The 142,832-nt window shown below is 40.1% G+C and overlaps 9 protein-coding genes and 1 long non-coding RNA gene across 15 annotated transcripts in view; 6 read left to right on the top strand and 4 right to left on the bottom strand.

The window, feature by feature from the left end:
- The window catches only part of LOC129168353 (CTD nuclear envelope phosphatase 1A), a 23,126-nt gene extending 11,946 nt beyond the window's left edge, over nucleotides 1–11,180 (bottom strand). The window contains exon 1 of the mRNA XM_054753524.1: nucleotides 10,988–11,180. Coding sequence (XP_054609499.1) covers nucleotides 10,988–11,092 — 105 coding nt within the window. The 5' untranslated portion in view covers nucleotides 11,093–11,180. The remainder of the gene's footprint in view (nucleotides 1–10,987) is intronic.
- A 6,469-nt stretch (nucleotides 11,181–17,649) lies between these two features.
- elp5 (elongator acetyltransferase complex subunit 5) lies at nucleotides 17,650–29,330 on the bottom strand. Of its 3 annotated transcripts, XM_054752893.1 has the most exons (9): nucleotides 29,037–29,330; nucleotides 28,900–28,960; nucleotides 27,476–27,824; nucleotides 24,298–24,378; nucleotides 23,389–23,606; nucleotides 19,133–19,302; nucleotides 18,056–18,139; nucleotides 17,862–17,962; nucleotides 17,650–17,794 (listed from the first exon to the last, which is right to left on the bottom strand). In XM_054752893.1, exons 3-9 carry the CDS (start codon nucleotides 27,619–27,621, stop codon nucleotides 17,686–17,688), a joined length of 909 nt encoding a protein of 302 aa, XP_054608868.1. In that variant the 5' UTR covers nucleotides 27,622–27,824; nucleotides 28,900–28,960; nucleotides 29,037–29,330; the 3' UTR covers nucleotides 17,650–17,685. The 3 variants fall into 3 exon arrangements, with proteins under 3 accessions (XP_054608868.1, XP_054608870.1, XP_054608869.1); XM_054752895.1 differs by lacking the exon at nucleotides 27,476–27,824 and having other exon boundaries at nucleotides 24,298–24,374; nucleotides 29,037–29,328; XM_054752894.1 differs by lacking the exon at nucleotides 27,476–27,824 and having other exon boundaries at nucleotides 29,037–29,325.
- Nucleotides 29,331–29,398: 68 nt separating this feature from the next.
- On the top strand, nucleotides 29,399–39,796 carry phf23b (PHD finger protein 23b). The gene is made up of 5 exons (XM_054752892.1): nucleotides 29,399–29,940; nucleotides 30,627–30,658; nucleotides 30,733–30,825; nucleotides 32,091–32,676; nucleotides 38,141–39,796. The coding sequence occupies exons 1-5, from the start codon at nucleotides 29,913–29,915 to the stop codon at nucleotides 38,332–38,334; spliced, it is 933 nt and encodes a 310-aa protein (XP_054608867.1). The 5' UTR covers nucleotides 29,399–29,912; the 3' UTR covers nucleotides 38,335–39,796.
- Nucleotides 39,797–43,352: 3,556 nt separating this feature from the next.
- On the bottom strand, nucleotides 43,353–54,628 carry LOC129194911 (uncharacterized). Its single transcript, XR_008573828.1, has 5 exons — nucleotides 54,499–54,628; nucleotides 54,303–54,413; nucleotides 50,613–50,704; nucleotides 46,157–46,220; nucleotides 43,353–46,074 (listed from the first exon to the last, which is right to left on the bottom strand). It is a non-coding gene; the product is annotated as an uncharacterized LOC129194911 (long non-coding RNA).
- A 1,736-nt stretch (nucleotides 54,629–56,364) lies between these two features.
- On the top strand, nucleotides 56,365–58,662 carry LOC129194909 (AF4/FMR2 family member 1-like). The gene is made up of 2 exons (XM_054800426.1): nucleotides 56,365–57,418; nucleotides 57,523–58,662. The coding sequence occupies exons 1-2, from the start codon at nucleotides 57,257–57,259 to the stop codon at nucleotides 58,003–58,005; spliced, it is 645 nt and encodes a 214-aa protein (XP_054656401.1). The 5' UTR covers nucleotides 56,365–57,256; the 3' UTR covers nucleotides 58,006–58,662.
- Nucleotides 58,663–61,228: 2,566 nt separating this feature from the next.
- LOC129194908 (phospholipid scramblase 1-like) lies at nucleotides 61,229–74,870 on the top strand. 2 transcript variants are annotated; one of them, XM_054800424.1, is made up of 8 exons: nucleotides 61,229–61,379; nucleotides 65,317–65,390; nucleotides 65,637–65,938; nucleotides 69,456–69,498; nucleotides 69,578–69,798; nucleotides 72,384–72,545; nucleotides 72,635–72,796; nucleotides 74,436–74,868. In XM_054800424.1, the coding sequence occupies exons 2-8, from the start codon at nucleotides 65,384–65,386 to the stop codon at nucleotides 74,493–74,495; spliced, it is 957 nt and encodes a 318-aa protein (XP_054656399.1). In that variant the 5' UTR covers nucleotides 61,229–61,379; nucleotides 65,317–65,383; the 3' UTR covers nucleotides 74,496–74,868. The 2 variants fall into 2 exon arrangements, with proteins under 2 accessions (XP_054656399.1, XP_054656400.1); XM_054800425.1 differs by lacking the exons at nucleotides 61,229–61,379; nucleotides 65,317–65,390; nucleotides 65,637–65,938 and adding an exon at nucleotides 67,771–69,030 and having other exon boundaries at nucleotides 74,436–74,870.
- A 2,508-nt stretch (nucleotides 74,871–77,378) lies between these two features.
- On the bottom strand, nucleotides 77,379–94,480 carry tnk1 (tyrosine kinase, non-receptor, 1). Of its 2 annotated transcripts, XM_054800420.1 has the most exons (14): nucleotides 94,206–94,480; nucleotides 89,435–89,613; nucleotides 86,351–86,421; nucleotides 85,936–86,127; nucleotides 85,059–85,211; nucleotides 84,706–84,983; nucleotides 83,478–83,604; nucleotides 83,241–83,387; nucleotides 83,073–83,167; nucleotides 82,757–82,996; nucleotides 82,611–82,678; nucleotides 81,177–81,652; nucleotides 81,008–81,103; nucleotides 77,380–80,074 (listed from the first exon to the last, which is right to left on the bottom strand). In XM_054800420.1, the coding sequence occupies exons 2-14, from the start codon at nucleotides 89,589–89,591 to the stop codon at nucleotides 79,898–79,900; spliced, it is 2,277 nt and encodes a 758-aa protein (XP_054656395.1). In that variant the 5' UTR covers nucleotides 89,592–89,613; nucleotides 94,206–94,480; the 3' UTR covers nucleotides 77,380–79,897. The 2 variants fall into 2 exon arrangements, with proteins under 2 accessions (XP_054656396.1, XP_054656395.1); XM_054800421.1 differs by lacking the exon at nucleotides 94,206–94,480 and having other exon boundaries at nucleotides 77,379–80,074; nucleotides 89,435–89,608.
- Nucleotides 94,481–95,598: 1,118 nt separating this feature from the next.
- trmt44 (tRNA methyltransferase 44 homolog) lies at nucleotides 95,599–111,778 on the top strand. Of its 2 annotated transcripts, XM_054800422.1 has the most exons (11): nucleotides 95,599–96,991; nucleotides 97,068–97,185; nucleotides 100,048–100,270; nucleotides 100,703–100,771; nucleotides 101,434–101,541; nucleotides 103,496–103,567; nucleotides 104,604–104,710; nucleotides 104,822–105,005; nucleotides 107,831–108,116; nucleotides 110,006–110,122; nucleotides 110,182–111,778. In XM_054800422.1, exons 1-11 carry the CDS (start codon nucleotides 96,664–96,666, stop codon nucleotides 110,409–110,411), a joined length of 1,842 nt encoding a protein of 613 aa, XP_054656397.1. In that variant the 5' UTR covers nucleotides 95,599–96,663; the 3' UTR covers nucleotides 110,412–111,778. The 2 variants fall into 2 exon arrangements, with proteins under 2 accessions (XP_054656397.1, XP_054656398.1); XM_054800423.1 differs by lacking the exon at nucleotides 101,434–101,541.
- Nucleotides 111,779–113,576: 1,798 nt separating this feature from the next.
- Nucleotides 113,577–121,551, top strand: LOC129168521 (G-protein coupled receptor 26-like). Its single transcript, XM_054753887.1, has 3 exons — nucleotides 113,577–114,411; nucleotides 118,261–118,374; nucleotides 118,556–121,551. The coding sequence occupies exons 1-3, from the start codon at nucleotides 113,747–113,749 to the stop codon at nucleotides 118,791–118,793; spliced, it is 1,017 nt and encodes a 338-aa protein (XP_054609862.1). The 5' UTR covers nucleotides 113,577–113,746; the 3' UTR covers nucleotides 118,794–121,551.
- Nucleotides 121,552–123,574: 2,023 nt separating this feature from the next.
- Nucleotides 123,575–141,804, top strand: LOC129167869 (carboxypeptidase Z-like). The gene is made up of 11 exons (XM_054752511.1): nucleotides 123,575–123,966; nucleotides 124,775–124,804; nucleotides 127,663–128,037; nucleotides 130,087–130,314; nucleotides 132,239–132,471; nucleotides 135,442–135,603; nucleotides 135,712–135,870; nucleotides 137,065–137,200; nucleotides 137,812–137,951; nucleotides 138,028–138,127; nucleotides 141,185–141,804. The coding sequence occupies exons 1-11, from the start codon at nucleotides 123,849–123,851 to the stop codon at nucleotides 141,529–141,531; spliced, it is 2,028 nt and encodes a 675-aa protein (XP_054608486.1). The 5' UTR covers nucleotides 123,575–123,848; the 3' UTR covers nucleotides 141,532–141,804.
- Nucleotides 141,805–142,832: the final 1,028 nt, after the last annotated feature.

The following is a 142,832-nucleotide window of genomic DNA, read 5'->3' as shown; positions in this document are numbered from 1 at the left end:
TAGATATAAAAATTATATATTGTATGCACGCACGCACGCACGCACGCACACACACACACACACACACACACACACTATACACTGACTATAGTGTATATATACTATATACACTCACTATAGAAATGTGAAATCAATGTAGAAATCTTGAAATGTAGAGTATCATGTTGTATTTTTTTTTAAAGAGAATAACGCCGTGACAGCGAGAACAGTTTTTAAATGATGGTAAAAAATTCTGTACAGAATACAGTTGTAATTTTATGCAAATAAAGCGGTGATATTACAACAATAAAGTAGTAATCTTGTAACAAAGACAAAAAAAATGCAATATTACAAGCTACACAAAAGACAGTCATTTTACGAAACAAGATGTAGCACTGCAAGAATATAATATAATGTATTGTATAATGTTAAAACATGTGAGAATAATGTAGAAATACAAGAATAAAGTCGTAATTTAAAAAATTGCCATCATTTTATAAGAAAAATGCAAAACATTACACCAAAAAAATTCTCCTTTAAAAAAAAAAAAAGAGTTTGGGATATTATGGGAAAAAAAGTCCTAACATTATGAGAAAAAAGTTGCAAGAAAAAGTCGCAACATTACGAGCATAAAGAAGAATAATCTAACAAGAAGAATAATCTAAATGGAAAAAGTCATAACATTATTACGAAAAAGTCATTTTTCAAGGTAACAGCTGTAAAACTACAAGAAACAAATGTGGAACATTAGGAGAAAAACGTTAAAATAAAGAAAGCGCAACATACAAGAAAAAGGTTATGTTGTGATATTACAAGAAAAAAAGTCAAAGTCTGGTTGTCTACGAGTTGTAATATTAAGCAAAAAAAAAAAAAACCCTTCATTTTACAAGTCAAAAGTGGTGATATTGAAAGAAAAAGGTTGTAATTCTTGAAGTCTACAGTTGGGACATTATGAGAACAAAGAATAGTCTATTTATAGTTGTAATGCTGTATGAAAATTTTAACCAAAACATTTCAAGATAAAGTCAAGATATTGCAAGTATACAGTGGTAGTGACATTAGAAAGCACTTAATAAAACACTCCTAATATTATAGATGGAAATTACAGTGGAATCTTGGTTAGTGTCAATACGTGCCAAAGGGTCCAACTCAAACTGAAACCTACTCTCAATCAGGGGTCGCCAACCCGTCGATCGTGAGCTACTAGTCAATCTTCGGGACTTTGCCGGTCGATCGCGAGAACATGTTGTAAAAATGTACGCATTTTGTCCACTGAATAAGCCTGTTCGCCTCGCAGCTATGCAGGCAGCAACCTGCGAGGCCCAGCAACGAGCCCAGTCCCCATAACCCAGCCGGAGGTACACTAGTACACCACCTCACTCCCCGCGCTAGCAAAAAGGTCGAGCGAGAGAGGGAGGGAATGACAGCGAATGACATCGCTGTGATGAGTGCTGCAGCGATGTGCTTACGAACACAACAGTTGTTATTGCGCGTTACTCGGGCTCAAAGACTGCCTTTGCTACCTCAAAGTTAAGGCACAAATATAACTCCATAGACGTGCACCTCCAAAAAAATCTTTGAGCCGTGATGACGCCGCTCGTTAAGGGCGCATTGACCAGCCCTGCCTCTCCTCAATCTGCATCGCTCATCCACGACACTGAGCCAACAAGCCCAATAGTTGTAGTTTGCTCATGAAGTCGACACCACAAGCCCGACCCGGACCAAGAGCCACAAAAGTGCGGCTCAGGGGCCATCTGTGATCCGTGGCTCATTTGTCATTGCATCACTGCAGAAACAAAATAAAATTTTTTAAAAAACAGCAAAAATGATAAAAATACAGCAAAGGGCACAATGACAAAAAGCTGAAATGTTGAAACGAGCAACCAATAACACAAAGCATATATTGTATATATACACATATACATTCATACACATATTGTAAAGTACATAAGAACGAGGCCTGAGTGGCATTTAAAAAAATCTGAATTGCGCTGTTCACACTGACATGAAAAAAAATCAGATGCAGGTCACACATGAGCAAAGATCAGAATTGACCTGCACTGTGAACATAGCCCTGGTGTCCCAACTCTTGAAGAGCCACTATGTATTCTTCACAGAGACTAACTGACTGGGCGCTGCATTCCAAGGAATGATATGCAGCAAACGGACTACTTCGTGAGGCGCACTGTTTAGCCTTACGATAACAAATCATCACATAACAATTTTAGTTGAAAACCGAATCCTATGAAGACCGTGGTTTACAAAAACCACTGCGGATAAATTTCACCTAGTTGAAATATTTACCAGTACGTTCCAATAAAAAAAAATGTGGGCTGTCCCGAAGCGCCTTTATCACTTCCAATAGGAAAAAGATATTGCTGCCTTGAATATCGTCCGTTACCGGTATCAATTTGATAGCAGCCCGAATCATACATACTTTTATGACCCATTTTGGGGTGTGGAATGTTAGAAAAGGCTTGATCAAGTGACACAGAGCAATAGTCAGCAACAGTAGGTACTGTATGAGGAAAAACTGGGTCATTTACAGATGTCCCTTGTTACATCGCGGTTCGAACATCACTCCCTCATTCTACCGTGTTTTTTCAAACATTAATTAATGACTAAATTATGTTGTTTCGTGGGTTGACTACAGCCTATTAGTCAAAAACCATTCATATTTAAGCCAATTGTTCATATTCTTTGCCCAAATTAAGCATTTTCAAGAATAAAAATGCACAAAAATACAAATACAGTATAAGCCATTAAGACCAACGTGTGAATGTAGTATTCTACATTGGTCACTATGTGTCAGTAATTGTTTGATGAGACCACCACCAAAGCACAAGACTTGAACAAGTGGCTGTTATTGTAGGTTTAAATTATCTCAAAACAGGCACAATAATAATAATAACTTGATAACAATAATAATAAGAAGAAGAACAACATGGGTTATTGTTGCAGCCATAGCTGCAACTAAACAAGCTAAAACTCAACTCTGAACCCCCAATATCACTTCTTGTCCGGCATCGATTCTGCTCTCCTACAAGGTAAACTGTCTTAGATGTCTTATTTTCTCATATTATATCTACTATATTGGGTAATATGAATGTAAAGGTGACTATGTGGGTGTTATTTCATGTCTATATGGCTTTAATAATGTAAAACATAAGTATTTAGAAGAGCAGGTTTACTATGCCATGACTACTAAAATACTCCATTTATAAAGAAGGAATCCTACTTTGTGGATATTCACTTATTGTGGTTGGGTCTGGAACAACTTAACTGCGATAAACGAGGGATTACTGTACTACTTTATGCATTTACTTCTTTATAGTTTTGTCCATGGTGTAGTGACTGCTAGGCATAATACAGCGCTGTTCGAGGTGTTCAATGAAACGTTTAAACCTCACATTACTCACCAACAACAGGCTGGTTCTTCTGTCATAGCCTATGAATTTTGCTGTCCCGTGAGAGTTTCCCGTGTGATGCTGCTTCAACTGTGTGATGAGGTTGGCTGTATTAAACTTCCTTGGTTCTGTGCCACCATTGGAAACGTGACAAGTTTTGCACTCAGCTGCAACATCTTTTTTGGACTTTAACAAAAAATACTGTCACACGGCCGACATCACTCCTCCACTTCACTCCTTGCTAAAGACGTTAGCTAGCACACGCTGTTGCTGTGATCACACGGGCTCTATCCGTCCGCTGCTGGGGTGGAGTCTGGAATGACTGGTTGCATTAAAGTGCCAATATCAGATATTTTACACGCAGGCAAATATGATCTGATATTTGTTTTTTTTGCTCATATTGTCTTCCTTAAACACAAGCAAGGGCAAAACAATTTGTTGAGGATTTTGTACAAATGTTTTCAGTGGCTGACATCCAATTAGAAAAGTTAGCCAAGCTATATCCGCTTTTGAATTCCTGGGCAAAATTGTCCAACGATCTATTGCATCAAGGAAGTGTGTCTGCAAATGAGCTGACATATGCACTGACACAGTGAATTTCACCACTGTGAAATATTTCTGGTGTATTTCTCTTTTTGGTCAATATTCAGACAATAACAAAAGACACACCGATTCAAAATCAGAAATATTGTGATTGATTTGTGATTTTTATTCATATGCAATTTTTGCAAATTCTTTACATCTTCTCCTCGTGCGTGGGTTTTCTCCGTGTATTCCGGTTTCCTCCCACTTTCCAAAAACATGCATGTTAGGCTAAATGGTGACTCTAAATTGGCCATAGGTGTGAATGGTTGTCTCTATGTGCCCTGCTATTGACTGGGCAGTCCAGTGTGTACCCCTGTCCGACGTCAGCTGGGATAGGCTCCAGCATACCCCCGCGACCTTAGTGAGGGTAAGCGGCATAGAAGATGGATGGATGGACTGAGACTGAGAGTCCATTTTATTTTCATTGGGGTTTTTGTTTGTTTAATTTATTATGTATAATGTATTTTATTTAAAAGCGCTTGTCATTCCATTGACAATGTTAAATACCCTTGAGAAATTAAAGTTTATTATTTTTGATATGGTGTCCTCCCATAATTATGCAATATATTATTACATTAATTTAAAAATGGATTCAAAATACTAATAATTATTGGCAATAATGTGTAGGATAATTATCGCCAGCAAAATTTGTTACTGTGACAGGCCTAGCTGGCACTTTAGCTCCAGGATGGAAATAGGAGTTACTTCTGTTCAATTTTTGATCAAATAAAATCAAAATATGGTTTAAATTATTGCTGTCATTTCTACTTTGTCGGGAAAAATTTTAAATCAAAGCTTTGATGAATTTATACACTGAATTTCTAGCTGTAGTTTCTATAAATGAATAAGTTGCCAATGGTATTAACAATACAGCGTTAAAACACTGGAGTGTAGTTTGTAAGGTAGCAGTGGTCTCCCTCCTTCGCACCTTTCCTTAAAAGACTATTTTTATCCACCCCAGCTGTCAGTGGGTGTCAGCTGACCGCTGGGCACCACTTGCAAGGGGGGTGACTTTGACTGAGACTACCTTGCTGCCCCCCTTTCCCTTTTAGAATTCATTCTGGGGCCAGGAACCCCCAGTGGTTGGTGGACAACCACAGGAAGACCCCCTCCCCCCAGTCTCCTAGTAGTAGTAGTACTAGTAGTAGTAGTAGCTTATGTACTGATATTTCGTTTTATGGGTGCACGATAATTATGAGGAATTATGACGTCGTACCAATAAATCTGAAGCTCCAATGAGGCGACATTACCTGAACTGTGCTGTGGGTGGACTTGCGTGAACAAAATCATGCGCTCCTTTTCTGTGACGTGCTGCAAACGGCCTGTCGTAACCTCCCCTAAGCTTACTTGTAAACAAACATGCCGTTGATCGTGTGGGACTTCTCACCCGTTTCAGAGGGAGACATTTTGCAATGAGGAAAAAAAAAAAACACATGAAGCTTCAACATAGCAAACCTTATCCGCCACCTGAAACGACAGCATCGCGACAACACCGGGGCCTGTTCCTATCGCCGTGGTCTTTGAGAAGTGCAAAAAACTGCCAGAGACGACCCGGGGTGTCATCCTCTGCACACATTTGTACAAAATCCTCAACAACCTGTAATGCCCGTGCTTGTGGTTAAGGAAGATGTAGTCACTGATGCAATTTCAGTTTCGTTATTAGTAAGGTATTTTAATAACACCCATATTTTGTTAACAGAAATAAGTATGACGAACAGTTTCAAGGCCGGAAGTGTGTTGTGTGTGTTGAGAATGTCAGTTGACGGTTCAGGTAAGCTGGGTGCCAGAATAAAAATGGTTCTCAACCTTATTTCACTCAGAACTTCCACAACATCGGCAGGCATTGTAAAATGCTTATTTGCATGAACAAACGGTAAAACAGTGTAAACACACAAACACAGCCTGAGCCGCAGTCACACACAGCCGCACTAGCATGCTCTGCTAAACTAAGCTAACCTAGCTAGCTTACATACACGCACTGTAAGGTGGAGTTTTCCAAGTTTGGTGTTTCAGGTCGTCGTTTAGACATGTTTAATTCATGAGAGGGCAGGTTAGTGTTGGTGAAGAGATTCAGCCACGATTGAGCAGTCCGCCGGGAAAATACTTCCCCGCACAAACGTTCCTTCTCCTCACTATGACAGCATTTAATTCAGAATTTGTCAATTTCCGCGAGTTTCAATGTTTAACAGTAGATTCCATTTTTATTGGCCAATTCTGCGATTCTGTTAATGTGGAAATCATAGGGCCCTACCCTTGGAGCCAGGGTTTGTACTTCTGAGTCGCCACAATTTTTGTCATGTTTTGTTAAAGGGATAGTTCAGATTTTTTGGCTTTAAGTTATATGACACGCCCATCAGCAGTGTAGCGCATCAACAGTGACTTACCCCCTACTTTGTCCCGGTTCGGTTTGTTTGGTGGTGAAAAACGTAGTTCCGATTAGTTGGTGGTGCCACTTCTCAAAACAATATGCGTTCAAAAAATTAATACATTGGCATCACAAAAATGCCTTCTCAAAAAAAAAAATCAGACCTCACAATCACTCGGCGTTACTTTCTCTCCCCTCATCTCACTGCGCGCTGCCGCTTGTCCATTGTTGTGTATGTGTTCCACAGCGGATGAAGACTGCTGAAGACTCGCTGCGCCTCGCAGCGGTCTTCATTCGCGCATACACACACTGTGGAACACATACACATTACCATTTACACATCTGATGTAAAACAACACAAAAAAGGTGCTGCTTTATATCAAAATGACAATTTATTTACAAATACAGTATAACACCATGACCTAGGGGTCTAACGCTTCATCTACTACATCAATGTATCGATTTATATTCCTATGATCCAACTACTTTGATCTATGTTCGGCAAGTTGCCATTCCGGACAACATATATATCAATATAACATCGTTTGAAAGCTAATCAATCGATTGCATTGATACTAGAAAATAAAGCATTGGATTTAAGCACGGCGAGCTTTATATGGATATGTTTTTTTTTGTTAGCACTTTTAATGATAAACATTAATTGTTACTCGATTCAGTCTGCCTGTCTGTGACATTATCTCCACGCGCCATCAGACAACAAAACGTAGCATGGCGGCTGGCAGAGGACAAGCCTGCGAGCGATAAATAATTAAGCCACCATTGAGTTGCAGTGTGTGGAAACACTTTGGCTTTTGCAAAGAGAGAGATGTTCTAAATAAGTCCAAATGAGTCACATCCTTGTAAGAAGGCCTTAGATGCACTGTTTAGCACAGTTTGCTAAACGGTACCTGTGTATTTCCGGCACAGGTGTGACAGCAGAGCAAGTTTTTAGTACTGCTGGCAACATAGTGATCACATGCTTCTGCGACCAGATCATGTTCATCAGTTTATATTTTGGAAAAAAATATCTGTAAAGCCATTGAAGAGTAGTTGATTACACTTGATCTTTTGTTAAATATTAGTGCACTGCTGTCTGTTTATTAAAATGAGAGACGTAGCAGGTTCAACCACTGCTCATTTAACCTGAGAGAAGTTGGTTGCACTTTATTTTTTATATTAATACACTAGGTCTCCAACTTACGAACACAATTGGTTCCAGACGACCGTTCTTAAGTCGAATTGTTCTTAAGTCCGGGAAAAGGTAATATTACCTATTATATAGGTACTACATGTACGTGTATACATATACAGTATATGTGTATGTATGTAAATATGAGTTTGGATGTAGTAGTAATATTAAACGAGGATAATTAATGAAAAACAATAATAATAAAAATGATATAATAATACGTAATGATAAATGTTATTTACATTTGAAGAGAAGTGGTCGAGCATACGTCGTTGTGGTGGTGGAGGAGGAGATATTGAAAAAGGACAAATCGTCGTCATCGTTAAACTCTTCTAAAAGAGGTAGTGTTCTGTGGGTGGTGTAGAATTAAGCAGGCCTATTAACTCTTCATAAACTTTAATCACACGCTCTGTCCAGGTTGTATCATACAGCTACAATTTAGCGTTCCATTTAGCTTTCTCGCCCCAGCGTCTGTTGGTCACATTAGCAGTGTCACAGTGCCCTCTACTGGTCAAGCAGATAGCAGTATAAATACTGATGGAGCGACTAGAAGGCAAAATAAAATAAAATATAGACCTGTCGTCTTGTGTTGGTATCCGCAAATGTTCACTAGTCGGATGTTCATAAGTTGGGGACCTAGTGTATTGTATTTGTATCATTTCAATGGTGAAAAACAACAACAAAAATAGCAGGTAAACTTACTGTTGTACACTAAGTGCAACTGACATTTATTTTATTGAAAACACATTGAATATTGAAAACGAGAGCAGAAAAGGTTAACCTCCTGTTATTTCAACTTGAAGTGTTGGTTGCACTTTATTAAAATAAAATTTGAGATCATTTGCGATTAATTGTTGTTTACTGTTTTTTGTAACCATTATTAATTTATACCTGATTCCCTTACAAAAAACAACGTGAAACTAGGAAACTTCATGTACTGTCCAGTACACAGGTATTTATTTCAGTCACACTGGTTGAATTTTTGGCTAAAAAGTTACTGAATCAATTTAAAGTTACAGAAACATCCCGGGTCAGATCATTCTAAATGAACCAATATCGTTCTTGAATCGTATCGGCAACCACGAACCATGATACGAATCAAATCATTATTAAAACAAATCATTACACCCCTACCATGAACTATTTACAATTTTCACATTTGGAACTGAACTACACTCCTCCACGTACTCTCATATCCACCTTCTTGTCATGTGTGCTTCCGTGCACATGATCTCTGCTGAGCTCTTATCACTTCTGCCACCTTATGGCCGTTTTATGGCTTAAAACTGCTCTGAAGTGAAATCCATTGTGGAGAGTAGCCTCATCACATGTCTTTGCCTCTCACGCAAAAAAATGTACAAGACGTATAAATATGTAGTTGGGATCGGGCGTTTGGGTTTATAAAAATGTATATCTACGTTTTTGGTATTGAATGAGTTAATACAGTTGTAGTGATGTCATGATATTTGGTAAATACAAATCTGCAGGTGCAGCTTGTCAAATCAACTTTGGTTGGGTCGTTCTTACTGTGCAGCCAGATGTGCACAAACTACAGTTAAATCTAAATTTTAAAAAAATGATTAAAAGTTATCGGTTATAGGTGTTGGTATCGGTCTTGAGCAGCAAGAAGTTATTGGTATCCGTTTTGGCGTGAAAAAACCATATTGTGCATCCCTATTAGATTTACTATACGACTGATAGCACCATGTGACGTGGTAGATGTAACCACAGACGTGGCATCTGTAAAATCGAAGCTTAAAGTTGAGTATAAAAGCAGTGAAAGATGCAAAATTGTTCAACATTGACTGGAAAAGAAAAAAAAATTAGCTCATGAGCTAATTTTTTTTTTTTTTTTTTTTTTTTACAAATCAAAAAGGTCGTAATAGATACCTGTCACTCTCTGCAGTTGCATACATGTGATTAATATGTATGTATTTTAACACTTTTAAGACTTTGTTTTTAATAATTTTAAATAATAATTTGCTTGTGGGAAAGTATTTACAAATAGTGATTGGAAAATACTTGGCTACACTTGCCAACACATCTGCAGCTGAGTAAATAAACTTGAACACAGCGCCTAGCTACCTAATATTACAGGAGAAAAAGTCATAACTACTACATTACTTTGACAGATATCACCATGACATCTGTAAAACTGATATTTGGGGTGGATTTCACAGAGAAAGTGTGATTATCTTTACTTGAATAAGTTATTATATTTTGATAATTTACTATCTTTTTAATTTTTTTGGTTGCAAACACCCCTGACACTCTCTGCAATTCAGTCAAATGGTATTGGCCACTACACGGGAACACGCAGTATCTAGCGAGACTAGACTTCTGCTGCTGTTGATGCCGTCATGAAATCGGTAAAGCTGACGTTTGCGGTAGAGTTCAAAGTGAAAGTAGTATATATTATTTCGATTTTGAGAAGACATATAGCCAGGTAATATTCATTCATTTTCTATGCTATTTAATCCTCACTAGGGTAACTACAGCCTATCCCAGCTGACTGGTCGCCAGCCAATCGTAGGGCACATGCAGAAAAACAACCATTCACACTCACATTTATGCCTTTGGACAATTTAGAGTTGCCAATTAACCAAACATGCAATGTGGGAGGAGAAAACCCACGCACACACGGGGCGAACATGCGAACGCCACAGACATATGCCCGAAGATTCAAACCCAGATCTCCTGACTGAGTGGCCAACATGCTAACCACTCCGCCACGATGCAGCCAGCTAATATTGTTTTTACAAAAAAAAAAAAAAACACCACTAATACTTCTACTTGTACTACTAGACGACTGCACTGTGGCACCTGCAAAGCTGATTAAAAATGTGATTCTTTTTTTTTACATTCAGTATCATTATGTAAATACTAAATGTGCCTAGCACTCTCTGTGGTTGAATGAATACATGTTACTAACCCACTATATGAGAAAATGCAGTCTCGAGATAGGTAGCTAGTATCACAAGAAAAAAGTCATAACTGCTTCTACTACCACCGATAAGGCACTGTAGTTCAAAGACGAATTGCATATCCTATTTTTTATGTACTTAACTTACAACAATATGCAATAGATTTTTCACAAATATTACGAGAAAAAGTTGTCATTTTATGAGAATCAGCAACGCTACTATGGCTGCAAGTAGTGTCAAGGCATGTGTAAAAAGCTACCGTTTGCAGTACTTATTGGACTTTAGATATGCGTATATATATTTATATATACTACAATTACATATCGTTTATTTGTAAGTACCCCTGGTATTCTCTATGGCTGAGTAAATAAATGCTACCAGCCAACTATGTAAGGAAATACAGTGAGCTAGCGAGCGTTAACTAATCTGCTAGTAGTACCAGCCATAACTTGGAATCACATCCGCGTCCTTTTCACAGTTGTTGACTATGAAACACCATTGTCAGTGTACCTAATGTAATGACGTTAGTATGTCTTACCGTTCGTAGGTGCTTCCTGAGGATGTACATGATGAAGCCCCATAGTCTGGACGTCACGCCGAGGAAAGTGCGGATCCCCAGTAAACACTGGCGGGTCTTCAGCATGTTGACAAGCACGCAAAGACCCCCCCAAAACACGACCAAGTAATAAGAAGAAGCAGCGGCGGCAGCCCTTTTAATGGCGAGTGACAGTCCGCATTAGTCGCCGCCACCAAAGCGACTGAAAGTTCCCCCAAACGAGGCAAAGCAAACGTGTGAGTACCTCGCTCTACACACAAAGTGAACATCCAATTGAGATTACTAACATAGTAACACTTAAAGACAAACACAAATGTCACAGTTTATAGGACCTCGTTGGTAAGCTAGCGAGCGTTGCCCTGCTAGCCTCCAAGCTACCGCTAGCTTCGACAAGACCTTGAACCCGGCTCGGAAATTAGCCCTAAAAACCGGCGGCGTGGCCTCATATGTCGGGTCACCGGCTGGACTCGTCCTCCCAAAGCCGTGTGGGGTTTAAAAAAGTTCCATAGGGTCCAGTGTAGGTTGGTAAAATCAGCTTGTAGTCCACTGGAAATCCGGAATGAAACTGCGAGCCGCCATTGCCGCCTTGCCGACGTCACTTCCGGAAGGGGATTCTGCGGGATCGCGCGCGCAGCACGTCAACGTGGAAGGGGAAATTAAACAGGCGTGGACGCGCATTACGTCAGAGGCCCGTTCCACGAAGCAAGTTTACGATATCCAGGATCTCGTCTTTGTTTTCTGGATTAACGAAACCAAACATCGAAGTTAAACTATATCCAGAGCGGTTTACTTCATACAAGAGGAACAATCTGTTATATCAATGGTGCTGTCTGCAACGGTTAGGTACTGCAATGGAGGCAGTACAATGCCATAGCTATAGATGTAAGAACTTAAGTGGTTATTATCAAGAAAACCATTGAAATGGCTAGATATCAGCTCTTAGCTCTTATTAAATATTTTTATTGTCATCATTATATTTGTCCAAACATATGTACCTTGAGTTGTACCAGGCATTAAAATGAACAAGAAACTTAAGAAACAAAGTGGTCTGATAATTTTTTCTATGACAGTATACCTACTGTATTGTGACTATATGTGGTGACCATATGGGTGTTATTTCATGTCTTGAAGGTTCTAATGTTAAAAACCATATTTAGAAGATCATAAACAGGGTTTCTATGCCATAACTACATAAACATTCCATTTATAAAGAAAATTGTGGCCGCACGGTGGTTGAGTGGTTAGCACACAGTCACACAGGCCACGCAGTCTGGAGATTGGGAAGATCTGGGTTTGAATCTCCGCTGGCCGTCTCTGGAGTTTGCATGTTCTCCCCGTGCGTGCGTGGGTTTTCTCCGGGTACTCCGGTTTCCTCCAACATTCCAAAAACATGCATGTTAGGTTAATTGGCGACTCTAAATTGTCCATAGGTATGAATGTGAGTGTGAACGGTTGTTTGCCTATATGTGCCCTGCCATTGGCTGGCGACCAGTCCAGGGTGTACCCCGCCTCTCGCCCGAAGTCAGCTGGGATAGGCTCTAGCATACCCTGGCGACCCTAATTAGGATAAGCAGCGTAGAAAATGGATGGATTTAAAATTGCATTTTGTCCTGTCAGTGACTAATATTTACATTTGTTTGATGATCTGAAACATTTAAGTGTGACAAACATGCAAAAAAATAAGACATCAGGAAGGGGGCAATCACTTTTTCACACCACTGTATATTGTACCGATCTCACGTTGGTCAAGAGACATTCAGAGGTGCTCCATTTGATTGAAAGGAAGTTGCTCTTAATTTGGGCAAGCAATAGTCATGGTGGAATTTGCAATGAGATTAACACACAATAGGAATGAAAGGGGTGGAAACGCAAAGAACACTAACCATGGTCATGGTGTAGGCAAATACCATTATAGCAATATATTATTATAAGAATCTTCTGAAATTATGGGTGGTGGGCTTGTTTGGTTTGGTTTAATTTTATTTCGAACATGCATATGTCCGAAAAGGAGTAGGAAGAAGTAGAGCTTATTTAATCCTACCCCCTCTTCGTATTACATCAACTGCTAATACATACATGTGTATACATACAAACACGCACATATATATATATATATATATATATATATATATATATATATATACACACACATATGCACATACACAAGTACACACATATACAATACACACATATACAGTATACAGGTACACACGTAAAAAAAAAAAAATCTTTTCTTTTTTTCCCCTTTTTTCTCCTTTTCCCTTTCTATTTAGCCTATCCTTTCTCTCCTGCCGATATCCACATCCTCTTCGGTATTGCACTGCGAGTGACGCTGGGTTTGTATACAAGAGTTCCTTTTCTTAATTATATCGAGGTTATTGCTATGGGATGTAGTCCTTCTCGTTGCATTGGTCTGTCTTGTAGGGCGTTTCCTCCATTGTGATAATAGAAGTGCTATTACCTGAAGACTTCAGCTGCGCCATGTTGAATTAAATAGGAAAAATAAAAAATCGGTAGAATGTACTCAGTATCGCTGATGGTTTTTCGATTATTGGTGAAGGGCGTGGAGATTGAGCAAGCATGGTCTGGTCCTGAGACCCTCTTGTCCTGGAGACAAGTCAGGACATTTTTTTTCTCCTTCAGGATTTCCAAGATGATGTCTTTGGATCTGTTGCCAGATTTGAGAACCAGTCTGTAAATTCCCCTCATCCTCTTCTGGTTGCCTTTCAGCCCCATCATTTCATCATAAACCTCATCCATGATAGCCTTCTCTTTCAGGAGATCCAAACTGGGATCAGTGTTGCAAACTCTGTTGATCATATGTCTATCCACAAAGTCTTCTCCTGAGAAGAACAGAGGAAAAAAGGGTAAAGGAATAACCAAAAATTCAAGATTCAAGATTCAAGAGTTTTATTGTCATATGCACAGTAAAACAGGTAGTTCTGCTATGCAATGAAATTCTTGTTCTGTTCATTCTCCCAAAAAAGAAAGAAAGTAAAACACAAGAAAATTAATAAGAAATTCAGAAACACAAATACCAATAAATTAAGCAACAACAACAGAAGAGACATTAATACAAATAATTCAATAAATCAATCAATAAATAAATAATAAAGTGCTATGAGTGTGTGCGTGTGTTGCGTGCGGCGTGTGTGAGTGCTTCGTTGAGAAGCCTGATGGCCTGTGGGTAAAAGCTGTTTGCCAGCCTTGTGGGCCTGGACTTCAAACTCCTGTAGCGTCTGCCTGACAGTAGGAGTGTGAATAATGAGTGTTGTGGATGTGTGCTGTCCTTGATGAGGTTGTGTGTTCTTCGTAGGACTCTAGTTTTATAAATGTCTTGCAGTGAGGGGAGGGCTGCCCCAACAATGTTCTGTGAGGTCTTGATCACCCGCTGGAGTGCCTTCCTATCACGTGTTGTACAGTTACCGTACCAAACAGTGATGGAGGCGGTAAGGACACTTTCGATAGTGCATCTGTAGAAGCAACTCAGGATTGTGGTGGACATGCCAAATTTCCTCAGTCTTCTCAGGAAGTACAGTCTCCTTTGGGACTTCTTCAGAATTTGTTGGGTGTTGTGAGACCAGGTGAGGTCCTCGCTGATGTGTGTGCCAAGGAACTTGAAGGTTTTCACCCTCTCCACCTCAGTCTCATCAATAAACAGGGGTTTATGCGGCTCCTTTTCCCTTGTTCTTGGGTCAATGATCATCTCTTTGGTCTTATCTGTATTGAGATGGAGATTGTTATCATGACACCAAGCTATGAGGTCCGCCACCTCTCTTCTGTATGATGTTTCAACACCACCAGTGATCAGGCCGATGACTGTAGTGTCATCCGCAAATTTAATGATGCTGGTGTTGTTCTGGGAGGCCACGCAATCATAGGTGAAGAGCGTGTAGAGGAGCGGACTCAGCACACACCCCTGTGGGGTCCCAGTGCTCACAATTCTTGAGCTGGATGTGCGATTGTGGACTCTGACTGACAGGCCAAGTGTGAGGAGCTTGTTTGTGAGTTTGTGGGGGCTGACTGTGTTAAATAGAGTGAAACAGAGACGTCTGCCACGGAGGGCGCCATCTTGCATGAAAATGAAAATGGCATTCTTTATCACACCAAGCATGAATCAGCACAAATCAAGCAGAACCAGACGGAATGAAAAAGTTTTCTAAATTCGCGCCACATTCAAGAGAGGATTTGAAATTTGTAAGCTTGTCTCCTTTTTTTCCTTGACGGCATGCTGTGATTTACCGGCGGCCGGTGGTGGAGCTTGGCTTTTTTCCTTGGCGGCATGACATGATGTGAGTGACATTTCAGCGGGCTTCTTGGAAAGGTACTCTTTTCACCACCTGTGCACGGTCCACGCCAGTGGTGGCTGGTGGCATTAATTTGGCTCCTTTTTTCCTTGGCATATGAAGTGATGTGAATAAGTCGACGCTTCATAGTGATGTTTAAGCGGCAGCTGGCTGCGTTTTTTTCCGAATGCGATCAAAATGTTTGGAATTTTGTCGGAATACCCTAAGAATATTTAGAATGCAGTCAGAGTGCACTTAGGAAGTACCTTTTGAATGTCGTTTGATATTTTTCCACTTCGAATCCACCTAAAAAGTTTTTAGTATGCCCAACACATTCGGGCTGGCCACAAGAATCGGCACTAACATTTGGAATGCACTCAGAATGCAGTCTGAATATTTAGAATCCACTTCGAATATCCACGAATAAACCACAAATTTTCATTCCAACGACATTCTGGCTCATTCCGCCTCTAGTGTGACTAGGGTATAATAATGATGGTGCTTTTTAGAATTTACCAGAATTGTCACTTTGCACTGTAGGTTCTAAGTAGAGCTTGAAAATGCAAAAAGCAGAAATGGGAGTGTCACGTCTTGTTTTTGGCATAGTGGCGATGGCCCCAGTATGCAGAAAGCAGGCACTAGTTGCAGGAAAAACTTATCTTTTAATGATGGCTGCAGCGCAGCGGCAGGAACTTAATAAAGAAAGCTTTGCAGTAGCGTGTCAGGCTTACACGAACACAAACACCGACAATGCAACAACAAAGAAAGATGCACGCACCTGAACTAAATAGAAGGACAACTCAAATTAGCAACAGGTGCAAGAGATAAAGAAGAAAGCAAATCAGGTGGACACACACCCGGCAAAACAGGAAGTACTACCAAAATAAGAGCATAGAACAGGAACTGAGGCATAAAAGTGTAAACACACTAAACTGTCACGCAGCTAACTCATAGATCGTGACAGGGAGTGAGACAAAAAAAAATGAGTCAGCAATTTATTGCAAACAAGCATTGAAGTGAAATAGGCTGTTCATCAGCTAATCAAAAGTTTAAGACCACAGCCTTTAAAAGCCAATATCTTGGCAAAAATGTGGATTCAATGTCATTTTCTGTCAGGTTTTCACAATGCCATGATCTCTTGATGGCAAAGGCAAAAAAACTTTCTACCTTTAATTGTTGGGCTGCATAAGCAAGGCCTCTCGCAGAGAGCCATTCCTGCTGAAGTTTGGCGCAATAAGACAATCATCTTTTGAAAATTCTTCAAGGATCCTCAGGGTTATGGAACAAAAAAATCAAGTGGTAGACCCAAGAAAATGTCACTGGCCCTGAGAAGGAGGATCCCATTGGCTGTTTGTCAAGACACGAGACGATCTTCAAATGAATCCCAAATGAAGGTTGTTACTGGTGCCGAGTGCAGTCCAATCGCCATCAGACAGTATATGTGAGAGAAGGCTTTTAAGGAGAAAACCCGTCTTCAAAGGCCTCGTCTCCTTCAACGGCACAAAATTTCCCGTTTGGATTTTGCACAAGAGCACTGAAAATGGGACATTGAAAGGTGGAAGAAAGTTTTATTCACTGATGACAAAAAAATGGAACCTTGACCTTAATCTCCAGTTATGACAAGGAAAGAAGGCTCACAAACCAGATTAAGTTTAAGAATTGTACTGAGAATAAATCAGACAGGTTCTAAATTGTTGGAGTCACTGGTTTATCAATTATTCTCCAGTTTGCAGTCTAAGTCGGAAAGTCTTCTCTGTCTCTAGCCACGTTCTCCAGTTCCACCCACTTGGAGGGGGCAGCACACCGAGGTGTTCATATTGAAACGTAGCCCCTTCAGTTTGACATTGGAGGTCCTCCAGGAGCAGGACTTCACTCCCAGCCGAGAGGGCACCTACCTATATCCGACTGAGAACCACACTTGGAGAAACTGCACCTCTAAATCAGAGACCATCAGGACCTCTCCTAAGAGCACCAAACCAAACAACTTTGATGCCTTGGCTGCAACTTTGCAAAAAATGTTGAGCAGAACTGATGCCAAAGTTCAGCCTTGTCTGGTTGCAACACCCACCGCGTGGGGACAACAACCCTAGTCAGCCAATCCAAAGATCCCAGACAAGATGAGCCAACCATGACAGACCATAACATCTAGTCCAACCCAGAGGGGTCTTTCCACCGTGGACTACGACAGGTTCTGGAAACCATACTGTGTGTGGCGCAAGCTCAGGCTCCTCCCCTTGCAAGAGAGGTAACGTTCAATGTTCCACGCCCCAAGAACTAGATTTGGCAGATGAAAACCAGGTCACGTCGGCTCACACCCTAAACTGTCACCCCAATGCACAACAAACAAGACAAGGTGGGTGGACTTGTGCATTATTTATTTAAAACAGAAGATCATCACACGTCAAGATCATCATCAGGATCCTCCTGGTCATAGTCATCATTAGCGTCAGGCTCGTACATAATTCTCCCCATTCCGGCACCTGGGTTGAGCAGCGCTGCTTTCCTGCGACAGAGTAAATCCACAGTCAGTTCGACAGTCCGATGTTGGATAACAACTGCGACGTACTTACTTCTCCTTACTGAAGACGAATGGAAGCGCTAGCTTCTCCTTAGTGTCACGCTCTGCGTCAGATAGTCGGAGGTTGAAGGTCAGATTGGCTGCTGGGTCAGTCTGCGAGGATAAATGTATAGTTGTCGCAATGGGTGCATGTTTTTTTTGTAATAATAATAATAATAATAATAACAACAATAACAATAATAATACCTCCTGTTCCTGCAGCTGCATGGCATTGCTAGGTTTGCTCTGTCCGATGACTGTAAGATCCTCCATAATGGTAAAAGTCTCCTCCTTAAAAGACAAATTTTACAAGGAATGCCCTATATTATTGGAATTATTATTATTAATATTATTAGAGATGCTCCGGTCAATCGGCCACCAATCAGTATCGCTCAATTTCCGTGGAAGAGTACGTGATTGGCCTATGCTGATCAATAACGATCACAAAAACGTGTGGCTTGTACTGTTGCAGTCTGTAGAGATCCCTGTGTGCAGTGTCCTGCTCTAATGTCTTGGGTAGCGTCGCCCTGCCCCTTTCCTTCACGCTGCGCAGGCGTACGGCGGCAAACCCAAACAATCATATCTGCCGTGTGGAACTGACTGTACAGTGTATATGCCATTTGTGAGCGTGGTGTAAGCTTTGCATCCTGCAACACATGCCACGAAAAATATCACACGGGAGTAGCAAGTGTAAAAGGCTTTAATTTAATACGTTTAATATGGCATTTGAAGAACACCTGACGGAGTATGTTGAGTTTTTGAGGCTAACTGTGTCGCAGCAAATGTTGGACAACACTTATATGTGCGTGACAGTCAGAAGTCTATGCAAATAACCCAAAAAATAATTGAATTCATCGGACTAGATGACCATCCTTTGTCAGCGGTGGAAGACACCTTGTCTCATCCACTGTAAGTTTCACAAGTGATGTGTGTGTTCTCTTGAAAAAGTAAGTCAAATATGGTTTTGTCTATTTTAAGGTGATTTTATGGTTCCGTTTTCAGATAATACAGCCAATAGCAGGGGTGCAGCCAGGAATTCTGGGCCCCATGAAAAAAAAAAAATAATTATGTGGTCCCTACTTTTTGGGGCCCCGACTTAGAATTGTCCTAAGTTTTCCCCCTATACGGTGCCCCTGGCCTACAGCACTCATCATAAATTAAGTAAAAGCTGTACAGTTAATCCATGTGATCGGTATCGGCCAATTTCACTCATGGATTATCATAATCGGAATGGGCAGCATAAACACCTTGATCGGAGCACATCTAACTACAACTACTACGTACATCCTGCAAAACCTTTCCCGATTTCAATCGCTTTGTTATCTTCGCCTCATTTCCGTTAAGGCCAGCGGCCACGGTGACGAGCGACGTCGCCAAGTGACACAAACTCGCCGGGGTTCCCAGCTGGTGCATGTCAGAATGGAGGAGGGCGATGATGTTTCGTATGACTCCTCCTAGTGGAGAAAATTAATTAAAGCAATAGTTTCAGCAGTAGATTGATAGTTACAGTTTGACCTTCACTCCAGCTGGGCCTCTAAAGCTGAACAGTTCATAGTACGATTTGGGCGAATTGTTTTGGGAAAAAGTCCTACAAAACGTTTTAACTTCTGTCACTAAAGACCTCTCAACTCAGCAAGCATCCTCTGGTTTTCTTTTTCTATGGCTTTTTTGTGACAGTCACCATTTCATAATAATAATAATAATAATAAACTTTGGAGTTGAAACCATCGTCACATGCAGCAGGTGGCAGTATGCATCCTAACTCTGCTTCTTAACACACCTTATATGCACCTGGTTTACCAGAGAATAAGAAGACCGAACAGGAGGGATCAGTGTTGCAAAGGTAGCAACTTTGTCACAATATTTGGAGCAACGGTGTCCAAAGTGTAGCCTGGGTGCAATTTGGGACCCGTGGCACATTCTAAAAATATAATTAAACAAGAAAGCTAAACAAAAAAATCTTTAACAATAAAGTCAAAATATCAAGAGAAAAAAAGTTGTAATCTAGCGAGAAAAGTCGTAATTTTACAAGAATAACTGCATAATGAGGATAAATAACATTTTACTTGCATAAAATTTAAATGTTAAAGAAAAAAGACATTATGGGAATAAAGTTACGTTATTAAAAGAACATTTACAAGAAGGAAGTTGAAATAGTTGGAAGGTAAACAACAGAAATGGAAAACAGTTGTAATTTTACAAGAATAAAGTCAAAATATTAAGAGGAAAAAAAAGTCATATTCTAATGAAAAAGTTGCAATTTTAGTAGCACAGAGTTGAAATATTAAAGAAAAAAATTGTTCTTTTTTCCATGCCGTACTATTATGAGAAACAAATTAACAAAATAAAGTTGTAATTTTTGGAAAAATTACGTTGGGGAAAAAGTCAAAATATTATGGGAATAATGTTAACATATTACAAAATGAAAATTATGACAGAAGAAAGCTGAAATATTTGGAAAATTTAAAAAATATGCAAAAATGGGGGGCGCCAAGTTGATACGATTAGGCTTTTTCACCTACCGTGGTACAACAAAGTTTGGGCACCTCTGATAATTTGGCAGATTACAGTACGACTTTCCTTTATAAATCCCTGGCTGCTTGGATCAGCAATTTCATTTAAATATATCATATAGCAGACGAACACAGTGATATGTGAGAAGTGAAATGATGTTTATAGGATTTACAGAAAGTGTGCAATAATTATTTAAACAAAAGTAGACAGGTGCATAAATTTGGGCACCCCAACAGAAAAATGACACCAATAGTAGATCCTCCTTTTGCAGAAATAACAGCCTCTAAATGCTATATCTATAGCTTCCAATGAGGGTCTGGATTCTGGTTGAAGGTATTTTTGACCATTCTTTATAAAACATCTCCAGTTCAGTCAGGTTTAATGGTTTCCGAGCATGGACAGCCCACTTGAAATCACACCACAGATTTTCAATAATATTCAGGGCTGGGGACTGAGATGGCCATTCCAGAACGTTGTACTTGTTCCTCTGCATGAATGCCTTAGTAGATATTGAGCAGAGTTTCGAGTCATTGTCTTGTTGAAGTAACCAGACCCAGCGCAACTTCAACTTTGCAACTGATTCTTGGACATTGTTTGCAAGAATCTGCTGATACTGACTGAAATCCATGCGACCTTCAACTTGAACAAGATTGCCAGTACCTGCACTGGCCAAACAGCCCCACAGCATGATGGAACCACCACCAAATTTTACTGTGGGTAGCAAGTGTTTGTCTTGGAATGCTGTGTTCTTCAGCCGCCATGCATACTCCAGCTCCATCAGTCCACAGCACCTTATTCCAAAATGAAGCTGGCTTCTCCAAATGTGCTTTAGCATACCTCAAGCGACTCCGTTTGTAGCATGTGCGCAGAAAAGGCTTCTTCCGCATTACTCTCCCATACAGCATCCACTTGTGCAAAGTGCGTTGAATAGTTGAACGATGCACAGTGACACCATCTGCAGGAAGACCATGTTGTAGGTCTTTGGAGCTGGTCTGTGGGTTGAGTTTGACCCTTGGCCTCTGCTTATCTGAGATTTTTCTTGGCCTGCCACTCCGGGCCTTAACTAGAACTGCGCCTGTGGTCTTCCATTTCCTCACTATGTTCCTCACAGTGGAAACTGACAGCTGAAATTGACAGTTGTTTTGAGGCACCCGTGTTCCCACTCTTCAGAGAAGATGCAAAGAGGAGAACAACTTGCAACTGGCCACCTTAAATACCCTTCCTCATGATTGGCTTCACCTGTGTATGTACATTGAGGAAAATATGTATTTGAACACCCTACAATTTTGCAAGTTCTCCCACTTTGAAATCATGGAGGGGTCTGAAATTTTCATCTTCTTAGGTGCATGTCCACTGTGAGAGACATAATCTTAAAAAAAAAAAAAAAGTCTGGAAATCACAATGTATGATTTTTTAAATAATTTATTTGTATGTTACTGCTGCAAATATGTATTTGAACACCTGCCAATCAGCAAAAATTCTGGCCCTCAGAGACCTCTAAAAAGTCAACCTAAACTCCACTTATTATTCTCAATTAGAAGCACTGTTTGAGATCGTTAGCTGCATAAAGACACCTGTCCACCCCACACAATCAGCAAGACTTCAACTACTAACATGGCTAAGACCAAAAAGCTGTCCAAAGACACCAGAGACAAAATTGTAGGCCTTCACGAGGCTGGAAAGGGCTATGGTGCAATTGCCAAGCTGCTTTGTGAGAAAATATCAACTTTTGAAGCAAAAATATTGAAAATGGAAGATGCTAAACTTGACTGTCAATCTCCCTCAGAGTGGGGCTCGAGGCTCGATCTCTTAAAATCATGCATGGCACGGAAGGTTCCCCTGCTTACATCAGCACATGTCCAGGGCCGTCTTAAGTTTGTCCATGACCATTTGGATGATCCAGAGGAGTCATGGGTGAAAGTTATGTGGTCAGATGAGACCAAAATAGAACTTTTTGGTCTTAATTCCACTCGCCGTGTTTGGAGGAGGAAGAATGAGGAATACAATCCCAAAAACACCATCCCTACTGTGAAGCATGGGGGTGGAAGCATCAGGCTTTGGGGGTGTTTTTCTGCACATGGGACAGGACGACTGCACTGTATTAAGGAGAGGATGACCGGGGCAATGTATTGCGAGATTTTGGGGAACAACCTCCTTCCCTCAGAGGATTGTAGATGGGTCCTGGCCGGGTCTTCCAACATGACAATGACCCAAAGCACACAGCCAGGATAACCAAGGAGTGACTCCGTAAGAAGCATATCAAGGTTCTGGAGTGACCTAGCCAGTCTCCAGACCTAAACCCAATAGAAAGAAAGAAGTGCACTTCCTCGTCCTCGTCCTCGTCTTCCCACGAGCTGTGCCTCCAAGGCAATCAAGGCTCTTTAAATTTGGACGCCACTTTCATCAGTCACTTTACATTGACCTTCTATGGTGAAGTGGATGTGTGGAAAGTTGCGTACGCACACTTCCCCTCAAGGTGGAATCTATAAACCACCAATTGCGTGAATGTGGCACCTGAATATTTTTGTCCATATGCACATTTTGGGTTTCTGGCATACGCAGACTTTTAGTCAGATAACCCACACAAATTTTTATAGGTGACGCCTCAGATATGTAATTTCCCTATTTTCCTAAAAAGAACTTGGCTTTTTTGTAATGCTACCACAGCAAAGTATGAAGTGTTTCAGTAAATATATAGCTCTAAAGTCGTACAAAATCGTCACGCAAGACATCAGGTCAGTGGGCAAAATATTACGTCTGCATGGCGTGCCTTTTCTCTCTCTTTTTTTGATACCACCACAACAAAATGGCCAAACAAAATTATTAAAAATGTCCTCTGAAGTTGTACAAAACTTGGGAGTTTGAACCGCATGATGTCATGCGAGACGCCAGTAACTTTAACACATTTTTAAGACCTTTCAAAATCGTGTTTAATGACGGTTTTATGAGATTTTAAGACAATTTTCTACATGAATTCAAATGATTGTATTTTGTACCTTTTAAGATCTCGCATATACCTCAAATACCTTTTTTAAGCTGTTGAAGGGTCTGGCAGACAGCAGGTGTGCTGTGATGTCTCAGAATCCATGAAAGAGAGTCAATGACGAGTATAGCTGGTCTAAGTTGTGACGATCGCTTGACGCAACGTGTCACTTCCTCTGAACAGAAGCGATCCACTGTGAAAGCGGCGCCACCGCCGTCTGTCCAGCCGAGGGGGTCACTGTAAGCGTCATGGAAGTGGAGCCTAAAACGACAAAACAAATAGAACATAGACACACTGCCAAAAAATGCAATATTACAAGAATAAAGGTGTACAGTTGAAAAAATCTTCAAATTTTATTTTACAAGCCCAAAGTTGTTATATAAAATAACAAAAATATTTAATAAGAAATCCTGATAGGGGGGGGAGGAGGAATAAAAATAAAAACAATAATTGTACATGGATAAAAAGCCAATTTTACGAGAATAAAGCTGGAATATTACTAAACATAAAAAGCATAATTTAACAAGTATTATTAAAAAAAATTGAATAACTATAAATAATAATAATTGATTGGATTTCAACAGAAAAGTAATACAAGAAAGTCATAATTTCCACTGAATAGTCATAATTTTACAAAAACAATGTAAAATATTTGGAGCAAATAGATAAAGTAGTAACAAAATGTTCAAATTTGACATGATTATTGGACCAGAATATTGGCCTAATAAGTAATTACGTTATTAGACAACAACAAAAATCCAACAATAAATTAATTACATAATTTAAAAAAAAAAATCATAATTTTTTAGAAATTCATACTTTTAGAAAAAAAATTGCAATTTTATGTGAATATTGTAATTACATTGAGAATAGAAAACGAAACGGGGGAGATTCATTTTATGCCAAGCTAAAAATCTTTACAAGAAGAAAAATCACAATATCGCATAAATACCTTTCAGTGGGTGAACCTTTCAAACGCTTTTCCATTTCATCTTCACTGACCTCAAAGCTGAGGACATGTACTACTTCCTTCCTAAGAAAAAAAACAGAACATTAAAAGCACACACACGTGTATACACAAACATACACACACACTTTGCACTGTTGGAACTTAAGGAGATTCTAAGTAGAGCTTCAAAATGCAAAAAGAAGAAATGCGAGTGAGACAAATGTATTTGCAAACAACAATTCAACTGAAATAGGCTGTTAATCAGCTTGTTTAAGACAACAGGCGTTTAAATACAACTAAACAAGAAAACAAAACAAAAAGATGTGTTAAGATGTGAATCTAAAATGTGTAATTGTTGAAGATGCTGTAATATGAGAAACAAACAAAACTATAAATAATGTTGCAATTTCAGGAAAATGAAGGTGGATAAAAGTTATATTACAATAACATCAAAATATTAAAAAATACACGAGAAGCAGAAAAATCTGTGGGAAAAGGAAAAATGAGCAGAAAAAGCGTGAAGTGAGTTCATACTAATAATACACTTTGACACCTTTGACACCAATAACACAAAACTCAGATGTAGGCTGTTTTTTCTTTAAATACAGACCCTTTCCAAAAAATTAGAATGTCATGGAAAAGTTGTTTAATTTCCATAATTCCATTCAAAAAGTAAAACTTTCATAGATTATAGATTCAGGGCCCACAATTTAAACGATTTCAAGTGTTTATTTGTTTATTTTTACGTAATTTAGGCTTCCAGCTCATAGAACCCACGAAAACAGGAATTCAAAAAATTTGAATACTGTGAAGAAATCACCATTTACTTCTTAGTTTTTGCAGGAAAAAAAAGAAAGAAATTAGGATCACATCAAATCAATCAAAATATGGTACTTTCAAAACGATATGTCAATCTTCAATACTTGGTTGGGAATCCCTTTGCCTTAATCACTGCCTCGATGCCACGTGGCATTGAAGCAATCAGCCTGTGGCATTGCCTGGGAGTTATGGAAGCCCAGATTTCCTTGATGCTTGCTGTAAGCTCTTCTTTGTTGTTGGGTCTGGTGCCCCTCATTTTCCTCTTGAGAATACCCCATAGATTCTCAATGGGGTTTAGGTCCGGTGAGTTGGCTGGCCAGTCAAGCACTGTGATGGCATGGGCATCAAACCAGGTTTTGGTGCTTCTGGCGGTATGGGCAGGGGCCAGGTCCTGCTGGAAGATGAAATCTGCATCTCTATACAGATCCTGAGCAGAAGGAATCATGAAGTCCTCTAAAACATTCTGGTAGACTGTTGCGGTGACCTTGGATTTAAGAAAGCAGAGTTTACCAACACCTGCACCGGACATTGCACCCCAAATCATGACGGACTGTGGATATTTCACACTGGACCTCAGGCAGCTTGGGTTCTGTTCCTCACCCGTCTTCCTCCAAACTCTTGGACCTTGATTCCCAAATGAAAGGCACACTTTACTTTCATGGGAAAAGAGGACCTTGGACCACTGGCCAACAGTCCAGTCCTTCTTCTCCTTGGCCCAGTGGAGACGCTTCCTACGTTGGCTCAGGTTCAGAAGTGGCTTGACCCGAGGAACCCGACAGTTGTAGACCATCTCCCGGATGCGTCTGAATGTGGTGGTTTTTGAAGCTGTGACTCCCGCCTCATTCCACTCTTTCTAGATCTCTGCCAGATTTTTGAATCATCCCTGTTTGATAATCCGCTGAAGCCCACGGTCATCTCTTTTGCTGGTGCATCTTCTCCTGAAACATTTTGCCCTTCCTCTAGACTTTCCATTGATATGCTTGGACACAGCACTCTGAACAACCAGCCTCCTTAGCTATGAACTTTTGTGGCTTACCCATCCTATGGAGGGTATCAATGATGGTCTTCTGGCCAGTTGTCATGTCTGCAGTCTTCCCCATATTGAACCCAACTGAGACAATTGAACCAAACTGAAGCAATTTAATGACACCTGGGGAAGCCTGTGCAGGTGATTTGAGTTTAGTAGATGATCAGTGTGTGACACTCAGTTTAAAACATTCATGCCCTGCAAAATTTGGGCTGATTTCTTCACAGTATTCTAATTTTTTGAATTCCTGTTTGTGGGTTTAATGAGCTGGAAGCCCAAATTATGTAAAAATAAACAAAAAAATACTTGAAATCGTTTAAATTGTGGGCCCTGAACCTATAATCTATGAAAGTTTAACTTTTTGAATGGAATTATGAAAATTAAACAACTTTTCCATGACATTCTAATTTTTTGGAAAGGGTCTGTATTAAAAAAAAACATCTCAGCATATTTACAGTACGTTTGTTGGTTTAGAAAATGTAAAAGTGGCTCCCGCAGCCATTAATTTTTCAGTATGCGGCCCTCTGTGGAAAAAGTTTGGACAGCCCCGGTTTAAGATCATTAGAGGTGAATCAATTCCTTGAGTAATTAGAGCACCTCCATTACAAAAAAAAATTAATAATGGGAGGATTTTTTTTTTTTTGCCGCAATAAATCGCTTATGTCACCCACGCGCTTACGTCGCCCACGTGGCAGAAGAAGATGTTTAGTTGAAGGAGCGGGAAGACTGAAGAGACTAGAGAAAATGTCAAGGCAACAAAAGAGAAGGAAAACAAAAATGTAAAAAAATGTTTGAGTCTTGAAACACTAATGCTAGGAGTAGCATTCCATTCTGCGTTGCCATGTTAAATTAATGCGCCCAGGAAGGAAGTTCTGGGAATGATGAAAACGACCAAAATACAGCAAAAATACTGTATTACATGTTATCATGAATGTACCTGTTGCTACATGGTTACAGCATGTAACAATGAAAAAAAGGTTTTTGGAGGTTTTAATAACAGGCTTTCGAGGAGGAATTGGTGTGTCCCATTACGTGCATTAATGAGCTGCCTCTTTTTAGCTGCTTTTATATCTTCAGAACACAGAAAAGAGAACGACGTGTGTTCATGTCTCACATAAGGATTGCGGATGATGGGCAAAATTCCAAAAAAAGTGCAGTTTTCCTTTAAACCTAATAGTCCAACACATGCGCCCACTGAGCAAAATGGATAAATACACTTTATTCCAATGCACAATGTGAATTTAAATTCCTGCTGAAGCCTTAAAGGACCATCGCTAAAAACCCCACGAACCTCCCCAAAATAGAAATAAAATGTAAAAAAAAAAAAAAAGTCACCAATGAGTAGCTGCACCATATTTGTTAATCAGCTGAAAAATGGGTTTGGGCATGCTTGATGCCAGTGTTTCCAGGAGACTAGTGGGAATGTTGCTCCAGGTGGTGAAGATGGCTGTGGGCATCCACTGTCTGGAACTGATGTCCATATTTTATCCCATCCATCCCCAAATGTTCTCAACTGGATTTAGATCAGGGAAACACGGAGGATGGTCCAAAAGAGTGAGCTTATTCATTTGGAAGAAGTTCATTGTGAACTGCAGCCTTGTCCTGTTGAAAAAGCCAGTCATCACCACACAGACGAGGGCCTTCAGTCATGAGGGATGCCCCTGCAACATCTCCTCATAGTTATCTAAAAAAAATACAAACATACATGGCCCTGTGTGAAACAGTGATTGCTCCCCCCATTAAAACATAACTGTGGTTTATCACAGTTGAGGTCAATTTCTTTAGTCACACCTGTTAAGAAATCACTTAAATAGGACCTGCCTGACAAACTGAAGCAGACCAAAAAAAATCCTCAAAAGCTAGGCACCATGCCGAGATCTTAAGAAATTCAGGAACAAATTAGAAACAAAGGAATTGAGATCTATCAGTCTGGACTCCAGCGTGAGAGCCATTATCCACAAATGGCGAAAACATGGAAAAGTGGTGAACCTTCCCAGGAGTGGCCAGACAACCAAAATGACCCCAAGAGCGCAGCGACGACTCATCCAAGAGGTCACAAAAGACCCCACAACAACATCCAAAGAACTGCAGGCCTCACTTGCCTCAGTTAAGGTCAGTGTTCATGACTCCACCATAAGAAAGACACTGGGCAAAAACGGCCTGCTTGGCAGAGTTCCAAGACAAAAACCACGGCTGACAAAAAAGAACATTAAGGCTCATCTCAATTTTGCCAGAAAACATCTTGATGATCCCCAAGACCTTTGTGAAAATACTCTGTGGTCTGACGAGACAAAAGTTGAACTTTTTGGAAGGTTTGTGTCCCATTACATCTGGCGTAAAAGTAACACCGCATTTCAGAAAAAGAACATCATACCAACAATAAAATACGGTGGTGGTAGTGTGATGGTCTTGGACTGTTTTGCTGCTTCAGATCCTGGAAGACTTGCTGTGATAAATGGGACCAAGAATTCTGCTGTCTACCAAAAAATCCTGGAGGAGAATGTCCGGCCATCTGTTTGTGACCTCAAGCTGAAATCAACTTGGGTTCTGCAGCAGGACAATGATCCAAAACACACCAGCAAGTCCACCTCTTAATGGCGGAACAAAAATAAAATGAAGACTTTGGAGTGGCCTAGTCAAAGTCCTGACCTGAATCCTATTGAGGTGCTGTGATATTTTTCATGGGGCCCAGAATTCCTGGCAGGGCCCCTGTACATACACACATACATACACGCGCGCATATACATATACATTAATACCTGATAGACGCAGACTTGATGAAGCTCCATAGAAGCGGTCGGCCTGAACAACTGCAGGAATCTTCAAAGTACAAGGTTATTTTATTAGCATTTCTTGAAGTTTAATAACCAAATTAGCAGTTAGTTACTTTCTTTACCTTGAATTAAAAGCAACCACCCCGCGTCTGCTCCCTGTAGTAATTCATGTAACATGACGCTAGCTACTTATCTTAAAATAGCAGTTAGCATACGTATATTATTTACTTAAAAAAAAAACTCAAAACGATAAAAAAAGTGGCACATTCTTGAATCCTTATCTTCGTGATGACCCTCGCTGTTTATCACAAATAAATGTCATATCTTGTCCAAAGCGACATATACAGCTTCGTGGCGAGACTAAGCTAAGGGAGTCAACGCCATACCGCAACTCTTATAAATCATGGGTAATGTAGTACAACCCCGTGGAGTTCCTTTTTACTCACTCGGTAATTCAACTGCAATACCCATAAACCTTTGCGTCTCCAAGCGGCTTCTGCCGCGCGCAGACTGGTTAGAAGGAGGAGTGTGTCGAATCCGTTGCGTTGTCTCTTTACTACGAATTATTAAAACAGAAAAAAATCGTAGATTTACTTAGCGTCACCACTCTCCATCAGTTTTATTTAAGTGTTAAATTAATGTTTAAAGGGTGGCATGGTATTTTTTTAATTTATTTTTATCGAAACAGCATGAGTGACAGAAAAACTACGTATCGTCCAGTGTGGCGACACTTTTAAAGGCGGTTCGCGGGATTAAGGAGGGGACGTCCAGCAACTTTATACTTTTTCAAGCTTTGTTTTGTGTGTTATTTTTGGTGAAGAGAAGTTTATTTTTTTATTTGCATCGGTTATTGCCCGGGTGCATCCACGCCGGGGTAGAGGAGAAGGCACACAACGCGACGGCTGCTGCTGAGCTCCGGCTAGCTAGCGGCTAGCTAGCTGGTTCTTGGATCTAATAATCATAATAAGGCCTGCTTGTCGGAGGAGAGAAGGGGGACAATGCTCGACATAATGTCTGACCACCAAGGTATGTTTGATGGCATTAAAAAATAACCCCAATAACGTAAGCAGGTTTGTTAAGTGTGCAGGTTTTAAAACCGATGTAGCCGAGTGAAACCCTTGCTAGCAAGCTAATGTCGATGCTGCGTTGGGGTTGCGTATGTCAGAATTCTCCATTTTCTCGGCAATTTACTCATCTTAAAATATCAGAAATGCTTGGCTCGTGTTCATTATTCTCGCTTTAATCTCAAAACAGACGTATATTTTAATGTGTTTAATGCATTTGAAAGAGGCGTTCGGTTGGATTGCTAGCCCCGCCGAGCGCGCTTGCAAACACAGATATAGCATTAAAGTTATGCTTACATCCATGTCAACTATCATAATAGCACCACTATCCTTTGGTAATAAGATTTAAATCCAAGAAAAATGTTGTAAAGGCTATCTTTTGTCGTTTCGTCGAGCGAGTGCATTTCTTTAACCAGCTAGCACAAGCGAGTGGCTAATAAAAGTTACCACAAAAGTCAACAAAGCATTCAAAGTGTGCCATTTAACGGTCGTTAATTCGGTAGTTATACAAATGTAACGTTGTTACTGATGAACCGCCCTTCTTGCGTCTCCTATATGCCTAATAATCCCCATTAAGCTGTTTAGCAGCTAATGCTAGTTAGCCTTAATTCATAAAAATGGCTGACAGATTGTTTCTCCCCCTTGTAGATTCGCTTCTGACGTGCAAAACTGAACCTTTGGTAAGCGTTTTCTTCCTTTTTTCTATTAGACATAGTAGATAGCCTTGTGATGCATGTGTTTATTTTTGTGTTAGCCCCCAGAGAGGAAGAGAAGGACTGTGGAGGACTTCAACAAATTCTGCAGCTTCGTCCTAGCCTATGCTGGCTACATCCCCAGTCCCAAAGAGGTACCATCATGTTTGATATTAGTATGTTATTATCGCTACTTTTATGCACAAATGTCATAAATAACCAGAGCATGCCCTTAGGGCTAAGTCTGGTTATACCTACAAAGACTGTTACTGTTATGTTTGAAGGTCATTTTTTAACGGGAACGTCAACGTTTGCAAGAATTAAATCTTGCTGCACGACAGAAAAGTTGTCATTAAAAGAGAGTGTCATTATTGGAAAAAAAGTTAAGAGAAAAAGTCAATATAAGGGCAAGTTTTATGAGAACAAGGTTGTGAAAAACAAACACGTTTGACTTTCCTTATTCTGACTGCTTAGAGCAAGGGTGTCCACAGTGCGGCCCGGGGGCCATTTGCACATTCTAAAAATGTAATTTCAGAAGAAAACTAAAACAATAGCAAAGATGGAAAAATCAGTGGTAATTTAAAAAGGATAAAGTGAAAATATTAAGAAAAAGAAAAACAAAAAGTCATTTTATGAGAAGAATGTAATATTATGAGGAAAAATAGCATCATTTTAGTAGCATTAAGTTGAAATATTAAGAGCTTTTTTTGCAAAAGATTTTTAGGAGTTGTAATATGAGAAACAAACAAAACAACAAATAAAGTTGTAATTTTGGGAAAATTAGGTTGAGGAAAAAGTTATGTTACAACAATAAAGGCAAAATATGGGAATTAAAGTCAACATTGCAAGAAGAAAAATTACAAGAAAAAGTTGAAATACCTGGCAAAAAGAATACAGTAGTAATAAAAAAAAAACACCTGTAATTTTACGAGAATAAAGTTGTGATATTATGAGGAAAAATAATCTCATTTTAGTAGCCCAGAGTTCAAATATCAAAGAAAAATGTATTTTTAAGTTGTAATATGACAAACAAAAGAAAGTTTTTTTTAATTAGGTTAGGGGGGATTATATTCAAATTCTTTATTTAAAAAAATAATCATATGGGGTTAGTGTCAAAATATTATGGGAATAAAGTTACAAAAATCAAACAAAAATCGCAAAAAAACAGCAAAGCATGATTTTTTTTTTTTTTTTTAATGACGTTAAGGCAAACTTTTTAGCTGCTGCTTCTTCGTTGGTGTTCAAGGCTATTTCTTCCAGTGGGCGGACTGTGCATCTAAACTAGGGGTCGAAATAAAAAAAAAATTGAATGATGCCAGGAGAATCGGGATGTTATTTTTGTTTTAATAAACAAATAGGATTGTGTCGTGTGGGGTGCGTGATACTCTTCAACAACTAAGATTCCTTGTTTGTTTTGTAGGAAAGTTCATGGTCACCGACATCATCAAGCTCCGCCCACAGTTCGGGGTTGTCTGCGGATGGCGGCGGCAGCAGCTCTATGAGCGCAGCGTGGGCTGACGGCGGCTCCTCGGACCTGCACACCATCCACACGTTTGTGCGCAAGGCCCGCGCCAACAAGGGCAAAAGCCGCATGCCCTCCGACAGCACCTTGTTGGACAAGATGCGCCTCAAAGACACGCTATACGACGGTACCAGTCCGGGCAAAGCCGAGCGCAGGAAGGACAAAAAGACCAAGAAGCTGTTTGGCTCGCCGTCCTCGACGGCGGCGGCAGCAGACAGTGGCAGCAGCGAAGGCGAGAAGCGGCCGCGCATCAAGCGCTGCAAAAACAGCAAGCAGCCCAAAGCCAAGAGGTTCAAGAGCACCACGATGCATGAGCACAGCGACGCAGAGGAGCAGCGTGAGGGCGGGCCGGCAGGGCACGGGGACCCCAGCCTGCATGGCGCCGCCGGGAAGACGCACTCAGACGAGACCATGAGGGATGCCGAAATGAGCTCCAGCGAGGGCGAGACGTGGATCGCCGACGAAGACATCATGGTGGAGTCTGGTAAGGATGTCATCATTTTAACCCATTGGATGATGATGACGAGGATAATAATATACTACTCACAAAAGTTAGGGATATGCATAACTGTTATGTTAGAGAACAGCAAGTTGTGCATGAAGTGCGTTAAGTTTTGAACATGTTGGACATGTGCATTGAAAATTAGAGAAGCTCAAATGAAGTTCACCTGGTTAAAGGTTAAACAATAGTACATTTTAGGTTCATCCTGAAATAGGGATGTCCCGACCCGATCTTCAGCATCAGGATCGGCTGCCGATCCGCTGTATTTGTGATGATCGGATAATATCGGCTTCCGCCACGAGATAGGCTGATCTGGTTGCCGTATCGCGTTCATAACTCTTAGCCACACTCCAACGTGGTAGGTGCTATAAAGCGCCTCAAAGCTAGTTGCCACTCGACTCGCGCCACCCGCAAGAGGAAGAAAACACAACACCGCCATGTAGACATGTCCGCGGTGTACTGAGGTGAAGTTAGTTTTTCACATTGGACATTCGGCTCCGTAGCCACAGCAGTAGTTCCCTCTCACTGTGCCCGGACTGCTGCGTCATGGTGTAGGGAGCCCGCACGGGATGTGCCGCTCTGGTTGCTTCTAATAGGGACCGCACAAACACTACTAAACATGTCGAAACAGCGGCGAAAAACCTTGGAAACTCCTCTGTTACGGGGCGTGAATGGAAGCGAGCATGGTTCGCTTAGTTTAGCTAGTGCAGGTGTGTGCGCACGTGCCAATCAGGCGAGGGGTGTACATTTTCACTGTGTTGTGTTTTAATGTTTTAATGGAAGACCATTTTACAATGCCCACTGGCGATGTGCAGGTTCTGAGTGGAAATAAGACGAGAGGCACGTTTATTCTCGCACCCAGCGCATGTCAACCGCCAATTGCCATTCTTAACACACACAACACATTCCGGTCTTTTAAAATAAGAGCGCTGTTTGTCACATTTTCTTTAATTGTGTAAACAAAATAAGAGTCATTAAAATATCTGCCATTAATAACGTGATTGTAATTACATCTGTGACCTTAATCACAAGCACAGGCATTACAGTTTGTTGAAGAAGTTGTAGCAATATGTGCAGAGGCTGACATCCCATTAGAAAAGTGAGCGAAGCTACATCCACTTCTCAATTACTGGACAAAATGAGCCAATGATGTATTGCATCAATAAATGTGAGGATTTTTGCATTTTATTCACTAACCCAAATAGCACACACTCTATGCTGGTAAAATAAGTGGAAAAGGTAAAAAACTGAATTCTAAAAAATTAAAACGGAATTTGGGAAAAAAATAAAACCGATATCTTAGGGCTATAAGAGAGTGTGTTTAAAAAAAAAAAAAAAAAAAGTCATATTCAAAATGACACCACAAATTGATCTATAACCATGTCAAGTGATTAGTCGACCCTAAACGTATTTTGCACACACATTTTTTCCAGTATCTTTTATTGGATCTTTTATTGGATTAGGGACCTGACACTCAAAGGTTTTTTGTTACAAAAGCCAAACAATCTTGTTGGCCAATGTGTAATAAAAATGTAACTTCAGCAATACTTTGGTTATTTTTAATGCCTTGAAGAGCTATTTTCATAACCATCTTCAATTCCATAAATTCATGTTTGGAACAAAAGCTTATTCCATTCCATTCCATTTTCCTCCGCTTATCCGGGTCGCAGCAGTCTCAGTAGGGAAGCCCAGACTTCCCGGTCCCAGGCCACCTTCTCCAGCTCCACCAGGAGGACACCAAGGCGTTCCCAGGCCCGCTGTGAGACATAATCCCTCCAGCGTGTCCTAGGTCTTCCCCGGGGCCTTCTCCGGCTGGGCATGCCCGGAACACCTCACCAGGGAGGCATCCGGACTAGAGCCCGAGCCACCTCACCTGGTTCCTCTCGATGTGAAGGAGCAGCGGCTCTACTCTGAGCCCCTCCCGGATGACCGAGCTCCTCACCCCATCTCTTAGGGTGAGTCCAGCCACCCTACGGAGGAAACTCATTTCAGCCGCTTGTATCCGCGATGTCGTTCTTTTGGTCACGACCCAAAGGTCATGACCATAGGTGAGGGTGGGAACATAGATCGAACGGTAAATTGAGAGCTTTGCTTTTCGGCTCAGCTCTCTCTTCACCATGACGGTCCGGTACAGCGACCGCATTACTGTAGACGCTGCGCCGATTCGCCTATCAACCTCACACTCCATCCTTCCCTCACTCGTGAACAAGACCCCGAGATACTTGAACTCCTCCACCTGGGGCAGGACCTCATTCCCAACCCCGAGGGAGCAATCCACCCTTTTCAGACTGCGAACCATGGCCTCAGATTTGGAGATGCTGAGTCTCATCCCAGAAGCTTCACACTCAGATGCAAACCGTCCCAGTAAACCCTGCAGGTCACAGCCCGATGAGGCCATCAGGACCACGTCGTCCGCAAAAAGCAGAGACGAGATCCTAAGACCATCGAACTGGCTCCCTCGACACCTTGGCTGCGCCTAGAAATTCTGTCCATGGAAATGATGAACAGAATCGGTGAAAAAGGGCAGCCTTGGCGGAGGCCAACGTTCACCAGAAACAGGCTTGACTTACTGCTGGCAATGCGAACCAGGCTCCTGCTCCGGTTGTACAAGGACTGAATGGCACGTCGTAGCGCGCCACCAATCCCATACTCCCGGAGCACCCCCCACAGGACACCGCGAGGGACACGGTCAAATGCCTTTTCCAAGTCCACAAATCACATGTACACCGGTTGGGCAAACTCCCAAGTACCCTCCAGTACCCTTGCAAGGTGCTGTAGAGCTGGTCCAGTGTTCCATGACTGGAATGAAAACCACATTGCACCTCCTGTAGCTGAGGTTCGATTAATGGTCGTACCCTTCTATCCAGCACCCTGGAATAGACTTCTCAGGGAGGCTGAGGAATGTGATCCCCCTGTAGTTGGAACACACCCTTCTTGAAAAGAGGGACCACCACCCCAGTCTGCCAATCCAGAGGTACTTTTCCCCGCTTCCACGCAATGTTGAAGAGACGTGTCAGCCAAGACTGTCTCCCAACATCCAGAGCCTTGAGGAATTCAGGGCGAAACTCGTCCGCTCCCGGAGCTTTGCCACTGGGGAGCGTTTTGACAACCCCAGATACCTCAGCCACGGTGATGGAACTGTCCACGTTCGTGTCCTCAGACTCCGCTTCCTCTATGGAAGATACAGTGGGATTGAGGACTTACTTTTCACTAACACCATTCACTAACACCAGAATTCATAACATCAATGTTACAACAATCATTACAGCACGTAGTAGGCTAACCATGTAGGTAGGCCATGTTACGTCGAATCATCCATCCATTTTCTATACCGCTTCTCCTCTTTAGGGTTGCGGGGGCATGCTGGAGCCTATCCCAGCTGACTTCAGGCGACAGGTGCAGGGTACATATAGACAACCAACCATTCACACTTACATTCATTCAGTCGCCATGCATGCTAACCATGCATGTTCCGGAGCACCCGGAGAATGTGGGAGAAAACCCCCACGCACGGGGAGAACATGCAAACTCCACACAGAAATGCCCAGGGGAGAATTGAACCTAGGTCTTTCCGATCTCCAGGCTCCAGGCTGTTACTGTGTTGGCCAACATGCTAGCAACTAAACCACCGTGCAGTTGAATCAGTTGCAGAATAGAAATTTGCCTTTAACTCCTCACGTTAGTTATCAGTCACGTTAGTTATGAATATATACGTACCAACAAAATCATGTGTGTTTGTGTGTGTGTACGTTCGACGGACACGTACGTGAATACCGATAGCTGTGAGTGACGGCAATTATTTGATCCGGACCACAAAGACAATTTTTATGCAGTTTAATTTGTAATTTTGAAAAATACAGTAATCCCTCGTTTATTGTGGTTAATTGGTTCCAGACCCGACCACGATAAATGAATTTCCACGAAGTACGATATCTTATTGATACATTTACATTTTTGTAGTTAGAGTAGAATACCTTCTACATACGTTTTTTAACATTATTACAGACCTGTAGACATGAAATAACACCCCCGACAGTCACCTTTACACTCATAATACACAATATAGTCGATATAATAAGAGAAAATAAGCCATTTAAGACATACAGTGAATCCGCAAAGTATTCACCATGCTTCACTTTTTCCAAAAATTTTTATGTCACAGCCTTATTCCAAAATGGATTACATTTTTTTCCCTCAAAAGTTCTACACACAACACCCATTATTGCAAATGTATTTAAAAAAAAAAAAAAAAAATCACATGTGAGTAAGTATTCACAGCCTTTGCTCAATACTTCAGTGGAAACAGACTGCACTTAAGCTCCATTTTGAGCTTCACGGCAAAGGCTGTGAATACTTATGTACATGTGATTTTTTTCAGTTTTTTATTTTTAATAAATTTGCAACAATTTCAAAAAACTTTTCACATTGTCCTTTTGGGGTTTTGTGTGTAGAATTTTATTTAGGGGAAAAATGAATTTAATCCATTTTGGAATAAGGCTGTGACATAATAAAATGTGGACAAAGCGAAGCGCTGTGAATACTTTGCAGATGCACCAGTCTGTGCTCATGTGTGTTTCAATAAATGTCGCCTGGAAGTGACGTCGGAGATTCAGAGTTGAGTTTTAGCTGGACTACGGCCACAACAGTACCCCTTGTTGTTAGGATTATAATGATGATGATTATTGTTGTTATTGTGCCCCTGAGATCATTCAAACCTGCAGTAATTGTTGACAGAGCAATTCTGGTGCGTGTGTTTACTAGTGACACCTAGTGACCAGTGTAGACTACAGTTCATCAGTGTCCTATTATCCCTTGCATTTGTATTTTAGTTCAGTTAGCCATTGTTATGTTTGAAAATGCTTCATTTTGGCCAAGAATATGTTAAAATAGTATAATATGCATATTTCTTGACTAATAATAGGCAGTAGTCAACCACTAAACAGCTGCCTTTTATTACATTTTTTGAAAAATCGCAAGAGTGAAGGGGCAAAGTTGCGAGGGATGAGTTTAAAAAATAAAAAAAGCCGATACAGTCTACATACTTTAAACAACTATTGGTAACATGCTAGCTGGCGATGTAATTGTAATTTGCAGCTAGTTGCATACAGTCCTTTTTTTTTTTTTAAATTGTCATACAAGTGTAAAAAAAAAAAAAAAAAAAAAAAAGCCCATCAGAGACAAACCGACAAGTCGACCTTTAACAAATTGGTGTACACCGTTGCTGCATTGGCACTTGTCAAGGCTTTTCTTTCTTTCGAAGTAAGTGTTGCTAATACTTTAACGCTCGTTGAACTGACATGACAGCGACTCCAGCTCAGAAATTGTGCGCAATTTTTGCAGAATTTCCGAGTTTGTTTTTAGCTGTTCCCGCTGAACGCTAACTAAGCTAACAATTTTGAGCAAATGTTTGCCTCAAACGTTTTTTTTCCTCTTCCCTCTCCCATAGGCGACGACTCGTGGGACCTGATCACATGCTACTGCGGGAAACCGTTTGCCGGGCGGCCGATGATAGAGTGCAACCAGTGCGGGATCTGGGTGCACTTGTCCTGCGCCAAAATCAAGAAGTCCAACGTCCCCGACATCTTTTACTGCCACAAGTGCAGGGACTTGAGGCGGTCGGGACACAAAAAAGACACTTAAAAACAAACTAGAGGGGGTGGCGTGGTCTGGTTGGTTGTCAAGCCAACCCCTTTGCTTTTGTTGCCTAAAACAACCAAAAACAGCCTAACCTGTCACTGTATTTGTCGTTATTTTCGGACAATCAACTGTTTTTGCGTTGGATGGAATGTTTTTGCATTTGTGACAAGCATAGATCGTCTTAAGGGTAGGCACTGTTAGCTTCCCGTAAATATAAGCCGAGGATGTCCCGTATTTTGTCTAAAAAGGCAGCTGGGTTTTTTTTTCCCCTTTTCATTTTTTAAGTTGTCAGTGATAGTCACTGATTCTTGAGATTTTAACCCGATTTTGGGGGACCCAGACCCCAAGGGTGAGTATCTTCTTCAGAGGATGGGCTGTTTTTGTTGTTGTGCATCACTTTCAAATTCAAGCAGTGCACTTTTTTTCTGTCCATGACTGAGCGCTTATACTCTGTACGAGCTTTGTACGTCACAATCATACGGTTTTTTTAACCTTCACCAGGCTGTTTTTCCTTTACGTTAGCGCTCTTAAAAGGCTAGTCGTCTCCCGCTTTAAGACAATTGTAAAAGTGTACAGAGAATAATTCGATGCCATGGACGTTTTTTGGAATTTTGTCTATTTTTGGTTTTATTGTTATTTTTGTTGTTTGTTGGAGATTGGTGAGTAGCGTTTTTTTGCGCACTCTTTCTCTCTCTGTTGTGTTGTACAAATCGCGTTCTTTGACAAATGTACATATGTGAAAGTTCCAGAGAGAAAAAAAATAGCCATGCAAAAAAAAGTCTATTTTCTGCAGTTCTGCATTTTTTTTTTTTTCTTTAACCGTAGTTTGGAAAATAAAAAGTCTTCTTTGGGAAAATACAATGTTTTGGGGACCTTTTCATATCATGTTTATTTACATAATACCTATGTAAAACTACATTGAGGAATTGTTGACATTAAAGTTTATGGCAATATTATGACGGAGATGCGCACAGGTGACTGGGACCCTGCTCCCCGATGTCGAGGTGCGGTGCACCTGTTTTTGAACGCTTGACCTCCGTAAATGGAAAAAGATGAGTGCATAAGACAAAAGCAGCCATAGTTCAGTGGAGATGAGACTGGTTCTGCACGCTGCAGCTGTTGACGCTTGACTTAACAGGTAAGGAACTTACTGTTGCACTTGCACCTTTCTAAATAGCACCATAAGCCAGGGGTGTGCAAAGTGCAGCAAAGGGGCCGTTTTCGGACCTCAGCTTGTTCGTTTTAATGGTATCTTAGATATTGCTCTAATTTGCTTATATACAGTGCAGGGTTTCCCCAAGGATTTTCTTAAGCTGTGGTGGTGGGCTGCATGGGGGGGCAGACTGCCGCTGCTGCGTCTGCAGTTTAAAAAAAAAAAAAGACAGCCATTTTTTTATGACTTATTTAACTCTTTTTTTTTTTTTTTTAACTAGCCGAACATGAACTGAGAACATAGCAAAACTGTTAATTTAATGGCAAAGTTCTGAGAGCACTGCCAACATTTAAATGGCACTTTATTTACAAAGCACATCTCCACTCAGTGTGCCTATTTGTCATTAAATACAGGTGTCATGTTTGAATATAACATAAAAAAATACTAAGAGGTGAAGCAAACACTCTTTGGTGAACTACTCAAAATCAGCTGGAGTGCTAACGCTGGCTTACGTGCTACCTGTTGGAGAACCCTGCGATAGCGTCACTGTCAAAAGCTGTTTCAGGTGCCCAACTTCGACACACAACTAGGTTTTGAATACAAGCCATAAGTATTCCGACGATAACGAGACCAAGATTAAGTGACACTTAAAAAAAGTAAGATGTGATGATGACCGATGATTGATGTATCCCAAGAATGTAATAGCCACTTGTAGCTCTGAGCTAGCCTAGATGCCGCCAGTCGGGCATGTTGGCAAAAATGCCAAAAGTGGAATGATATTGAAACGTGAGCAATCACACTGAAAGGCTTAGCATGTGACAAGCTGTCGTCAATTGACTACACATTTTACGGGCTATTGTTCATGATGCCGATAATAAGAAACAAAGTGAAATTCAACACAAGACGTGTCGCGTCGAACTGGTCACTGGTAAGTACCAACAACGCATGCTTATCAAAATAAAGCTCCGTGAAAAAGTTTTATGATATTTTAAATTATTATCCAACTAATTGTCAATATGTGCATAAATAATAATCTATATGTGTATCTATATGCATATATTTAGATTCATACCATATATTGTATTACTTAAAACGGTTTTCGAGTAAAAAAAAAACCCTAATTTTTTAAAGTGTGGCGCCATTTATTTTGTAGTGCCGCCACGATCAATTACATGTAGCGGAAACACTGCAGTGGTGAAACCCTGTTTGCGCCTTTTTGATTTCTTATTTTTTTGCATTTTGCTTGTCACACTTAAATGTTTCAGATCATCAAACAAAGTTAGTCAGTGACAACACAAGTGAACACCAAATGCAGTTTTTAAATGAAACTTTTTGACACTTACTACCAAATGAAACTTTCTATGCCGCTTATCCTCACTAGGGTATGCTGGAGCCTATCCCAGCTGACTTTGGGCGAGAGGAGGGGTACACCCTGGACTGGTCGCCAGTCAAGGGCACATATAGACGAACATAAACATAGATATACCTGTGGACAATTTATAGTCGCCAATTAACCTAACACGCATGTTTTTGGAATGTGGGAGGAAACCGGAGTACCTGGAGAAAACCCACGCACACACGGGGAGAACATGCAAACTCCACACATACATGCCCAACGGAGATTCGAACCCAGATCTTCCCGATCTCCTGACTGTGTGGCCGACATGCTAATTACTCGGCCACCGTGTGGCCCTAAATTAAACTACTGAGGGAGAAAAAAATCCAAACCTACATGACCATGTGTGAAAAAGTGACCTAATAACTGGTTGGGCCCCCCTTAGCAGCAACAACTGCAGTCAAGCGTTTGTGATAACTTGCAATGAGTCTCTTCCAGCGCTGTGGAGGAATTTTGGCCCACTCATCTTTGCAGAATTGTTGTCATTCAGCCACATTGGAGGCTTTTCCAGCATGATGCGCCTTTTTAAGGTCATGCCTCAGCATCTCAATAGGATTCAGGTCAGGACTTTGACTAGGCCACTCCAAAGTCTTCATTTTGTTTTTCTTCAGCCATTCAGAGGTGGACTTGCTTGTGTGTTTTGGATCATTGTCCTGCTGCAGAACCAAGACCACCCAGACCATCACACTACCACCACCGTATTTAACTGTTGGTATGATGGGTTTTTTTTTCTGAAATGTGGCATTACTTTTACACCAGAAGTAATGGGACACACACCTTCCAAAAAATTAAACTTTTGTCTAGTCAGACCACAGAGTACTTTCCCAAAGGTCTTGGTGATCATTAGGGGTGTGACGGTTCACATGAACCATTTTGGTTCTGCATGTTAGGTTCGGTCCACTTGCGTACCATTTCGGTTATATTTTATGCTATTTTTCTCATGAAATGTATTACTAGAGTGATCTAAGTGCTTCACGCGGAACTAAAGTCCTGGGCGAATTTCCTCACGGACGCCTCTGAGTGTCGGACGCTACTGACTGAGGGGGGGGGGGGAAACGCTAGTTGCTCGGAGCCGTGACAAAGAAGCCTGAGCTGGAAGACTCTCCCATCTCACTACGGTCTCCTGTTTGGGAACACTTTGGCTTCCATGTTAAAATTCCGGATGGACAAAGGCAAGTGGATAAATCCACAGTTGTGTGTCGACATTGTTCCACGGATATCGGGCATGCTGCAGGAAACACGTCTAACATGTTAGCGCACTTAAAGCGGCGTCATCCGGCAGTGAACGTTACATCTACAAGAAAGACAAGCAGCTTAGTGCAAACACCGATAACTTCAGCATATAAACAACCTCTAGCAAGCAGCTCTGACCGCTATCACATGTGTCTATTTCACTTACGGCAGATGGTTGGACTTCACATGTAGCAGGGAGCTATTTAACTGGAACTGCCATTACATTTCGCACAATGTTTAAACAATTGTTTAAATACAAGAGTTTATTTTATTGTTATTTTTCAATAAAAAAAAAAAAAAAAACTCACAGCCCAATTTGTCTGAAATATCACCCACATTTTACGGGCACCCACTTTTATCTATTTAAAGAAACATCTGCTTGCATTTTTTAAAATAAAATAATTTTAAGTCATTTTTTTCTTAATTTTTTTGTACCGAAAATTAACCGAACCAAGCACTTCAAGAAAGTGAACTGAATGGAGATGACATTTTAGTGTACCATCACACCCTTAGTGATCATCAAGATGTTTTCTTGCAAAATTGAGACGAGCCTTAATGTTCTTTTTGTTCAGCAGTGGTTTTGGTCTTGGAACTCTGCCATGCAGGCTGTTTTTGCCCAGTGTCTTTCTTATGGTGGAGTCATGAACACTGACCTGTTGTGGGGTCTTTTATGACCTTGGGGTCATTTTGGTTGGCATTTGGGAAGGTTCACCACTTTTCCATGTTTTCACCATTTGTGGATAATGGCTCTCACTGTGTTTTGCTGGAGGCCCAAAGCTTTGAAAATGACTTTATTACCCTTTCTGGACTTTTTTTCCCCCTTAATAATAAAAAGTTTCATTTAAAAACTGCATTTTGTGTTCAGTTGTGTTGTCATTGACTAATATTTAACTTTGATGATCTCAAACATTTCAGTGTGACAAACATGCAAAGAAATAAAATCAGGAAACACTTTTTCAATAGTACAATACACTGATCTACATTGCATTGCTTTTAGCACCTTTACAAATGTACACATCAAAGTGCCCCCCCACATCCTTCAGCTTTTCTGCAGTCCAATAAAGAGAAGGCTTTTAATAAGAAAAAATGTCTTCAAAGGCCTCCTCTCCTTCAACGGCACAAAATTGCCCACTTGAAGTTTGCACAGGAGCACCAAACATGGGACATCGAAAGGTGGAAGAAAGTTTTATTCTCTGATGAGAAAAAAATGGAACCTTGACGGTCCTGATGGCTTCCAACGTTACTGGCATGACAAGGAGATCCCACCTGGGATGTTTTCCACACGGCACAGTGGATAATTAAAACAATTTTAAATACATAAATGATGAATGAAAGGGATACATGAACATTTAAGTTTACTTTCACCTTCATTGACGACGTGATTCTTGACGTGACTGAAAACAGGAAGGTGGTGGCGGTTGAGCTCGCTGCCACATCCTGTCTTTGGGAACAGTCACATCTTCAATGAAGGTAAACGTAACCTTAAATGTTCATTTATTCCTTTCATGGCTCATTTGTATGTGTATAGAATTGTCTTATGTGTGTTTTACGCACTATAAAACTATAAAAACGTGTTTTGCGTTAACATTCAGATAGTCAACGACTGATGACATCATGGATGGGCAACGTAACTGCCGGTTCCGGTTGTCATTTTAGCTGGCTAATAGGATGCCAACAAGGAACGACGTTTTGGCTTAAAAATACATTAAGAACACAGCTGGACCCACGCACTGTATTAACAACACGCTACGCTATGCTAACTGGAGAATGCACGCAAACCAATGAAAAATTGAAAAAAAAAACACGCTGACCGGGACGGATGCTAACTGAGATTAAACCGTACGTAATTCTTGTAATATTACAACTTTTTTCTTGAAAAGATACAACAAAAAACACGAAAGGGCCACACTATTATTAGGAGTATTGAAGAGTTTGTACATAGCAGTGTTTTGTCATGTTTGCTTTTGGCCACCAGATGGCGCCGGTGTACATACTGTCTATTTATAGCTCACCTCCTGATTCGCTGGTGCTCCCTACGCGCCAAAGATGAAGTTCTGAAGGGACCACACAGAGATGTAACTTTCATATTTATTATTCTGATTACGGAAAAACTAACTCAGCGGTATGATGCCTATATCTATAACAAAAGTATGCAGAATAAAAGAGAATTTGCGTCCTGAACCTCGCTACAGAAATCCGTGTTTTCTAAACGTCCGCCCGTTAAACTATTATTTCATGTGAATTGGAAAATGTGCCCGTTGCTGAAACCTTTTAAATATGTTGCCTTGACTTAGGCTGCATTGTCTTTTTGCATAATCATTTTTCATTTCTGGTATATCTGTAATGTTTGATAGAAAATGCTAACTGGACGTAATACATGAGCGGTGTGTCTGATGAACGCTACGTAGCTATTTTGACTGACACAGCTGTGGAGGAATCATGTGTAATTATCTTTATTGTCATATTGAATTGAATTGCGAATTATTGAATGATATCAAGTACTTTGATTACCTGTAAACTTTGAAACTGTGAATGTGACATTAGTATTTGGAATAGTAGTTTCAAAGTTTACCGGTTAGATTATACAAGTATATATGTATGTATTTGCACCCCTGATATACATAAATACTCATATTTATAAATATAGTAAATATACTACTGTTCATGGTAGGAAGTAGATCTTTGGGACTTGGTCCTTTTAAAAGGCGCTCGCAGGCTGAAAAAGTGTGAGCACTTCTGATCTGTAGTATATACAGATTTTACTTCCCTAAATTCCAACTCTGTAGTCATTAAAATTTCTGACCTTTTATTGTGGCCAACCGAAGGCACACTTGTGCAAGTGTGTGAATGCTGTCTAATCATCTTAATATGCCACACCCACACCTGTGAGGTGGATAGATTATGAATTATGAGTGCTCACTAACAGATGTCTTTTGTTTATATAGAAAAAATGTAGCTCTTTGAGTCCAGATGTGTATATTTTTGTTGAGTGCATATACATGTGTATGTATGTATATATATACAGCATATTAATCTTTTAGTGCTTCTTTTTTATCATATGAACACTGTTACAGGCAGAGCTTGGCCCTTTAAGAAGAATTGCATCTTGGGAGATTGAGTGTCTCTCTTCCTTCATTCGTCCCTCTGCACCGCTCATTGTTCTTTTATTGTGAATCCCGATTGGCTGTCGACCATTGTCAATCAATCTCCTTCGTGCAGCCCTGCCTGTCTCCTGTGTCATTGCTAGGTTTCTTGCTTGCTAGCTTGTAAATTAATCTTCGGTTCGAAGGAGTGCAGTCCTTTTAATAAGGATACAAAGATGCTACAGTACAGCGGAATGGCGCCAGGACGAAAAGATACGGTCACTGGAGGAAACAATACGTGTGAGTGGCATAATAATTTCTTGTGTCCTACCTGTAGGATGATTATTGAACTTCTTTGAGAGTGTTTAAACAAGAGGGAAATGTGATCAAATGTTAATGCCTGTCTGAGAAAAGTGTATAAAGTGTATGCTGAGGGGTTTTCACAGCCTTAAAAATATATAATCATTGAAAAAAAAAAAATTTGCTCTTATATGCATACTGTATATATATTTTTAGCCTTTCCCCGTGTTAACAGACTCCTGTTAGCTGTACTGCAGCAAGGTCCACAGTCTTTCAGAGGTCCAAATAAAAAAAATTGTAGTCCAGGCGCTTGTCCAATTTTCAGTGTCTTCTTTTTATTTATTTATTTTTTTAAAGAGTTGATGGCGCTGTGTATTTAAATGCCCGCCGTCGTCTACTGCTGCTTCATTGTGATGTGTGCACTTCGCTGTTGCCCCATGCAGCGCTAAGGAAGTACTGCAGGACGGTGGTTTACGCTATGCTGTGATGTTCGGCGGGCCAAACGAAAAGCTTTGGGAGGACCAATGTGGCCCGCGGGCCGCCTAATGTGACAATGATGTCATCTTGTCATCTTAATCCTATAACACAAAAATAGTCAATCAATCAAAAAATCAGCTTTATTTACAACATTTTAGGATATTGTGGAATGTTTTCACCAACCTTTCGTTTTCTGAAAGTGGACATAAGGGAACTGCCGATGGAATCCAAAGGAGCTAGCTTCCTCCTGTTTCAAAGAACATTTTTTCTCATAATTATGGAATAGAAAAAAACACTCCATAGAAAAGTTTTACATTCAGCACCATGAAATCGCAGCGATTGATATGGAAGCCCGTTTCCGCCCCTTGAAGAAATAAAATATCCCAATGATAAATCCAAATTGTGAGATAAAAAATCTTCATTATGAGATCAAAAGTGGAAATGATCCGATTACAAAGTCATAATTATGAGCTAAAATGTCAACACTTTGAGATAAAGAGTCGAAATTGTGAGATAAAAAAGTCACAGTTATGAGATTAAAAAGTTATAATTATGAGATAAGAAATTGAAATTATGAGATAAAAAGTCAAAATTATTGTATAAAAAAGTCATAATTTATTAGATTTTTTTTAACGAGATTAAAGTCGTTATTATGAGCTAAAAAGTCAAAATTATGAGATAAAAAGTCATAATCATGCGATATGAAAGTCATAATTTTGAGATAAAAAGTCAAAATAAAGAGTTAAAAAGTCAAAATTCTGAGATAAGAAAGTCAAAATTATTAGATAGGAAAGTCATAATTATGAGATTAAAAAGTCAAAATTCCGCAATAAATTGAAATTATAAGATAAGAAATTCATATTTATGAGATAGAAATCGAAATTACATGATTAAAAAGTGATAATTATGACATAGGAAAGTCATAATTATGAGATAAGAAGTTGAAATTCTGAGATAAAAAGTCAAAATTATGATATTAGAATGGCATCATTTATGAAAAAGTCACAATGACAAGATTAAAGTCGTAATTACGAGCTAAAAATCCAAAATTACGAGATTAAAAATTATTAGATATGAAAGTCATAATTATGAGATAAAAAGTCGAAATTACACAATAAATATAAATTATGAGATAAGAAAGTCATAATTATGAGATAAAAAGTCAAAATTCCGCGATAAATTGAAATTCTGAAATAAAAAGTTGTAATTATGAGATAAAGTCAAAATTACGAGATAAGAAAGTCGTAATTATGAGATATAAAGGCGAAATTATGAGATAAAATGAAATTACGAGATAAAAAGTCAAAATGATGAGGTAAGAAAGTCATAATTATGACATAAAACTGCGCATGTGCCACCTTCTTCACTGGAGCCGTCATCACATGGCACTCGGCATATGCGCAGTTTGTGTATCATTTAAACTTTTTATCTCATAATTATAACTTTGACTTTTTATCTGGTAATTATGACTTTTTACCTCATAATTATGACATACGCTTGGGATATTTTTCTTCTTACAGTGGTGGAAACAGGTTTCCATCACTATATGTAATATTATGACATAAAGAGATCCACCTTTATGTGCGTAACATTGTGTCTGTTTTTCCCTTGCAACGTTGTTCTTCCTGCAATTTTTCATAATGTTCTCATCGAATTCTGATTTGATTCTTGTGAAATTACATTTCATTTTGAATACATTTTAAATTCATTTTAAAATTACAATCCTCAAGCTTTTTACAGCTTATACAGCAGTGTGGCTAATTTATAGTTACATTATAATCTCCTTTACTTCAGAATTACTCATTTCCACTCAGTAGCTCTATTTTGGCAGACGCCATTGGTGGTAAGTAGAGGTCGATATATATATACCCAGTATATATACCCAATATAATCTTTTAATGACACTTTACTAAATTCAGCACATGGCAACTTCATACTCAAAAAGTGTATATACTGTACAAATATCAAAACATGTCCCATTGTGACTTTAAAATAAAGACAAAGCCAACATTTTAAGGGTTTCCCACAATGCATTCATTGGGCCTCTGCGATGACGTCACCTTCCCTCCATGACCGTTTCCTTGTCTTTTGGTCCTTTGGCTTTCTCTGGCAGACAATAGCAGCATCGCAGCCATTTTCTACAAGTATGCTCTCCTCCAATGAAATGGATCTCTCTTGGTTGTTTTTTTTTTTTTTTAAATATAAAACTTGTATTGATACATGTTTCTATAGTTCTAAGGCAGGGGTCTCAAACTTGCGGCCCGCAGGCCATTTGCGGCCCACCAAATCGTATCTTGCAGCCTGCGACTGGACATCAAAGAGTAGTGTAACTCCAGCCTGCAACATCCGGGCAAGCTCAGTGTTACTTACATACACTGCTCAAAAAAATTAGAGGAACACTTTGAAAACACGTCAGATCTAAACTGGGGGAAAAAAATATCTTGAATATCTTTCCTGATAATAAGTGGGTGATGTATTAGTAACAAAATGATGCCACATCATTTGATAGAAATGAAAATGATCACCCTCAAAATCAAAGACACCCCAAAAATGAAAGTGAAAAAATGATGCAGCACACTGGTCCATTTGGCTAAAATGTCATTGTAGCAACTCAAAATGATTCTCAGTAGTTTGTGTGGCCCCCACGTGCTTGTACGCATGCCTGACAACGTCGGGGCATGCTCCTAATGAGACTACGGATGGTGTCCTGGGGGATCTCCTCCCAGATCTGGACCAGGGCATCACTGCGGTACCTGGACGCATGGAGGAGATTCCAGGAGACAGGTAGTTACTCCAGGAGAGCTGGACAGGGCCGTAGAAGGCCCTTCAACCCTCAGCAGGATCGGTATCTGCTCCTTTGTGCAAGGAGGAACAGGATGAGCACTGCCAGAGCCCTACAAAATGACCTCCAGCAGGCCACTGGTGTGAATGTTTCTGACCAAACAATCAGAAACAGGCTCCATGAGGGCGGCCTGAGGGCCCGACGTCCTGTAGTGGGCCCTGTGCTCACTGCCCAGCACCGTAGAGCTCCATTGGCATTTGCCATAGACCACCAGAATTGGCAACTACACCACTGGTGCCCTGTGCTCTTCCCTGATGAGAGCAAGTTCAACCTGAGCACATGCGACAGACGCGAAAGGGTCTGGAGATGCCGTGGAGAACGTTATGCTGCCTGCAACGTCGTTCAACATGACCGGTTTGGTGGTGGGTCAGTGATGGTCTGGGGAGGCATATCCCTGGAAGGACGCACAGACCTCTACAGGTTAGATAACGGCACCCTGACTGCTATTAGGTATCGGGATGAAATCCTCGGAATCCTCAGAACCTACGCTGGTGCAGTGGGACCTGGGTTCCTCCTGGTCCACGACAATGCCCGACCTCATGTGGCTAGTGTATGCAGGTAGTTCCTGGAGGATGAAGGAATTGATACCATTGACTGGCCCCCACGTTCACCTGACCTAAACCCAATAGAACACCTCTGGGACATTATGTTTAGGTCCATCCGGCGCCGCCAGGTTGCTCCTCAGACTGTCCAGGAGCTCATGGATGCCCTGGTCCAGATCTGGGAGGAGATCCCCCAGGACACCATCCGTAGTCTCATTAGGAGCATGCCCCGACGTTGTCAGGCATGCGTACAAGCACGTGGGGGCCACACAAACTATTGAGAATCATTTTGAGTTGCTACAATGACATTTTAGCAAAATGGACCAGTGTGCTGCATCATTTTTTCACTTTCATTTTTGGGGTGTCTTTGATTTCCCCCCTCTATAGGGTGATCATTTTCATTTCTATCAAATGATGTGGCATCATTTTGTTACTAATACATCACCCACTTATTATCAGGAAAGATATTCAAGATCATTTTTCCCCCAGTTTAGATCTGATGTGTTTTCCAAGTGTTCCTTTGATTTTTTTGAGCAGTATACTTACAGGGGCAAGTAAACACCAACACTGAACTAACAGTGTGTTATCACATGGATGTATTGTGAATGGTATCGTATCGTGAGATTCCAAGCCCTACTCCCAATACTTGATGCGGCCCAGCCTCACCCGGACTCTACCTCCACTGGCCCCCAGTGAAATGGAGTTTGAGACCCCTCTTCTAAGGTCTAACGTTGGAGTGTTATTTGCTGCGTGATGAATTTAATGTTGTTTCTAAGATGAAACCGATTGTTATACTGCAATTCCCATTGGGTTACAAAGATTGTTGTGAGTTTATTCATAGCTCATGATTGGCTCCTGTCAAATGACGAGCTGGTCCTCACAGGCTTGTAAAACTGTTTTTTGGGCTTTTTTTTTGCATGACAATTCTTGTGATGTTACAATTCAATTCTCGTCATGTTACGTTTTTATTCTCGTAACATTAACATTTTCTCAAAAATATGACTTTATTCTTGGAACTTTACGACTTTTCCCCGAATATTTTGACTTTATTCTCATAAAATTGCGACTTCACTTTTGGAACTTTCTTTTTTTTTTCTCATTTTTTAAAACGATGGTTTTAATTTCACAGAATTGTTTTTTTTTTCTCGTAAAATTACAACTTTATTCTTGAAAAGGTACTACTTTTTTCTTGTAATGAAACTTATTTCTCCCCCCACAATCCTTTGTACAAAAAACAGTATTTTTTGTCATTCACCTCTTTTCGCTGGTCTTATGTTGGTAGCGATTGTTTTGGCGTTGGCGCTCCATGGGGTCGGGAAATGAAGCTGGGTAGGAGTCCACGTCTACCTGATGTAAAATAAGATTATTATTGTTATTATAGTCATCCTTTTTAAAGATGCCGGATTTCGCGGGAGTTTTTCCCAAAAATTGCAGTGAAAGTTGCAGTGGGGTTTTTTGTTGTTGTTTTTTCGTGTTTATTGCGATAAAACTGCTGGAGAACGTGAAAACTACAATAAAAAGCTAGAAAATGTTTACGTCAGCACTTCTGCGAGGTCACGTGGTGAAGTAGTTATTGTTTTTTAAATGTATGAACATAAATGGTCAAGAGCCATACTTCATATATGTAATACATTGGGGGGGGGGTTGTTTTATTAGTGATTATTAGAAAAAGAGTTCATTAGCATGCGGATGTTTCTATCCACCAAGACCTCCACCAAGACGGAGCTACGTAAAAAGTTACGCAATGCACGTAGCGCAGACGTAAACATCATATCCGGTTAAGTAAAACGAACATAAATAAACAGAATAAAACACATCAAATGCAGTTATATTTGATTGCAAGCAACCAAAAGCAGACTGCAATGATGGATTAATGTAGCGCTATAGCATTACGCTGCCAAAAAAATGTAACTCTCATGAGCTATTTTAGTTGTCATTGTTATGTTTGTCCAAACCAAGGCACCTTTAGTTGTATCAGGCATTCAAATGAACAAGAAACTGAAGAAACAAGGGTGGTCTGATTAAATCATCTAATCAAAAAACTATTATGTTGTAATTTTGCAAATCTTAATAAAGCTTTTGGGTGTGTTTGAGGGGCGGTGACGTAAATTGCTGCCATAAAATAAATGACTAACATGTGACTACGGAAAAACAGGCCGACCGGATGTAGGCGCGTTCTGCACATGCGTAGAATTGATTGCGTTCCCGGGACGGACTGCGCAGTGACACAGTTCTCAGTCTGTGTATGTGTTGCTGGCTAAATATAGAGCCACAACAATCAGAATTGGCTAAGGAAGAGCCAGCCCATTGTGTTCTGCGCTCTGATTGGCTGCAGACCATTGTCAGTCAGTCTCCTTCGTGCAGGACTGGCTGTGTCCTGTTGCATGGTCGCGAAGGAAGGCAAAAGTTACGCGGCTTAAGGGCGCCTGGAATACTGCAAATGAATCTTTGCTTCCTGAAGGACGATGATGAGAATATGTTTTAACAAGGATACAAAAACGCTGCAGCCCAACGGCGCCTGAACAAGCCACTTCATTTCTTGTGTCCAATCTCGTACGGTGAGTTGATCATTCAAATTCAAACGAAATTTGAACTTTGAGTGTGTATAAAGTGCATGGTGAGGGGTTTTACGTGTGTATATATATGTGTATATAAGTGTATATATGCACATATGCCTATTATATTTCAATATCTAGTGGAACCTTGGTTAGTGTCATTAATTCCTTCCAGAAGGTCCTCTGAGAGTCCCCCCTCCACTGCCTGCCAGGGTGGTTTGCTGAGTAGAAGGCCCACTGAGGACCTGGTCTTTACTGCTGCTGAGTACTGTGCCCCAGTCTTGTGCTTTCGTCATCATGTCAAAAAGCTTGACACTGCCTTCAATCATGCCCTTCGCGGAGAAACCGCAGCGCAAGCGCCTCAGGAATTGCTCAGCACTACACCAGCTGACACCAGCAGAGCTTCCTGGGTCAAGGCAAGATGGCGGGAACAGTGGAGAGAAGCAGAACCTTCCTGGCTCCACCGCTACATTTAAGACCCCACAGAAGTCCCTGGTGAGCACCTACACCGAAAGCAGTGGACAACCCTCAGTCATCTGAGGACAGCTCATTGAAGACGTGATTCTTGACGGGCCTGAAAACAGGAAGGTGGTGGTTGTTGATCCCGCTGCCGCATCGTGTCTTTGGGAACAGTCACCTCTTCAATGAAGGTAAACGTAACCTTAAATGTTGATTTATCCCTTTCATTCCCCATTTATATGCATTTAGAATTGTTTTATTCACGTCAAACTATTATTAAAAAATGTATAAAAACGTGTTTTAACATTTTTGAGAGTCAACTGCTGCCGACAGGTGACAGACAGCCGATGTAACGTCTGCTTCCGGTTGCCATTTTGTTTAGCTAGCTAGTAGGATGCTAACAAGGAAGGACGTTTTGTGGTTATTAATACAATTAGTATTACAGCGGTGTAATTATTAACACGGCAAGATGCACACCATATTGTACGATAACCGGAGAATGCACGCAACACGAGGTTAACCAAAAAGCATGCTAACCGGGGCGGACGCTAACCGTGGTTCCACTGTGGTCTTGATTCGTGACGCAACAAACAAAATTGCGAGGTTGCATAAACTGTAATTTGCGGGGATTGGACGAATTTGTAGCTGTCGAGTCTCCAGTTTTCCCCGAGAAACGACCATATTTTGCCCTTCTTTCCTGTCGCCCTCCAGTTGAAATTGTTATCAATTTATGTATCATGCCCACTTTTCTTCATACTGTGCAGGCGTGCCAAACCCAAAACAATCATGCCTCCCGTGTGGGGCATACCTGTCGTTTGTGAGAGTGATACAAATTTTGCTCCCTGCAAAACATGCCAGGAAAAACATCTCATTTAATCCGGCATTTGAAGAACAAACACTTGACGGAGTATGGTGAGTTTTCGAGGCTCACTATGTGATCATCCGTCAAACGGCAGCTAATGTATGACCGACCTTCGTCAGCGGTGGAAGACACTGGTTTCGCTCACTGCTCGCTCACTTGGAACCCACACACGTGCTACCGGGGGTCCTGCTAGACCTCCACCAATGTACTCGAGCTCGCATCCAAAGTTTCCTTCAAGAAGGTGTCTCATCCTCTGTAAGTTTCACCAGTGATGCGTGTTCTCATGCAAAAGTAAGTCAAATAGGTTTCTGTCTAAATGAAGGCGATTTTATGGTTCCATTTTTTTATATCATATCGGCATAGTAAATTGAAAAATTTACACTGAATCTATGTGATCGGTATTGGTATCGGCCGATTTCACTCATTAAATTAATTAAAATTTACGTGGACTTTTCAAAATCATTCTGTTTATATAGTTTTAATTCCGTTTATTTAAAAATGTGACTTCAATTATTTATTTTATATAATTTATTTGTTTTTCTCTTGATTAGTACATAACTGTTCTTTCTTGGCTAGGCTTTTTTTTATGAATTATAATTTACGTTGAATTATTTTATTATTGGTTTATATGTTATTTTTATTCCTTCTATTTTAAATCATTTCTTAATTTTTCTCCTCATTAATACATATTTGTTGGCTCTGAGAATTTTTAATGTTTTTTTTTTATTAATTATTTAAATGATCATTTTTAAAAAATATTTTAAACATTGCTTTTATTTAATTATGTATATTATAATTTACATTATGTGTGCTGTTTACTTTTGTGTTCATATTTCTTTGCTTTATAATATTAAATTTTCTATTTACATATATTTTTTTCTTTTTTGAAGGGAGAAATTAATGTTGAAAATGGAATTAATATAATTGATTAAATGTTGGCCATTTTATTTCATTTTATTATTCACTTTATTTAATTCTTAAATTTTATTTACATTTTTTTTTACATATTTTTTGTATTTCTGTTTGTATTTATTTATCAAGGAAGGCATATTAGGAGCATAACGCCTACCTTTAGGGATGCCACGGTGGTGTGTTCAACAGCCACAGCCTCCATCTCTTCCAGCAAAATCATCAAAAGGTAGACACCCAGCAACGGTAGCACGCATTTTGAGTAATGCATCTGATTATTACATAAAAAACAATATTATATCGTCAGTTCGTTCCTAAAGATGCAAAATAACCCGAGATTATAGCAACAGACTTACCTTGTCTATGTCAGCCACTGACTGCGTGCGTGTTGACTGCTGGGTATTTGTAGCCCAGCATCGTCATGGGTGGCTGTTTACGTCTACGCCTAGCATTCTTATCACTCGCATCAAACAAAAACATGCCTTGACAAAACACACCCACCCAGCCACCAACTTCAAACAACAATTAAGCTACGTAGTGCTGTTCATTTATTGATGTAGGGCAGCCATAATAGTACGGTACTTCAAGTATTCTAGTAATTTAGGGCCCCTTGCTTTGCGAAATGTGCCTAAAAATATCGTTTTGGTAGTAACAGGCTTGTTTTTCCCAAGTGAGATTCATTTTGTTCTGAGCCTGAAAAAACATGGCTATACCGATGGCTACATTGTTTTTGGTTTAAATTCAAGATAGGCATGATATGCTGCTTGCTGTCGATTGAAAATTTTTGCACAACTTACAAAAATAGGGATGCAATGATGACAAAACATGTTTTTTTGTTTTTTTTAAAGCAAGATAGTGCATGATACGCTGCTCGCTGCTGACGTGTCGATTTCGGAATCAGGGTTGAGTTTGACCTCAAATGTGGCAATATTCGCCAAAAAAAAGTGCACAATGATGGCAATATGTTTTTTTGTTTTTTTTTATGAAAACTGACATTTTAAGACACAAGGCTGATTTTGACCGCAAAATGTAAAATCTGCATAAAAATAGGGAACTTATGCTGGTCTTTTATTAATTTTTAAATTCAAGATTTACATTATTTCTTATGGGAAAATGTTATTCAGTTAGCGTCTGTTTCGGTCTGACCTTCTGGAACAAACTAATGACGCTAACCACACTATTTGGCCACCTGATGTCATGTGACATTTTTAAAATCAGGGTAAGTTTGGCCCAAAAACCTGCCAGCAATAGGGATGCAGTGATGGAAAAATATGTTTAAAAAAAAATCATGATAGTGCATGATAGGCTACTGGCTGCTGACCTGTCATTTTACAAATGTGGCAAAATCTGGCAAAAAATGCCACAAGTGTTGGAATTACAAATAAAATAAAATAAAAATACTAATAATTGTTAAAAAATATGTCCATTTATATTATTATTTGTTTTAGTTATTATTGTTATGATAATTGTAGTTAATATGAAAAATAAAGCCATAATTTTTGTAAAATGAGGTTGCAGAGAAAGTTATAATGTTATGAGAATAAAGTCAAAATATGATGGCAATAATGTCAATTACAAGAAGAAAATTTACAGTAGAAATAGTAGAAATATTTTTGAAAATCTAGCAAAAATTAGAAAAAAAAACAGCTGTAATTTTATGAGAATAAAGTCAACATATTATGAGGAAAAATAATGTCATTTTAGTAGAATAGAGTAGAAATATTAAAGAAAAAATATGTTATCTAAAAGAATTGTAATATGAGAAACAAAAAACAAAATATAGTTTGAAAGGTTGGGCTGGGGAAAACCTATAATATTATGGGAATAAAGTCAAAACATTACGAGAAGAAAATTTATGAAGATTATTGAAGAAAAAGTTGCAATATTTGGAATATTTAAAAAAAAACAGCAAAAATGGGGGGAAAAAGAGCCACGGCCAAAGTTGATACTATTCATAGGATTTTTCCCCTATCACAAATATGAGATTCAGATTTTTCTTGAAATATACGAGGGGTGTATGAAAAGTTTTAAGCATCAGAAAAAGCAAAAGGGATAAGGGAGTTTTGATCGTTTATTTTTCAACATAGTCCCCGTCAAGGGCTGAACGCTTGCTCAAACGGCGCGGAAGCGTTTTTATCCCGGTGTAGAAGAACTCTTTTGTTTGTGACTCAAGGGGTCCCAGGCCTTCAACCGAGACCCCGAGCTGCAGAGAAGTCAGACCACAAAAGAGCATGCATAATTTCTTTCCAACACAAAGGCAAGGCGACCCCCCCCAGAGAAGCAAACAAAGAAGCAAACAAGCAAGCGAGCAAAGGGACAGACAAACAAGGCAACCCACAACACCGCGCCGGCTGACACCAGCAGGGCAACGCACACCCGGGAGAGGCAGCGCTGCATCCTAAAGCCAAAGGGAAGCCCAGCATCGGAGCCAAGAAGGCGAGACCGGCAGCCAACCAGCCGCCGAGCCCCACAACTCACCGGTAGCCAGCCACCCACGCCCCCAAAGACCGCCAGGACTATTCCCGAAGCGCACAGGGGGCCCACAATCCAGGGCAACCCAAACTCCACCACTGGCAACAGCCCCGCTCGGCAAGGCCACATCACCACAACCCCACACCACCGGCACCCCGGTCCGGTGAAGGCAGGTCCACAGTTGCAGCCCTGGCTCTACTTGCACCCGTGCTTGTGATGGGATGGGATTGTGTCAACCGTGTAGTTAAAAAAGGGACATCTATGGTGGGCTGTCTTCTACGTTCCCAAGGGGTGAATATACTATAACATGTCAACATGAGGGTTCGTGTTTGTCTTAGTTTTTCCATCGAGGTCTTTGGATGGAAGCAGAGTGCCACCAAGTGCTCGCAAGTCTCACCGAGTCCCCTCTCATCATGCCTGGTCAGTGCCCACTCAAAATGTTTTTGTGTCTATTTTGTTATTTAAAAAAAAATCATTTTCATGTCGACATATCTTAACACATGACAACCGTCATGTGTCAAGATATGTTCAGCTTGCCAAATACTTGCTAGATTCCTTTGGATTAGATGCCGTGACAAGTGATGTAATCTGTGATGATTGGCATGCGAAACACGCTAATTTCATTGTGTTGCTGGATTCAAGATGATAAAGGAGCCCTTGTGTGTCCAGGAATGCCTTTGCTCTTTATGCCAGGCTACCCCAACCAGGCCCCTTACCCAGTGCCCCACCATAAGGGCCAACCAGTGGCCACTTACCCCGAATTTCATGGCAGCTAAGGAGACTCTGCTCAAACCTCCCCTCCAGGTTTCAACATGGATTAGAACCAAGGTCAATAAGCTTCTGTCATGTTTCAATCTGAGCTGTTGGGCCCACAGGGGTGGTCCCTGGCGGGCCCCTCACCTGCATAGCTTCCCCAAACCCTAAGTGTCTGCTTTGAGGGGCAACTGAGTCTGAGGCACGGCAGGAGAAGTGGAACAGCCACGAGGCAGCCCCATCTAGGCCCGGACCAAGCAGGAAGGAACCAAGGACATACGACTGATGGGCCACCCACCACAGCCCTTACCGCCCCCAGGCAACCCCAGGGAAGAGCCCACCCACTAGGAGAGCGGAAGCAGATGCAGCAACTGGCCAGGACAGGTAGGGGGAAAGGGAACCAGCCTCCTAGGTACAGTATGGGACTTGGGCTGCAAGCAGCAGCCAGTTTGCAGCCCACACCCGACCTGCCAGGACACTCAGCCTGGCCCGCCCGACCCCGAAAAACAGCCCCACCAAAACCGGAGCCCAAAACCAACACACACCACGGACCAATCACACACCCCAAGAGAGCCCTGACCGCCCCCAAAATGGCAAGCCCTGCACCCCAATCTACACACACCACCACGGCAGCCTAAGGGGCCACTCCACAGCAACCCCAAGGGGACAGGGCCCAGTAGGGAAAAGGACGGGGCTGCGCCCACAAAGGAAGCCACACTCAGCCCGCCAGGAACTTCGTGCCATCTCTGATTCACCCCCTCATCCGCCCACTCGTCCGCACATCCTTTTCTTCTTTTCACTTCACATTGCTTTTCTTTCACTTTCTTTCACCAACTGTTAATTGTGAAGATGTTGGCTGTTTGTTCTGTCTGGGTGACGTCAGCTAGACGGACTCTAATATGAGAGGTTTCCATTACAATAACGTTTGAATCTGTGCCTGCCTATGTGCGTGCATACGTGCGTGCGTGCATGTGTGTGTGCACGTGTTTGGTGCCATCCATGGCCACCACCCAGCACGTAGCCTTACTCAGGCACGTTTTCCTTTTTCCTCTCTTGCCGCCCTGTCCTGATTAACTCTGAAAACATAGCGCTCGAGCAGCCAGATGGGGCAGATAATTATCAATAAAGCAATAAGGGAACGGCCGACAGTCATGATGTCATTTGCTGATTACTGTCTGGACGCACATTTAAGGACCTCATGTGACCATTGTTGTCGTTTCTGGTACCCTTCTATGACTTAGAACAAGGGCGTCCACATTTTTTCTACCGAGGGCCGCATAATGAAAAATCAAAGGATGCGGGGGACACTTATACTTTTTTTTTAAACCAACCCATGTTGATATGCTGAGACATTTTTCATCTTTAAACAAAGAAACAGCCTGCATGTCAGTTTTGTCTTATCTGTGACAAAGCGTATTATATTAGTTTTTTTGGCTTTAAAAAAAAATAAAAAATTGTACAAATATTTCAACTTTCTTCTTGTACATTTTTTTCTTGTACTATTATGACTCTATTCTCATATTTTGATTGTATCATAATATTATAACTTTTTCCAAACTTCATTTTCCAAAAATGGAAGCTTTTTCTTTGTTTTGGTTTTTTTTTAATTTTTCAATTTTATGCTATTTTTTCTCTCAATAGTATGATTTTACTCTTTTAATATTTTGTCTTGTAAAAATTATTGGGGTTTTGCCCCATTTTTGCTTTGTTTTTTATTTTGTTTTCTTGTTGAATTATATTTTTTATATTTTCAAAAAAACGCCCGCTGGCCGTAAATGACCCCTGGGCTGCACTTTGGACACCCCTGACTGAAAAGGTAAATCTATTTAAATGTTTTTTCTATTTCTTCTCTAAAATGTCACAAAAAAAACTGTGGTCAATACATTTAAAAAAAAAATCAATTTAAAAAATATTTACAAAATTAAAAATACAATATTTATTTATTTTATGGCATCTGGAGTATCTTAAATAATTATACTTATTAAATGATGTTTTTATTTTATGATAAATTAACTTTTTATTATAATTATTATTTAAAGAGGTGGTGCATGGTGGCCTCACAGTGAGGAGATGGAGGGCTTGAATCTTTGTCTCCCACAAACCGCTGGTAGGTTTGTTTGTACACACCAGCCAAAGTCAAATAAGTCACGTATGTTCTGAGGTCTGTAAAGCTACACATGCAGATAAGCTAAGAGTCATATATACTGTATTTCAAGAAAAAAGTGCATCTCAGCTTTGTGATATAGGTGAAAAAGCTGACTATTAGTTTGAGCTCCTTTTCACTACCATTTCTTTCCCCCATATTTGCATTTTTTTTTAAATCTTAATATTTCAGCTTTATTCTTAAATATTCTTCTGACATTTTATTTTCGTAATATTATGACTTGTCTCACAGAATATTTGGACTTTATTCCCATAATATTATTACTTTTTCCCAACCCAATTTTCCAAAAATTACAACAGTATTTTGTTGAGTTTGTTTCTCATTATATTAGATATAACTCTTTGCTCTTAAAATAACACTTTTCCTCCTAATATTGCAAGTTTATTCTCAAAAATGTATGCCTTTTTTCTCATTACAATCTCACTATTATGACTTTATTTATTAGTATATTATCATAAATATTTTCAGCTTTTTTCTTAAATAATCTTCGTAAAATATTGGGAATTTATTGCCATAATATTTTGACCTTACTCTCATAATAATAATAATAATGGATTTGATTTTATGTAGCGCTTTTCACCCGCAACCCTAATAAAGATAAGCGCCATAGAAAATGAATGGATAGCGCTTTTCAAGGCACCCAAAGTGCTTCAAAATGAAGTGAACCCATTACTCATTCACTCCTCAGTCACACACAGGTGGTGGTCCTCTACATCTGTAGTCACAGCTGTCCTAGGGTAGTCTGACGGAAAAATGGCTGCCAATTTGCATCTACCGACCACCACCAAGCATTCGTTCACATCGATACACCAGCGTGTGCAGCACTGGAGGCAAGGTGTCTTGCCCAGGGACACGACAGTGACTGGGAGGAGGAAGCGAGGATCGAACCACCAACCTTCTGGACGGTTTCTGGACGACCTGCTCTACCACAGTGGCTTATAATATTATACTGTACTTTGTCCAAAACCTAATTTTCCAAAAACTACCACTTTATTTGTTGTTTGTTTGACTTAAAAAAATCTATAATATTTACACTTTATGCTACTAAAATGACGTTATTTTTGTCATAATATTACAACGTTATTCCCGTTAAAATTACTGCTGTTTTTTTTACATTTTTGCTGTTGTTGTTTTTTTTTTTAGTATTCCTTTGTCGCAGGCCAGTAAAAAACAGCAAATGGGCTGCACTTTGGACACCCCTGCATTAGGATCTCATCTCTGCTATTAGCAGATGATGTCCCGATGGCCTCATCAATCTGTAACCTTCGGCTGAACGTAAATCTTCCCAGACGTGACGCAAAAGGGTGGATTGCACGCTTTTGACTATGAACACCGGGAGTGTACAAAAGTGGAATAAAGTTGCAATAAGTTGCATGCAAACGATCTTAAATCTGTGATCAAATTAAAATTTCAAGGGATACAACTTTTAAATCGGTCAAATTTGACACGAGGGCTCATTCAGTAGTAATACGTCGCTTGTGGGGCAATGCCTCCCTCTGGTGGCCATATTCGGAACAACACCAGAAACGCTCCGTGACGTCAGGACGTCTCTGGAAACGAATGCCACAAACCAAAGCCTTGCCACTCAAACACGTTCAGTCATTTTAAGTTGAATAAATGTATTAATATACATATTTTAAGAAAGGCGCCTTATAATGACATGTGACCCCCGCCCCCAAGAAAAACGGTTGGGCGGGACTTATAGGAAACGTTAGGAGGAGGAGCATTGGCAGCTAGAAAGCGTCACTCGTTAAACAGGTTCCGAGGTGTCAACATAAGGACAAAGAACGTTCTTTTGTGGATGTAATTCATATCTTTGGAGCTTTGAAGGAATAAACTGACCAAAGGGTAAGTTGGGGGCTTGGCTTTTGTGTGTCCAGCTGAAAAAAACACCGTTTTTGCGTCAAATCCTTGGAAGACAGGCAGGGAGGAGCTAGGACGCGTTGACGTTGTAATTGAGGTTTAAAAGTTCGTCACTGTTGCGTCCAAGAACGCACGGAAATAGTCTTGACCGTAAATGTTGCGAAACGAGGTTAAAGAGTAGAATTTTAAAAGAAAAGAGAGAGAAATAAGAACCACACCCCGCCTAGCTAGATTCAAACTACGCCCACTTTGCTAATCACATATCCTGGCCCCCTAAATGTAATAATGTGGTAATTTTATTTTCTTTAAGCATTTGTCTATGTATTTATTTAGTTCTTGTTTTTACAAGCACTTACAATTTATTGTATTTATTTATTTAGTTAATTATTTCTACTTTTATATTATTGCTTTAGTTCATTTATTTAATGACGGCTTGCACAACATTCAAAAGAAAAAAAATCTCGAAAAATAAGAGATTTTAAAATTTAAATTACAATTATTTATGTATTTGTGTATTTTTTTCCCATTTATTTTTCAGTTCCTTTTTTCCCCCCCCTTCCGTAAAAAGAAAAAAAAAATTCAGTTCCTTTTTAAACATGCAAAATTTTCAAAAATGTAACTTCCTAATCCTAAAATGTTTGCAGATGGAGGGTTTTAATCTCCATGTGGAGTTTGCATGTTCTCCCCAGGTGTGCCTGAGTTTTCTCCGGGCCCCAGGCTTTCTCCCACGTTCCAAAAATAAGCATGTTAAGTGAATTGGAGACTCTAAATTGTCCACAGGTGTGGATGTGAGTGTGAATGCTTGTTTGTCTGTGTGTGCCCTGCCAGTGGCTGGCGACCAGTCCAAGGTGTGTCGAAATCAGCTGGGATAGGTTCCAGCTCACCCGTGTATTGAAAATGCACGGATGGATGGGTTTGCAAAGCAGGGTTTTTTCCGCAACATGTAATTGATCGTGGCGCAGCGCTACGACAAATTAAAAGCCGTCACACCTTAAAAATTAGTTGTTGTTTTTTTTGTTTTTTTTTAAAGTGAAAAAGTGTTTGCCCCCTTCCTAATTTCTTATTTTTTTGTGCATGTTTGTCACACTTAAATGTTTTAGCAAATTTAAATATTAGTCAGTGACAACAATACTGAACACAAAATGCAGTTTTTGAATAAAACTTTTTATTATTAAGGGAGAAAAAAAATCGCAACCTACGCCCTGTGTGGAAAAGTTATTGCCTCTCGTTATGACTGAGATTAATTGAGATCTATCAGTCTGGAAAAGGTTATAAAACCATTTCTAAAGCTTTGGGACTCCAACAAACCACAGTGAGAGCCATTAGCCACAAATGCCGAAAACATGGAACAGTGGTGAACCTTCCCAGGAGCGGCCAGCCAATCAAAATGACCCCAACAGTGCAGCAAGGACTCATCCAAAGGGTCACAAAAGACCCCACAACAACATTCAAAGAACTGCAAGCCTCACTTGCCTCAGTTAAGGTCAGTGATCATGACTCCACCATAAGAAAGACACTGGGCAAAAACGACCTGCATGGCAGAGTTCCAAGACCAAAACCACTGCTGAACAAAAAGAACATCGAGGTTTGTCTCAATTTTGCCAAAAAACATCTTGATGATCCCCAAGACCTTTGGGAAAATACTCTGTGGCCTGACGAGAGTAAAGTTTAACTTTTTGGAAGGTGTGTGTCCCATTACATCTGCCGTAAAAGTAACACCGCATTGCAGAAAAAGAACATCATCCCCACATTAAAATATGGTGGTGGTAGTGTGATGGTCTGGGGCTGTTTGGCTGCTTCAGGACCTGGAAGACTTGCTGTGATAAATGGAACCATGAATTCTGCTGTCTGCCAAAAAATCCTGAAGGAGAATGTCCGGCCATCTGTTGGTGACCTCAAGCTGAAACCAACTTGGGTTCTGCAGCAGGACAATGATCCAAAACACACCAGCTAGTCCACCTCTGAATGGATGAAGAAAAACAAAATGAAGACTTTGGAGTGGCCTAGTCAAAGTCCTGACCTGAATCCTATTGAGATGCTGTGGCATGACCTTAAAAAGGTGCTTCATGATGGAAAAGCCTCCAATGTGGCTGAACGACAACAATTCTGCAAAGATGAGTGGGCCAAAATTCCTCCCCAGCGCTGGAAGAGACTCATTGCAAGTTGTTGTTGTTGTTGCTGCTGAGGGGGGCCCACACAGGGCCATGTAGTTTTGGATTGTCTTTCTCCCTTTTTAATAATAAATAGTTTTTTTAAAAATGCATTTTGTGTTCAGTTGTGATGTCATTGACTAATATTTCCATTTTTTGATCTGAAACATTTAAATGTGACAAACATGCAAAGGAAAAAACAAATCAGGAAGCGGGCAAACACTTTTTCACACCACCGTAAATCTCACGAAAAAACTATTGAGTCTCAACTTCACCAACTTCACTCTTTGCTTTTTTTTGGTCATTTTTGTTGTTGTTTGTTTTTGTACATTTTCTTCTTTATGACTTTTTTCCCATAATATTATGTTTTCCCCAACCTAAGTTTTTATTCTTTATTTTGTTTTGTCTGTTTCTCATAACATTATGACCTTGAAAAAACCCCAAAACATCTCTCTTTAATATTTCAACTGTGTGCTACTAAAATGTCGTTATATTCTTTATTCGCATAAAATTTACTGTTTTTTTTGTTACATTACAGTTTTTTTCTCTTAATACTTTGACTTTATTTTTGTAAAATTACTGCAGATTTTTCAATTTTGGGTGTATTTTTTTTTTTATTTTCCTATTTTATAACTGCTTTATTTGCAGCTTTTTTCTTGTTAATTTAAGACTTTTTTGTCTTCATATTTTGACTTTATTCTTGTAAAATTGCAGCAGTTTTTTTTATTTGTGCTGTTTTTTTTTTAATGGTCCAACTATTTCAACTTTCTTCTTGTGAATTTTCTTCTTGTATTTTATTCCCACGATATTCTGACTTTGTTCTCGTTACATTATAACTTTTTCCGCAACCTAATTTTCCAAAAATTACACCTTTTTTATTTGTTGTTTTTTTTTTTTTTGGTTTTCAGAATATTCCAACTTTAAAAAAATAACCTCTTTGTTTAATAGTTCAACTTTATGCTCCTAAAATGATGTTATTTTTTCCTCATACAACTATTTTAAAATTTTTGCTGATTTTTAATATTTCAACATGTAATATTTTGACTTTAGTCCAACTTTATTTTGTTTTGTTTCTCATAATATTATGACCTTAAAAAAACTTTAATACAACTCTATGCTACTAAAATGAGATTATATTTCTTCACAATATTATGAGTTTATTGTTATAAAAATGCGACTTTTTTGTCGTTATAATACGACACTTTTCTCTTCATATTTGGACTTTTTTTGTTTTTGTTTATTTGTGCTTTCAACTTTCTTCTTGTAAATGTTCTTCTCGTCATTATGACTTTATTCCCATAATATTTAGACTTCATGACTTATGTGTAATTTTCCAAAAATTACAACTTTTGTTCATTTTTATAATGTTATGTGTTCTTTGTAATATTTCAACAGTATGCTACTAAGATGACATTTTTTTAATTCTCATAAAATTATGACTTTTTCTTATTCGATTACAACTTTTTTCTTTTAATATTTTGACGTCATTTTTGTAAAATTGTTGCTGATTTTTCCATTTTTGCTGTTTAAAAAAAAAAAAAAAAGTTTTCTTGTTAAATCATACTGTCAGAATGTGGTGTTGGCCAATAAAGAAACAGCCGTGGGCCGCAAATGGCCCCCGGGCTTCACTGCGGACACCCTGGGGCTTAACCGATTAATGGACTCGATTAATGGACGAAGAAAAACGATAGTTGTGGTTGCAAGTTGTTGACCTTTTGTCTTGTTACTTATTCTGTTGATAGTGTCAACATGAGTGTTTGTGTTTGTGCTAGTTTTTCCATCAGGGTGTTTGGACCGCAGCAGGAAGTGCCACCCAGTCCCAACTAGTCCCCTCTCATCATGTCTGGTCAGTGCCCACACTACATGTTTACATGTTTTCATGCCTTTTTCAGCATTTTAAAAATGATTTTTGTCAACATTTTGTGTGTCAAAAAATGACATTTTGCACAGTTCCTTGCTCGATTGGGTTAGCCCACTACAAGTGATGCTTGTCATGTGAGAAACGCTAATCTTGTTACGTTGGCTTCAAGATGAGAAAGGAGCCCTTGTGTGTCCAGGCACGGCTAATGTCTGTGTTTGCTATCTTTGCTAGGCTATCCCAACCAGGCCCCCTACCCAGTGCCCCACCACGGGGGCCAGTCGGTGGCCCCTTACCCCGCTTTTCAGGGCGGCTACGGCGACCCCGCGCAGGCCCCACCTCCAGGTTTTAACATGGATTACAACCAGGGTCAAACACCTCCTGTCATGTTTCAGCCGGGACCCGCCCCCGGTGGGCCCCCCATGTACGGCGGTGGCCCCCCACAGGGGGCATTGGCTCCAGCAGAACTGGTCCCTACTGCTGCTACAAGTGTGGTTGCTGTCGGGGTCCCGCCAGGGCTTGAATACCTCACACAGGTACAATGTTTAAATGGTATCTGCATGGAAGTAGGCTTGGGAATCCGAGGAAATAAACTAAAAAGGTGAATTCAACTTATGGCACGTGGTGTCTTTGGACGCAACCCCTCATTGCTCATAATAACAAGGTTAACGTGTGATTCAAATGTTCTGCTACGATGAAAGCAACTAGTGTTAGGTAAATAGATTTTCAGACATGTGTGCTATCTTTTAGCTTGATTGAAATGTTCAGTTCATTTGGAGCTGTTAATACTTTAAAAATATATTATAATCCTGTCCTGTCTTTCTTTCTTTCAATAAAATACAGTAAAAATGGGCATACTTCAGGCACAGTTGCAAATGGTCATTAATCATGATTAATTAATTTGAAAACTGTGATTAATCAGATAACATTTTATCATTTGACAGCTGTAATTTACAGTAATAGAGCTCGGTCAAGCATAAGCTCGCGCTGTACTTCAGAAAAATAACTCTTATTTTGGAAAATGTACGTTTTTTTTTTTTAAGAACAAAGTAACGATTATTATATTTCCAGTGTGTATACATTTGGACGATATTTTTACATTATTCCTAATTTATTCTTTATTAGTTTTACCTCCGCCAAGTGGTTATGTTTTTGCTGACATTTATCTGTTTGTTTGTGTTCAAAATAACTTTGAAAAGTTCTGAATGGATTCAGATGACATTTTCAGGAATTGTCGGAAATGGGATAAGGAAGAACTCATAACATTTTGGGGTTGATCCACATCACCGTCTGGATCCAGGAATTTTTAAAGGATGATTTAACATTGCAAGATAGGACCATTTTGTGCGTATAACTCCACTAAAAATGGTCAGAGCGCTTGGGGAAATAAATCCAGGACAAGTTTCCAACAGGTTCTACAAAATATCAAAGACTGATCCAAAAAGTGTAGGATTATTATTTTGGTGTGAATCACAATATGGGGGTAAATATGGCGCTTATCTTATTCTGTCACAACAAATGCAGGACGAACCGTGCAAAGAAGCAATGCATATGTTATATCACTGTCTTTTGTACTATTCAGCAGAACAATGTGGGCTGACCCTTTTTTTCTGCTTTCTGACCTTTGAGCAAGACATTTTTCCATCATCTTAAAGACAAAAACTAAGATAGCACTACCGTGCTTGGTGAATAGTTAACAGAGGTGTCCAATGTGCGGCCCGCACCACATTCTAAAAATATAATTTAACAAGATAATTAAAAAAAAAAAAAAAAAACACAGCAAAAATAAAAAAAAAAATCAGCAGTAATCTTACAAGAATAAAGTGAAATATAGCAAAAGAAAAAAGTTGTAATCCAACAAGAAAAAGTCGTAATTTTAAGAGAATAATGTCGTAATATTATGAAAAATACATTATTTATTTAAAGGTCGTAATAGTTACAAAAGTAAAAGTTGTCATTTTTGGAAAATTGGGTTGCGGGGAAAAAGTTATGTTACGGGAATAAACAAAAAATATTCTGGGAAAAAAGTCATAATTAGTAGAAGAAAATGTAGAACTAGAGAAGGATTGGGAGAGAGCAGACCTTTGCCAAGCGCTTTAGTTGTGATTCACACCAAAATCATAATCCTACATTTTTTGGATCAGTCTTTGATATTTTGTAGAACCTGTTGGAAACTTGTCCTGGATTTTTTTTTTTTAATCCAAGTGCTCTGACCATTTTTTGTGGAGTTAAATGCACAAATGCCAAAAATGGTCCTATCTTGCAATGTTAAAGAATCCTTTAAAAGATTCCTGGATCCGGATGGTGATCCGGGATCACCCCCAAAATCTAATCAGTTCTTCCATATCCCGTTTCCAACAATTCCTGAAAATATCATCCAAAGCCGTTCAGAACCTTTCAAGTTATTTTGAACACAAACAAACAAACCGATAAACGCCAGCAAAAACATAACCGCCGCGCTGCGCTATGCTTGGAGGAGGTAATAACAAAGTTGAAATAGAATTTTTTTTTTAAAGCTGTAATTTTATGAGAATAAAGTCCAAATATTCACAGAAAAGTCATATTCTTATGAGAAAAAACACAATTTTACAAGAATAAACTTTTAATATTGTGAGGAAAAAAATGCCATTTTAGTAGCGTAGAGTTCAAATATTAAAGAAAAAATATGTCGTGTTTTTTAAAGTTGTAATTTTATGACTAGGCCTGTCACGATAATGGATATGTCGATGTATTGAACTATTTAAATAAAACAGGTCGGTAATTATGAGCCCTGGATAAATGGACATTTACGTGTATGCGCGTCTGAGCCATCTGCTAGTCTCTCTGTGCTACACAGGCTGAATGATAAGAGGGTTCACTCTGCTTGTGTCTGTGCACATTGGCTCTATAGGAAATGAACACAGAAGAGAGTGAGCATCTTCTCAGCCACCGTATTAAGCCTCTTTGTCCCAGTAGTGGAGGCGGGAGCTACGTACATCGAGTGCGAGCAGTTAGCAAGCAGACGCGAATATGAATGAAGGCACAAAAGTAATCATTTGTAATGATGTCAACGCTTACTGAGGCGTTTGATTGGCGGAGTAAATATTCAACGAAGCATCGCAAAATGGCGCGCGTTCACAGGGTCGCTCGCTACATTGCAAAAGAAATGCAACCTTTCAATACGGTTGAAAAGCCAACAGCAGGAATTGTCGGGGAGATATGAGCAACATTTTAGCTCACTCTCTTGTCTGTTATCTACGGGGCCCCGGAGGGGACATGGAAAGAAAAAAAATGAGCGAACTTTTGCGAGATTTGCATTCCCTAGCAAAACGGTTTAAGGGCATTGCTCTTCCACGTACGCGTACTTACTGCGGTAAAGTTAGAAACATATTCACAGATTCAAACTTCCGGCATCAATAACTCCCAAGTGAATGATTCTAACACAGTAAACCAAACCTATTTCAACACAGACAAACAGCTACAACCCAGTTTTTATCAAAACGAGCCGTCTTCGGTGCAGTCTGACTTATATTGATCTCGAGGAGAAGCCGGCAGCGAGACCGGAGCGCAGGGACCGTCTACAAATGTCTTCTTCTTCTTCTTCTTCTTCTGTATTATGGCGGTTGGCATCAATTTTGCCAACTCCTCGGTAAGAAAAATAGCTATTGGCTGTCATGGAAGGCGATACATGACGTTGTTGGCTAGTTTGTATGTTTTTTGCATATGATGTTGTAAGAGATGTAGGAAAAAACATAAGAATGATAGATGAACATTAATATAGATTTGAACACAAAAAGAGATTTAAGAAAAAGTTATAGATATTGGGGGAGGGGAGAAAACAACAGCAAAAATGTGAGGAAAAAAGGGTGAAGTTGATACTTATATGCTTTATCACATAGCTGAGATACAGTATTGTCTAGAAATATTTTTAGCATACAGGAACGTGTATTGCTTCACAAAATATCAATAAATATCATTTCGACCCTCGCTGGAAAAGGCTTGGAGTCCCCTGAGTTAACATAATATCAAACTACCACAATGTGACGCCTGTGTCTTTTTATTGATTGCTTTTAGATCGACCAGATTCTCATCCATCAGAAGGTGGAACTCCTGGAAGGTACCTCCTTGTTTTTGTATTTATTGATGGAACAAATGTCGCAATGTGCTTTTATGGGACGCGTTTTTCTCGTTGTCAGCATTCATCGGCTTTGAGTCCAACAACCAGTACGAAATCAAGAACAGCCTGGGCCAGAAGATCTACAAAGCCAAGGAGAAGAACGACTGCTGCACCAGGAACTGCTGCGGCTCGCTTCGGAGTTTCGACATGAAGATCAAAGACAACTCAGATCGTGAGGTCATCCGCCTGGTGCGGCCTTTTCGATGTGTTTCCTGCTGGTGTCCCTGCTGCCTGCAAGAGGTGTGCTAGTCTACGAGTCACCAAGCGCCTTCTTAATAGCCTCGTAATAACGGATAGAGTGCCGATTCATATGTCGCGATGTCAATATCACGTTTAATGGTTAACCATGCTGGAGTTTCCATCAGTGTGCCTCAAGAGTGATTCAAATTTTCTGTCGCCATTTTTTGTAAGACTCTTTCGGTGCACAGTGCGAGTTTTCTGTCGCCAAATGACGGCCCCAAATGTTCTGTCGCCAAACGACAACCCCAAGTTTTCTGCCACCAAATTAACATCGCTGCCAGATTTCTGTCATAAAATGAGCATGTCTAGTTTTTTGTTGCCCAATAAGCGCTGCTAATTTTTTGTTGGAAAATGAGAACCCCAAATTTTCTGTCGAAAATGATAGCCCCCAGTTTTCTTCCGTAAAATGCAAACCCCAAGTTTACTGTTGCCTAATGACAAGCCCAGGTTTTATGTCGCCAAACAACAACTCCAAATTTTTGTGGCCAAATGAACACCCTTGCAAGATTTCTGTGTTAAAATGAGCACCTCAAGTTTTCCGTTGCCACATGAGCACCCCGAGATCTCCATGGTAAAATGAGCATCGCGAATTTTCTGCCGTAAAATGCGAACTCAAAGTTTACTGTCGCCTCATGACAACCTCAGGTTTTCTGTTGTCAAATGAGCAACCTTGCAAGATTTCTGTCGTAAAATGAGTATCACAAATTTTCTGTTGAAAAATGAGAGCCCCAGATTTTCTGCCATAAAATGAGAGCGCCCAGTTTTCTTCCGTGAAATGAGAACCCTCGCAAGATTTCTGTGGTAAAATGAGCCCCTCAGGTTTTCTGGTGACAAATAAGCATCACACATTTTTTTGTCGGAAAATGAGAACCCCAAATTGTCTGTCGAAAATGAGAGCCCCCAGTTTTCTGCCGTCAAATGCGAACCCCAAGTTTTCTGTCGCCAAACGAGAACCCAAAAATTTCTGTCGCCAAATGAGCGACCCTGCAAGATTTCTGTCGGCAAATGAGCACCACAAATTTTCTGTTGAAAAATGAGGGCCCCCAGTTTTCTGCCATTGAAGTGCGAACCCCAAGTTTTCTGTCGTATAATGCGAACCCCAAGTTTACTTTGAAGATTCAAGAGTTTTATTGTCATGTGCACAGTAAAACAGGCAGTTCTGCTAAGCAATGAAATTCTTATTCTGTTCATTCTCCCAAGAAAAGAAAGAAAACACAAGAAAAAGAATAAGAACATAAGAAACATAAATAGCAATAAATTAAGCAACAACAACAGAAGAGACATTAATACAGATAAATAATACAAATAAATAAATAAAGTCGCTAAATGAGGAGCCCGGAGTTTACCAGGAAATGAGAACCACAGGTTTTCTGTAAGTAACCACCGTTCCAGGTCAGATTTCCTCCTTCCCAGCAAAGGTCGCAGGCAGAAGGGTGGCCGGTGAAGCATTTTATTTATTGGATTCGTTTCCGTCGCATGTCCGGCTTCATTTGCCAGCTGTCCTCCTCTAGTGGTGTAGCAAAAAGGTGTTCTCTTACCTCTTTTGTTTTCCCTGTGTGCAAATCAACAGCATGTGGATACATGCGATGTCACGATACGGTATTAATTACGTTCTTGTATCAACACGCACACAGGTGGCCCATTCAGTCTCGGCTCAGTCTTGTGTCTTCACCGGAAAGTCAGCAGGTTTTAGTACTCAAAGACTTTTAAGTGTCTCAGAAGCTGGCTTAAGACTTCCGGCGTCGCTGCTTTTGGTCTCTGAGGTGGGATTGACTACAGTGTATCCTGTTCTGGCTCACAGGTTAAGCTGGAGCCCATCCCACCTGTTTATGGGTGAGGGACTGGTAGCATTTGTGCAGTAGCCACCCGCGTTCGTTTTCTGTGTTGCGTTGGTGCTGAGGAAAGCTGGAGCCTGCCCTCGTTTACTGATGTAAAGGCCCGTTGGTCTCATGGCTCCAGCTTTCTAAGGCGCTAAAAGGTTTCTTTTTGTGTCCACATGTGGCGATCAGCTCAGGGTGTTGTCAACGTGGCTGGGGTAGGCTCCTAAAGCGCTAAATTGGTATGCAAAATGATCGTGGATTTTTTTTTTGTTTTTTTTTAATGCCTCGTGACTAACCGGCAACACGTTGAGGATGTCATCCATCTTTAAACCAAAATTAGCTGAGGTAGGCTCCAGTATCCTGAAGCGCTAAATTGGTATAGAAAATGTGTGTGTGCTTTTTTTGTGCCATGTGACTGACTGGCCGCCAGTCCAGCGTGTTAGCCTTCTTTTTAACCCAAGTTAGCTGTGATAGGCTCCAGCTTGCCTCAATGGTAAAACAGTATAGAAAATGAGTGTGGATGGGTTTTTTTTGTCTACACTGTATATGTCATGTGACCAGTCCAGGGTGTGTAGTCTTCTTCAAACTTAGGTAACCTGGGGTAGGCTCCAGCTTCCTCAGGGGCTAACATTATAGACAATAAGTTCTGTGTTTAATTGCCAACAAGTCGAGGATGCGGTCCACTTTGAAACTGAAGTTAGCTGGGATAGGCTCCAGTGTCCTAAATGTGTGTGTATGTGCGACTGACCATCAATTTTCCCGCAGTTGGAGGTCCAGGCCCCACCGGGCACCACGGTGGGCTACGTCAAACAGGACTGGCACCCTTTCGTCCCTCGCTTTTCCATCCAGGATGCCAACAAGGAGACCGTGATGAAGCTGGAGGGTCCTTGCTTCGCCTGTAACTGCTGCGGGGATGTCAGCTTTGAGGTGAGCTCCAGCAGGAAAGTTGTTATCTGGTCAAGATATGGTTAGCATGCAAAGTGTGTTGTTGGTTCTTCTTTTTTCTTTTTTTTTAGCTGAAGAGCAAAAATGGCGGCCAACCCATCGGTCGCATCACCAAGCAGTGGAGTGGACTTTTGAAGGAAGTCTTCACCGACACCGACAACTTTGGCATCCAGTTCCCTCTGGACATGGACGTCAGGATGAAAGCTGTCCTCCTGGGGGCATGTTTCCTTATCGTACGTACTTCCGCCTTTTGGGGTTTTTAACTACAGTGGAACCTTGCTTAGCATCCACCCCGGTTAGCGTGTTTTTCCAGTCTACGTCGAAAAAGTTATGCCACTATTTTGCCTGGGTTTACGTACATTTTCCAGTTAGCGTAAATCACGGCACGCATCTTGTCGTGTTCTTAATAGACTGCGTGGGTCCAACTGTGTTCTTTATGTATTTTTATCACAAAACATCCTAGCTTGCTAACAGGATGGCACAAAAACACAACACGTTTTTAAAGTTTGACATGCATAAACCAAGTCTTCCATCCATTCATCTTCTTCCGCTTACCCGAGGTCGGGTTGCGGGGGCTGCAGCCCAAGCAGGGAAGCCCAGACTTCGCTGTCCACGGATACTTCACCCAGCTCCTCCCGATGGCTCCAGAGGCGTTCCCAGGCCAGTTGAGAGACATAGTCTCTCCAACGTGTCATGGGTCTTCCCCGAGGCCTCCTAACGGACGGACGTGCCCTGAACACCTCACCGGGGAGGCGTCTGGGAGGCATCCTGAACAGATTCCCGAGCCACCTCATCTGGCTCCTCTCAGTGTGGAGGAGCAGCGGTTCTACTTGGAGTTTCTCCCCAGTGACAATGATTCTCACCTTATCCCTGAGAGCCCAGCCACCCTATGGAGAAAACTCATTTCGGCCGCTTTTACCCACCATCCTGCCCTTTCGATCACTACCCAAAGAAAAAGTCCCGATAGGACTCCTTCTTCAGCTTGACGGTATCCCTCACTGCTGATGTCCACCATCAGGTTCTGGGATGACCGCCACGACGGGCACCGACCACCTTACGGCCACAACCCCGATCAGCCGCCTCGACAATGGAGGCACAGATCATAGCCTACATGGACTGAATGTCCACTGCCTCCCTCGGAGCATGGTCAAAGCTCTCCTGGAGGTGGGAGTTGGAACTCCTGATTGGGGACTCACAATGTGTTTGGGCCTGCCAGGTCTGGCTGGCATTCTCCGCCACCATCACAGCCAACTCACAAAGTCAATCATCGAATTGCGGCCCCGGGTGTCCTGGCACTCGTATGCTTGAACAAGGTGTTTGTTATGGACAATCTTTGATGAGCACGGAAGTCCAATAACAAAGCACCGCTTGGGTTCATATCAGGGGGGCCATTCCTCCCAGTCACCCCTTTTGCCACCCCTGCCAGTGGTCTCCCACTGCTGCCACACCAGAGTGGAATAAAGTCCAGCCCCTCTTGAGCGGAGGTGAGTCCGACTGTATCTAGGTGGAACATCTCCACCTCTCGCACCAGCTCAGGCTCCTTGCCCACCAGGGAGGTGGCATGCCACATACCAGCAGTTAGCTTCTGTAGCTGAGGATCGGACCGCCAAGGTCCCCGCTTTCGGCTGCCACCCAATTTTGCAAGAATAAAGAAAAAATTTTGTAAAGTTTTTTTTTGTGTGGAAAAAAAATAACTTATTGTTGTGAAGTTCATCTTATGAGGAAAAACGGCAATCATGAAATTGTAGTTTTACGAGGAATGATCCATTTATCCAAATCAATCGTTATTGTTCGTGCATAAAACAATTTCACGACTAATTGCACTGGAAATAACTAAATTGTGTACTTTCTGTGTGTGTTTTTTTTGTGCAGGATTTCATGTTCTTTGAGAAGGTGGGTGAGGCCAACCAGCGCAGCACTGTCTTTTCCTAAAACAGGAGGGGAAAAAAACCCAACAACAACAATATATCCGTCCATCCATGGTGGCATTGTATATGCAATATGTATAATATTTCTCATTTGTACTTGTTGCCATAGCAACTCAAGCCAAATACCACTAAAAAAAACCCATACTGGCCTTCAACTTTAATGCCTGTTTCTTATTTTGCAACGTTAAGACTTTACCATATTGACCACAGCAGAGAGAACAAACAGACATCTCTGTCTCTCTTCCTACTACTTCTGACACTTTTATACTCTTGCTTTTATACTTCTTTTTTTTTTAAACATTGTAATGCAATTAAAGCTCTACATGCAGAAGCCGAAATAAATCCTTGTGGAAATGATGAAGTACTATATGCTGCTGTGTATGTTTATTATTTATACAATATACACAGCATACATGAGTCAGCATTCACGGCCTCACAAATTTGCAGCTTTTTGGTCCAAAAATTATTTTTTTTCAGAAAATAGTTTTTTTTGCGCATGTCATTTACCATAAGTTGGTAAGAACTACATGCGTGTTAAGTACGTGATAATACAGGTAAAATGTCATTTTGACATTATCGTAATAAGACTACTTTTTCCCCAACTTAATTTTCCAAAAATTGCAACTTTTTCTTTGTTCTGTTTGTTCCTCACAATACAACTTTTTTCTTTTTAATTTTCCAATTTTATGCTATTTTTTTCCCCAATTTTATGCATTTTTTTTAAACATTATGACTTTACTCTCTTAATATTTGGTATTTGTTCTTGTAAAATTACATTTTTGTCAATTTTTTCATTTTTGTTTTACAAATACTTCAACATTGTTCTAGTGCACCTTTAAATGTTATAATACATTTTTTTTCAATATTATGACTTTATTCTCACATTTTGACATTATTGTAATATTACAACTTTTTCCCATCATAATTTTAACAAAAATAGCTACTTTTTTAGTTGTATTTGTTTCTCATATTAAAACTTTTTCCTTTAATTTTCAATTTTATGCTATTTCTTTTTAACATTATGACTTTACTCTCAATATTTTCTTTTATTCTTGTAAAATTTGGGAAGATTTTGGAACGGATTAGGCTATTTACATGTATTTTACGCTTCGTATAACAAAAACCCTATAACATAAATGTTCTTGGAACGTTGTAGGGGCGTCTACTGTATACTGTGTATGGTTTTTCGGCCATACTTTGTGCTCTGGTGCTGATAGTGTGAATTACTACTGTAATACAATTCTTATCTTAGCCATCTGAAAAGATCAAATACGTTGTTTTTGGTGCCTAACTGTTTCCCAAGTATATTAGTGCGTGTGTGAATGCATAAACGAGAGGCATTAACTTACATTTCTTTCTAGAAAGGCGTTTTATGAAGTACATTTCCTTGTTTTCACTTACGGCGCAGCCTTTCTTGGCTGCGACGCTGACGTACTGCTCAGTGAAGCGGGGTCTACGCACTGATCTGTACTAATAAGTCTGGATTGCTCATACGTCGCACCCGCCGGTACAAGCCGCTGAAGCCAAAGAGACGCCATCTTACCACTCACATCTCGACTACATTGGCACAGCGTACATAGTGTACAAAGCAGATGAAGAGGCTCGCAGAACATCTATGTTTTACATTAAAAAGCGGGGAGATTCTCCCATTCCTTCAAGTAACGCAACCTTCGTCCCTTAAAAACGATTTGATACGTTATTCTCTATCTTTTGGCTATATTAAATGTACTTTTTCCCCTTCCAATTCTCATTGCCTTTGGGACAAAATTGTACTGTGCACCCTGGCTCAGCACTCCCCTATAGCAATGATAGTTTTACTCCTCTAGAAAGACATTTTAGTTTTAACTGCAAATCCCATCCCTTTTTTCCACTAAAATCCATGGTCATGATCCTTTACTTTGTTTTATTCTTACTTTCGTACAATTCACTATGCTCTCTTCTGTACAAAATATGAATCATAAAAGACAGTGACTTTGGACAAGTTTTAAAATCATTTAACATTTTACTGATTTTCATTTTTTTGTGTTATGAAATACAAATAACCTCTTTTCTGATATAGAAATATATTTTAACAAAACACAGGAATAACACAGGAATAATATGTGATAACCATAATATATAATAACCATAAACACATACACACACACACACACACACACACAGAAAAAAACAACAATACTGAAACAAAACCAAACTGGCTTGCTAACTGCACTGTATACAATGCCTGGTAAGCATCATGGAAGCACTGAGATTCTACCATTCCTTCAAGTAACGCAACCTTCCTCCCATAAAGAAATACACATATCATGATATGAGGGAAAGGCTTCTTGAGACGTCATCACAGAAGTACAGATGACGTCTCAAGAAGCCTTTCCCTCGTTGGACAACTCCTGTACGACTTAGAGCCTACACAGACATATATCTTGATATATCAAAAAGTACGTAAATTTCCTCTTAGCTATTATAGAGCTATATAAACGTATCAATTCTGGACATACATTTAATCTGAGGAATTTTACACGATCGAAAATATCTGAGAGATCGACAGTGCAAAACCCTTAAATGATCAATCATAAATCTACATTTCAATCATACTTACACGTGAAATGTTCGTCCACAGCCTTTGAACTGGCGATTTGTGCAGTTAATAGCTGCACATGCAGGCATCTTAAATTGAAATTTGTGTCCAATCCGAATTAATAAACGAAATTCACCACGAATGCAAAAGCTTGCCCGAGAAGTGTTTCTTGCGAGTAACAATATGGCGGCCCTTTGCCTTCACAAGTCATCGCCGATGAGCTATCCAGATATTATACAGATCAGTGGTGAAGCGGGGTCTACGTGTGCAATGCTTCCTGTTTCCCAGAGTGCTTTGCTGTACCCTCGATGTAAATGGCCGCTGAGTTACATTTGTAGAGCTCACATAGTTGTCGGTTATTTTGCATTATTCGTTGGTAGTGTCTTGTCTGATTGTTATCTACCTATTACGTTGCTGTGTGATGTTTTTTTTTTTTTTTAGTGCTTTCTTTTAAAAAAACACCACGAGTAACACGTGTTGTTATTCAGCTTGTTTAACTAGTTACCTTATTCTCACAGACTTGTGAGCAGGACAGTGTTAAAAAAAACACAATTTTTTCTTGAATTTTTGTACTCTATAATAAATTATGTTTTTTCCTCATATTACGAGTTTATTCACATGAAAAAGTCTTGTAAGAATATGCCTTTTTCCTCTTAATATTTTGATTTTATTCTTGTAAAATTACTGCAGATTTTTCCATTTTTGCTGTTGTTTGAAATTTCTAAATATAAAAAAATAAAAATGTAATAATAAATAAATAAATGTCCAAATACTTAAACTTTATTGTAAATGTCCGTCTTGTAATATTATGACTTTATTCCCATATTATAACTTTTGCCCAACCTGATTTTGCAAAAATTAACACTTTCTTATATTACAACTTTTGAAACATTTTTTTCTGTGTGCTACTAAAATGACATTATTTTTCTCATAATTTTACAAGTTTATTCTCGTAAAATTGTACATTTTTCTTGTTAGAATACGATGTAATATTTTGACTTATTCTTGTAAAATTACTGCTGACTTTTCCATTTTTTGCTGTTGATTTTTTTCCAAATATTTCAACTTTCTTGTCAATTTTCTTCTTGTAATATTAGGACTTTATTCCCGTAATATTTTGTATTTATTTCCATAATAGTTAGATTTTATTCCCATATTATACCTTTTTCCCCAGGCTAGTTTTCCAAAAATGACAACTTTATTTGTTTCTTATCATATTACGACTTTTTAAAAGAAATGTATTTTTCTTTGTGGTGCTACTAAAATGACATTATTTTTTCCTCATAATATGATGTTATTATATATAATATATATAATATAATATACATAATAAAATGATGACTTTTCTGGTTAGTTTACAACTTTTTTCTCTTTAATATTTTGCCTTTATTTATTTTTACGATTACTACTGATTTTTCTATTTTTGCTGTTGTTTTTGTACTTTTCTTGTTAAATTGTATTTTTAGAATGTGCACCACTGGGCCAATAGAAAAACAGCCTCGAGCCACAAATGGCCACAAATGGTAATTTCACAAAAATGTGTCATAGAATGTCATCATGATACAACAATATGTGGTAGAATATCGTAATTTTACAAGAAAGTGGGGTGCAAGGTCGTAATTTCACAAGAATATGTCACAGAATGTGTCCTAATTTGTGTAGAATATGTAGAATGCCAGAATTTTACAGTACAATAATGTGCCAAAGATGTTGTAATTCCACAAGAATATGTACTAGAGCGTCGTAATTTCACAAATGTGTCGTAGAATGTCATCATGATACAACAATATGTGGTAGAATATCGTAATTTTACAAGAAAGTGGGGTGCAAGGTCGTAATTTCACAAGAATATGTCACAGAATGTGTCCTAATTTGTGTAGAATATGTAGAATGCCAGAATTTTACAATAATGTGCCAAAGATGTTGTAATTCCACAAGAATATGTACTAGAGCGTCGTAATTTCACAAATGTGTCGTAGAATGTCAATTTTACAACAATGTGTTGTAAGCAATATGTCCGAATTTTACAAGAATGTGTCGAATATGTCGAATATGTCTCGATAATTTAAAAACACAAGACAGTATGTCGTAGTTTTACAAGAATATGTCGCGGAATATCATCATTTCACAAAAACGTGCCGTAGAACGTCGTAATTTCACACGAACACGTCGTAGAATGCCTTGTAAATTTACAACAATACTGTATGTTGGAGAACAGCGGTCCCCAACCTTTTCTGACGGCTTGTGCGGTATGGGAGAAAGTTAGCGCACGCACAATGGTGCGTTCGGGGACCGTCAAACAAAGTGGGACGGGTCGCCGCTTGCAACAAACAACATATAAATGACAAAACTATGGGATTTGTAACTCTACATTATTTTTTAAATAAAACAATGGCCCTCATTTCTGATATTGATATGCATTTACATAAAATGTTATGTACGGTAGTTATTTACAAGTATATATTTTTTTTATTTATCATTGCACCTGAAAGCTTCCTGCGGCCCAGTCATTAGGGATCCCTGTTGTGGAATATGTCGGAATTCTACAAGAATGTCACATAGAATGTTAATTTGACAAGAATATGTAGTATAGCGTCGTACGCTTGCAAGACATGTCGTCAAGCATGTAGTAGAACATGTCGTCATTTTACAAGCATATTTCAGAACTTTACTACATGTTGTCATTTTGCAAGAATGTTGTACATTTACAATGTAGCGAGTCAACAGTGTAAAAAAAAGTAGCGTCTTTATAAAACTGTCCCATGACATTGGCGTCGTCCATCTTCCTGTTGTTTTTCTTCAATGGCACAACTTTTTCTGTCTCGTTTTTACACTCGTTTCTCCGAGATAACTGTCGTTCGATCCCTCTCTCCGGAAGCGGATCGGTCTTCTCGTGACCATCGGATCAGGTAGCGGCTGGCCAGCTGAAGGTTCCACTGGTACCTGGAGAGGATCCTCAGGCAGTCCTCCCTGGAGCAGAGACTCAGCGAGTACAGTTGCTCCAACTGGCAGGCAGAGAAATGACACAAGATGAGGTGTGAAGCACGGTGTCGACAAAATAACACCAGAACCCAAAAGCCCCCATTGAGACCTTAAATATGAGGTATTACTCTATATGGTTACATTTTGGAGGGGCTCTAAGAGAGTGGATGGGGGTGGCCGCCCCATTTTTTTGGGCCCAAAATTTCAAAATGAGACAAAATATAAAGAATTAGTCGTCATGAAAAGTCTTTTTGGGAATTTTGCAAAAACAATCCGCTGAGCACAGTGGTGTAATGGAGGGGTCCTGAGGGGAGTGGGTGGGGGTGGTCACCCCAGTTTTTGGGCCCAAAATGTCAAACTGAGACAAAATAAAAAGAGGTAATTGTCATGACATTTTTCTTCAAATTTTGTGGATTTAATCAACTGAGTACAGGAGCATATTGGAGGGGTGCTCCAAAATGGTCACGGCATTTTGTAATGGAGGGGTCTTAAGGGACTGGATGGGGGTGGTCACGCCATTTTTGGGGCCCGAAATTTCAAACTGACACCAACTATATAGAGGTAGTCATCATGATTTTTAAATTTTTTTTTTATTTTGCAAAAACAACCAGGTGCGCACAGTGGTGTAACGGAGGGGTCTTAAGGGACTGGATGGGGGTGGTCACCCCAAAATTTCAAACTGGGGCAAAATATAAAGAGAAGGTTGTCATGACATTTTTTGTTTGGAATTTTGCAAAAATAATCAGCTGAGCACAGTGCTGTAATGGAGGGGTCCCAAAGGAGTGGATGGAGTAGTCGCCCCTTTTTTTTGGGCCCAAAATTTCAAACTAAGACAAAATATGAAGAGGTCGTGGTCATATCAATCTGATGATAAAAATAAGGTCATCAGTAATTTTATGGAAAAAAATGACAGTTTGCAGCATATCATGCTCTGTCAGTGATGTAATAACTCCTACCTTGAGTTGCTGTTCAGCTCGCAGCGGGTTCCATTCAGTACGTTGTAGCGCATTTCGAACTTCTTCAATGGTTACTCCGTGAACGGCGTCCATAACCTAAGAGCAGGTGGACAGTGTCTCAAGCCGCTGAAATTGCAGTTGAAACTTCCAGAAAAGTCTTGTTCCTCACCTGCGAGATGAGGTTGTCCCGGGTATACTGGGCGTAAGACGGCTTCTCCCGCTCTCTCACCCGTTCTCTGCCGTCCACTTGGTCGTCCAGCTGCGGGGTGGACCGTGCCATGTGGGACATTTTGGCCAGGTTGGTGCTTCCGACCACAGGCGGGGGTGGGTATTGAGGTAGAGGCGGCGGCGCCGAAGAAGAGGAGGCGACCAGCACCACCTGAGGAAGCCAAGAGGAACCCGAGAGGGGCGGGTGGACAGTTGGCCGCCTCTGTGCCTTCCAGTTGAAACGCTTGAAATTGGGGGGCGGCGGTCGAGGAGGAGCTTGGATGCTGGCTTCGCTGAGGCGGCGGTGGTCTTGCTGCACCACCACGCTGCGAGCCGCCCCCACCGGGGGCCGGCCCTGGTGGTCCACTTTGGGCGGACCTACCGGTTGGGACCGTGACTGGTGGCCACTTAAGACCGATTCCAGGCTTCGGGAAAATCCTAGAGACAACGTACAGGATTTTATTCGATAAAAACAGACCAGCGTCACACCCTGGATTATAGAACCACCCCGACTGACTGGGTCCCAAGTCAGGGACTTCTTTTTCAGGGACGCAGCCTATTAATTTCAGCTTTACAGATGCCACATCTTCAGTTTTGTGGTTTTCTATCCAACTCCAAGCAACTAATTTCAGCTCTACAGCTGCCACAGATTGAAATAGTATATCATGCACTGTTGTGACTATCTGTAGGTCATACAGCACAAAAGATTATGCCGTTTATTTTTCACTTCCAAAGCCAAGATACTGTATGTTATGCAATGCTATGATCAATACGGACGCTAACATGTAGCGTGAGCGGGAACCTCTGACGAAAAGGGGTGTCCAAAGTGGCCTCACTTTGGGCATTTATGGAGATTTTTTTTTTGGGGGGGGGGGGGGTCCCAGGGCACATTCTAAGCATATAAATTAACAGGAAAATAAAATTAAAAAAAGCAAAATTATTTAAATCAGCAGTAATTTTACAAGAATAGCAAGAGGAAAAAAGTTGTAATTTAGAAAGTTGAAATAGTTGGAAAAAAACAAAACCCAGCAAACATTTTACAAGAATAAAGTCAAAATGAATTTTACTAGAATAAACTTGTCATATTATGAGGAAACATAGTATTTATTTTTAATTTTAGCAGTATAGAGTTGAAATATTTAAAAAAAAATGATTTTTTTTTAAAAGTTGTACTAGTATGAGAAACAAAAAAAACCCACAACAAAGATTGTCATTTTTAGAAAATTAGGTTAGGGAAAATGACCAAATTTTAATGGGGGGGGGCGAGACCAAAGTTCATATTAATAAAAATAATAGGCTTTTTCACCTATATCACAAATTTGCGTCCTTTCATTTTTCACTATGCGGCCCTCGCTGGAAAAAGTTTGGCACCCCTGACTGAAGGGAAAGTCACTACCTGACATTTTCTGCAGATTTGATCCCTCCTTCTCCCTGGTGGTGCCTTGCCTGAAGCTGCCCCCGGTGCTGCACACATGAAAACAGTAAATTCAGTATTTTGGATCTTTACTTGCAGTCATGCTATAAAAAAAAAAAGTCACCGACTCTTCCAGGTTCTCAGGTGTCCCCCAGCTACGATCCGGATGGATGTCCCCGTGAGCGGTGTGCTGCAGACTACCCTTCACCGGAGGGGAGATGTAGTTCACAGGTCCTGGGTTGCTGGAGGCAGTAGACGGGGCGCCGACTGCAGAAGCCGCAGGAGTCGGCGGTACAATGAGGCTCGGAGGGAACCATCCGACATTTAGCGTCCTCTGGTTCTGCCCCCGCCACTCGCTGAGCTCCAGGCTGCACAGGGTGGAGAGTCAAGGAGTCGAATGTGCAAAAATTTTCTGACATGACCCACTCTTATTTAGTTTGGTACCCATGTTCTACGACGGTCACAAGATCATGAGGCAGGAGCGCAAGTTTCCTGGGTTCTGCAAACTCCCTTGTGGCTTGGACTTCCATCGGTTTAGCCTGAACAAGAAAGCCGTGAAAAGGCAGTCCTGCTTTTGAAGCAGCGAGTGGTTGCACCTTTCCTGCTTTTTACCTCTGCCACCATGGTAATAAGCTGAGCAAAGGTGGGCCGGTCCGCCGGGTTGCACGGCCAGCACTTCCTCATGATGCCATACATCTCCTGGGGACAATCCGGCGGTTTTTCCAAGCGCTCCCCCTCCCGTTCCACACGCCACAGGATCTAGATTTGAAAGAAACTTTCACTTGAGGCTGAAACACGGGCGGGGTGTCGTCCCGTGTTCTGTTACGATTAAGGCGGACAAGCCCATACTTGTTTTCCTGACAGACCGAACCAAGGCTCTTCACAGTACGTGAACATTTCCCAAAGGGTCACGCCAAACATCCACACATCAGAGGAATGAGAGAAGGACCCCACACGGAGACTCTCAGGAGCGCACCTGCAACCCATCGAGAAAAGACCCTTAAATTACTCCTGAAATTTTCATGCTAAAATAGGATGGTGGCCCAGCCAGGTACAACAGCTTGGGTGGGACAACCAACCTTAGTGAATCTCAGCCACTCCCCCTTAAGGTCCAAGTTAGCTGGGGGTAGTGATATAGTGTGTGGGGTCCGGGAAGGTGGGGAGGTCACCCCAGGCACCAAATTTGGGGGGTCATTTGTGACATTGTTATTAGTTAACTTTAGTGGTCGTTGGCCACACCCCAAGTCGGCTTAGTTCAGGTGTAGCATTGTGGGTGGCATTTGTTCACCTTATTAGCGTACTATTACCTTAGCCACGCCCCATTAAGGTCAGCTGAGCGCAGTGGTGGAGTGTATTTTGGGGGCACGAAGCGATCACCCGGGGGCAAAAATAATTGGGGTCGCAAAACCTCAAATTTTCAGACTGCCAAATGCGATTGCGTATTGTCGGTGCCAAGGGTGGGCGGTCACCCTGGGGGCAAAAATTTTAGACCCCAGTTTTTTTTGTTTTTTTTTTACTTTCACCTCAGCCACTCTCTATGTAGTGTATGGTGGGACAAGAGTTGGGCATTCACCCTCGAATAACATTTTAACGTACTCCAGGGGCGGCCACCCAGGGGCAAAATTTGCGAGACACATTTTTTGACTTTGCTTTTAGTGAACCTTGATGTTAGCCATTTGCCATTAAGGTCAAAGTAATCACCAGTGTGTTTTGGGGCCAGGGGGCGGTCACCCTTGGGGGCAATAACTTTGGGGGGGTACAAACTTTCACATTTTCAAAGGGTCTACCATGTTATGGTAACCACTACAAGTAGCCACCTGTGTGTAGTAGTGACTGCCTCCCTGCCCCCAATTTTTGGGGTGCGCCCAACGCAACATTTCAAAGAGTATATAGTCACCACTACAAATAGTCACCTGGCATAGTGCTGACTGCCCCCCTGTCCCCAACTTTTGGGGTGTACCCAAACGCAACATTTCATAGTCACCACTAACAGTAGCCACCTGTGTGTAGTGGTGACCGCACCCCTGCCCCCGATTTTTGGGGTGCGCCCAACCGCAACAATTCAAACACTCCTCACCATGCGAATGGGATCCGCCTATGCGCTGACATGACGTAGTGGTCTGCGTCTTGACTCAGGCCCCTCATCAGGCCAAAATCCCCAATCTTGACCATTTCTTTGGAAGCCAACAAAACATTCCTGGCCGCCAGGTCCCTATGAATGAAGCGGCGGGTCTCCAGGTAGTCCATACCTGCCGCAATTTGGGTGGCAAAGAGCCACAAACGCACCAGCGGGTACTCGAACTGACGCAAGCGTAGCATGTCGTATAGGGAACCCAGGGGGGCCAGCTCTGTTACCTGGAAATGGTATCAAGCAACTGTATTAATGTTGGATGCAAAACGGGCTTTGCGGGACAGGATGGGTGGTCCTACCATTTTGAGGGGCTGGGTGAGCACGACCCCGTACAGTCGTATAATGTGGGGGTGGTCCAGCGACTGCATGGTCGTCACTTCTAACAGGAAGTCTGTTAGCGTTTCCGTCTGCTTGCACATGCTGCTCCGTAGCGACTTTACCGCCACAGGAAGCTGGAAAAGTAGAACTTTTTTTAAAATTATTTATTTTGTATTCATTTTCAGGCCTATTTTTCTTAATGTTGTCAATTTTTAAAATTGTATTTAAATACGTGTAGTATTTCTTTTTTCAGTTGTATGTTTGTGATATTTTGTTCCATTCCTGGTAATGATACTGTATCATAGGTGATAATGATACCAAACATCGCAATACTGATATTTTGTACCACCGTTGGCATCAATATTTTACAATAAGCAATAACGATACAACACATAACATAACAATATCAGTTTTTATTACAACCCTTGGTATTGGTACTGTATTGGAAGAGATAGTGATACCATACATTGATATTCTGGTATTGATACTGATGATTATATTGTATGAGCTAACGACACAATGCATTGTGATATCGTACTATCGTACTGTATCCTAAAACATAATTATACCATAATTAGAATATTGATATTTTTAACCCTAAAAATCGCAATATCAGTATTTTGTCCCACCCATTGTATTGATTTTGTATCATCAAGGATAAGAATGCCATACATCACAATATCACTGTCTGTCCCTACGCTGGTAAGAAAAAACGATACCGTAAATCATAACATACGCCACATGTCGATTAGATTATAGATTTTGATAGATTTTGTATCCCCCCCAAAAAATATCCAAACATTTAGGCGCTTTACTATAAAAATACTGCATTTAAACATCAAAATGATTTTTCCTTACGACTCTTCCGGTGGGTGTATGCCACTGTCCCCTTTTCACCACACCAAAGGACCCGGAGCCCAATTTCTCCCCCAGAACCAGCTCATTATCCTGGATTAAACTGGGCAGGGCCCGGCTACTGCCTTCCTGGTTTTGGGCGGGACCACCACTGCTCCACTGCTCCCCTCCATCTGGACATCGTCCGCTCGACCCCTGTGTGAATAGATGACTTGGTATGATCACAGCATATCATAGCAGTATCATTTTGGAACTGTTAAGAAAAATACAACCAATCGTCCTTTGATTGTGTGGAACTGTGCTGCTATTTAGCGGCATAACAATGATTTCTCGTACATACAATTGTGACTGAGTCTACTGAAATCTGCCTAGCAACAAGTGGTTATGTAAATTAGGTATGGCGGACAACATTTCATACCTTTGGCATCCACGGCCGCGAGCTTTGTGAGGTCTTGTGGCGTTTTAGTGCATCCCATAATCGTCTTTGTGCTTACAAAGAAAAAAAACAACACATGAAACAATACAAATTGAAATTTCATGAAAAACTTGACTTCCTTCCTTCGGATATATATTTGCAAAAAATGTGCAGTATGACAAAGATGAAGACATGTACGGGACAGCGCAAGATGACGCTTTAAACTTTAAAAACTTTTAAAAATTAAAAAAAAAAAAATTTGCTGTTGTTTTTTTTCAATTTTCCAAATGTTTCAACTTTCTTCTTAAATAATTTTCATAAATTTTCTTGAAAATGACATTATTTTTCCTCATAAAATTACAAGTTTATTCTAATAAAATTGCACCTTTTTTCCATTTCTTGTGTTGTTTTTATTTTCCAACTATTTCAACTTTCTTCTTGTGAATTTTCTTCTCCTGATTCTGACTTTATTCCCTTAATATTTTTACTTTATTTTCGTAACTTGATCACTTTTTCTGCAACTTAATAAAAAAAAAAAAATTAAAACTCTATTTGTTGTTTTGATTGTTTCTCATAATATTATGACTTAAAAAAAAATAACCTATTTTTTCTTTAATATTTTAACTTGATGCTACTAAACTGACGTTATTTTTCCCCATAATATTATGACGTTATTCTCATCAAATTACAGATTTTTCTCATTCGATTACAACTTTATTCTTGTAAATTTACGGCGGATTTTAAAATGGTTGCGGCTTTTTTACTTTTCTTGTTAAATTGTATTTTTAGAATGCCATTAAAATAACAGCCACGGGCCGCAAATGGCCCCAAGGCCGCACACCTTATTAAGATACAAATTCTAGCAATTTTTCAACAGGTCTTAAGATTTTGATCAGGTCTGTATATGTATATGCCTAGAAAAAATATTTCAATGAAACATATTTATTTTGTAGAAAGGTTTAAAGTAAATTAAAAAGCTTTGCATTTAAATACAAAACTTTGTGTTATGATTGGTGTCAACATTTTTTACATTTTGTATTCATTTTCTGCAGTGATGCAATGACAAATTAGCCACGGTCCGCAGAGGGCGCCGGCGCCTCACTTTGGGCGCCTCTACTTCTGTGGCTCTTCGTCGGCATCGGGCTTGTGGCGTGGGCTCCATGAGCAAACTACAAATGTACTTGGCTTGTTGGCTCAGTGTCGTGGGCGAGCGAAGCGATGATGGTTGAGAGGAGGAGGTGTACGTGTGTGCGCTCGTGGTACCTCATGTCGGATTTTGGGGACTGGAGCTTGCGGGTTGCGTGCCCGGCGCATGGCAAGGCGTACGGGCGTGTTCAGTGGTCAAATTGCGTGCCTGTTGGTCACTCTCCGGGAGGGGAGGGAACTGATGTAATAATACATTTTTTTTCTAATATTATCACAATCGACCGGCAAAGTCGCAAAGATCGACTGGCAGCTCATAATCAAGGGGTTGCTAACCCCTGCTGTAGAAGATGCTATTGCAGTAGCCGAGTCTGGTGGTAATAAAGGCGTGGATGAAGGTTTCAGCAGCAGAAACGGGAAGGGCGAAGACAGGCAATGTTTTTTACATGGAAAAAGACAGCTTGGTTTGTCTGGGTGTTGTGGTGCTCAAAGCAGTGGGGACCTATGGTTTCCGCATTCACGGAATCGTGGAATTGGCCAATATAAACGGAATTTACTGGAATTTACATGGAATCTCACGGAACTGGACATCATGTGAATGACATAATGTCATCATGAGGAGGAAGGAACGTCCACGTGGGGAAGTATTTCCCGGTGGACTGCTCAATCCTGGCAGGATCTCATCACAAACACTAACCCGCCCCGTCCCGAACTAAACATGTCGAAAGGGTGACCAAAAACACTGGCTAAAGTTGGAGGTAAGGTAACGTAAGCTAGCGGTGTTAGCTTAATTTTGCAGAGTATGCTAGTGCAGCCGTGTGTGTGCGACTCAGGCTAGATGATCATATTTTCATAGGCACGTTTATTCTTGCGCCCAGCTCGTCTTAACTGTAAACACACCTTCTCAACACACACTTCCGGCCTTCAAAAGAAGAGCGCTGTTTGCCACATCTCATCTAGTTGCGTAAACAAAATAAGGGTGTCACAAAAAAATACCTTACATTAATAATGCAATTGGAATTGCATCGGTGACTACGTCTTCCTTAATCTTATTGAAAATTTTGTACCAATGTGTGCAGAGGCTGACATCCCATTAGAAAAGTTAGCCAGGCTACATTCAAGATTCAAGAGTTTTATTGTCATGTGCATGGTAAAACAGGCAGTTATACTATGCAATGAAATTCTTATTCTGTTCATTCTCCCAAGAAAAGAAAGAAAACACAAGAAAGTGAATAAGAACATAAGAAACATTAATACTAATAAATTAAGCAACAACAACAGAAGAGACATGAATACCAATAAATTAATAAATAAAGTGTTATGAGTGTGTGCGTGTGTTGCGTGCGGCGTGTGTGAGTGCTTCGTTGAGAAGCCTGATGGCCTGTGGGTAAAAGCTGTTTGCCAGCCTTGTGGTCCTGGACTTCAAACTCCTGTAGCGTCTGCCTGACGGTAGGAGTGTGAATAATGAGTGTTGTGGATGTGTGCTGTCCTTGATGAGGTTGTGTGTTCTTCGTAGGACTCTAGATTTATAAATGTCTTGCAGTGAGGGGAGGGCTGCCCCAACAATGTTCTGTGAGGTCTTGATCACCCGCTGGAGTGCCTTCCTATCACGTGTTGTACAGTTACCGTACCAAACAGTGATGGAGGCGGTAAGGACACTTTCCATAGTGCATCTGTAGAAGCAACTCAGGATTTTGGTGGACATGCCAAATTTCCTCAGTCGTTCCAAAACGATTCCGTAACTTTAAATCGATTCAGTAACTTTTTTGCCAAAAATTCATCCAGTGTGACTATATTGGGTAATACGAATGTAAAGCCTTATAAAGCTGCCATTACAATACACTGATGAGAGAATAGTCGCCGCAGGAAGTACGCTATCCAGGAAAAAACAAGGAACTGAATGATACAACACAATGTGCACAAGGGGGTGCCAAGGAGCCTCACCCGGTTTGCTGATCCCGACCTGCTCCAGGTCGGCCTCCTTGACGTAGGCGAAGTGCTCAACCCGCGTGATGTTGAGGCCGTCTCTGACACGCAGATAGAACTTCTCCAGCTGCACGTCCGCCAGGAGTTGATACAGCCATTGAGTGTCCGGGTCCATCAGCAGGACACGGCCAATCCGCCTTCAAGAAGGGGAAAGAATTCCAACGTTAGCTTCTATTGTTTACAGCAGGAATGCGCCTAATAGATGACAACAAGCAGCATTAAACAAGCATTTTTCTCCTAGCCTGGAGGGGGTGGAGGTGATGCTTCCTTTTCTACGATGCATGAGTTTCGGTGATGTGGGAGGAGTCAAGACATCTTAACAACGTAACTATACCATGAAGCCTGTATCAATACTGTTTTGTCAGAGATAACCATACACACATTGTGATAGCGATTTTTTTTTACCACCTCCAGTATTGATACTGTACCATAAAAGGTAATGATACATCACAATATCAATATTTTGTCCTAGTATCATAAGCGATAACAATACAGTATATCGCTATATTGATTATACGTATGTCCCAGTATTGTAAAAGCTAGTGATACAATATCAATGTTTTATTTCAGTATTGTAAGAGATGACGCTAACATACATCTCAATATCAACATTTTCTTCCATCCTTCGATACCTACTAGCGATAACAATATAACACAATACGTTATTGATATTTTGCATCAGCATTGCACAAGCTACAGATGCGATACATTGTAATATCAATATTTTGTTCCATCCTGGTACCAATACAGCAATGTAAGCGATAACAAAAAGCTACATTGCGATATCAATATTTTGTCCCATACCTTGTATCAATCCTGTATTGTAAATATAATAATACGGTACTGCGGGACTGATATATTATACCGATATTTTGTACTAGTATCATAAGGGATGTTGATGAGATATAATTTGATATCAATAGTATATTTCTCCACTAGTATCTGTACTGCAGGGGTGTCCAAAGTGCAGCCCGGGGGCCATTAGTTTTTGTATTGGCCCACCACATATTCTAAAACTATAATTTAACAAGTAAACTAAAAAAAAAACCCACAAAAAACCCCAGCAAAAATGGAAAAATCTGTAATTTTTTCAGCCAAAAATTTAATAAGAATAACGTCATAATATTATGAGGAAAAATAATGCCACTTTAGCAGCATAAAGTTGAGATAATAAATTAAAACACATTTTTTTTAAGTAGGAACATCATGAAAATAAATAAATAAAAATAAGTTTTTGGAAAATTATGTTGCGGAAATGTTCCAATTTTACCAGAATAAAATGTAAATATTAAGAGACAAAAGTCATATTTTAAAGAGAAAAAAAAGTCACAATTTCTACAAGAATAAATTAATATTATGAGAAAAAAATTCATTTTGGGGAAAAGTTATAATATTATGGGAATAAAGTCAAAATATCATGAAAATAAAGTCATAATATGATGGGAAGAAAATGTACAAAGATTATTTAAGAAGAAAAATATTTGGCAAATTTTAAAACAAACACAAAATGACAAAAAAAGCAGAAAAAATGGGGAAAAGAGCTACGTTCATACTAATAATAAATATGTTTTCACCTACAGTATATCACAAAGCTAAGGTGCAATTTTTTCATGAAATATAACGTCTTAGCATAAAGTGGCCCTTGCGTCCTTTCGGTTTTCACTGTGCGGCCCTAGGTCGAAAACGTTTGGAAATCCCTGCTGTACTGTATCATAAAAGATAACGATACATCACAACACTGCTCTTTTGTCCCAGTATTGCAGGAACGACACAAGGTGTATTGATATTTGGTCCCAGCGCCGTAACAGCCAATAAAGCCATGCATCAAGATATTTACATTTTGTCCCAGTCGCGTGACAACTAACAAAATGATACATCAGAATATTATGTCCCAATATCGCAAGCGATAACGATACATTGTGATAGCGGTTTCTGCAATCGGAAAACACAACTCCTACGCAGGTTTTTAAAATTGTTTTTTACTTTGTCTAATCACCTCTCGTCCATGCGCTTTGGCGGCATTTGTCGGTTTCTGCAATGGGCAACGTCTGCACTGACAACAATGGGGCAGTCAGCAACATTTTGTCCAGTTAGGATGAGCAATCAGCAAGCAGACGAGCTGCACTGTCTGCTAGCCTTGCATTCTTTGTTACCTACTTTATGTACACACCGATGAATCTTTAACCTGCCTAGCAACTGATAAAAAAAAGTGCATATTCTCATCTGTTGGACAGTCACACGCGTGTGGCATTCCACTATCGTTTTCTTGTTTACAAAGCCTACTGTACTCAACTTCCACCATGCTTCAACATTTTCTTCAAATTGTCAATTAAAAAAATAAAAAATACCTATATTTTTTATTTTATTAGCGTAATATTTTTATGTGTGATTATTCAATATAATTAATTAACTCTATTTAATATAATATATACTACATATATATTTAATATAGCATTATAATACAATTATAGGCCGTACGGTGGCTGAGTTGTCCATAGGTATGAATGTGAGTGTGAATGGTTGTTTGTCTATATGTGCCCTGTGATTGATTGACTGGCGACCAGTGTACCCCTTCTCTCGTCCAAAGTCTGCTGGGATAGGCTCCAGCATACCCCCACGACCCTAATGAGGATAAGCGACATAGAAAATGGATGGATGGATGGAATATAATTATAATTACTGGTGTCAAGATATTTGAAAAGTTGAGAGATTAATTAATTATGATCTGTAATTAAATGTTGTAATTAATCGTAAACCTAAAATTGCTGAGAAAAGCCCTCACCTTGAGGTATATTAATTACAATTTATTACATTATGGTAGCAGTTTAAAATATTGATATATAACAAAAAAAGTGGCTTCATAAAGTCATTAATTGCTTGATTTGACTTGAACAGATGCAGTCCGAGACATGTGTATTCCGCGAGGGATGTCCCGATCCGATCTTCAGGATCGAGATCGGCTGCCCATCCTCTGTATTTTGAAAACCGGATAAAATCAGCTTCTGCCACGAGATCGGGACGATCACGTTGCTGTATAACGTTCGGAAATCTGGGCCACGCTCCAATGTGGTAGGTGCGGTAATGCGCCTTAAAGCTGGTTGCCACACGACTCCCGCCACCCGCAAGAAGAAAATGCAACACCACCATGCAGACAAGTCTGTGGTGTATTGTAGTGAAGTTAGTTTCACTTTGGATGTTAGATATTCGGCTCCGTAGCTACAGCGGTAGTTACCCCTCACTGTGCCCTGGGCAGCTGTGGGAAGCCTGCACGGGACGGGACACTCTAACTGGTAGTTTATAGTATATTCTAAATAACAACACAAATTGATCTATAATCATTTCAAATTACTGGAGTCCTACCCTGAAAGTATTTTGCATGCCCATTTTTTTCAATTTTACCTTTTATTGGATGGACACTTAAATATAACAAAAAGTGTTTGCCCCCTTCCTGATTTCTTATTTTTTGCATGTTTGTCACAAATGTTTCAGATCATCAAACAAATTTAAATATTATTCAATGACAACACGACTGAACACAAAATGTACTTTGTGTATCTACTTCTACTCACAGATTTCACTTAACGCTGGTATTTTTTGGAACCTAACCCCAACGTTAAACGAAGGAACACTGTAATCCGTTCCAGATACCCAAAATGAGAAATGGAGGGAACTTAATGCGCACTTCCCGTACATCCTGAGATTGAATTCAATAGTGTTTCTCATCTTTAATATCAAAGTGCTGGCACTTACAACTTTCTGTGGCCCCATGGCCGGTTATTCAGCTATCGCATTCAATTAAAAATGCACAGACAGTGAGTCAGCAACTCGTAGGCTGCTTTGTTTGACCATTCGATTTCACCGAATGATACATTACAGGGTGCACTTTATTATGTGCAATACTGTACGATAACCGAGGCAAAATTTAGATATTTTCAACGAAAGCCAAATCATATAAAATCTGGCACATACAAAAACCCAGGTTTGACTGTACTGAAAAAATAGCAACAAAAACATTTTTTGTTGGATTTATTCATATTTTATACATGAAAATACAGGCAAATATTTTCAAATTCAAACACTACTACAAAAAATAATTTTATTTCTATTATATTTTCATATTTTCTGCACAGATGCTTCACATTCAATGCTTACAGTAAATTAATCCTAAAATGTATTTTTATTATATACCTTTTAGATTATTTAATTGACATTCCCAGTACTTAAAAATACAACATTTAAATATTTGTAATTAAAAAATACAAGAAAACATTTTTAATTTTTTTGTACAATGTCATACTTTATGTATGGATGCTTAAATAAAATGCTTAAAACAGCAGCAAACTAAATGAATCATTTCAATGATCAAAAAAATTATTTTGGATAATATATTGTCTATATGTGCCCTGCGATTGGCTGGCGACCAGTCCAGGGTGTACCCCGCCTGTCGCCTGAAGTCAGCTGGGATAGGCTCCAGCATACCCCCGCGACCCTAATGAGGATCATAGAATAGAAAATGGATGGACGGATTTTGATAAATATTTTGCACAGATTAAATCATAAAAAGCACACATTCTAAGAGACATTATTTATACTTGATAATAACTATATTCATAATGCTAGCATCTATTAGTGTAGTTTATTGATGCTGACCCTATAGTGTCTTACCAAACAAGTGAGGCTAAACTGCAGAAATAAATAAGTAAATATGATGCGTTGCTAGTAAACTTACCGTTCATTAAAAGTATGTGAGCTGTTGACAGCGATTTCTCAACCAAACACGCCCTGTGACAACCGACCCATGACTGCATGCCAGGTCCAAAAAAGCTGACGACTTCCTGACAAAACTCGCCTTAGAAATCCTGGAAAAGTCCTCTACAAGTGTCACAGTCCCTTAAATTCCTTATTTCCCTTTTTGTATTTAATCCACAGGGAACTGTAACTTCTAAAATCTTTCTCTTCCAATTCCACGCGAGCCACAACAACCGAGCCGCAGGAGAGAATCTACCTGTGTACGACTGGTTTTAGACTCCGCCTATTTTCGCAAAAAGCCACGCCTTTTCCGGTCATGCTTAACCTGAATGAGACAGCATAGTTTCGACTGTTTCGTTTTTAAAATCATATTATTATTGTATTTAATTATAATAATACACCCATATATTGTTATAGCTCTCAATATTTTGTTAAATATTTGTGGATTTTTGTACTTTATTGCATGTTGAATTACTGAAAACATGAATATAAAATCTCACCTAATTTTTTAAATGTAGTTTAAAATAGTATTTTATTTTCACGGGAGGGTTTTTTTCGACCTGTTATTATCCTTGTTATGAATTATCATGATATATAGTTTTAATATCATTTAATATTTTATTCATTCAAAATATAATAATCCATTAAGCACAGTACACCACGATATATATAAACATGTATATCATATTAGTATTTTTTATTTAATTATATATAATTGTGATATATTTAGTATTTGTTCTACTTAATATATATAATAAAATATTAAGATCTAGTTTAATTATTTAATGTTTTAATTATTGCATTTATATAAAAAATATTGAATTTATATGGATTCAAATGTGTAATAAAAAATACAATAGCCGGTTAAAGAGTACATATCTCATACATGTATATATAAAAATGCTCGGCAAATACAACATATTTATTAATAAAATATTAATCGAAAGTACATTTCATTTATTGTGAATAGTTTATTATTGATTTTGTATTATTATTGCATTGGAAGATATTACATTATTGTAATGTGATATTTACATGATATTGTATAGTACAAAACACTATAAACCATTAAACACTTTCCACCGTGACTCATCATTTTGTTGTTGTTTTCATCCAAGTTGAAATTCGGACTCTTCGTGAAGCGTGAATGTCTTGAATGGGTTTCTCCCACTCCATACTTACTGTTGCAAGGCAGGTTAAACCGGATTTTGTTTCCTTGCCTCTGACGTGGATGCTTGTAATGCGAATTCAAATAAAGCATAGACACTTCAACACAGGCCTGCCTGCACCCGGCACTTCCTGGTACAGTTATTCGTCCGGTTCCTATTAGTCACCAAACAATCAGCTTCAGTTCACCTGTCACCTTCCTTCACGCAGTGTGGGAATTTTTTGGGTGAAGATGCTAGCGGGGGTTTCAGTTTTTTTGCACACTGAGAAATATGATAGTCTTTAGGCTATATATTTCCGACATGATACTAGTGCCACAGGACTAGGTGGGTTCACTTTGTGGGTGTAAATATGTAATGTGAGCATTGTTTTAAGGTTAAACTTGCACAATATTAGCATTTTGTCATTGTTAATTCTGTATCCGGTGTCCAAATCGGTGCTTTATAGTCGTTAAATTACTATACGAAACTTTAATACAACTAGTCCTTTTGATCGAAGTAGTTGTCGCATCATGATACGTCATCAGCCGCGACATTATTATGCTACTATTCTATGCTCGTTTTGGAACTTCTAAGGCAAACTGGCTACTTTAACACGGTTTAAATCCGAATGTATTAACACTTATGCACCAGCTAATAATTGAATTTAACAGACTGAAGTTAATCAATACGAAGTACGTAACCGGAAGTTGTCGTTTGCTAACGTCCGAAGCATCACTGTAGCGCGTACAGAGCATTATTGAGAAGAAAAAATTGTAATTTTTATAGCTCATTGGAGCACACTTTACTGTGCCAGTTGTGTATTTAACACCTAAATATGTGATTTTATCTAAAAAAAAACACTTCTAAGATTGATAAGTGAACAGTGCGCGCTCGTCGTTGACGTCATCACCCAGCGACAATGTTATAATACGACTGTTCGCTCGTATTCGAGTCTAACGCACAAACTAGGGAATTTAAATAAATTGCATATTGTCATGTGGTACTTACGTTGAAAATATAACAAATCTGGTATGAGCAGTGCATTATTTTAACAGGTACTATGTATGTAGTTGCCGGTGAAACGTCATCATCCAGCGACAATATTTTTGTCTCGTTTTCGTGCTCCGCACCAAATTCTGGATTTTACGATTACTTTTACTACCGGATTAAGGTTGGGTAAACAAATGATTCCACTTTTATACAAAAATAGGACACACCGGAAAGTTATCCAGCAAATTGAATTAAATGTGAACACGTGTTTCCCTGTTGTGCATCTATTAATCTTAAAAGATGCCTAAATTATTCGAAATAAAATACCCAGAAGGATGTAAAACCATCCCCGAAGGCTTCTGGTCGGCTGTGGACGTGTGGATTAAAAAGCCTCATGTAGTCAACAAGCGGCTATGCGGGGTAAAAGAGACGGAAAGTCGACATTTGGCAGGTGAAGCATTGAGTTTGGTGCTAGGCGATAATGAGGAGCTCCCCGATGATGTGTTGAACTTCATCATCACCAGCTCGGCAATCACACGTAAACACACACTTTCCTACCATATAAGGACTTTTATTCCAAAAGTTAATATCTATGGGACACACCTACGCAAGGAGGTTGTTGTTAAAGGTAAGTACTTTACTATACTTACTATTAAATTCAAATAAAACGACTATCTTCTTTATGAATTTGGCTTTTTTTGTAGATTTTGACCGCCAGCAAGTGACATTTCTTCCATTTGAGGAGGACGAAAAAGGGAAAGTGACTTTGAAAAAGTGCAACATTTACCAGATTCAGCTACACCTTACGAACTTCATGCAATGGTGAGTGTCCATGTTTACTCAACTGTGGAGAGTACTAGGCGCCAATTAATGGGAGGTCTTATTTCCACAAATGCATTTTAACAATAATAAGACACGATGAGTATGTGTTGTCATTTATCAACAAATAAGTTCATATACAGTCCAGATCAAAATTTGAAGATCAGTTGAAAAATTGCAAGACTTTACATTTTGCACTTAAGTAGGTTCTAATTAGAGCTTGAAAATACAAAAAGAAGAAATGGGAGTGAGATTTTAAAAAATGAGTAAGTAATTTATTGCAAACAAGCATTAAAGTGAAATAGGCTGTTCATCGGCTGATCACAAGTTTAAGAGCAGAGCCTTCAAAAGCCAAAATCTGGGCAAAAATGTGGATTCAATGTCATTTTCTGTCAGGTATTCACACTGTCATGATCTCTTGATGGCAAAGGAAAAAAAGCTTTCTCTCTTTGAACACGGTGGGATTGTTGAGCTGCATAAGTAAGGCCTCTCGCAGCACGCCATTGCTGCTGAGGTTGGACGCAGTAATTTAAAACATTAACAAGCATTTAAAACTTGATCCTGAGGTTTATGGAACAAAAAAAACATAAAATTGTCACCATCCCTGAGCTGGATGATCCCATTGGCTGTCCGTCTCATTGCCTTTGGGACAAAATTCTATTGTGCACCCTGGCTCAGTAGTCCCCTATAGCAATGCATAGTTTTACTCCTCTAGAAAGAGATTTTAGTTTTAACTGCATATCCCATCCCTTTTTTCCACTAAAATCCATGGTCATGATCCTTTACTTTTCTTTCTTACTTTCATACAATTCACTATGCTCTCTTCTGTACAAAATATGAATCATAAAAGACAGTGACTTTGGACAAGTTTTTTGTTTGTGTTATGAAATACAAATAACCTCTTTTCTGATATAGAAATATATTTTAACAAAAAACACAGGAATAATATGTGATAACCATAATGTATAATAACCATAAACACATACAACCACACACACACAGAAAAAAACAACAATACTGAAACAAAACCACATGCTTTGGGTAAGACAATACGTTGTTTGCAATCTCAAACATACCGGTATGCATGTTCAGTCATATTATTTTCCAGAACATATCATATGAATTAATCCTTTAACATGAGTCCTTCAGCAGCAAAAAATAAATTGTTGTCTATCCAAATGAAGGGTCATGCCGGGTCAATTGTATGCAAACTGGCTTGCTAACTGCACTGTATACAATGCCTGGTAAGCATCATGGAAACACTGACATTCTACCATTCCTTCGAGTAACGCAACTTTCCTCCCATAAAGAAATACATATATCATGATTTCCCCTCAGCTATATAAACGTATCAATTCTGGACATACATTTAATCTAAGGAATTTTACACGATCGAAAATATCTGATGGATCGACAGTGCAAAACCCTTAAATTATCAACAAGCGATTTGTGCAGTTAATAGCTGCACATGCAGGCATCTTAAGTCGAAATTTGTGTCCAATCCGAATTAATAAAATAAATTCACCACGAATGCAAAAGCTTGCCCGGAGAAGTGTTTCTTGCAAGTAGCAATATGGCGGCCGTTTGCCTTCACAAGTCATCACCAATGAGCTATCCAGATATATAATACAGATCAGTGCCTATTCCCAATACTTCATGCGGCCCAGCCACAACCAGACCCCATCTCCAGCGGCCCCCAGTGCAATTGAGTTTGAGACCCCTGGTGTAGATACTGTGTCGCTATGTTGCTCAATACTGACACCTGCTGGATATTACAGGGTGCGCATCACTGCCGTGACGCATCAACTGCGTTGACAGTCTCTGATGGTGTAGGGCTCTTGCAAGGCAGAGGGTGCACGGCGATCCCAACCATAGAGAGTGTATTTATGGAAAAAAAAAGGACGTTTGTACTGGGGGATGGGGCAGGTCCAGTCTGAACCATAAAGTTCGTAGCCAATATTTTGCCCCACTCCACTCCTGATTGCAGACAATATACCGTAGTCGAGAGACTCAAATTCAATGACTATACACAATAATATGTAAATTATTGTATATGTTAATCTAAGTTCAAAATAGCTTTGATATCATAACACGTAGAAATCAAAATGAAATTCTTGTGAATGTGATGTCGCCTATCGTCTTTTAGGCAGGGAAGCGTTTTTGAAATGCAATTTTTTTTATTCAAGAAAATCCGTTTTTCCATTTTCTTGGCATTAAAATCAAGTAAAACCAAAAGCAAGTCAAAACTGTAAATTGAATTCAGGTATTAAATTCATTTAATATCAACTACTTCAGAGGAAATAGTAAAATGTTCTATACTATGTGTATTGATGAGGTGCTTTTCTTTAGTCGGACAGTTCAGTAAAACAAATACGACATTTAACCTGCAGAAAATAAAACAAATATTGCCAAATTCCGATGAAGTGTTTCAGAGGAAGGGGATGAAATAAAACCAAATGGCTTATTTGCTGATATAAAATCAAAATGGTTTCACACGGCAAAATCTTTAATTTCTTTCAGCCTCCATGGCTGTGACCTTGCTCCCTGATGACGGAAGTCAGACTCCTTATGAACACAATTTGGCGCCTCAAAGACAGTCAAAACAGCAACTGTATCGGTCACATGACTTTTTCTTAAAGCGATACGGGCACCGACACGGGGTTTCGCTCTTTGAGCTCGACACATGCGCCGACGGGTCGATGTTCCTGGATCCATCACTAGTAATTACGTAATTCCATCTTTTAATATATTTAATATTACTACGTAAATATTTCAATGAATATTTTGATTCTTTGCAAGTAATTGGGGCACAATTTGAACAAATACGGTTTTTCTTCACAAGACAAATGTCTTGTCTTCATGTAGGCTGTTGGAGCTGCACGTGTTTACGGCGGACACTGAGTGGCACTGTGACGGCGTGGCCTACCCGAGGCTGTCGTGGCTGTCCACCGAGCTGCTGCCCAAGCTGCTGCGCTGGTCCACGGAGTGCAGGAGCGGCGACTTCACCAGCACATTGTCTCTGCTGCCTGTGGAAAAATACAGCTTGACATACCAGCAACTCAAGGACAAGTACAAGGCCATGGTCAAGGTAGCGCTCTCAATTCAATGCTCTACTAGCATTTTATTCAATATGATATATGAATGTGGCGTGAGTCCTGACTGTGTGTGTTTGTGTTTGTGTTTGTGTGTGTGTGTGTGTTTGTGTGTGTGTGTGTGTGTGTGCAGAGAGGGCAGTTGAGTTTGTTGCGGATGTTTTGGTATGGTGGCGGATTTGCCCACCTCCTTGTCATCTTTCCAAAGTCCGGGTAGACGTTACAATGCCATCATCTTCCTTAATGACGGTTGCGACAGTCAAGAGATTGAGACGTGCGGTCACTGGTTGTCTCGTAGAATGGTGTTATCCTCTGAAAATGTTTTGAAAACATTGTTATTAACATATAATATTACAACTTGTAACCTTGTATGCGTGTTTGAAGTAAACTGAATCTAAACTTGTGTCAAATATTTTATATATGATTAGGTTTGGCCTGAGGTGACGGATCCAGAGAAGTTTGTTTACGAAGACGTGGCCATCGCCACGTATCTCCTGGTGAGTATTTGCTGTCATTTTATTCCGGTGTTGTAGATCAGTGGTTCACAACTGGTGGGTCGGGACCCACAAGCGGGTCAGCGATCCCTTCTGGGTGGGCCGCAGACAGCAAATCGAAAATGACATGAAAATATGTAATATACAACTGATGTCTGACGTATTTTGAAGTAAATTGAGCAATATTTTAGTTATCTTTCTCCTTGGTATATGTTCATTGCACTGTTATAAGTAAAATATCAGATCTTTTAATATTTAATTTTAATTTATGCGTAATTTGTATGCATGCAGTTCTGTTTTTCCTCATTTCCTTGATAGAATCCCGTAATAAATTTTTCTAAAATGCAGTTTGGATGTAATTATGTGTATTAATGTTTCAACCAATGACAGACAATTTTTAAAAACAAATAATTTTGCTTGGTTTAACTTAAAGTATTAAAAATATAAATAAAGTAAATAAATAAGGAAGGAAGGAATAAATATGAAAATAAAAAAGACTTAAGTAAACATGTAAAAAATAATAAATACATTCATTCAGAGTGCACAAAATAATGAAAATAAACTTGTAAAATCACTTAGTTAAAAGTAGGTCACACCTTAATGACCATTTGAGAACCCCTGTTCTAAATAACTGGAATGATGCTAGGTGCTGTATTTGACTGCAGGTACTTTGGTCTGAGGAGCAAACAGAACGCGTTCTGAAGATGAAACAATCCTTCGTAGACCTCGGCTGTGGAAATGGTCTACTAGTGCACATTTTGATAAACGAAGGGGTGAGTCGTCAATATATTCGATAACTAAAATTGCCACTTTATTAAAATCACAAAATGTCCCAATTTACTTATAGTTATTTGTGCTAAATCTCGTAAAAGATCAACAATTGTGTTGTGTTGTTACAACTCTATTCATTTAAAATGTTTGCATAAAATGACTGAACTTAAATCTCATAAAAAAAGAGCCTCTATGACTGTATTGATCCTTTTGTTTAAAAGTCAAATTACATTTTCTGTAATTTTATGATTATGTTTTTGTAAGATTTGTGAACTTACAGAAGTTATTCTTGCAAAATCTTGTAAAAGCGCATCAATGAGTGCATTGTTTCTACCATTTTTTCCCCATGTAAAAGTGCAGCCTTTTTCCACACATTGAATTTTTGCACAAAATGACACTCATGAATAGGCCTGTCACGATAATCGATAAAAGAATTAATCGAACGATAGAAAAAAAACGAGGTTGATCATTTTGACGCCTGGATACATTGACATGTGCGACATGTACTTATGTCTGTTCCATTTCCTCGTCTTGCTGTAGCACACAGGCTGGATGACAAGACGGTTCACTCTCCTTGTGTCTGAGCACATTGGTTGTATAGTCAAATTAAGGGCAAGAGTGAGCCTCCTGTCAGCTATTCATCGTCTTTGTCACAGTACGTGGAGGCGGGGGCTAGCTACGTCGTGATTGGATACACTGAGTGCTAGCTAGCAGTTAGCAAGCAAAGGCCGATATGAATGCAAGCACAAAAGCGATGGTTTCTAAGCCGAATGCCACAGTTCCAGTGTGGATGTGCTATGGGGCATTCGTCCTGGCAGGTTGGTGCTTGCTGGGGCGTTTATCCGACGAAGTGAATGTATAATGCCAGGCAGCGCAAGCTCGCTATACCGAGGGTATGTGACGCGAAGTGGTGACGCCCAGCGATTTCTGAAATACCGTAGTATAGTAGGCATCTTCTGTGCCTCACACAGACACTACACATGAGTACCATCTAGTGGCTCAAATGTGACATGACACAGTGGTCATTGAACGATGAACTTAATGATCCTTAGATAGACCTTGTGGTGCTCCTGGACACATCATCAGTGATGTAACCTGGGATCTTTCAACAATCAGACCCCCTCCACCAGGCGACCCAGCCGAGGTTGATCAGGCCTCAGCTTGTGTCCAGGTAGCGCTACCCTACATGCCACTCATCTCCCCTCTTGATCCAAAGCCACCGTGACGCCACTTCTGCTGCGTTGGTGGCCAATTTGCTGGCTGGCCCCTGTGATGCCCAGTGTCTTGTAGGCCTTACAGAGGGATTGGCCCACAAACCCTCTGCATCCCACTTCGATGGGTTGGCATCTTGCCCGCCAACCGTTGTTCTGGCACTCCTCCACCAGCTTTGAGTACTTTGTCCTCTTTCTTTCTTTCTTTCTTTCCTCCCCTAGGGGAGGGCCTAGGGCAGTTCTTATATACCTTGTAAGACACTCTGAATTTTGCAAAATGAGTCTCATATGACATGGCAGTTGCAACGTTTTTCTCAAAAACTCAAACTATGTACTACTATCAAACTATCAAACTACTATCAACTCTTTCCATGTATTATGTTCGTTCTTGTAACCTGCAAAATCCTTTTCCCTTGTGATTTTTACAAGCCAAGGACTTTAAACGACTTGTGCAGTTGCGATGTTTTTCACGAAACAATTTTACAATGTAATGATCGTAATTCTTCTAAAATTAAGACTACGGTGTATCATTTTTGTAAAATTACAACGTTTTTTGGTAATATTTGTTATGTTATCTACTCTAAATTTGTCAAGTTCTTTTTGACTTTATTTAATGAGATATGAGGTTTTTCTCGTTAAATTATAACATATTATGACTTTATTTTTGTGCAACTGCATTTGTTTTTTGTAAAATGATGACTTTATTGTGGTAAAATTTCACCTTTGGTGGCATATTGTGTTGCAGCACCCTGGCAAGGGCATCGATGTTCGTAAGAGGAAGATCTGGGACATGTATGACTCCAACACGTTGCTGGAGGTGAACTGGAAGGAATATGTAATATCAAGTAACAATAATGTCATTATATTATTTTAATAACTAATGTTAAAACATCACAACATTTGCACAGCCACTTGTTGCTAGGGAAGACAGTAGTCATGTTGTCATGACTTTTTTTTTGTTGTTTTTTTCCGTGTGCTATTGTGACGTTACTCATGTAAAGTGACAACTTCATGTGGGAATATTACGACTGATGACGTTATTCTCGTAAAATTGCAGCTATTTTTGACAGAGAAAATCATGACTTTATTATTGTAAAATTGTGAGGTTATTCTCATAAAATTACAACTTTTTGCTCATAAAAAATAACAAAAAAAAGCTTTATCATCATAGTATGATTTTATTCCGATGAAATATTTTTTCTTTCAATATTTACAATTTTATTCTCTGAAAATGATACATTTTTTCATAATAGTATGACTTTGTAATATATATTAAAACAATTATTTATAGTTAAACTTATTAAATTACGATTTTGTTACTAAATTGCAAGCAGGGTTGTTGACTTATTTCTTGTGGTTACGACTTTTTTCTCGTAAAATTACAAGTTTTTTCATGTGACAACTACTACTTTTATTCTTTTCAAATTGTGACATTTTGGGGGGTGAACATCTTGACTTTATTCCCTTAAAATAGTGACTTTTATTTTCATAAAGTAACAACTGATTATTGCTGATTATTACTTTTTTCCCTCAGCTTAATTTTAATTAAATTACAATTTATATTAATATTTATTATTCATATTTAATATGAATATTTATTAATATTTAATAACATTAGTAGTTAATATTAAGAGTTTATTAGAATTTGAAGAAATAAATTCCCAGGTTTCTTAAATTATGATTAATAATTATTATATACTAATATAATAATAATAATACTAATTAATTAATACTAATTAATACATATAATTAATTAAAGTAATTTTTATGAAATAAGAAAATAAAGTAATAGCGAAAATACATGGACAAGTGTGTTTTTTGTTACAATAATGATATGAAATAAATCTTTCTAGGAACAAGCCATCACTCCCAGCGAGAGCTTCTTATTCCCAGATACTGATTGGCTAATTGGGAACCACTCTGACGAGCTGACACCGTGGATCCCCGTCATTGCGGCCAGGTATTGCCTGTGACCTATTTATGCTGTTTCTAAAGCCACCACCAGATGGCAGTGTTGCAGCACTTGCTGCAAATGCCGTATACAGCACAGTAAATGTCTCACTTTGGACAGGTCGTCTTATTCCTGTCGCTACTTTGTTCTCCCGTGTTGCTTCTTTGACTTCTTTGGCAAATACCAGCGGCGTCACAGTCAAAAGTCGCAGTACAAGGAATACATCGACTTCATTGCAGACGTTAGCCGAGTCAGCGGCTTTGACACGCAGGTGGACTGCCTCAGGATACCCTCCACCAAACGGGTAAGGATGCCAGCTTAGCGAGGAGGCGGGACTTACTGTCATTGGCTGTCCAAGGGGTGGGGGGGTGAAACAACAGTAATATATTATTTGCTTTTTGCATATGACAAACATTCTTGTAACTTTGTTCAACTTTATTCTCATAAAATGACCGCATTTAGACTTTGACTTTGTCATTCAGATTTGCGTCGGAGATACATATCAGAATGAGTTTACATTGCGTTGGCTCACATTGTGATGAAAAAGCAAAAAGAGTGCCAAAGAAATGCACACGGACCTTTTTAACTGAAAAACCGGCACAATAGCTTATGGCAGGGGTGTCCAAAGTGCGGTCCTAGGGCCATTTTTTTTTTTTTTATTGGCCCGCGACACATTCTAAAAGAAAAAAAAAATCCCAAGAAAACTTAAAGAAGAGCAATCATGGAAAAATCAGCAGTAATTTCAGAAAAATAAAGTCAAATTATTAAGAGAAAAAAAGTTGTAACATAGCGAGAAACAGTCATAATTTTACGAGAATAACTTTGGATGGAATGGAATTATGCTGTAATTTCATATTTTTTTACTTAATATAAATATATTTAAATAAGTAAATTTTTTTTGCAATACTATAAAAATTACAATGTAAACATATTTTTACAATAATTTAATAAACATTTACAGTTGTATTTACAATACCTAATAAAATAATATATTAAAGTAAAAATTAAATTATTACTATCAAAAAGAACTTAAAAATTTTTTTTAATCAAAAAGACAATCTTTCTTTCTAAATGTATTTGTTGTCAACATTGACAGAAAACCTTACATTTTTTTGTTGTCAAATCCAATTTAAAATGACTATTTTTTTATTAGTTATTAATGAAAAGTTAATGTAATGATTAATTATTAACGGAATTCTAAAATAGAATTATACAAGTGGCCCTCTGAGGACAACCATAAGTGCGATGTGGCCCACGGTGAAAACGAGTTTGACGCCCCTGTTTTAAATGTATATATACTGCTCAAAAAAATTAGAGGAACACTTGGAAAACACATCAGATCTAAACTGGGGGAAAATGATGTTGAATATCTTTCCTGATAATACGTGGGTGATGTATTAGTAACAAAATGATGCCACATAATTTGATAGAAATGAAAATGATCACCCTATAGAGGGGGGAAATCAAAGACACCCCAAAAATGAAAGTGAAAAAATGATGCAGCACACTGGTCCATTTGGCTAAAATGTCATTGTAGCAACTCAAAATGATTCTCAGTAGTTTGTGTGGCCCCCACGTGCTTGTACGCATGCCTGACAACGTCGGGGCATGCTCCTAATGAGACTACGGATGGTGTCCTGGGGGATCTCCTCCCAGATCTGGACCAGGGCATCACTGCGGTACCTGGACGCATGGAGGAGATTCCAGGAGACAGGTAGTTACTCCAGGAGAGCTGCACAGGGCCGTAGAAGGTCCTTCAACCATCAGCAGGATCGGTATCTGCTCTTTTGTGCAAGGAGGAACAGGATGAGCACTGCCAGAGCCCTACAAAATGACCTCCAGCAGGCCACTGGTGTGAATGTTTCTGACCAAACAATCAGAAACAGGCTCCATGAGGGCGGCCTGAGGGCCCGACGTCCTGTAGTGGGCCCTGTGCTCACTGCCCAGCACCGTAGAGCTCCATTGGCATTTGCCATAGACCACCAGAATTGGCAACTACACCACTGGTGCCCTGTGCTCTTCCCTGATGAGAGCAAGTTCAACCTGAGCACATGCGACAGACGTGAAAGGGTCTGGAGATGCCGTGGAGAACGTTATGCTGCCTGCAACATCATTCAGCATGACCGGTTTGGTGGTGGGTCAGTGATGGTCTGGGGAGGCATATCCCTGGAAGGACGTACAGACCTCTACAGGTTAGATAACGGCACCCTGACTGCTATTAGGTATCGGGATGAAATCCTTGGACCCATTGTCAGAACCTACGCTGGTGCAGTGGGACCTGGGTTCCTCCTGGTCCACGACAATGCCCGACCTCATGTGGCTAGTGTATGCAGGTAGTTCCTGGAGGATGAAGGAATTGATACCATTGACTGGCCCCCACGTTCACCTGACCTAAACCCAATAGAACACCTCTGGGACATTATGTTTAGGTCCATACGGTGCCGCCAGGTTGCTCCTCAGACTGTCCAGGAGCTCATTGATGCCCTGGTCCAGATCTGGGAGGAGATCCCCCAGGACACCATCCGTAGTCTCATTAGGAGCATGCCCCGACGTTGTCAGGCATGCGTACAAGCACGTGGGGGCCATCATTTTCATTTCTATCAAATGATGTGGCATCATTTTGTTACTAATACATCACCCACTTATTATCAGGAAAGATATTCAAGATCATTTTCCCCCCAGTTTAGATCTGATGTGTTTTTGAAGTGTTCCTTTTAATTTTTTTGAGCAGTATCTATAAAGATGGAACCTAGCAAAAGAAAGATTAGACTCTTGTCTTTCATCAGGGAAAAAAAAGTTTGTTTCTACCTTTTTCCGTTCTTTAGCTATCAGCATAAAATATCAGTTCCCAACAAGAAAAGGGAGAAAAGCAGCTTTTTATGAAAAGATACATTTCAAGCATAACTTTCACTTTGACACTAATAGTTTGTGACAGTCCAAATATTAAAGTTACAAAATACCCAAGTGTTCCTTACATCCTTTTGTTTTTCACTATGTGGCCTTCAATGGAAAAAGTTTGGACACCCCTGGCTTATGGCTTCTTCAGTTATTTCATCTCTTTTTGGAATGAAATAGTCTTTGAGCTCATATCAACATTGCAGGCCTGATATGTGTATTTTCCTGTGCCAGGTGTGTCTGGTAGGCAGGTTGCGTAACTACCAAACGTCCGACGAGGCTCAGGCGGAAGACCGGCGAGCTCGTTACATCCAGAGCCGAGTGTCAGAGGTCGAGACCGATGCCGTGAGCAGCAGCTGGGGAGCCGGGTTCCAGCCTCGAGAAAAGGTGGAAGTCGTGCGAAACTGCGGCGCTCTTTCTCGGGACTTTGTGGACGGTGTGGTCCTCCGGGTTGCCAATGCTCTGCTGGGGATGACTGTGGATGATGGGCAGAGTTCTTCTAGCAACTGGAACACAGGAGGTAAAAATGACACGTTAGGGCTGCTCTGGAGGGCATTCCGCTGCATAATACTTGTAATACAACGCAACCTCATTAATCCCTTCCAAAAGATCCTCCGAAAACCGAATACAATCCAAAAGAAATGTAAATCCAATTAATACATTTCAGCCACCCAGCAATATTAACACAAAACACATTTTATGGACATAATTATGGTTTTACATGCAGAAAGTGAAATACATATAAATAACGAATTAAATGGATAAATATACTCGGGCCATATGATTATTTTACCACATTTGTCAAAAATTCATGTTGATTATGGCTTTTGTGTTGTAATATTTACTATCTTATTATTAATTATGACCTAATTCGCATAGAATTTAAGATATTTTACATCTTTTTTTGTGTCATATTCTGTACAACTTTGTTCTTGTAATTAGCCTAGCCAAGCATAAACTGTTCAAATAAGCTTATATTTACAGAATCACCATTGGAAGCACTCTGTTGTTATTACATTAAAGCGGGGACAGATTGGCTAGCGCATGAAAAGTGTCAGGAAGGTTGTGATTTGTCCAAAGCAAAGGTCAGCTTGTGATTGAAGTGAAAGGTCAAAGCAGAAATAGTACATGTCTCCATCGAGGATGCATCACAAAAGGCTGCCTGACACCTTTTCCATATTTTCTAGCAATGCTCACAGCCATAGATTGCAATTACATTATTATTTTTATTACATTTTAGTCATTTTGACCACTCATAACGATGCATTCGATCAACAAAATGAGTGGCTAGCTGGGAAATACAATATGATAAAAGTGCTATTATTATTGTTATTATTTCATTTTTTTTAAAGTAAAATAGTAATAAAGTATAATTTTACGACAGTGGAACCGGGCGACAATGTACACCAAAAATTTTACCATGGTTTGAGTACGTTTTTGAGTTAGCCTACAATATGATGTGTTATTAATACACTGTGTGAGTCCACCTGTGTTCTTCATGTATCGTTATCACCAAACGTCCTTGTTAGCAGCCTGTTATCTTACTCTATTGGGGGTGGCACAAGATCTCGCGAGATTCAAATGTGACAAGGTTTCTTGTTCAAGCCTTGCAATAATAAATAAATTAATCAATTACACGATAAATGAAAATCAACTTGAACTCCGCATATTGCCATGTGCATGCGTGTGTGTTTCCCTCATTTTCCTCGTCTCTCGCCTCCAAACATAAAACAACGGCTTGAACGAAGTGAGCCCTCTTGTCAGTCATACAGTCTCTGTGAGGGGACGAGGGGGTGCTAGAACTCACACAGTAGGAGAGTGTTGCAAGGTAACGTAGCAGAAATTAGGAGGGACAAAGGTGATTGCAACGCCAAATGCCACAGTCCCAGTGTGGGAATATTTTTGGCTTCACACCAAATGAGCAAGGTGAGCCCATCAACGCGGATGAGCCAGAATGCTGAATTTGTTTGAAAGCGGTGGCAACAAAAAGACAACACGGGGAACTTGCCCACTGAAAACATAACCCCTCGATCCAGTTTTCCCATGGGGCAAAACTACGCCTGGAGATGCAGAGCCTTCATACGGACAGTCAACACAAGTAAATACAAAGTAAATACAAACGGAGCAGCGCAAAACGGTGTGCCCTCACAGAAAGTGTACTTTGCTTCATTGCAAAAAAAATGCTCCTCTTTAATACAGTTGAAAGATGCCGCCGGGGTGCATTTTGGACACCCCTAGGAGCTTGCAATGTCCCACAAAGTGTTCCATTCAAATGTAAAGAAACAAAATGGCTGCCAACCATGATAAGTGTGATGCACATTTTTAGTTTTCTTGTAAAGTTCTATTTTATATTTACTTCTCTTTTCGCAATTGGATTGACAAGCTTTAAGTCTTAAATCTTGCCTTCAGGCAGCTTGTCGCTGGGTGACGTGGCATCGTTGTTGCGTCAGGATACGCTCCAGCAGCTCAAGAAGGAATGTGGCGGCCTTCAGACCCTCCTGAAAAACAACCATCAGGTTTTTCAAGGTAACAACACAGCACTTATTATTGCAAAAGGAGCCTCCATTTCCTGTTGTTGTCATTAGTGGAAGGCGGAAGGGTCCACATACGAGATTGGCGGGACAGGAGGCCCCCCAGGTCGGGTGCCAAGAAGAGACCTGTGGCCCCTGGTGCCCTCAAAACGCGGCCCTGCTGGTTTCACAGCCATCACCCTCAAGGCTGCCCCCTACTGGCACAAGACTGCACCTTCGCTCACGGCGGCGACGACCTGCGACCTTCTACCAGACCTCAGAAGAAAAGCAAACGTGACGTTTGAGTATTGCTTATTTATTAATCATCCACAATTTTTCTTCTAACAATACAACTTTTTTTTTATTAACAAAATATATTTTTTAAAGTCTGATTCCAACTTTTCTCATAATGTTATAAATCTAGTTCTTTATCATTTTTTACTTTATTGTTAAATTTCAGCTGCTCATAGTAGTCATAAAGTGCACCACCTTTCACGTGAAGGACAACACAGTTCAAATTTCCAACTTTTTTCATAATGCTACATATCTAATTCTTAACGGGATAGTTGGGATTTTTTGGCTAGTAAAAATGTACGCGATGCACATAAGCATGTGCAGATGCGCCACAGACGCATACGTCATATCCGGTTAGGTATGCTAAACATGAATAAAGACAATATAAACACATAAAATGCAGTGATATTTGAATAGAAACAATCACCAACAATGCAATGTAATGGATTCAAGTAGAGGATTCAGCTAGTATCCAAACATAGCTTGCTGGCAAATGCTTTTGTCTGTATTTTGTCAGTGGCAAAAAAAAAACCCCTTCAAATCTTGGTGCCTGACGTTTATGCTCTGTAACTGCCGTAAAACAGATCTGCAGATGACATAGTTTTCACGTGTGTAGGTACAAGTCGGCTTGCCCAACACGTGATTGCTGAAAAATAGCCCGACCGGATGTAGACGTGTTCTGCACATACGTAGAACCGATGCCGTTTCCGGTACGGATTGCGTAATGACACACACTGCACTGCTGATGGGGATGTCAAACAGCCTCATGCGTTACGAAGCGACTTACTTCTTGTAAATTACAACTTTATTCTTGTTAAATCGCAGCTTTATTTTTGCAAAATGGTTTACTGTTTACATGGACGCACGGCAACTGAGTGGTTAGCATGGCGGCCTCGCGGTCAGGAGGTTGAGTGTTTGAATCTCCCGTTTGGGCGTCTTTGTATGGAGTTTGCATGTTCTCCCCCGTGCATGCGTGCGTCTATTGTACTGCGTGTACTCCGTCCTCCTCCCAAATATTCCTCCAAAAATGTTCATATTAGATGTACTGGATGTCTGTGGTTGTCTATATGTGCTCTGTGATTGGATGGCATCCAGTCCAGAGTGTACCACACCTGGAGGGATGTTTGGTTTTTTTTTCTTGTAAAAATGTGTAATTCTTTTGAATAAAAGCAACGTGGTAAAAATTCTGACTTTTCTCCAATCTAGCGCTGTAAAAAATTGGGATTTCTGTCTTTAAATTTCAGCTGTATTTAAGATGTTTTGCATAAAACAACATAGTTAAAATTTCAACATTAATTAACATTACAAATCAATTCCTTTCAAAATTGAACTGAATTCCTGTAACATTGCAATTTCAAAAAATACAGTGGAACCTTGGTTAGTGTTATTCATTCATTCCAGAAGGTCTGACTAACCAAAACGGACACTACCCAAATCAATTTTTCCCATAAGAAATAATGTAAATACAATTAATCCTTCCTGAAAGCCAAAAATGTTAACACAAATCACATTTTTATTGTTTTACATGCAGAAACCAATTAGAAATGCATATAAATACATATAAATGATGAATCAAATGCATAAATAAACATTTAAGGTTACTTTTACTTTCACTGAAGATGTGATTCTTGACGTGACTGAAAACAGGAAGGTGGTAGTGGTTGATCTCGCTGGCACATTGTGTCTTTGAGAATAGTCAAGCCGTCAGTGAAGGTAAAGGTAACCTTAAATATTCATGTATCCCTCTCATTTGTCAGTTAGATGCATTTAAAATTGTTTTATGCATGTAAAACTATCATTGTATCACTATAAAAATAAGTTTTGTGTGCACATTTTTGAGAATCAACGAGTGATGACATCAAAGACGGGCGACGTAGCTGACTTCCGGTTGCCATTTTGTTAGCTAGCTAACAGGATGCTGACAAGGAAGGACGTTGTCCGATGTAAATGTAAAATACATTAGGAATACAGTTGGACTCACGCAGCGTATTAACACGACAAGATGCGCTCCATATTGTACGCCAACCGGAGGATGCACGCAGACCGAGGCAAATTTGTGGCGTAAATTTTTGACCCGTTAAGCGGAAAACACGCCAATCGGGATGGACGCTAACCGAGGTGCCACAGTATGTCAAAAGGCAACCTCATTCTTCATTTTCTCTCAACGTGGTCTTCGAATATAACGAAAGTAGTTGACAGTAATGAAAATGAAGTCATTAAGTTTTGGGAGCAGACTAAATTAAAAATGAAAAAAAACCCCACAAGAACAATTTGCAGCCACTCCCAATAGATGACTCAATTCCACTGTGTATTAAATGCAAACCAGAATGGAAAGAATGGCAAAACAGTGCCAAAAATCAGCATAATGCAGTCATAATGTACAAAATGTCATCACGTGAGCTTGTGTTGTTTTCCCCAGAGAACAGTGGGCTAAAATTAGCACATTTGATACATCCGCCGTACTTCGGGCCTAATTAAACATTAAAACATGGCTTATTTCACGACGTCTTGAGTCTTACGTAACACGTTAAATACTAAATGGAAAGCAATGAAAAAGTTATGACATCGGCCATGCACGCTAAAGTCAAGTAAAAGTGTGTAGTTTGTCCCTCTGAAGGCATCCAAAGCTCTTTGTTGTGTTTTTCATGTGCAGGAGGGGAGGTCTTTGAGCCAATGAGAAGAGAGCAGTCCTTTAGTGATTTATTCATGGCATACCGGTAGGCGGTGTCCTGTCTCTTTCATTGATTGGACATCAGTCCTTTTTGGACAAGTCACAGGGCTTTCGTGGAGCAGTGGTTCGCTGAAGCAGGACCATAACATGTCCATCAACGTCACCATACATTTTTACCATTACAAATGATAGCAATGGAATGAATTCCTTCCAGACATTTACTGTACGTATGAACTGAATTTCTCTTGGAGATCTGTCTGTCTAAGCAGTTTTTTATTCAAAGGGAAATTGTAACAATTATTTAACCAGTGCACATCGTTTCAGTCGTTTGAATAGAACCTCAGTTAGCGTCTGTTTACCGTTTTGGGTGCTGGTCCCAAAGTATTTTGCACTTTTTCCATGCAGAGCAAACTGGTTAAACACGTAGATCAACACTACTATTTGTCCTATTGGCTGGACATGACAGGTTAACAGTTTTATTACTTAAAAGTTAAGATAAATGGTGCGTGATGGCGACAGTTTGACCCTGGAACAGACCACGGGAGGGGGAGGAGGGTGGGTGTTGCCGGGGAACCAGCATGGTGTTGTCGGCTCCCTTCAGCACGCTGGCCAGCACCCGCATGGAAGTCACTGTCCTCCAGCGTATCATCCTCTTCATCCACGCCGGGTTAGGACATGGATTTCCCTGATGTCCTCTCCGCGTCTTTCCTCGTCGCGGTGGCTCTCGTCTCGCTCCTTTCCAACTTGTTGGTGCTGCTCTGCTTCCTCCACAGCACCGAGATCCGCCGACAAGTCCCCGGCGTCTTCACCATGAACTTGTCCCTCTGCAACATCCTCATCGCGGTGCTCAACATGCCCGCCACCGCAGCTGGCATCCTTCGGCGGCAGCAGCCCTTCGGGGACCGCTGGTGCAGCTCCGTGAGCTTCCTGGAGACCTTCCTGACCGCCAATGCCATGTTGAGCATGGCGGCACTCAGCATCGACCGGTGGGTCGCGGTGGTCTTCCCGCTGAGCTACTCCTCCAAAATGCGCTACAAGGACGCGGTGGTAATGGTGTGCTACTCCTGGATGCACTCCTTCACATTCTCCCTCACGGCGCTGCTCTTCTCCTGGCTCCGCTACAGCGATGCGTACGCGTCGTGCACCCTGCAAAGAAGCGGCGGCGACCGGGTGAAGTTTGCCATCTTCACCGCTGTCTTCCACGCCGGAAGTTTTGTGCTGTCGTTTCTCACGCTGTGCTTCTCTTACCTGAAAGTGCTCAAAGTGGCCAGGTTTCACTGCAAGAGGATCGACGTTATCACCATGCAGACCCTCTTTCTGCTGGTCGACATCCACCCGAGGTACCACTTTATCATGCATGGAGGGCCCAACACAGCATGTTCATTTTTGCACACAATTTGCGTTTCAACATGCACGGCAGTGGCTTTACTTTACATATGTGATTCAAATAGAGGCTTTCAGTTTTCATTGAAGATGTTTTGCAAAAATATGGCCATGACCATGTAGGAATATATATGGTAGCCCTTTTGATGCAGATTAGCCTACCTTTGTCCAAACTTTTTTTCCAGCGAGGGAAAAATAAAGGATGCAAGGGACACTTTGACATTTTGTATATGCTACGAAGTCATACATCTCATCTTTGTGATATACAGGAGGTGAAAAAGCCTGTTATTAATGAGCTTTTGTCTTTGCTATTTCCCCCCCATTTTTGCATTTTTTAAATTTTCAAAATATTTCATCTTTCTTCTTAAATAATCTTCATAAATTTTATTTTGACTTCATTCCCATGCCATTTTGACTTTCTTCACATATTATAACTTTTCCCCAACCTCATTTTCCAAAAATTACAACTGCATTTTGTTTTGTTTGTTTCTCATATTACGACTTAAAAAAAAAATGCTGCTAAAATGGCATATTTTGTTCCTCATAATATACAAGTTTATTCTCATAAAATTGAAACTTTTTCTCGTTGGAATCCCACTTTTTTCTTGTAATATTTTGACTTTATTCTACAAGTAGTACAATTACAGCTGTTGTTTTTCCATTTCTGGTGTTTTTTTGGTTTTTTTAATTTTTTTTATTTTCCAACTTTTTCAACTTTCTTCTTATAAATTTTCTTCTCATCATGAGAATGAGATAAATATCATCTTTCTTGTGAAATAATCTTCATAATCTTTTTTGTAGTAATATTATCAGTTTATTCCCACAATATTTTGATTTTATTCTCATAATATAACTTTTTCCACAACCTAATTTTCTAAAAATGACAACTTTATTCGTTGTTTGCTGGACTTTGAAAAAAGACAAAAAATGTCGTTAATATTTGAATGTGATGCTACTAAAATGACACTATTTTTCCTCATTATATTATGACATTATTTTCGTGAAATTGCAATAGATTACAGCTTTTTTTCCCTCTTAATATTCTGACTTTATTCTTGGAAAATTTCTGCTGATTTTTCAAATTTAGCTTTTTTTTGTGGTAGTTTTCTTGTTGAATTACATTTTTAGAATGTGCCGCCGGCCAGTAAAAAACACCCCTGGTGTAAAAAATACCATGTTTTTTTAATGTTTAAAATATTACTCCACAATACAAAAAAACCAAAATCCAACTTTCCCCCAAAGATAATGCAAATTATACATTGTACACCTAAATACAAAAAAAACAATTAAATGAATCTCTTCCAAACAAAAAGAATAAATAAATAAATAAAATGGAGAGGACCTCCTAGAGGCTCACTATTACTGAACAGCATGTTTTTATATATAAAAAAATGAATAAATCCAAACTTACCTGAAAAATAAAGTGAATTATATCCTGCACATTCCAATTTTAAAATAAAGAAATGTATGAGTAGGAAAATTATATATTTTTTTATTTAAAAGTGAGCATTTTTAAAAATCCCATCTATAATCCTACCAACATTTTTGGTGCTTAAACGTACACTCAACAAAAATATAATCACACCACTTTCTTTTTGCTCCTATATTTACTCAAAGATAGAAGATAGAGGGGCAATGAGTTGATCAGGTTGTTGACTGCGACCTGTGGATTGTTTGTTTGGTCCTCTCCTCTTCAGCGGCTCTGCAAACCTGCTGGATATTGTCAGGATGTTGTTGTGGGGTCTTTTGTGACCTCTTGGATGAGTCATTGCTGCGCTCTTGGGGTCATTTTGGTTGGCCGGCCACTCCTGGGAAGGTTCACCACTGTTCCATGTTTCTCCATTTGTGGATAATGGCTCTCACTGTGGTTCGCTGGAGTCCCGAAGCTTAACAAACAGCTTTATAACCTTTTCCAGACTGATAGATCTCAATTACTTTCTTTCTCATGTAGGTTTGGATTTTTTTTCTCCCTTAATTTTAAAAAGTTTCATTTAAAAACTGCATTTTGTGTTCAGTTATGTTGCCATTGACTAATATTTAAATGATCTGAAACATTTAAGTGTGACAAACGTGCAAAAAGAAAAAAAGAAATCAGGAAGGGGGCAAACACTTTTTCACACCCCTGTTTATGGCAAACTGAGATGCAGTTTTTTCTTGAAATATATGAAACTTCTTGGCATATCTACAAGTACATGTGCTGCTTTACAAAATGGCAAAGTGGCAACGTCGCATACTTACATGTTTCACTATGTGGCCCTCGCTGGAGAAAGTTTGGACACCCCTACCATACACGCTGTCTGCCATCTGCCCTGTACGCTGAAAACCGGCATTCATCCTTGAAAAGAGCACCTCTCCAAAGTGCCAGACGCCATCAAATGTGAGCATTTGTTCACTCAGTTCGGTTACGGCGACGAACTGCAGTCAGGACACGAGCTGCAGGTGCGGATGAGCTTCCCTGAGACAGTTTCTGACAGTCTGGGTAAAAAATGTGTTTATGTTTTTGAAAATTCTGGTGTATAAGCCGCTACTTTTTTCTTAAACTTTGGACCTTGTGGCTTATACAGCAGCGCAGCTAAATTCTAATCTTGTGGCATCTCCTTAACTTCAGAGCTATTACTAGTTGTTTAAATAGTGCCGCTGTCCTTCAGACTACTACTAATTGTTTAATGTCAATTTAAGCTTTCCCATAAGGCATTTTGTCTGAGCAACGCATTCATTGGGGCCCTGCAATGATGTCAGCTTCCCTCTGGGCTTTGGACTCAGGGGCCTCTGGTTCCCTCTGGTGGGCAGAAGTAGCATTGCAAGGCCATTTTCTATGCCTTCTGCGCTCCTCCAACGAAGTGGTTTTCTCAAACAAAATGCATTATGTGGACACTTTAAAAAAAAAATTTTCATGTTGAACTTGTACTGATACATGTTTCTATATTTTTGAGTGTTAAGTTGCTGTGTGATGAGTTTAATGTTTGTAAGATGAAACCGTGGGTCAGACTGTTATATTGAGTAATGACCTCCTACAATTTCCAATGGGCTGACAAGGTCATCCTGAGTTTTTTTCATAGCTCATGATTGGCTCCTGTCAGATAAAGAGCTGATTGGTCCTCATGGACTCGTGTGCTCCACAATATGCTACTTTATGACGTATACACATGCGGCTTATACACTGGTGCGGCTTATATAAGAACAAGTCCGGGTTTTGCTCTAAATTTCGGGGGTGCGGCTTGTACACTGGAATTGACAGTAATACAATTTCAGTGCTTCTGATTGTGTTTGGTTCAGCAGAGAAAGCTTTGCTGGCGTTGACTGCACACCACCGAAAACTACAATACAGAAAAATTCAAATATTTTACCAATAAATGATGTGAATTATATGACGTTAAAAATAATTCAAATTTAAATTAATCCGCAAGGAGAGAAATTGTTTTTAAAAAATCAAAAGCTGAGCATTTTTTTAAATCTCTTTTGACCTACATTTTGGGTCATTTTTTAAAAATGTAACAAATTAAGAATACAATATAAAAAATTCCAGACATTTCCCCAAAATTGAGTGAATTACAAATTTACAATTTCATTTAAACTACAAACAAATCTGAAGGAAACAATTCATAAATGAAGAAAGATGTCAGATTTTTATAAAAACCAGATGACAACAGAAAAACTTTTCCCCAAAAATAACCTGTGCGATTGAATTAATTAAGGAGATAAAATACAAAACATGCATTGCATTCTATTTGTATTGATTCACATTAGCCTGTGTCCCTAATAAAGTGGTCAGTGAGTGTCCTGAAAAACAAATAATTTGTTGTTAGCGTGAAGCAGCGATGTCTAGCTGAGCAAAAGAGGCGAAAGCAGAGAGCCACCAAGAAAGTCAGCATCTTTATCGGATCCTTCGTCATCTGCTTTGCTCCCTATGTGATCACCAGGTGAGTGCGCTTCAATAATTGAATTCATCATTAATAACATGACTTCATCGTAAAACATCCATTTCTATAATCATATATTATTCATGATCATCATTGTATAATATATATATGTATTTAGCATTATTTCAAGTATAACATTACCACGACTCGGTTCCTTTCTTTGCCATGCCCCCTTTGGCAGGTTAGCCGAGCTCCTCCCCTTTGTGGACGTCAACCGCCGCTGGGGCATCATCAGCAAGTGCCTGACGTACAGCAAGGCCGCCTCAGACCCGTTCGCCTATTCCCTCTTACGCCAGCAGTACAGGAAGGTAGCGCTTCACATCGTCAACCGGCTTCTCCGCCGCGACCTCTACCCATCGTCCGGCCATAACAGCTCGCTGGACACGGAGAGCGACTACTGCCTGCAGAGGATCAGCTAGCATCCAGTAGCTGTGTGGCGCTAAAATGAGAGCATATCCTTACCGGGGAGTGAGGTGATGGTGAGCGGTAGTGGGTAAGGGTGAGACGGATAGCAACGATTGGGCAAAGCAGCTCTAGTAAACAAGGAAGGGTGAGTCATTGGCCGCTCTAGTGACATATCAATGCCACCAGGAAAGTCCTGCGATTCTTCTTCTTTTGGACTTTTAGGACCACTTTTGGCATGGAGAGCCGCAAGATGGAAATGACGTTTCATATTTGGCTGTTTTTTAGTCACTTTTTGATCTAAAGTTTTCATTAAAAGTAGTCATTTGGCATTGTCTCATCAAAGGACACTGATGTTATGTGCATTTCTGTTTTAGTCATGGTTTTGTCAAGAAAAAAAACAAAAATGCACTGGAGGGTCATTGGCCGGCTTTCTAGTCACTGTTTGGTCTACAAGTTCAGTTGTACGTAGACATTTGGCATTTCTTTCTTGTCAAAGTCCATTACTTTATCGTGTATTTTAATTATATTTATAATGTTATCAAGAAAACTACATCAAAATGCACTGTAGGGTCATTGGCAAGCTTTTTAGTCACTGTTCGGTCTAAAAAGTTAAGTAAAAGTAGGCAGATGAAGGTTTTTTCATATTTTTTGTCTCGTCAAAGACCATTCATTTATCATATATGTATGGTTTCATCAATAAATACACTCCAAAGTGCACTGTAGGGTCATTGGCCCGCTTTTTAGTCACTGTTTGGTCTAAAAGTAAGACATTTGGCATTGTTAAATGACACTAATGGTATCTGCATTTTTATTTTAGTCATGGTTTTGTCAAGAAAAAAACTAAAATGCTCTGGGTGGTCATTGGCCGGCTTTTTAGTCAGTGTTTGGTCTAAAACTTCAGGTGAAGTAGGCATTTGGCATTGTTGTCTTGTCAAAATCCATTAATTTATTGTGTATATTAATTATATTTACAATGTTATCATGACAACTACACCAGAATGTGCTGTCAGGTGACTGGCAAGCTTTTTAGTTACTGTTCAGTCTAAAAGGTTAATGAAAAGTAGGTAAATAAAAGTTGTTTCATATTTTTTGTTGATTTTGTCTTGTTAAAGACCATCAGTTGAACACATATTTTCATAATGTTTATGGCTTCATCAAGGAATACACACCAACTTGCGCTGGGTGGTAATTGGTCGGCTTTTTAGTCACTGTGTGGTGTAAAAGTTCAATCGTAAGTAGGCATTTGGCTTTCGAATCTCCGTTGGGCATTTCTGTGTGGAGTTTGCATGTTCTTCCCTTGCGTGTGTGGGTTTTCTCCGGGTACTCCGGTTTCCTCCCACATTCCAAAAACATGCATGTTAGGTTAATTGGAGACTCTAAATTGTCCATAGGTATGAATGTGAGTGTGAATGGTTGTTTGTCTACATGTGCCCTGTGATTGGCTGGCGACCTCTCGCCCGAAGTCACCTGGGATAGGCTCCAGCATACCCGTGACCCTAGTGAGGATAAGTGGCATAGAAGCTGGATGGATGGATGTTATCAAGAAAACCCACCAAAATGCTCTGCAGGGTCATTGGCCAGCTTTTTAGTCACTGTTCAGTCTAAAAAGTTAATGAAATCGATGAAAGTTGTTTTTGTCTTGTCAAAGACCATTAATTGATCATATATTGTCATTATATTTATGGTTTCATCAAGAGATACACACCAACATGTGCTCTAGGGTCATTGGCCCGCTTTTTAGTCACTGTTGGGTCTAAAAGGTTCAGTTATAAGCAGGCATTTGTCATTGTTGTCTTCCATCCATCTTCGGGTCTCGGGGGCAGCAGCCTAACCAGGGAAGCCCAGACTTCCCTCTCCCCAGCTACTTCGTCCAGCTCCTTCCGGTGGATCCCGAAGTGTTCCCAGGCCAGTTGAGAGACATAGTCTCTCCAACGTGTCCTGGGTCTTCCCCGAGGCCTTCTACTGGTCGGACTTGCCCTGAACAGCTCCCCAGGGAGGCGTCCTGACCAGATGCGCAAGCCACCTCATCTGGCTCCTCTCAATGTGGTTCTACTCCGAGTCTCTCCCGGATGACAGTGCTTCTCACCTTGTCTCTAAGGGAGAGCCCAGCCACCCTAGAGAGAAAACTCATTTCAGCCGTTTGTACCAGCGATCTTGTCCTTTCGGTCACTACCCAAAGCTCGTGACCATAAGTGAGGGTAGGAACGTAGATCGACTGGTAAATTGAGAGCTTTGCCTTTCAGCTCAGCTCTCTCTTCACCACAACGGACTGATGTAGAGTCCGCATCACCAAAGACGCCGCACCAATTCGCCTGTCGATGTCGTGTTCCATCCTTCCCTCACTCGTGAACAAGACCCCGAGGTACGTAAACTCCTCCAATTGGGGCTGGATCTCATCCTCGACCCAGAGATGGCACTCCACCCTTTTCCGGGTGAGAACCATGGACTCGGATTTGGAGGATTCTCATCCCGGCCGCTTCACACTCGGCTGCGAACCGATCCAGTGAGAGTTGAAGGTCACGGCTCGATGAAGCCAGCATGACCACATCATCTGCAAAAAGCAGAGACTCAATCCTGCAGCCAGCAAACCTGAAACTCCTTAACGCCCTGGCTGTGCCTACAAATTCTGTCCATAAAAATAACGAACAGAATTGGTGACAAAGGGCAGCCCTGGCGGAGTCCAACCCTCACAGGAAACGGGTCCGACTTATCCAAACTCTGATACCAAACAAACCAAACTCTGACACCGGTCACAGAGCTCGTATATACGTATATCCCGCTTGTTGGGGGGGGGGGGGGGTGTAGATCTTGTGCAGGTTCATGGCCAAGACCAGGGATCTTGGTTGGTGACCACTGCTCAAGAGTCATTGATTGGCGTTTAAGTGACTGTTCAGTTGAAAAGGTTCATGTAACTGCAGGGTCATTGGCTGGCTTTTTAGTTACTGTTTGGTCTAAAAGGCTCGTAAAAAGTAGGCCTTTTAAGGCTATTATAATGAGTTTTTGTTTTGGCATTTTTGTCTTGTTAAGGACAATAACGCATTATGTATATTAGTTCAAAATGTAAACTTTTAAGTGCTTTTTGTGCCAGATATGAATATAAATACCAACACCGCAAGTGGTTACTGTTACTGCACGTGTGGCTAGATAACAGCGCTGATGTGCAATAAAAAATGTCAACTGGGTTAAATATTGTCATTTATTTTCATTTAATACTAATTTTTTTACTTAGAAATTAAAGTATTTGGGTGAGTATGATTAAGAGAAGTACATTTCAATATTGTTGTCAAAAATAGTGGAAATATCATTAACAAAGAAGCAATGCTTGATACTTAGCGAGGCTCCAGCATACCTGCAACCCATTTCCGCGTGGACGCATTTCACTGCAGCACACAACTTTCCGTGTGGAGGAGCTGTTAGTAAAACCGTGTCTTGCATGAACTGCAAGTGGTAGGTAAGTTTTCTGTGATTGCTTTGTGGTGAAGTATTCTCACTATGTTGACTCTGACTTAAATTCTGAAGTGTGATTCAGCACATAAATCTGTAGCAGCATGAGTGGGCGTGCAAACCGAGGAGTCTGGAGTTAAAACAGGAGTGCTGATCGGCATCCACTTCCATATTATGCCCTACACAGGTTTGGCCGCCATGATGGGGATGAGAATCCAGAAACTATACATTGAAAACATGTCCTCGGCACACTGCTCAGCTATTAATTGCTCTAACAGACGGTCCAAAAGTAGTGGCGGAGACGCTCGATACAAGCTGCATGCTGCAATAATACGAGCCAGAAGTGATCGGCGTTGAAAGGCTTTTATCTGCATTTGCCGTTTGCGTGCTTTTTCACGGAAATTGGCCGATCGATCGGAACATCACTAGGAAATATTCTGCCAACATATTGAATAAACAGAGGAAGCAGTGTTGAATACTTTCTTCGTGCCTGTTGTGTATAAAACTCAAATGCCAATTTCAGCCTGTTTGCGCATCGCCATTTTGTGACAGGAAAAGGTTTGTGACAAAGACAATGAAATAAATAATATAAAACTATGAAACTTATGTTTCAGTAGCTGTTATTCCTGAAGTATAACACCTCAATGTGCACCAAACACACACACGCCTCATTGAACGTAAACAGTGTATTCCACACAATGTTGCTAAAAGTCAATCAAGGAAGTGTATATGCACATCTGCATTGACACACAATGTGAACTGCTGAGTATTTCTACATTTTCAGACAATAACGAAAGTGACACTGATTCAAAATCAGACATTTTTTGCTAAGGAGACAGTCCATTTGATTGGGGTGTTTTTGTCTTTTTTGTTTGTTTAGTTTATTATTTATCTTTATTATGTTTTATGTATTATGTTTATTATGTTTATTATCGTCAATAATTTTCAGGACACTTATCGTCCGTGACAGGCCTAACTGCACCTGACCTTTATGTTTGCCTCTGCAGGTGGTGGCTCTACGGGGGGGGGGGAGATTTACATAACATAAAAATAATACCACCTACATAAATACAGTACCAGACGGCTAAAACAAATAGTCAATACAGACCGTTACAAACATGAAGAGTCCAACATTAAAAAACAAGACTTGTCTGACTTAAATCAATTCTATTAAATAAAAAACATAACTTAAGAGCTTTCTTATGTTTTGAAATTTTCAGTTTGTGTGGAAGGATCGCCAACAAAGACGCACCTGCTTGCGATTCATTTTGGCCGATGGCTGTCACGTGACTAGGAAATATAGCTTAGTTGTCAAAACGTCGGACTTTTTATGGACGTAAAGTTACTTGTAAGTCAACAATAGTTCTCCAACATGGCAAAAGGCGATGTTTTTTTTTTGATATTTTAAAATTGTTGTAAGCTATTTCAACACAAGCCGATACGTCTTTTGCCTTACGAGTACAAAACGTCCACATTTTCGTAATTTGATCTCAAGCGCCGCAAAGCTTCTAATAAAGTCGCAGCCAAACAGTCGAAGGGAGGGCAGTGCGGGCCGAAGTTCCAAGCTGGATTGGGGTGTCATAGTTTGGGGTTGACATACGCAGTCTTTGTGCCTGCTTTCGCTCATGCGTGTGCGTCAGGCCGCCATGGAACATAAACGGTGGAAAATAATCCTCTCCATGCTGCTGCACATGCTAAGTGTTGCTTCAGCTTTACCTCCGAGATGTGACGCAGGGATTCGAGGTAAATGTCTTCCTTGCGTGTTAAGAGTTATATAAGACAGCTCCTTATGTTGCCCTGCTCTTTAATACTACTTTTGTACAGTTAAACACATTTTAGCGGCTCAGGAACAGTGCCTTGCTTTGTTACTTAATTGTGCTCTTTTGACTATACTTTGCATTACCCATATTTATTTTTATGAGTTTTTTATGTATCTTAAAAGACATTCTAAAATTGTGGTTGATTTACACATGCGTACATAGTATTTTATAGTATTTTTTGATTTATTTGATTGTTTTTTTTAATTAAGGTTAAACTAGTTTTTCTTATTATTTTGTTTTCCCGCTTAGGAAATAATAGAAGTAGAAATGATCCGTTCCAGGGTCAAACTGTGACATCACACTTTTTTTTTCCTCCAAAAAAAACTTTCAAGTGTAGAAATATGTAAATAATAAGAGGGTTTTCTTCTCACAAAAAAAGTTTCATTTGAAGCTGCAGACATACAGCACCTTTAACCGAGACGGAAGCGTAAACAGTTAACAGCTGTAAAAACAGCCTTGGTTAACTTCCATTTCCATGGTCATGTAATTCACGGGAATCACCTGGAAGTCATATTTTTTGTATGCTTTACGTATATGTAGGTCATTTGTTAATAAAAGTGTTGTATTGTCTCATACAGTATATGTCGAGTATGTATCTAATTAGATTTGTTAAAATTGTACATATATTTGTATGTCATTTTTTATATGAATGAAATGATTATTGTTGTTTTGGAGTGAACACTCTGCCCCCCAGTGTCTACCGATGGTGCTAACACTTGACTGTCTTCCAGGGCACTGCAGGCCAATAGTGGAAGAAAAACGTAAGTAAAGTCTTCACATTGCAATTCCTCGGAAAACTGCCTCCCCGTTCCAGTCCTGGCAGAATTGAACACATTTTTTTTTCAAACATAACTCAGCCTAATGGAATGTGAGCCATAAAAGCAAGCATGTGTATTTTTAGATGATCCATGGCCGCCGTATGAAATATTCACAGTCTAATTTCCCCACACGGCGAGCCTGCGGATGAATTAAATGCAGGACATGCATGACTTATTGGGCTTAAAGTGTCACAAGCCATCTGTTCCAGAGTCAAACCGGGGCCAGCGTAGTACTTTCAAGTCTGTCAGGAACTGTCATACAAGTGTAAAAAGAAGCTAGCTGCTGTATATTTCAACATGAAGGAAAACTGCACTTTTTTTCCATCATCCACAAGCCGATTGTGAGACATGAAGACACATCTTTCCCTTTTCTGTGCGTTCTAAAGAGAGAAAAACAGCTAGCACGAGGCGAGGTGATGGGAATCGCCTATTTCGACAATAAAGCCCTGTAATAAAAACCCTCACTACAGGCAGCCCCATGATAACATGTAATAATTACAGTATTTTGCTGTATTTTGGTCATTTTAAGCATTGCCGAAGCTTTCTTCCCGGGTACATTTGTCAGAGCCCATAACGAACGCTACTTCCGTCAGCAACAGCAACATAGAGAGAGCGTTTGCGATTAATGTCGCTGGGTGTTTGGCAGATCAAGCAAGAGTGAAACACTAAGCCGTTGTCGAAGCGTTAGCACGTACAAATTAAGACCATAATAAAACAGTCCGCTCTTACTGGGATGCCGACTGATGGGATGTCTGTATCTTCCAGCTCAAGACTTGGGCAGTTAATTCAGCAGAGTCCTCAGGACAGCATCTAGCCGAGTCCTCCTAGCGAGTCATTAGGTCCAAGTGGAGAGCCGGTGGGCATTGTTAGCTGCGTCGTGCTAGCTGTTTTTGTCTCTTTAGAACGCATAGGGAAGGGAAAGACGTGTCGTCTTGTGTCAAATAACGATTGTGGCTGAGGGGCAAAATTCCAAAGTTTTCCTTTAAAGGGTCCTTGACGTGATTCACCAACTTTGCTTAAATATGCTATATGTTGTTTGTAATTATGTTCTACATTGTTGGATTTTTGAAAGGGAACGGTAAATTCCCAAAAATTACATTTATAGTTCATAGACGAGCTAGCTCTCGCAGTTTAATCTCACTTCCGGAAGTGACATCATCGGGGTGACGCCTCTCAGTTAAAGCGGAGTAAAACAAACGCTTCTCGAGGGTATATCGTCGACTTTGTTCATGATATTTTTTATCAAAATAGTAGTGATGCCAAAATACCGTGTTGCTCCTGGATGTTCTCAGTATCCGAGTGATACTGTGAGTTTGTTTTCTTTTCCAAAAGAGGAAGGTTGAAGACAAAAATGGACGAAGCAAGTGCAGAGAACAAGAGACAGATGGAAGCCCACCTTGAGTTTTTTTTTTTGTTTTTTGCAGTGTTCATTTCACTGATGACCTCTTTCAAGGAAAAACTTTATAAGAAACATTTGGCTTGAAAGTACGGTATAAACGCCTTTTGAAAAAGGATGCTATATAATACTGGCTGGTACACAGGAAAACACAAGACAGGAATAACCACTAAGTTGCCCCAGAACAGACTAAGTCATGTCTTGTTTACATATTGTACTGTATGCTAAACACTATTCCACCATAGGGACAAGACTGCAAAGCATTGTACATGTTGTAAACAGGGAAAACATGTGAAAACGTGCTTGCCCCTTCCTGATGCCTTATTTTTTTGCACGTTTGTCACACTTAAATGTTTCAGATCGTCAAACCAATTTAAATATTAGTCTATGTCAACGCAACTCAACACAAAATGCAGTTTTTAAAGTCAACTTTTTATTATTAAGGGAGAAAAAAATCCTAACCTACATGGCACTGTGTGAAAAAGTGCCTCCCACCCCCGTTATAATTTAACTGAGATTAATTGAGCTCTATCAGCCCCAGACCATCACACTACCACCACCATATTTTACTGTTGGTGTGATGTTCTTTTTCTGAAATGTGGCGTTACTTTTACGCCAGATGTAATGGGACACACACCTTCCAAAAAGTTCAAGTTTTGCCTCGTCAGACCACAGAGTATTTTCCCAAAGGTCTTGGGGATCATCAAGATGTTTTCTGGCAAAATTGGGACGAGCCTTAATGTTTTTTTTGGTCTTGGAACTCTGCCATGCAGGCCGTTATTGTCCAGTGTCTTTCTTATGGTGGAGTCATGAACCCTGACCTTAACTGAGGCAAGTGAGGCTTGCAGTTCTTTGGATGTTGTTGTGGGGTCTTTTGTGACCCCTTGGATGAGTCCTCGCTGCACTGTTGGGGTCATTTTGATTGGCTGGCCGCTCCTGGGAAGGTTCACCACTGTTCCATGTTTTCGGCATTTGTGGCTAATGGCTCTCACTGTGGTTTGCTGGTGTCCCAAAGCTTTAGAAATGGCTTTATAACCTTTTCCAGACTGATAGATCTCAATTAATGTCAGTTATAACAAGGGGCAATAACTTTTTCACACAGGGCCGTGTAGGTTGTGATTTTTTTTCTCCCTTAATAATAAAAAGTTTAATTTAAAAACTGCATTTTGTGTTCAGTCGTGTTGTCGTTTACTAATGTTTAAAATTTCCTGATTATCTGAAACATTTAAGTGTGACAAACGTGCAAAAAATAAGAAATCAGGAAGTGGGCGAACACTTTTTCACACCACTGTACGTATTTTGTCCCACCCCAGATATATGTACGATACATCGTGATATCGCAGCATCAACATGAACAAAAAAAAATGCATTTGATAAATGCATCTTTAAATATTTCATGTTGCAGCCAAATGCACGGACATGCAGCTGTCGTACTGCGAAGACATGCCGTACTCCCAGACCCTATTCCCCAACATCCTGGGACACAGCACTCGCCAAGAGGCAGAGAGCGGAGTCGAGTACCTCCTCATGAGCGTCATCGAGTCCCTGCTGGGCGGAGAATGCAATCCCGACATCCGCATGCTAGGATGCTCCGTGTTAGCGCCGCGCTGCGAGAAGGACAAGGTGATGAAGCCCTGTCGCTCCGTTTGTGAGGCGGCGAGGAAAAGGTGCATCCACGCCTTCGAGGCCATTGAAATGGCCTGGCCCTACTTCCTGGACTGTGACCGCTTCTTCGTAGGGGAGGAAGAAGGATGCTACGACCCGATAAAGGACCTCAAAGGTGATTGACGTTTGACAACTTTATCTGCATATCGTAATGTTACGTTATCCTTGTACATTTTTATTTGACTTTTCCCACTGAAAAAAAAACATACTGATTGACTTTACGTTTCCTGTAACATTATGACTTAATTCTCGTCACATTCCGACCTCAATCCCACTGACATGCCTTCCATAGAGGAAGCAGAGTCCGAGGACACGAACGTGGACAGTTCCATCACCGTGGGTAACATTACGACTCTTTTCTTTTAATACTACAACTCTTTCTTCAAAATAAACAACTTTCGTCTCGTAATACTTTGACTTCTTTCTCGAAAAAAATATGACTATTCCCGTATTATTACATTTTTTTTAATTTTACTTTTTAATAAAATAATTTCTTTATGTAACATTATGACATTTGAAAAAATCCGTAATTGTTGAAATATCACTTCTTTTTTCCGATAATACTGTGACTTTTTTTGTTTTTAGAACTATGACTTTCTTCATGTTTCACACCATGATTCATTCCAGAAGCTCAGCAACACAACATGAAATGAAAAAAGGGAAATAAAAGATGTTATCCAATGAAAACAGAGGGAAATAAGACACTGAAGAGTCTAAAGGGAGAGATGGAGGAGATATGACATTCCAGACTTCCACGCCAGATGAGTGTGTGCAAACCAGATGGTTGCTGGGAACATTCCGGAAAACAAAACATTCTAACTCAAAGCATCACTGATCTTCTCCAAAGTGACTAAGCGGCATTCTTTGATTGCGTTCTAATGGCTGACATGCGATGATGCTATTCAAATGTGAACTCTCCTGCAGAAACAGGAAGTCGGACAAAGGAAACGACTCAAAAACCAGAGCACTGCAGCCATTCAAATATAGTACAGTGGAAACTTGGTTAGTCAGTCATTTGCTCCAGAACTGTAACTGAAATGGACGTTAACCGAATCGTTTTCCCCATCAGAAATAATGGAAATCAAATTAATCTGTTCCGGGAAAAACCCCAAAATGTTAACACAGAACACGTTTTCCAGTGATAGTTTGATATGCATGAAGCAATTGGAAATGCATATAAACACATAGAAATAATGAATGAACATTTAGGGTTACTTTTACGTCCACTGGAGACGTGATTCTTGACATGACTGAAAACAGGAAGTTGGCGGTGGTTGATCTCGCTGCCAGATCGTGTCTTTGGGAACAGTCACGTCCTCAATGAAGGTAAAAGTAACCTTTCATTCCTCATTTATATGCATTTAGAATTGTTTTATGCACTCAAAACTATAAAAATGCGTTAGCATTTTTGACTCAACTTCTGATGACATCATAGACGGGCGACATAGCTTCCGGTTCTGGTTGCCATTTTGTTTAGCTAGCTAATAGGATGCTAATAAGGAAGGACATTTTGTGCTAATAAAATAAACATTAAGAACACAATTGGAGTCATGCAGTGTATTAACAACATGACAAGACGCGCACCATATTGTACGCTAACCCGGGGATCCACGCAAACAGGTAAAATTGTGGCATACATTTTTGACATTAAGCAAATAACACTGTAACCCGTGGCGATAGCCAGCCGAGGTTCCACTGTATCGGCAACTCTCCTATGGAAATGATTAAAAAATCCTGTTAAAGACACTAAATGGTGTTGCTAGTTTGAAAAATATGCACTGGAGCCGTGAAAATGTGAGCGAGGCGAACTGCCGCGTAGCAACGGGAAGTTAGACGGATAATTAGTCAAAAACCAGGACAGGGTTATTTGTGAAAAATATACTTAGGAGCCACTCAAATCTGACATACTGTAGCCAACTCTTTTGCAGGGACAGGAAGTAGGAAGGAAATGACTCAAAAAACAGGATCAAGAGACTTGAGCCTTTTTTTCATGGTTTATGGTGGTGTTATAAAATAATAAATCCAAAAATAACAGCTGTTGTGCTTTCTCAGCTCAAATTGTCTCGGCTGTTCATGAACTTTGGCTGCGCTTCAACTACTTTTCTTTGTGTGGGGAGGAAAGAAAAACAACAAAATTCAGATTTTTTTTTTGTTCTTCTTGCAGCGCAGTCGGACGGATACGACGATTACTTCCTGCTGGACGTTCCCCCGGTGGAGCCGGCCCTGAAGATCAAGTTCACGTATCACTCCAACGCTCAGATGAACAGCATCCTGAAGAAAACCCAACAGGAATGTGCCGACATTGCAAAAACCTACAGTATCGGCCGCAGCATGGAGGGCAGGGAGATGCTGGTCATTGAGTTCTCCGACAACCCCGGACAACACGAATTATGTAAGATACAGGGATCAATACTTTACTCTTAATCTCCAAAAAAAAAATAGGGGGGCCACTTGGATATTTTACATTTAGAAAACCGGTGCCACAGTGGCGCACAGTCGTGACCCCAGGATACAGAGACCGAGCCGAAGTCTTTAATTAGCCACGAGCAGGTGCAGGTACAGTGTTCCCTCCATCGCGGTTCACCTTTGGCGGACTTGCTGTTTCACTGATTTTTTAAAGTGCAATTTTGCATGTTTTTTTTTAACAGCATTAGAACGCGCATTGTGTTCTGCATCCTTGTGGTGTATTACAGTGATCTATCGGTGCTCTGTTGTATGTGTCTGTTGTTGTATTTACTGTTGTATGCTCATGTGGGTGTTGAAGATGTGTGCAGCTCCACCCGTCACAGTGTGTGTTTATGTGCCTGTACCAGCATATAAGGAACCCACAGTAGACAATAGATGGCTAAATATAGAGCCACAACAGTCCTTATTGGCAAAGGGAAGAACCCGCCCAGTGTGTTCTGTGCCCTGATTGGCTGTAGACCATTGTCAATCAATCTCCTTCGTGCTATTTGTGGTCAGTGGTCGCCAGCAAACTAGCAGACTTGCTTGCTAACAACCAATAAACAATAGAAGAAGACGAAGAAGAGGCTAACCGGCTTTAGCGCGCCATTACGGAATAAATTAATCTTGGTTCAAGGAGGAGGAAAATACGGGAGCAATATGTTTTAACAAAGCCAAACGGTGCGGGGCCGAGGCACAGTCAGAGGAGTGAATACGCGTGAGCCACTTCATAATTCCTTGTGTCCAACCTAAGATTTGATCATGAAAATTCCACCAAATTTTACCTTTGACAGTGTTCAAACGGAGAGAAATGTGAGAAAATGTCAATTCCTGTTTGAGAAAAGTGTATAAACTTTATGGTGAAGGGTTTTTACAGCCTTAAAACACATCTAACTGGAAACAACAAAGTTGGCTACTTCACGGATTTCACTTATTGCGGCCTATTTTGGGAACCTGTCACCCGCGATAAACGAGGGAACACTGTACTCACAGTTTTGTAGCCAGAATGGAAACAAAAGGCGACAGAGCAAAAAAGGCTGTGTGAAAGTAAAACAGGTAAAAAGCAGCGAATAAAACATCACATAACGCATGAAGCATCGACAAGGAACCAGCAAAGTCCTGACACTTTGCTGGGCTTCAAAGCCTCACTGATTGATGACTGCAGCCAGCTGTAGCTCACTGTCAGACAGTCAGGCCGTGAAGTGGCTGTACTTTGTAATTGTAATTTAATTTAACAAGAAAATGTCTTAATTTTAAAAGAATAACGTTGTAATGTTATGAGGAAAAATAATCATCCATAAGAATCAACTTGAGACAATAATGGAAATTTGTTTTTGTTGTTGTTGTTATATTAGAAAAAACAAACAAAACAACCAATAAAGCTGTATTTTTTGGAAAGGACGTTGAGAAAAAAGTTAGAATGTTAGCAGAATTAAGTCAAAATATCAAGAGAAAAAAAGTCTCATTCTAACGAGAAAAAAATGCGCAATTTTACGAGAACAAACTCACAAACTCAAATGTAGAATTACTACAGCTTGGACATTTAACACAGCAGCAGCAGTTGAATGCAGACGAAAGAGAAGCGGTAGCACGTAGCGAGCCAGTGACGCTGGGAACACCGAGTGCAGGCAGGATTGCAAGGATTGTGGTGTGCGTAAAACACCTAATGTGCGGTTCCAGTCTTGCCTGGCGCACTGCCACTTCCATATGACATGTATTATCATTCACAGCAGCGATGCCCTCTAGCGTTTCTCGAAACAAGAAATATCGCCACATTTTAATCTTGCCAGATCTTGTGACACCCCTGCAATAAACTGTTGGTTTAAAGAGAAAAGCTGTAATATTTACGCTATGTTGTGTATTTCCTGTAGTGGAGCCAGAGATGAAGTTTGTGGCCAACGTTCACGGTGACGAAGTCGTAGGCCGCCAGTTGCTCATCTACTTGGCTCAGCACCTTTGTTCGGAATATCGTCTTGGAAACGAACGCATCCAGACACTCATCAACACCACTCGCATCCACATTCTGCCCTCCATCAACCCTGACGGCTACGAGCTCGCAGTGTCCGGACAAAATGACAGAGGCGGCGGTGATGACGATGAAGAGGTGAGTTTTTGTTTTGTTTTTTTATGACGAGGAAAAAAAGTTGTAATATTCCTGTGTCAAAGTCGTATTTTTCGAGGAAAATGGCATAATATTACGAGAAAAAGTTGGAGTGGTACAAAAATGTAAAAGACGTCAAGCCGGGGAACTTTGTGTAGAAGAAGTCCTAATATACCAAAAAGAAGGTTAGTAGTACAGTAGTACCTCGCATAACGTAAACCTCCTTTTACGTAAATTCCACTGAACGTAAAGAATTTATGTAAAGTTTTTGCATCGTATTACGTAAGAAATTCCATATAACGTGTATATATATATATATATATATAAATAAATTAATAATAATAATAATAAAGATAATAATAATAATTAAAGTAAGATACACCAGGGGAAATGAGCAATGAAAATTAAATTGAATTAAGGATATTGAAGTGGGAGCACAGATTTATAGTCTTGATAGCTTTCTTGTTATTAGCAGAGGACATTGGTTTGAAGTACAGCTTCAGTTCTTTCATGAAAACATAAAAAAGGGCTTTCACTTTGGCAAATTTAAAGTCGGTGCAAGTTCAGACACAGAGTACTCTACACTTGGTGACGCCTCTCAGTTTTATTCATTTGCAGTAATCTTATTACCTTATTATATATTGGAATGGTACTCTACTATGTTTATGCTAACCTTTTCTTATATTTTCCCACCATATTTGGTGGACTTTGAATATTTATTTATATTTGAATATATTGAATATTTTGAAGGGCCAAAGGGGTGAGTTTGGGAAGATCTTGGAACGGATTAGGCTATTTACATCTATTTTACGCTTCGTATAACATAAAAACCCTGTAACATAAACGTTCTCGGAGCGGATTATTTACGTTGTAGGGGCGTCTACTGTATTATGAGGTCAAAGTCATGTTTTTTTTTAACTTAATATTACAAGGTCAAGGTTTTATTTTTTTTAGGAAATGTTGTGATATAAGAAAAAGTTGCAAAATGTGAGCAGCATTCCTGTTGTCATGTATGACGTAAGCTGTGTCTGGATCCCACGATGCAGAGAGAGACAACCACGTATAATAACACCAAAAAAGCTTATTAAACAAAGAACACTCCAACGGGAGGAAAAAGGGTGATACAAAAATTTGACAAAAAAATGTACACAACCAGCAAGGCAAAAAAACGATGTCAACTAAGGGCGCTGCGAAATAACTAGCAGGGTACAAAAACATGAAAAAATACAATCACAAAAGACGCTACCGAGAGCAAGGTAGGAACAAAGGTATCCGCTGCTGGAGACGCCAAGCAGGGTAAACGTGCTTACAAAAGACCAGAGTGCGGGGTAAGGACGAGAGCTACACAGGAGTCAGTGAGCAGGAGACAATCTGGCAACGAAGTGATAACTGCCAGCAGTATAAGTAATCCCAAGGTGATTAGCTGCAGGTGTGGAGTCCCTGGCTCCTCCTCTGCTGCAGGAGGTGCGCTACAACAGAGAGGCAGACAGGTGGCAGCAGCGTGGCAGTGCAGCGCATGACGCCTATGCTAGTATGGAAAGTATGGAATTAGATTTGATAAATTTCCAAGTCAGGAAAAGCATAGCAAATGGAAACTCAAGTATGTAAAAGTATTCATGTTTCCAAGATGTTACGATACGAACATGATAAATACGATGTTCAAGCAGAAGCATGTTCACGTGCACTTGGCACCAGGACCTTGGGCCGCAGTTTGATGATCGACTTCATGGTTGTGTCGTCGGACTTTTGGCCATATGTTTTGGACACTGGGGTGAAGAGAGTACCTGGCAGGGCCAACGTATTGTGAGGGTCTGCTGGTAACGTCTGGCATAGTACCCGTCAGAAGGAGTTTCAACCACCACCTCCGGGAGAGCTTCGACCATATTCCGAGGGAGGCAGTGGACATTGAGTTCGAGTGGGCCTGAAGGTGGCTGATCTGAGCTGTGGCCGTAAGGTGGTCGGTGCAAGACGTGCTGGTAATCCCCAGAAAGCGTTGGTGGACGTTAGCGGGGAGGGACGCCCTCAAGCTGAAAAAGGAGTCCAATCGGGCCTTTTTGGATCATGGGAATCCACAGGCAGCTGACAGGTGCCAGCAGGCCAAAAGCGGTTTGTGGCTCTGACAGTCACCAAGACAAAAACTCAGACGTTGGAGGAGTTCGGGGAAACCAAGCAGAACAACTTCTGGGTGGCTTCGAAGAGATTATGGACCACCATCTGCCATCAACGCTCTGTATAGTGAGGATGGTGGGCTGCTGACTTTGACTCAAGATGTTGTGAACCAGTGGAAGTAATACTTTGAAGACCTCCTCAATCCCACCAGCATGTCTTCCAATGAGGAACCAGTGCCTGGGGACTCCAAGGTGGGCTCTCCTATCAGGGGTGGATGAGATCCGAGTTCCTTAAGGCCCTAGATACTGTGGGGGTGTTGTGGTTGACACGACTCTGCAGCATCCTGTGGACATCAGGGGCGGTGCCTAAGGATTGGCAGGCCGGGGTGGTGGTCCCCTCTTTAAGAAGGGTGACTGGAGGGTGTGTTCCAACTATCATGGGGTCACACTCCTCAGCCTTCCTGGCAAGGTCTATTCAGGGCTTCTGCAGGGGAGGACCTGCCTGATAGTCGAATCTCGGATTCAGGAGGAGCAGTGTGGTTTTCATCCTGGTCGTGGAACTGTGGACCAACTCTACTCTCTCGGCAGGGTCCTTGAGGGTACATGGGAGTTTGCCAGTTTTACGATCGTAATCATTTTTGTGGTGACGTTAAAAGTCTTACAAACCAAAAAGCTTGACTGTTATGAGAAAAAAGTTGTACAATTACAAGAATGAACTTAGAAGAATAAAGTCCGATTTGTTTAGATATATGCTATTACTGTCGCAACAATATTTGTCAGTCACTGTCCATGCAGTCATTGGCCAGTTTAGCTGTCAATCATTATAAATTCATCACCGCTGATTGTTTGTTTGTAAATTTGCCAGGGTCACAGATATGTTTCCTCCAACGTCGGCCGAAACAACGCCCAGAACATCGATCTGAACCGAAACTTCCCTGACTTGACCTCCATTGTTTACAGTCGACGTCGGCAAAAGACTTACCGGACAGACCACATCCCCATACCGGACCATTATTGGTTTGGCAAGGTACAGGAAGTGTCCTTATATGGCCTCATTAATATTAACCACTGCATTGACTTGATGCCTTTATGGATTATATAATTATTTTTTTTAAATACCATGCAAAAAAAAAAGGTAGCACCTGAGACGTATGCCGTGATGAAATGGATTCGATCTATCCCATTCGTGCTATCCGCTAACTTCCACGGAGGAGATCTGGTGGTGTCATACCCGTACGATCGATCCAAGCACCCGCTGGATCTTAATCTCTTCTCTCCTACGCCAGACGACAAGGTAAGAGGCACAAATGTTTAAATGTCACTGTTTTTTGAGGGACACTGTGATGTTACGAGACAAAATGTTGTAATACTGAGGAGCACTTAGTTAAAAAGTTACGAAATTACACTTGTAATTTTGCGAAAATAAAATGAAATATTTTAATGTTTTCAGAGTCGAAAGTAATAATGTTGGAATGAAGTAAAAAGTTGTCATGTTATGAAAAAGTGGGAAAATTAGGCAAATACGTTTTTTTTGTTAATAAGTCGTCATAAATAGAGAAAGAGCACTCCTTTTGAGGACAAAAATGTACACATTTTAGACAGCGAAGTCAGATGGTTTGAAAGAGGAGTGAGGGAAGCCCTTTACACCAAGGTTGAGAAGCCATCTCTGAACAGAGGGGGAGGTCTGCGACACCAACTTTCTCCCGCACACAATAGCGTCCTTTCATCCATTCCTAAAAAATTTCCATCATTTAGTCATTTAGCCTCTGACAAATAAACAAGGCACAGCCACCTTGGTTTCAGGTGGGCCCATGACCATCATTACATCTGAATGGGACACCACCCGAAGCACCATCATTGGCCCCACTCCACTGTATCCTAACAACCGTCATTTGACACGACGAAAGAGCCAAACCATTTATGTCCGGGCATGATAGACTGGCTCTTGCACCAAGTTCTCAGATTAGAGCCGTCCTATCTAGTCTGGCTGGTGTGTGTCCCAACTAGTCTTTGAGCATGAACCGATGAAGCCACTGTATTTAAAAAAAATGTAACGGTGCAAGAAATTCTTTATTTTGGGGGGGGGTGAAGTCCGGTAATAACAACAAAATGTAACTTGTAAAACAATTGGAAAAACTCAGAAAGTTACACAAATATATATATATTTTTAGGAAAAGCCATAATCTCATAATGTTGCAGGAATAAAGAAAATACAAACGAAATGTCGTAATCGCACGAGAAGTCTCAATTTCACAAATGTGCTCTTGTTTTTTGTTGTTTTCCCAAAAAAAGTCGGAATGTTCCAAAATGTTTTTCAAGAACCAAAGTCGGAACATTACAAGAATACAATTGCGAAATTACAAAAAAAAGTTGTAAAGTTCCAATGTACTGTATGTATTTATATAGTTACAAGGGAATTCATGTTTTTTTTTTAACTTTTGCTTTAAGTTTTGAAAAATGTGCAATAACAAAATGTTTAATTGTCAAGGTGTTTAAGTTTCTGGCAAGAACCTACGCAAGCACCCATGAAGGCATGCACACCGGGAATGTTCCTTGTGGATCAGCTCACGCTCACAGCCAGAAGGGAACCGTTAATGGTGCACAGTGGTCCAGCAATGCAGGAGGTGAGCCACTAGAGGGCGCCAAGAGCTAATTCATAAATTGATAAATGGTGATTCATTTTTTTGTACAAATTGTAATAAATAAGAAGCTGCGATGTTGCAGAGAAAGTCATGAAAGTATAGTAACATTTTTTTGGTAAAGTCATAATTTATGGGAAAAAGTTGCAATACAAAAATATTTTTTAAAAATCCTCCCATTATAAAAAAAAGTGGTAATGTTACCAAAAAAAAGTTAAGTTCTTCAATCTTTTTTTTTTTTTTAAGTAATATTACAGTAAAAAATTACAATACAAAAATAAAGCGCTAGTTGTTTCAGAAAACATCCTAAAGTTATGTAAATAAAATGTTACAATCAAGTTTTTTTTTGTTTTTTTTTTAAGTGATCGAGCTCCAAGAAAAAAGTCGTAAAGTTACACAGTATTTTTGGGGGGTCAAAGTTGCAATATTACAATTAAAAATTTGTATTACAAAAATAAAGTGTGAGTCTGAGCCCCGGAATAAATGAATATTTTTTTATAGAGATGTCAAGCCTGCCACTCGGGGGCGCCAAGAGATAATTCATACGGTTGTTTTTGATCATTTCAAAGGTTATTTGTTTATTTTTTTTAAATCAGGGATGCAAGACTTCAACTATCTCCACACCAACTGCTTTGAGCTGACAATGGAGTTGGGATGTGAGAAATTTCCCCCCGAGGATGAACTGTTCATCAGCTGGCACGAGAACCAGGAAGCCATGTTGTCCTTCATAGAAGCGGTTCATTAGGACCTTTTCTTCTTCGCTGTTTTTAAATGTTTTTGTACTGTCACATCATGTGATCTATCTTCTTCAGGCCCACAGAGGCATCAAAGGCATCGTGAAAGACGTGGTAGGAAACGGCATAAAAGGCGCCAGGATATCAGTACGAGGAATACGCCATGACATCACTACAGGTGAGATTTCACATATTAGCAGCTGATAGCATCGCTGTTTCAAGGCAGATTCCAATGCGGAGCTAGCGAGTTATTCTTTTCCTCCATTCAAAATTGCATGGCAACGAAAAAGGCGATTTTTGTTACAATAGGAATTAGTGGAATTGGTCCGTTCCAGGGTGAAACTGTGGCCACCATAAAAGCTTCATGAAGCGTATGTGCATTTGTTTGCTCTCTGAAAAAGCCACAAATTGACATCAGCGATGCCAGGGTGTCCAAATTTTTCCCAGTGAGGGCCATGTGAAAAATGAAAGGATGCATCTTTGCCACTTTGATGTTTTCTAAAGCAACACTGACAAAAACGATTTAGACACCCATCATATAAATTTCCCCAACCTTATTTTCCAAAAATAAAAAAGACAACCTTGTTTGGTTTCGTTTGTTTCTCATAATCTTATGACTTTTAAATTATTATTTTTTTCTATTTCAACTCAAGTCGACTAAAATGACATTATTTTTCTTCATAATATTACTATAATAATATGATGGTATTCTCTTAAGATTCCGACTTCTCTTCTCGTTAGAATTCTTCTCTTAAAATGTTCATTTTTATCCCCTAAAATTTGAGCTGTTTTTTCCATCTGTGCTGTTGGTTTAATTTTTTGTACATTTTTGTATTTCAGCATTTTTCTTGCAAATTGTTTTCTCGTAATTATGACTTTATTTCCATAATATTTTCACTTTAGTCTCATGACATTATACATTTTTCCGCAACCCGATTGTCCAAAAATTGTATTTGTTGTTTTGTTTCTTTCATATTTCAACATCATGCTACTAAAATGATGTTATTTTCGCATAATGCTGTTCATTTTCTTCATTATAATTCCTCATAAAGACTTTTTCTCGGAAGATTACAACTTTTTTCTCCTAATATTTTAACTTTATTTTTGTAAAAGTCCAGCTGATCTGCTATTTTTAGAGGTTTTTTTGGTTTGGTTTTGTTTTCTTGTTAAATTATATTTGTAGAATGTGCCGCGGGCCAATAATAAATAAATCATTTCATAAAAAATGTAATAAAACACCTGTGGGCCTCAAAAGGCCCCCAGGCCACACCTTGGACACGCCTGAGCTATGTTATGTGCTACATAGCAGTCAATGTTGTATTGTTAAAACGTAAAATAAAACAAACGCACTTTCCCAGTTCAAGCTGGCCTTGCGCGCATTCGCCCCTCAACTTAAGCACTTTTTTACTCGCGTGCTTCGGAGGCTGCAATAAGTCCAGCGCCCCGTGAAGGTGAAACATGATATTGCACTCGAAGTTTGGGATGTATTAACCTACTGTCCCTCACATTACTTTTCACAAATGAATGAATTAATGTTGGACGTTTTGTGGTAGACTACTGGCTATTATTTGTCAGAACATACTGAAATACAAGTGATATGCAGTATTGTGGTCACTAGGCGGCAGTAACAACACAAAACATTGAGACATTACCTTAAATTGCATTACCTTAAAACTGCTTGAAGTCAGCCATGGCATGTCCCACATGATAGAGTGGAAAAAAGTTATCCTCCCATCCCGTGTGGAAGTGGTAAGTCTTCTGATTCTTAAGTTAAGAAGAAATACATTTCAGGCCAACTGGTTAGCTCGCTAGCTTGTTAGCTCACTGCCTAGTTTGCTAGCTAGCGGCTGTCTCGAGTCCCTGCTGCATAGAAGTGGAGCAATGTGTTGTAAAAGAGTGTAAAGGTGACTACAGGGGTGTTATTTCATGTCTACAGGGCTGGAATAATGTTGAAAAACACATTTAGAAAGCCAGAAACATGTTTTCTATGCTGTAACTACGAAAATATTCCATTCATTAACATCCATCCATTTTCTATACTGCTTCTCCTCTTTTAGGGTCACGGGGCCATGCTGGAGCCTATCCCAGCTGACTTTGGGCGACAGGCGGGGCACATATAGACAAACAACCATTCACACTCACATTCATACCTATGGACAATTTAGAGTCTCCAATTAACCTAACATGCATGTTTTTGGAATGTGGGAGGAAACCGGAGTACCCGGAGAAAACCCACGCACGCACGGGGAGAACATGCAAACTCCATACAGAAATGCCCAAGGGAGATTCGAACCCGGGTCTTCCCAATCTCCAGACTGTTATTGTGTTGGCCAACATGCTAGCCACTAGACCACCGTGCGGCCGGCCCCATTCTTTAACATTGAATCCTATATTGTGGAAATTCATTTATCGCTGTCGGGTCTGGAACCAATTAACCACTATAAACGAGGGACGACTGTAGGCCCTAAGTGAAGAGAAAGGCTCGAATGCTGACTTTGTTAACAAATACCTTGGAATGTCCGATATTGGCTTTTTTTTAAACCAAAAAACGATTTGCCGATATTGTCCAACTCCCAATTTCTGATTCCGATATCAACCGACACCGATATGTGTAACATCACGCATCTTTTTCTTGAGTGAAATTGTTGTCAAGTAACAATACTCTTAAATGAGTACAGTTGTTTTGTTGGCTACTCCACTCATCTCTGAGTAGGTCATTTATGTATTCAATTTGTGATTCAGCCCGATAATTATCGGTGGCCGATAAGATCGGACATCCCTACAAATAAGATAAAACCTTGTCTTTAATTATACTGTCCGTTTTGTTGAATTGTTTTACAAAATATTAAAAAAAGAAAACACACAAATATCAAAGTGGCCCCCGCATTCTTTGCATTTTCAGTATGCGGCCCTTAGCGGAAAAAGTGTGGACACCCCTGTTTTTAATTCAAAGGTAGTTAAATGGAGTTTTTACTATTTATTGTTTTTAAAATGTTTTTTTTGGAATGCTTTGGAAACTGTCTTTGCTTGTTACAAGCAGATGATTAATACGAATGATTATTCAATTGTTCATTATATTTGTTCATTTTCAAATCAATATAAAAGTTCAAAATAATGACAAATTAAAATAAAATAAATAATAGTATATAATATTTTTCTTAAGATTAAACTAATGCAGACAAGTTTTTATCATTTTTTATAACAGCATATTCATTTTCCACTTCTGTCATTGTAGCTGACAATGGTGAATACTGGCGCCTCCTCACCCCGGGCATCCACATCGTGACGGCGTCGGCGCCAGGCTACGCGCGAGCAGCCAAGAAGGTCCAACTTCCCCCCACGATGCACAGCGCCGGGCGGGTGGACTTCGTGTTGGAGAAGGTGGCGCTGGAGCCCAACCAGCCGGAGGAGGAGGAGGCCGCCGCCTATGACCGCTTTGACCCTAACAACCAATACGAACGCTACATCCTGATGGCCGATGTCAGCTCCCCCCGAGAGGAACGTGTGGAGAAGCCCTGGTGGTGGAGCTACTTTGTCCTGCCGGGGGTGCCCTCTCCCACCTGGCTGCTTAAAAGTCACTAAACTACCAAATTGTTGACCATTTTGCAACATATTTCAACACTAACACCGCCTTTCCTGGACATTTTCTTCATTTTTTACGCAATATTCCTCTCTTGTAATTTATGTTTCATGCTTCACTCCATAAATCTAATCTTCACACACCGTAAACAAATCAGTTGGCCACTAGTGGGCAACAATACTCCAATTTTTGACCATGTAAGGATTTTTATTATGCTTTAGTTTTTTTTCTTTGTTCTTTTCTGTAAATAAACACACAGATGAGTCTTTAATGCACATTTTTGTGGACCATTAATTCACCACTTAGGAATGGTAGAACTAACAGAGCGGAACCTCGGTTAGCAAAGCAGAACTTTGAAAACGTATGCCACCTTACCGCCGTCAACCACCAGCCCCTTGCTGACCCGGTCGTGTCCCCAGTTATTCAACCTCTGCGCCGACAGCCCCTCACCTTGAGCTGCTGCCATTATTCAGCGAGTTGACGCCTCACCCTCACCTTCTGCTCTACCGCCAGTTGTTTCCAGATTATGTCCACCACCTTTGCCACCATCCTTGGCGGCACCCAAGTGCTGCCTTGCGCTATGATCACCTCTCCAGGCTGCTGTTGATGACACTTGCTCATTCTGTAGCATTAGAAAGTGTGTCAAACCTGATGACAGTATATATCAGAAGGCTACTTGGCATTGGCAGACGTATGATAATTATCATATTTATACAGCAATTTCACTCTTTGTACAATATACAATCAATAATTCCAAGAATACACTCATTTGACCCCTTCAATACATGGCTATTAGCAAACACAAACATTGTGCGTTGTCTAACGTGTCTCTTTACAGCCAAACAACTCACAACGTAGCACGAGTGACAATGGGCATTGGGGCATTAACGGATTATCCTGACCCGATGCCCGAGCCACCTCATCTGGCTCGTCTCAATGCAAAGGACCAGCGGTTCTTCTCCCATCTTATCTCTAAGGGAGAGCCCAGAGCTTTGCCTCCCTCTTCACCACAAGGAGCACCTCATTCATTTGCATGGTGTTCATTTTTGTAACCGAGGAAAAGGCTTCTTGAGACGTCATCTGTACTTCTGTGAAGAAGGTGTCGGACGAAGTGCTGGTAGCTTAAGCCTTAAATACAGTAAGAGTGGGCGAAGTTGGTGTGCCAACACCCTCCTCCTATTGGTTCGTTACACTAAGCCTGGGCGGAGTAGTGGTATAATCCTATCCTGTTATTAACACCTACGATAAAAGGGAAGTGTCGCTCCCTGAATTGGGTATGAACGACTCTGATACTGGCTTGTTA

The sequence above is a fragment of the Dunckerocampus dactyliophorus genome, chromosome 15 (assembly GCF_027744805.1).
Source record: "Dunckerocampus dactyliophorus isolate RoL2022-P2 chromosome 15, RoL_Ddac_1.1, whole genome shotgun sequence".
In the NCBI taxonomy this organism is placed as follows: Eukaryota; Metazoa; Chordata; class Actinopteri; order Syngnathiformes; family Syngnathidae; genus Dunckerocampus; species Dunckerocampus dactyliophorus.
This window is presented reverse-complemented; position numbering and strand designations above follow the sequence as displayed.

Excerpts from the sequence above, each read along its gene's own strand:
- elp5 (XM_054752893.1), bottom strand. The coding sequence starts at position 27,621 with ATGGACATCAGTTCCAGACAGTGGATGCCCACAGCCATCTTCACCACC. Across the intron at positions 24,379-27,475 it reads TATGGTGCAGCTACTCATTG|GAAGGAAGTAGTACATGTCC; the intron begins GTGACTTTTTTT and ends TTTTTTTCTTAG. Across the intron at positions 17,795-17,861 it reads TTCGTCTTCAGTAAGGAGAA|GAAAGCAGCGCTGCTCAACC; the intron begins GTAAGTACGTCG and ends ACTCTGTCGCAG.
- phf23b (XM_054752892.1), top strand. The coding sequence starts at position 29,913 with ATGCTCGACATAATGTCTGACCACCAAG. Across the intron at positions 30,659-30,732 it reads CGTGCAAAACTGAACCTTTG|CCCCCAGAGAGGAAGAGAAG; the intron begins GTAAGCGTTTTC and ends TTTTTGTGTTAG. Across the intron at positions 30,826-32,090 it reads ACATCCCCAGTCCCAAAGAG|GAAAGTTCATGGTCACCGAC; the intron begins GTACCATCATGT and ends TTTGTTTTGTAG.
- LOC129194909 (XM_054800426.1), top strand. The coding sequence starts at position 57,257 with ATGATAAAGGAGCCCTTGTGTGTCCAGGAATGCCTTTGCTCTTTATGC. Across the intron at positions 57,419-57,522 it reads TGCTCAAACCTCCCCTCCAG|CTTCCCCAAACCCTAAGTGT; the intron begins GTTTCAACATGG and ends TCACCTGCATAG.
- LOC129194908 (XM_054800424.1), top strand. Across the intron at positions 72,546-72,634 it reads GCGGGGATGTCAGCTTTGAG|CTGAAGAGCAAAAATGGCGG; the intron begins GTGAGCTCCAGC and ends CTTTTTTTTTAG. Across the intron at positions 72,797-74,435 it reads TGGGGGCATGTTTCCTTATC|GATTTCATGTTCTTTGAGAA; the intron begins GTACGTACTTCC and ends TTTTTTGTGCAG.
- tnk1 (XM_054800420.1), bottom strand. The coding sequence starts at position 89,591 with ATGGACCCGGACACTCAATGGCTGTATCAACTCCTGGCGGACGTGCAG. Across the intron at positions 86,128-86,350 it reads CGCGGCCGTGGATGCCAAAG|GGGTCGAGCGGACGATGTCC; the intron begins GTATGAAATGTT and ends CTATTCACACAG. Across the intron at positions 85,212-85,935 it reads ATACACCCACCGGAAGAGTC|CTTCCTGTGGCGGTAAAGTC; the intron begins GTAAGGAAAAAT and ends CTACTTTTCCAG.
- trmt44 (XM_054800422.1), top strand. The coding sequence starts at position 96,664 with ATGCCTAAATTATTCGAAATAAAATACCCAGAAGGATGTAAAACCATC. Across the intron at positions 96,992-97,067 it reads CAAGGAGGTTGTTGTTAAAG|ATTTTGACCGCCAGCAAGTG; the intron begins GTAAGTACTTTA and ends CTTTTTTTGTAG. Across the intron at positions 100,772-101,433 it reads CCATCGCCACGTATCTCCTG|GTACTTTGGTCTGAGGAGCA; the intron begins GTGAGTATTTGC and ends ATTTGACTGCAG.
- LOC129168521 (XM_054753887.1), top strand. The coding sequence starts at position 113,747 with ATGGATTTCCCTGATGTCCTCTCCGCGTCTTTCCTCGTCGCGGTGGCT. Across the intron at positions 114,412-118,260 it reads CTGGTCGACATCCACCCGAG|CGTGAAGCAGCGATGTCTAG; the intron begins GTACCACTTTAT and ends ATTTGTTGTTAG. Across the intron at positions 118,375-118,555 it reads GCTCCCTATGTGATCACCAG|GTTAGCCGAGCTCCTCCCCT; the intron begins GTGAGTGCGCTT and ends CCCCTTTGGCAG.
- LOC129167869 (XM_054752511.1), top strand. The coding sequence starts at position 123,849 with ATGCGTGTGCGTCAGGCCGCCATGGAACATAAACGGTGGAAAATAATC. Across the intron at positions 135,871-137,064 it reads CTCCTACGCCAGACGACAAG|GTGTTTAAGTTTCTGGCAAG; the intron begins GTAAGAGGCACA and ends TTAATTGTCAAG. Across the intron at positions 137,201-137,811 it reads GTGGTCCAGCAATGCAGGAG|GGATGCAAGACTTCAACTAT; the intron begins GTGAGCCACTAG and ends TTTTTAAATCAG.